This window comes from Dermacentor albipictus, chromosome 9 (assembly GCF_038994185.2).
Source record: "Dermacentor albipictus isolate Rhodes 1998 colony chromosome 9, USDA_Dalb.pri_finalv2, whole genome shotgun sequence".
Lineage (NCBI taxonomy): Eukaryota > Metazoa > Arthropoda > Arachnida > Ixodida > Ixodidae > Dermacentor > Dermacentor albipictus.
Window position 1 is genome coordinate 56,188,569 of NC_091829.1, and position 144,179 is coordinate 56,332,747.

At 47.9% G+C, this 144,179-nt stretch overlaps 5 protein-coding genes and 1 long non-coding RNA gene across 8 annotated transcripts in view; 5 read left to right on the top strand and 1 right to left on the bottom strand.

The window, feature by feature from the left end:
• The first annotated feature begins 840 nt into the window (after positions 1–840).
• LOC135896542 (dentin sialophosphoprotein-like) lies at positions 841–9,027 on the top strand. Of its 3 annotated transcripts, XM_070525822.1 has the most exons (6): positions 841–1,338; positions 1,969–2,106; positions 5,153–5,365; positions 5,836–6,000; positions 7,539–8,624; positions 8,709–9,027. In XM_070525822.1, exons 1-6 carry the CDS (start codon positions 952–954, stop codon positions 8,841–8,843), a joined length of 2,124 nt encoding a protein of 707 aa, XP_070381923.1. In that variant the 5' UTR covers positions 841–951; the 3' UTR covers positions 8,844–9,027. The 3 variants fall into 3 exon arrangements, with proteins under 3 accessions (XP_070381923.1, XP_065281041.2, XP_065281042.2); XM_065424969.2 differs by having other exon boundaries at positions 7,539–9,027; XM_065424970.2 differs by having other exon boundaries at positions 5,851–6,000; positions 7,539–9,027.
• Positions 9,028–15,881: 6,854 nt separating this feature from the next.
• On the top strand, positions 15,882–21,966 carry LOC135896540 (uncharacterized). The gene is made up of 5 exons (XM_065424968.2): positions 15,882–16,410; positions 17,402–17,539; positions 18,839–19,051; positions 20,719–20,856; positions 21,775–21,966. The coding sequence occupies exons 1-5, from the start codon at positions 16,024–16,026 to the stop codon at positions 21,910–21,912; spliced, it is 1,014 nt and encodes a 337-aa protein (XP_065281040.2). The 5' UTR covers positions 15,882–16,023; the 3' UTR covers positions 21,913–21,966.
• A 10,415-nt stretch (positions 21,967–32,381) lies between these two features.
• Positions 32,382–71,111, bottom strand: LOC135896545 (lysosomal protective protein-like). Its single transcript, XM_065424973.2, has 11 exons — positions 70,982–71,111; positions 63,839–64,026; positions 61,780–61,942; positions 58,048–58,293; positions 55,832–55,923; positions 53,654–53,753; positions 49,133–49,303; positions 48,593–48,714; positions 46,656–46,815; positions 45,619–45,711; positions 32,382–32,615 (listed from the first exon to the last, which is right to left on the bottom strand). The coding sequence occupies exons 1-11, from the start codon at positions 71,108–71,110 to the stop codon at positions 32,529–32,531; spliced, it is 1,551 nt and encodes a 516-aa protein (XP_065281045.2). The 5' UTR covers position 71,111; the 3' UTR covers positions 32,382–32,528.
• Positions 34,192–38,190, top strand: LOC135896552 (perilipin-3-like). The gene is made up of 4 exons (XM_070525583.1): positions 34,192–34,712; positions 35,376–35,513; positions 37,449–37,617; positions 38,174–38,190. Exons 1-4 carry the CDS (start codon positions 34,320–34,322, stop codon positions 38,188–38,190), a joined length of 717 nt encoding a protein of 238 aa, XP_070381684.1. The 5' UTR covers positions 34,192–34,319.
• On the top strand, positions 39,109–44,151 carry LOC139049933 (uncharacterized). Its single transcript, XR_011508663.1, has 3 exons — positions 39,109–39,174; positions 39,930–40,067; positions 43,936–44,151. It is a non-coding gene; the product is annotated as an uncharacterized lncRNA (long non-coding RNA).
• A 49,173-nt stretch (positions 71,112–120,284) lies between the features above and the next one.
• The window catches only part of LOC135896544 (putative sodium-dependent multivitamin transporter), a 57,256-nt gene continuing 33,361 nt past the window's right edge, over positions 120,285–144,179 (top strand). Inside the window, exons 1-5 of the mRNA XM_065424972.2 lie at positions 120,285–120,330; positions 129,858–130,126; positions 133,342–133,407; positions 134,211–134,262; positions 135,247–135,314. Of these exons, the coding sequence (XP_065281044.2) occupies positions 120,285–120,330; positions 129,858–130,126; positions 133,342–133,407; positions 134,211–134,262; positions 135,247–135,314 (501 nt within the window). The remainder of the gene's footprint in view (positions 120,331–129,857; positions 130,127–133,341; positions 133,408–134,210; positions 134,263–135,246; positions 135,315–144,179) is intronic.

Below are 144,179 nucleotides of genomic sequence, written 5' to 3' on the forward strand. Positions count from 1 at the left end.
AAGAACGAGACTAGAGTAGAAAACTAATTGACAGTCACTTTAGCATACGCCGATAGCGTCAAGGCGAAAGCCTGCACGCTCGAGAGACATCCATTATATTACTTGACATTCGCATTCAAAGGCGTTGTTGCGTCTTATGACTTGTTTTGCACCCTCCCCCCCCCCCTTCCCAGAAGTCATGGGTTAGCGTGCATTAAACAACGCGCTAATAATTGACTGTGCGTCAATCAACTTCAACCTAATTAACACCAAAGATCATGGGTTCGGCTTCCATCAAAGATCAAGGGTTAGACGGTCACCAAAGGTAGTGGGTTCCATTGCTTTAATGAACTCTAAATTACTTAACTGTCTTTTTAGTATGATTAGCGGCATTGATGTGGTAGCGATGTGGAATAACACGACAGACGCTCGAGCATTGGCACGAGCGCTTCAATTTCCTGCACTCCACATCGCCATCTTGAAAGAGAGCGATCTAAGGCTTTCGCCTTAGAAACGCGAGCGCAGGCTATCAAGAGGCATAGCCCACAAAAACATAAGCGCAGGCGATTACCGGCAGTTTTTGATACACTCGTATTTATGTTATATAGGAACGCAAGATGCGCAAAGGATAAAAAGAACGACGCTTTTTGCGGCAACAACAACAACAAAGAAGGAAGGTGTTAAGCGGTGACAAGAAGTTGGAACACACTTCATAATCACGTGCTCAAACGAGTGATCAGTCTGAGCAGGCCGCCCAACTCTTTGATTGGCACAAAAACTGAACTTGCGCTAGAGCCCGTTACAAACCCCTGTTCAGTGACATCATACGTATGGCAAGGGTAAAATGCTATAAATACAAGGACGCTTCTGAACCGCCCACTCAGTGACCGCAGCGCCACCTTCCTTGAATACTCCCGAGTGTGTCTTTCAGAATAGTTCCAGAACACCGCCTCAGCGGTGCTTGTTTCTGCAATGGGTAGCGCCAGTGCAAGGGACGATGGCCATCAAGGCATCAAGTACCATTTCGTGGAACACGTAACGTCTGTTCCCAGCGTGAACTTCTTGTGCTTCGCGACCGCGGAGTGCTACAACGCGCTGAAGAAGCGCTCCGCCCTGGCTGCGATCGCTCTGGGCGCCGTCGAGAAATGCGCTTCGCACGCTTACGCCCGTGTCGGAAAGCCCGCCGTGGAACAGCTCTCCGGGCCACTTCAGGTCGCCGACGACCTCGCCTGCAAGGTCTTGCAGAAGCTCGAGAACAATTATCCGGTGACTATCAAAATGCCGCACGAGATCATCGGAGACGCCCGCGACTTTGGAACACGCAAGTACACCGATGGACGCGACTACGTGAGGGAAAAGGTTAGCAGTCGTTTTTATTAACGCACCCGGTTCTTCTCAATATGCCCAGCATGAGTTGTGTGCGCTGTCTCGACGGGATTGCAAGGGGACACTATCCTCTAGGATTACTCACTTTTGCCAATTAACCGGCGTTTTCTCGACGCAAACTATTCGTTTAGACGAGCGAGTTTAGATTTGTTTAGTCACTCAATGGTGAGTGACTGAGCACTTAGGAACGTGTAACTTAGTGGAATGTAGAGCACGCTCATTGTAACATCCCGCCACCGCGTCCCTACCAGAATTGTGATTTCTTCTGCAGATGACTCGCCATTTTGATTCTCCCGTCGCGCATGTTCAAACTCTCTTGCGGACAGAATCCTTCCGCCGTCGCCGTGTCTTTTTGAATGAGGGAACGAACTTTTGTTCCCCTCGTTTGCTGTTGTTGACGCTGCTAACGCGTTCCTTACAACGGTCCCTTGGCACGGGAGGACTCGGCTAATTGCTGAGTCAGCCTGCGTCATGCCCCTCGGAATGCTCTCTTCTGTAGATTGCTTTGACAAATGACCAGTCGCAGTACCTGTACGCATGGCCCTCAGTGCTGTTCAAACCGACAAAACTTCTGTCTTTCCGACCATCACCACTTTATCGCAGGTCGACGTCTGCCGGGACCTGTCCGAGCGTGTCCTCAAGGCTGCGTGCCAGCCAGCAGAAACTGCCGCCTCCTTCGTGCGCTGCACTCGCGCCACCGTTTGGCAGGAACTGGCCGTTGCTGAATCGGCGTGCGACGCGGTACGTGCTCAACACAGCGTTGCTCCGGGAACTCGCATGTTCGCGAGGGTTGCAATGTGGGCTTGTTGGTAATGCATCTTCAAAGGGAGTACGGTAGCGCGAATAAAAGACGGGACAAAACAAGACACATAGACACATCCCTATGTGTCTTTTGTCCCGTCTTTTAATCGCGCTACCGTACTCTCTTCGAAAGCGCATGTTCGGGCTGGCCTGTGCTCGACGTAGACCAGACAAGTCACGCCCCAACTCCAACTGAACACTCGGGCACGTGCCCCCCCCCCCCCCAAAAAAAAAACAAGGCGGTTCAATACACTCGCACAGCTGTCCAGCTTGGCGGGTTCTTGGTCAGTGGTGGTGTTCCGCTCCCCGTTTTTCTGTAGCTGCGGTGTGCAGACATGCAACGCCGGCGATATCTATGCATCGTGCTAAAAGCGACACGCCGCAAACTGGGTAGCCCCGCCTCGACAATTCGTACTTCGAAGGTTGAAAACGGCTAGCCCAGCCATAAACATTCTCCCATTCCATCAATAAGACTACAGGCTTTCATAGATAAACGGCAGAGCTAAGGCGTCAGGGTGAGACAACGCTGACATGACGTTCACTGCAGGCAAACAATTCTGCAACCAAACTTCGGCCGCTAAAAGCGGCGGAAGTTTTATGACAGACAGGAAGGCATTACCATCCACACGCGTAGAATGTACAGTCGCCTGCAAAAGTCTGAGGGCCACAGCTGACAGAAAAAAAAAATCAGCCTGGACACGCAGGCCGATAGACCAGTGCTCGAGACATGTGCTTATTCTAGAGATGGAAGGACCGGAGAAAAAAATCCAGAGAGCCTGAGCACTAATCGGCCGCTGACGGTTATAGCACTCGGTTGCTGCAATACTTTCGCCATCTGCCAGTGGTGAACTAGACTGGTCTTTTCAAATGTTCGTAGCGAGCTTAGCAACATGCTTGCAAGTAAATTTGTTGAAAAACTCGTCCACGTGAAATCAAATGTGAATCTGGGAGCAGCCGCAATGGATTATAATGCGAGTGTGTCTAGTGAGTTACCTGGACGCTCAGTGGACCGTTTCTCATAATTAAGATTAGCAATCTTTCCTTGAAGATAACAAGCAGTGAACAATGTGTTGCTTCCATTGTCGTCGCGTTCACTGTGTAAATATCGCACCTACTTAACAGCTGTTTCATTTATGGAATAGTATATACAAGCTATATTTCTGCAATTTCATTCCTCGAAATTTCCAGAAGTATTGTATCTCTAGCCTATTCGAACACTGATTCTAATTGAGGCTGCGCTAAAAGACTCAAAATTTTCGCCGATGCCACGGTTTCTGGACCGTTGATAGGGTCCGCTTACAGAAAAACCTGGAAGAGTTTCGCGGAAAGCTTCGCCGTTGAACCACAATTCGTTATGGCCTGGGGATCGAACTCGGGACCAACGTGTTCTCGGGAAGGTCTGCCGTCTTATCTACCCAAGAGGCTCGATGACAGGGCGGGAGCTACAGATGTGGTTAACATCTTTGTTGACCACATCTGAGGTGTTACCCGCCGTGGTTGCTCAGTGGCTATGGTGTTGGGCTGCTGAGCACGAGGTCGCGGGATCGAATCCGGCCCCGGCGGCCGCATTTCGATGGAGGCGAAATGTGAAAACACCCGTGTGCTTAGATTTAGGTGCACGTTAAAGAATCCCAGGTGGTCAAAATTTCCGGAGTCCTCCCCTACGGCGTGCCTCATAATCAGAAAGTGGTTTTGGCACGTAAAACCCCAAATCTGATTATTATTACATCTGAGGTGACCCCCCCCCCCCCCATGATTTCTAGCAGCTCGCTTACACTTCGCTTGTATAGGGTACAATTCCCAATGTCACGTTGCACGCTTTTAATGGCAGCAAATCCGGCATGACCACATGTTATTTTCTTTTGACAGGGGCCATGTCGGCGTAGTGCGCTTGTCAATTCGGCAGTTAATCGCGCATTTCCCACGCTTTCACGACGTCAATCGCCCGTTCGTAACGCGAAACGCTTCAGCGAGGCAGTTCGTTTTATTCGCCAGCTCTTGCCCTGTCCTATTTTGTCGAAAAGTGTATTTCGCATGAGCGAAATACACTTTATACTGTATTAACAATACACTGTATATACACTTTACGCTGTATTTACAGATACAATACACTGTATTTCGTGGGGCTGCTCTGCTGAGCGGGGGGGCAGATTCCCTCAAGGCGGCCGCATTAAGACTTGGACTGGATCCAAAAACACGTTAGCTTACCGTATTTTGCGGTTGCCGTTAAAGAACGCAAGCTCGTAAAAACAAAAAAAAGATAACGGCGGTCTTCCGCTATGGAATAACCGACAGCACAGTTTCACCACTCCAAACAAAATGCATGGCGCGCAATGCGGAAGCACTCATGCACCATAAAATGGGTGCGTGTTAAAGACCCCCAAATGGTCGAAATTCAAATCGTGGTTCTGTCACGTAAAATCCCCGACTTTTATTCGTAATTCCAAAAGTTAATAGTGAATGAGAAGGGGAATTGAGGGGCTCGATTTTTCTTAGTGACAACCATATGAATGCAGCAAATGAAACTAAGGAAAGTTTCGTAATATTGTAGAGAAAAACTAGGGATTTGAACCCACGACCGTTGCACTACCACTTATGCTACGGCGCTGGCTGCTTGCAAGTTCACATTCGAGTCGATTTTGGGCCACGGTGCAGCACTGCTCTCCGCGGCCAGAGGCAGAGAAGACGTACGTGTTGAACTGAGCCACCGTCGTATCTTTTACCCAACACCTGCAGTGTCACGTCAAACCGGCAGCCACGCAAGCATCTCTAGCCTTCATTAAAGAGGGCAGCTGTCGTTATAGATGCCCGTGAAGCGAAAGTGTTCCACCCTGGGGCAAAATTTACTCTTAAATTTCTCGTTAACGTACTTCACGCGTTTCCACAGTAAACATTTTTCGCGCGCGGTTCCCGTCAGTGCACGAGTATGGCGCTTACAAACCTCAAAAATGTCAGTATCAATGAGCTGATGTTGTTCTAATTGCAGTGCATCAAAAACATAAATGAAGACTGCACGTCGGAGGCCCATCCCCGAAACTATACCCTGCCCCGAATTTTTCGCCTGCTCTGGAAGGCCTCCATCTGCGTATCTCAGTACGCAATAACCGAGCACCGAAGGGCCAATGACCTCATCGGAAAGGTCTTCGCTACAGCCGAGAGTGTGCTGGAAGAGCCCGCCGAGCCTTTTCACAGGCCAACGGTACGTTTTTCGTTCGGTATCAGTTCGAACATAACTTTAAGCCAGGGTCATTCCTGAAAACACCGGGATAGCGAAACCAGCCGGCGCATCACATGTCATGACGACGTCACAAGCAAAGTCGCGAAACACCTCACTTTTGTTCCGTTAACTTTTGCTGCTTTTCAGGTATTGCTGTTCTGTTGCTGCCCTTGTTTTCACACTTGTTTTCACACTTGTTTTCACACTTGTTTTCACACTTGTTTTCACACTTGTTTTCACACTTGTTTTCACACTTGTTTTCACACTTGTTTTGTTTGCTGTGTTTGATTTCCCTTCGTCTGTAAACGTATGTCGGGCTATCGTTGAACCTCCTTCCTGATCGGTCATTTCAAGAAGCAGGGAAATGTTTAATGTAAACGATTCAATACGTACAGTGAATGGCAACCGTGTGGTAGGGCCTGTAGCAGCGTTTTCTGCGATGATTTCTGCAGCGTTATATATTGCAGACTGCGAGTGAGCATGGCACCGCTGCGTTCCGTCACGTGGTCAAGCTCTCTACCCAGCTTTGGCGGGTGTACGTCGACGCTTTCGTGCTCCTCTACCGGACGGTGTGGACCTCACTTTCGGCGCTGTTATGCGGCACAGTATGCTCTACAGTAAGTCTTTTAACTATTTGAAGTGCTTCTTTCATTTATTTATTGAAGGCGCATTTACGACATTGCCTTGAGGGGCGGGGGGGGTCTTTCTTGGACAAAGGCCGATCGAGCCACCCATAGTTTTCTAATAAATTAGAGGGAACTACGGCGCTCCGATAGTTCAACTACCGCAGGAATGAGGGTATAGCGCAGGTTTGTACTTGGATAACTGAAATGAAAGCAGATTTTTTTCTCCGGGACACGATAGCTCCGTACACCTAAACATTTCGTCTTAGCCCGCCTTCTCGGGATGGATAATAAAAACAAGCAAGTTGCTCCATGCCAATGCACAAGGCCAGCAATTAACGGGAGTTCTTTATTGGGATACAAAATTACACGGGCGTTCGAGGCGCTTTAGCTCAGTCGTGCTGTCACGGTACATAGTTCCTCACTGTGTTACCTAGAGGAAAGTCTGGCGCTGCTGCGCTGTGGTATGCACGGGAATGCCGGAATATTTTGACTCCGGATTGACATATTTCTCGGAGAGCCATGACGCATTGAAGACGCGCCTGGCTAGCGCCGTTCCATCTGTCACAATGATTCATTTCCTAGTGATACAGCACGTAAAAAGCTGTTCTTAGCTTTATTATAACACAAGAACATGTTTAATTATCAGACCTTTTACGTTTCATATACTTGTACATGCAAAAACTAGCTATCAGAGGGCCACTAAAGTCGGAGGACAGACAAGGTTCGCGCGCGTTCTGGAGCAGTTTGTCTTCTGTTCTTGCTTTCCTTCGCTTGGTTATGCATTGTAGAGGCGTAAACGTCATTGGAAGATGTAATATGGGCGAATACAAACCCTTTCTGAAGATTTTACGAATAGCGGGTTATTTGTATAGTCAAATCCACGTGTTATAGTCAAATCCACGGGGGGGATATTCTGTAAGTCCACCTAGTGGACTGTCCATTTCGGCCGCTGGTTATTGACTAAAGCCGCTCGCCTCCTCTCTCTTAGAGCTTCATCCAATCAGGAAATGGACAATCCACTAGGTGGGCTCTTACAGAATACTCCTCCCCCCCCCCCCCCCTGTGCATGGACGGTGAAGGCTCCAGATACGCGCGGTGGTTTTTGCAGCGAAAATGATTAAAGCGAAATGGACGCATTCTTCATGCTTCGCTCAGTGGCAATGAAGGGAAAGTTATGGGCTCGCAGCTCCTGCCCGCGCATCACTGCGCCAAGTATTCCGACAGCGTTTGACAGGGATTTTGGTTTCTTGGAAGCAGATACTGAATCGGCGTAGCTTGCACGTGTGACCGTGTCATATTCGCTCCATCGCGGAAGAGAGAACCTTCAAATGAAGTCAAATTTAACTCAATAATGGGTTTTGTCGTATTTGGCTGTTGTACACAAGAGGCTAATGTTTTCTGTTCTCCAGCTTAAACATATAGATGGCACTAGTTAACATCTGCGTTATGCCTTACTTTGCCCAGAACTCGGTATTCTTTCCCACTTTCCTTATGCAGACGTTCTCAATGCTACTATTACTTTACCCCAGGAGCCGATTAACCCCGAGCTGCTTTATGATGGAAGCCCTGCCCGTGGTCCAGAGGAATCGAAAGATGGAGGCCCTGCCCGTGGTCCAGAGGAATCGAAAGATGGAGGCCCTGCCCGTGGTCCAGAGGAATCGAAAGATGGAGGCCCTGCCCGTGGTCCAGAGGAATCGAAAGATGGAGGCCCTGCCCGTGGTCCAGAGGAATCGAAAGATGGAGGCCCTGCCCGTGGTCCAGAGGAATCGAAAGATGGAGGCCCTGCCCGTGGTCCAGAGGAATCGAAAGATGGAGGCCCTGCCCGTGGTCCAGAGGAATCGAAAGATGGAAGCCCTGCCCGTGGTCGAGAGGATCTGAAAGATGGAAGCCCTGCCCGTGGTCGAGAGGATCTGAAAGATGGAAGCCCTGCCCGTGGTCGAGAGGATCTGAAAGATGGAAGCCCTGCCCGTGGTCGAGAGGATCTGAAAGATGGAAGCCCTGCCCGTGGTCGAGAGAATCTGAAAGATGGAAGCCCTGCCCGTGGTCGAGAGGATCTGAAAGATGGAAGCCCTGCCCGTGGTCGAGAGGATCTGAAAGATGGAAGCCCTGCCCGTGGTCGAGAGGATCTGAAAGATGGAAGCCCTGCCCGTGGTCGAGAGGATCTGAAAGATGGAAGCCCTGCCCGTGGTCGAGAGGATCTGAAAGATGGAAGCCCTGCCCGTGGTCGAGAGGATCTGAAAGATGGAAGCCCTGCCCGTGGTCGAGAGGATCTGAAAGATGGAAGCCCTGCCCGTGGTCGAGAGGATCTGAAAGATGGAAGCCCCACCCGTGGTCGAGAGGATTCGAAAGATGGAAGCCCCACCCGTGGTCGAGAGGATTCGAAAGATGGAAGCCCTGCCCGTGGTCGAGAGGATTCGAAAGATGGAAGCCCTGCCCGTGGTCGTGAGGATTTGAAAGACGGAAGCCCGGTCCCCAGCGGTGATCCTGGAGATTTGAAAGACGGAAGCCCGGTCCCTAGCGGTGATCCTGGGGATCTGAATGAGGAAAGCCTTCCACATGGCGGTGTTCCAGACGATTCAAAAGCTGGATGCTCTGTCCATGGCGGTCCTCCAGAGGTTCTGAATGAGGAAAGCCTTCCACATGGCGGTGTTCCAGACGATTCAAAAGCTGGATGCTCTGTCCATGGCGGTCCTCCAGAGGTTCTGAATCACGAAAGCCTTGCACGTGGCAGTAGTTCTGACGATTCCATATATGGAAGCCTTAGCCGTGGCGAAAGTCCAGAGGATCTGAATGACGAAACCCTTGCACGTGGCAGTAGTCCAGACGATTCCTAAGATGGAAGCCCTGTCCTTAGCGGCGGTCCTGATGATTCGAATGGCGAAAACCCTGCCGATAGGGGCGACCAGGACGATTCTAAGCAAGGAAGCTCTGCACGGGACAGTGATGCATACCATTCGTCATAAGTAGTCTTTCCTTATGTACGCTTCTGCAGCAAATAAAGCGCTTTCTTTTAAAACATTCCCGCAGTCCGTGTGCCTAAAAGAACTAGAGGCGTGCATTCTTCGAGCGCTATTCGTTGGAGCTACTGATTTATAGGAATTGTTGCTTATTTAGAATTGTAAATGTCTGCAACAAGCATAAGTGGCCGCTCGATTCCTCACATTAAAGCGGGGTGAATGAAAGCGAAGTGACACATACTAGCAATTTAACACTTTGCAGCCTAACGCGGCGCACTTGCTTGCAATTAAAGAACATACGATATGATTCGAGCGACTTTTTAAGAGTCAGGTACAGTTTCCTCTATCCATAAGTTATTATAGATGTCTAAGAGCGCATTTGTACCTGTCGGTCCGAGCTTTCTTAGCATATTGTACGTAATGCCGTCCGGCCCAGCAGCGGACTTTTGGCGACATGATGCAATTGCACAATGGAGCTCGTTTAATGTGAAAGTGTGATCTAATTGAGGATGTTCGGCCCAGTAGCAAGCAGTAATTTTTCGCTTAGCCAACTCTACTGAAATATCAAATTCTGCACATTGTGATGAAAAGGCAGGTCTGGAAATTAGCTCACAAAATTCATCTGCAACTATTATTTCACACGTGTCCCGGGCTATAGCGAGAGCACGAAATGGGAAGCTTTGAGTTACATACATACAGACGGCTCCAGTACAGCAACCTGTTCAACTTCATCATTCATTATACCGCACCTCAACAAACAAGAATCATTTAGGTTATCTCGTGCGACTTCGTCCACAACGGCTGAACTGTTCGCAATCCTATGTGCGGTAAAATTTATATTGTCAGTAACAGAAGCGCAAAAATGGGTAATTTTCAGCGATTCACAGGCGGCTCTAACATCACTCTGCAGCACAAAGGGGAAACATTCAGCGACAGTATAATATATGAAACACTTAAATACCTCACAAAGGCAAGCGAAGCAAAACATGCAATAGCATTCCAGTGGATACCAGGGCATTGCAACATTCCTGGCAACACAGCAGCCGATGAAGCAGCACGACAAGCGCACCTGAAAGATGATACGGCTCCGCTCCCAATATCAAAGAATGAATTACGCTGCATTATAAGGACAACGTCTTTCAACATGTCTAGAAACACTTGGTTTGACCAGAATTCTAAGAGCTCTAACTTATATCATATTGATCCATTTATTGAATTCAAATTTTCATTGTCCTTAGATAGAACTATGGAAACGCTTATTCATCGATTAAGGCTAGGCACTGCCTACACAAAGCATTTCTCACACAGAATTGGCCGAGCGGAAACCCCCGAATGTGATTGCGGATTTGTAGATGAAGATATATATCACCTCCTTCTAGATTGCCCACATCACGACACACCAAGATGCCGACTTAAATCAGCGCTAAGTAAATTAGACCGCAGACCTTTCAGTTTAAGGAAACTTTTGGGCCCTTGGCCAACAACGGTTTTCCAGAAGAGCGCTTTAAAAGCACTAAAGACTTTCTTTGAAGACAGCGGCATCGCTGGACGTTATTAGTGCTTTCATTGTTCTGTTCATTTCAATGTGACTCTATATATCCATCTGTTTGGGAATTATGTTAACTGCTTTGTTGTGACTGTATGTGCTAATATATTTACACAATGTATATACCACCCGCTGACTAGACAATGTGTTATTAGGCAACAGTATCGTTTGTACTTTTGAGACTTTCGACTACATAAGTGTGGAGACATTTGCCATGTATATTGTATGTACCCGCTGACCCGCTGACTAGAAAACGTGTTATTAGGCGACAGTATTGTTTCTACTTTTGAGACTTTCGACTACATAGGTGTGGGGACATTTGCCATAGTCTTCCTGTGGAAACGTTGCTTTATAAGTCCTGGTGCTTGTGTGAAATGATTATTTGATATGTACCCGTGAGCCCTGAATGATGTATGACGGAACCACCCAAGAGATAAGGAGTAGCCGGCGCCTTAAATTGCGCGCCAACATCTCCTTATATCATATCAATAAAAAAAACATACGATATATCCCAATCCAATAATTAGTACGATGTACAAGTGGTACTACGATGTTGTATGAAGTAGGAAAGTATTCTATAGTCGCGGCGACGACGTAAGAATTATAAGGTCCTCGCACAAAAACGCTGTGCACCTGCACTCCAACTCTACAAGATAGCCGAGCTTGCTGGATTCCGCTCGCAGCTTAATTTTACTCGGCTAATGTAAATTCTTGGCTAATTGGAAAGTAAACGCTGCTTGTTTTAAGCTAAAACGTTCGCTATCGCTGAGAAGTGGTATCAAAATTACACATGAAATTTCCCTGTCACTTCAAGTTTCATTCTCACACCAGTGACACAAACACCGCTCTATAGGAAAAAACAGTTGCTTTAGGCAAACCAAACTGCTTGACGTCAGCATAATAAGCCAACCTAATTAGCTGGCACATCTCTTCGTACGTATCATCAGCCTGGGCAGCACGAATTGCGTAGTGGTTGCTTGTGTGAAGAAACCGTAGACAAACCAACGCCCAAAGAAAGCCTAGTGTTTCCTTTTCAATGTACCGGTTTCGACGCCAGTTGACGCCATCGTCGACTCCATCAACGAAGTCGTAGGGACTGGAGGATTGCACTATCTGCAACACCACGGCGCTAACAAGTTATTGGCAGCTGTCTGTTCCGCGACTCAGGCCGCCAAGATGGAGGCGAAAGACTATCTGATGGTCGCCAACAAGGTCGTACTGCTGGTTTATGTGACGGCGTATCGTCTTGAACCCTGTGCCAGTGACGACGTCCTGATTGCTGCACTTACACCGCACGTTAAGTGTCGAGGCATTGCCGACGTTATTTTCAAGGAAAACACAGACATCGGCTATGGCAGCCGACTGGTCAAGCTCGAGATGGTAAAACTGCCACCGAATTTCGTCATCGTGACTGGATTTCGGGTGATGCTGGCATATAAGGGAATGAAGAGAGTGTGCCCCAAATGAGGCGCAGAAGGTCATTTTGGGGCCTTCCGCACTACATGTCGATGCGCTCGATGTGCCAAGACTGCCACCGAATTTCGTCATGGTGACTCGATTTCGGGTGATGCTGTCATATAAGGGAATGAAGAGAGTGTGCTCCAAGTGAGGCGCAGAAGGTCAATTTGGGGCCTTCCGCACGACATCTCGATGCGTTCGATGTGCCATTTTAGGCCATGCGACTGCAACGTGCAATGCGTCACGGAGACGTTGCAGTGGCGAGCACGCCACTGTTGACTGTGTGCAACGACGTTCGTATTGCTGCTGCAGTGATGTTAGCAACGCACGCCCATCTACCTCTGGATAACAATACATCTGAAGAGGCAGCACAGATGGAAGCTACCGATCAGCCAGGAGAACAGTCATTCAAAAAAGGCAACCAGGAAACACGTTGCAACGTATCTAGCCGAAAACGGCACCATGCCCACTCACATTACTGCAGACAATTCACGATTTTAAAAGGGAAATGGTGGAAATAGTGATATCGGAGAAGACACTTAGTGCACACAAGTGCCGGCTGGAGGGGGACCAGCCTTTGTTATGGCAGGTTCTCTCGAATGATTCCTATGCACCTACCGAACACTAGCGTAGAGCAGTCAGAACAATAACTGATCTGGCACGCGAAAATTATGAGAAAGCAAAAAAAAAACCACAATGAAGCATTCAGGGGGGCGGGGGGAGGCAGGAAACGCAAGGAGCCTACCAGGCGAACCGTTTTGGCCACCTCGTGCTATCCATGGAGTGAGGGTGCAATGTGAAAGCAAGGCAAGGCGTGAATAAAGAACGCGCACATGAGCGCGAGCAATCGCACAACTAACTCTTGTAACCTCTGACGCAGTTAGCTTGCGAAAAGGCACAGCAGAATTTTAGCAGTGCCGTGTTGCCCTATACGGCAAGTAGGGTAATACCGTAATGCCTCATTGCTGCGCATCCGCGCGCTTTATACCATACGCCAAGGCGCTGCGAGAATGTGGCGTCGGCCACGCAATCCACGCCGCACGTACCCACGTCTCACGGGCCACCTTTTGCCTTCTGTGGCGCGACTGACAGCAAGTAGGCAGGAATTCTAGGCCGGGGTATATACTCGAGCTGAACTGAACTAAACTTGCGACCGTATACTTTGTCACGGGTGAGTAATACAGTTAGGCCGAATGAGAAGAAAGGTCAAAGCAAAATAAGATTGACTAGAAAACGAACAGTAAAAAAACACACTGCAAGCTGACAAACAGAAATAACAAACAAGATCCTACTTATCTGCCACTGTAAAATGTCGACAGCGATGCAAGTTAGAAGGAGCCGTCCTCGAGAACGGCTCCTTCTCACTTGTATCGCTGTCCCCATTTTACACTGGCAGATGTAACACAACCTATGTAACACAAAATCGCTTCACGCGTTCTTGGGCAGTGTCACAAGATGTTGCTATCGGCTTTGTGGCTGACGTCTACGTTTACGTTCACTCGGCTCCTCCATAATGAGATGCGCGTAGATAAGCTAATTAAACCTCTCTAATATTGGCCGAAATGAATATTTCGCGCTCGGCACATAGTTGTTGATTGTGCAAGGCTTGAATACAAGCAACTATAATCATCATCATCACCTTACTGTACGCATCGAGCAACACACGGAGTTAAAACGTTTGCGGTCATCGCCGCACGGAACGGCAATACCGCATACAGCCGTATAATGCGCTTACCACGTGCGGTTTACGGTACCAAGGCACAGTGACGCCCTCTGCCCATAACGGTGCGGAGCGCTATCCCGTGATTCTATACCACAACGTGATTTTCCCGTATGTCTAGCACGGTCAAAGCTTCTTGCTCACTTTGTCGTAGGCAATCGCGGAGGAGATCAAAGGCACCCTAAAGCGACGCGCGCGCATACACACACACATGCATGTGTATATATATATATATATGTATATATTTATATATATATATATATATATATATATATATATATATATATATATATATATATATATATATATATATATATATATATATATATATATATATGAGAAACACTTTCTTCTAGTGCACAAAGCAAAACACGCTACGAAGGCCACGTGGCGACGCCATCTTGGTGTAGTAGAATGTCGAGAAGCTGCGTAAACAACAAAATTAACAGTATGACAACACAACAGCCACGTCTTGCGGCGAATTACAATTCGGTAAGAGAAGATACTCCAGTGAAATTTAGTCCCCGTCAAGAAGCAATGCAATCCGAGGGTATCTGATATGGTCCAGTGACATCACCGTGGCCACCTTGTTGAGGTACCTGCAGGGCGAGAAGCTGCGACGCTGACGTCATGAGAAAGCTATCGAGAGTTCAGTTTTCATCGGCAAAGATGGGCTATGACAAGGGATTCAAATACTGAAGCCGGCGCTTTTCGCCAACTTTCATTAAGATAGAGGTGGCCCAAATACGACAAAACACTTTGAAATCCCTGTCGTCACACTGACGTACCAGGGACGGCGGAAGGGCGCGAAATGCAAAAAGAAAAAGGAGCTTCGCTTTCATTTTCTCTTCTCGTAATCAATCTGGTGGCGCGAAATTAGCACCAATAGAGTTTTTATAGAGTACTATTGTCTAAGCTGGTTTGGCGTCAATTTACCTACAGACAATAAGAAACACTTAAAGACATTTGTCAGAATCGCACTATTGCACAATTTATCGATAATGACCGGCGCTCGTCGTATTCTATAACTTGCCATGCCTTCATACTTCGCGTTGCGCGTACGGTAGCAACGTCGGTTATCACTCGGCTTGCAAACATCTAAACAGCCACGTACACCGGAAAAAATGAGTGCTTGCCGCCAAGTGCCACTATGGGAGAGCCACTACGCCTGCCTTCTCTGGAGAGAAAAAATGGCGCGCAAAGATGCAGACAGTGAACAAGATAGAGAGATAAAGTTTCAAGAAAGAAAAAGAAAATGTAAAATGAGGCGAAATGCTGCTTTCGGCAGGTGTCCTTCGCTCTAGTCCTGCATGCGCAGAAGCGCACACACGCAACTTTCTAGAGTTTTCGCTGGAAGGTTACGAAGCGCGCTGCCACACCTTCCACACGACGTGATTTCACCGGATCACACCATAAAGGAACGTCTAGTAATCCTCATCAATTCGTAGAGTTTCAGATAATTAACTAGAGGGAACTGTGGCGCTAGTTGTCTACGCAAGCCGCAAGCGGGGCAGTTTGAGCCAGCATGAGAATGATGGATCGCACACGAATTTGCCTGAACCTCGTCCTTCTGCCTTTAAGGGGCTTCGTAACCTTACAAAGTGACCCCTTTTAAAGCAAATGCTGCGTTATAAGTTATCAAAAAAAAACTATTATCGAAATTGTCGTATGGCAGCATTGAAACACACTACCAAACACACGACCTGACGCAGATTGACTCTCCAGCACAGAAGTCAGATATCGAAACCGTTGCACCACGCGGATGCATGGAGAAGCGGAACCACTGCAATTAGCGGCGACTACGCGCCCTTCGAGAGTTTATTACCTTCTGCAATAAAAAAAAAGCGAGAGTATGACTTGCTTTGAAATTTAGGCCAATTTAGGCGCTGATTAAAGCGTAGCAAACGAAGCTACAAGAACGTCTGAAGCCCCAATCACGACGACCAGACAAATCCATCTACTACCCGTCGTTCCCATGGCGGCTGAACGACTGCAGCGCCAGACTTCCCTCTAGTAAATGTAGGAAACTTTATGGTTCAAACACGATGCGCTTTTGAATTGCTTACGAAGCCGTGGCATACATCACTGCGATATCAGGCGAGCACTTTAACCGCTGCCTTTTCTGCAACGCCGATCCCAGTGTCCCCGATTCGTCGCGGCGGGCGTCCTGCGCATGTGACGTCATACCTGCGACGGGGTTCAACCGCTTTATAACGACGACATTTCGTAACCGCCCACTTTCACTGATCGCTGCACCGCTTTCCCTGGACGCCGAGAGTTCGTCTTTCAATTCTCCCCTGCCACCGCGTAAACGCGTTACCAGCTTTTCTACTATGGCGGCTGCCAGCGCGAGCGAAGATGGCCGCGGAGGCGTCAGGGACCATTTCATAGAGCACGTCATGTCGGTTCCCAGCGTGAACTTCCTGCGCTTCACGACCGCGGAGTGCTACAGCGCGCTGAAGAAGCGTTCCACGCTGGCTGCGATCGCTCTGGACACCGTCGAGAAGTGCGCCTCGCACGCTTACTCCTTCCTCGGAAAGCCCGTCGTGGAACAGCTCTCCGGGCCGCTCCAGGCCGCCGACGACCTCGCCTGCGAGGTCCTGCAGACGTTCGAGAACAGCTATCCGGTGATTCGCAAAATGCCGCACGAGATCGTCGGAGACGCCCGCGACATTGGAAAACGCAAGTACACCGATGGACGCGACTACGTGCAGGAAAAGGTTGGCGCTTGACTCTGGTAACACACGTCGCGAATATTCCGGACTCGTAATGAGCGTACCGTCGCGACGGAAACAAGCGCGAGAAAAGTAACTAGAAATTCATTTTATCTTGACGTGAGCCAGTGCGATCTTGACTGCTACGTAGCTCAGGTCTTTGATCCTGAAGGCAGAGGCCATTCTCTGGGCAACTTCGTACTTACAACCGTGTAACTTAGTGGAATGTGTTCCTATGGGTGGGCAGCGCAACCCGGACGAAGGACGAGAGAAAGTACACAACACGAGCGCGCTCACGTTGTGTACTTCCTCTCGTCCTTCGTCCGGGTTGCGCTGCCCACCCATAGGAACATGTTCAATCACCAACTCGCCCAGCTTGCCGTCTTAATTTAGTGGAATGTGTAATACATCACGCTCCCGGTAACTGTAAGCCATTGCATCCCCGTTGGAATTTTTTTGTTTTTTACGCGGAAACCACCGCATCTTCCTCCTTCCTTTACGGAAGTTACGGAACTGTGCTCTTTAACCAAGCTTTCCAGAGCGGCGTCTTTTGAATGAATGAAAATTCTTCTGGGTATACCCAAAGACTTTCCGTTTTTTCATTCGTTAACATTAGGCAGAATGGGAATGAACCTGTATTCTTTATCCCATTTGCTCAGCACGAAGGCTAACTCCTTGCGTAGAACGTCATTCTACGTCACTCCCATACCGCGGACGTCCGTCTTCTGCAGACTTCTACAGACAGTCTTGAGAAATAACCCGTCACAACACCTGCATGAAAGTGAAACCAACGTTCCTACTCGCAGTATGAACGCTGCCTTTTCTGTGTGCGAACTTTCATTGTGCCCTGCATTCTCTGATTATGCAGAACTGTTGAATGTCGGGTTGAATGCTATTGTAATATATACCACGATAGAAAGAAAAAGCAAATAGGCCCACGCGCTGTCGAAACAGCACTCAAGCGTATACTTCCTCTCCTGCAATCACCCTGTCGCAGATCGACTACCTGCAGGACCTGTCCGGACAGGTCCTCGATGCTGCGTGCAGACCCGTGGACACTGCCACGTCCGTCGTGCGCTGCACTCGCGCCAATTTTTGGCACCACGTGACCGTTGCGGAATCGGCCTGCGACGCGGTACGTATTCCATTTCGGGGCGTCATTTCGGTAACGCGCGAGTTTGGGCTGGTGTGGCGTGCGTTGTGAAAATACGCAGCTCGAGACGAGTCGAAGAGTGCCACGTCCCGAACCCAGACTGAATGCATGGCCAAACGATTGTTGAAGACGCCTCGGCAATTGTGGACGCATGCAGCGCAGCGATAATTTGTGCACCCTAAAGCGTGGTAGTTTCCGCCTTGCATGGCTAACAGCTTTACCGTTGCGGCTGTGAAATTTCATTTTTACTGTAAATAACAGTACAGCTCCACACTTGCGATCAGAAAAGTTGTATAGTTTAAAAGAGTATATTAACCCTGACCACGTGGTGCGCACTGAAATTTTTGAAACGAGTTGACAGCGATAGCAACGAAAGCTTGCTTCACGCTCATTCCTGCTGTCTGTCGGAGCTATTATGTTTATTTCTCCCGAAAAGTCACCCCCCTCCTCCCTTCACCAAAAAGAAAACGCTTCACTTGTCCAATTAATAATTGGATCTGACCCGTTAAGAAGTTGTCGAAGGGACGTACGAGCTTGCTCATGGGCGCGAAATTTTGACGGTGTGGCCGCGCTGGTGATCCGCGATTGATTAGGGCTACAGCTCAGGCGTTCCATCACGAGGACTGTAGGCTTTTGTAGGCAAGGCGCAGAGCCGCGTTGCTGTCCCGTTCTCTGCAGGTAAACAATTTGCGCACGCTACTGCAATAACTGTTCCAGGGAGCGCAAGGCTAACACATCCGGTCCGGTTCCCAAAAGTTATTTGGCACCTTCCCATCTTTTGCCGCTTTCCCCGCCTTTATCCGTCGCGGTATTTCACACACGCAACAAATGAACACGTCAGTGTTTCGCTTAGCACGCCCTTGGCACGCTCGTTTTCCATTTCGACTCGGGTTTCGACTGCTGAACTTCTGCAGAGCACAGAGTTACCCATAGTTATCTAACTCGAAACTGCTCGCCGTTGCAAAGGCGATGCGCGCAACCCTCTTGCAGGCAGTTTTCGAGCAGTTCCAAATGAAAGCATCGAAACAGCCTTGCAGGACTTTTAACGTGCGCATTCGTGTGCATCTTAGCCACACCATATAGGTGACGACATCGCGTTTTCCAGGAGCTCGCATACAATGGCAGTCGTAGCCTAGTTCCTCCTTTCCTGTTGCCATTCTTTTTGTTTTTTCTTTTCTTTTCGGTACTCAGTGCTCACTAGAGAAGTGGTATGCGGCTCTTTCGTATGCACCCGGAAAAATGACAGCGGTGGGTGCGGTAATTCGAGCGTCTTGATTGCAGTACATCAAAACCATGGATGAAGACGGCGCGCAGGAGAACGATCCCCGAAACTCCGCGCTGCCCCGCCTCCTGCACACGAGCTGGGAGGCCTCGGTCCGCGTCTCTCGCTACGCGGCAGCGGTGCACCAGCGGGCCAAAGACTTCGCCGAAAGGACCTTCGCGGCAGCCGCGAGCTTCCTCGCAGAGCCCGCCGAGCCCCTTCGGCAGCCCACAGTATGCTTTTCCCATTAGGATCCCATCCAAACTTCACATTCAGCCATTCAACCGGTGCTTTCAGACACAAAACGCCACAAAGCCCCCCCCCCCCCCACCCCCCCACCCATGAACCCGCCCGCCGGTTTCATTGTATACCATAATGCATCACCTCAGTGTCCCCAGTGCCCACCAATAGAGCAAAATACACGCGAGCAGGCGAGAGCCCTGTGTATGGCGTTTGGTTCTCTGAGCACTGTACGCATTGCCGTTGGTTCCGTACTTAGCATTCAATCAACCGTTTCACTGAACATTTGCTTCACACAATTGCGAGCTAGCGCGATGGATATGCGCAGGTATTTGATTGTACGCAGTCGCCGTCCGCATATTTAGCCAGTGCTTTCATTCAACGAAAGCTCCCGATATAAAGCAAGCAGAAAACGCACGCGCGAAAACGTAAAAATCGAAGCAACTGCTCGATACCGTGCTCTCTCCGCTAAGCGCCAGTGTTTTTTCGTGAGTTCATGAATCTTCCATGCGCCAGCAGCGGTGGCTCCGCGACTATGGCGTTCAGATGCCTGAGCACAAGGTCGCTGGTTCGATTTCCAGCCGCGGAGGCAACGAATTTCAATGGGGGTCCTAAATGCAAGAACGCTCGTTTACTTGTATTCTTGGTGCACGTTAAAGAACCCCCAGGTTGTTGGCATTAAATTGGAGCCCGCGGCCACTTGTAATGCCCTGCAAAGCTCCTATGTTACCTTGCCATTACACTTCCCACGAATATTCGAACCTTTTCATTACAAAAGCGGTTAAATTTCGTCTTGTTCAGAAAATGGGAGTTCTGTAAAAGCATCGCAGTCATTGATCTCTGAAGTTAATTTTTTTTTTTTCTGAAGGTTAACCTTAATAATTTCTGGGATTGTACATGCCAAAACCGCGATCTGATTATTAGGAACGCCGTAGTGAGGTTCACCGAAATAACGTAGACCACCTGGGGTACATTGCCGCACGCACAACTTACGCCACATGGGCGTTTTTGCAGCACGACCTCATCTAAATGCGGTCGCCGGGATCAAGCTCGAGACCTGAATCTCGCTAGCACAGCTCCATAACCATTGCACTACAGCAGCGGATGATGTGAACTTGCGTTCATACTTATGTGGCTATGCTTAGCTGCCGGAATCGCCCGTTACAGAAGTTGCTAGTAACCACTGTTCACCAGAGGCCGTGCTCGGACGCGTCAACAGGACCAGCGTCTTGTACCTCTAGATACGCGGGGTACTCCACCTAATGCCCCGCAAAAGCTTTAGCATTTCAATGAATGAATAGCATTTATTGATAGGAAAGACAGAGAGGTCGACCTGAGCTAGTGCGCTATAGTCTGCTACTCTGCACTGGGGAAGAGGGAAGGGGAGTGAAAGTATTGGGATGGATGATGATGATGATAAGAGAAGTGGTGAGTGCTTATGTACATGAGACAGTTGCCTGGCTAGAGCCGCTCGTCGAGCTTGGTGTCCTGCAGGAACTTCAACAATACTTCTGTTGCACGCATTGAAATTGCAGTGTCAGGCCATGGGCCGAGGATAGCTTCCTCCGAGCGTTTCAAGATTTTACAAAAAGGCATAAGGTCTCGTGATGCGGGGTCCAGGAGTGTTTTCGTTAACGCTTTCTACCGCATGCCATTGCAGACTGCAAGCGAGCATGCCAGCGCTGTCTTGCGACACGTGGTCAAGGTCTCGGTCCAGCTTGGGCAGGTGTACGTCGACGAATTCGCGCTCGTGTACCGTACGGCGTGGAGCTGGCTCTCCGCACGGTTCACCCGCCAGGTATGCTCAACAGTACCATTGTAATGAAATTGGACGAACGAGCCAGAAGAAAGCTAGTCTCTTTCATAATGTTGCCGCCGGTAGGAGAGAGACCGAGAGAAATGGTGCGCAGAAAGCCAAGGAGGTTGACCAGAGATGGTTCCGGTTGGCTACCCTGCGCGGAGGGAAGTGGTAGCGGGATAAAGACAGCCTTTACAGCCTTTCCAGTGATCACAACAAACTTGTTCGCTGTGAATGGACACGACCTGCCGTGCATAAACAATCCACCGTACTGGCTTCGCGGCTATGGGAGTGCACTGCCAAACACGAGGACGCGGGATCAAAGTTCAGCCGAGGAGGTTGCATTCCGATGGGAACGAAATGCAAAGAATTAGCAGTCGCTTAAGTAACCTTACGTGATTTGTATGCGAAAGCATTATGACTTCTCCGATTTGTTACTTCCATGATACGTGCCCTTCACAACTCTACCTTAATCCACCTTGCTCTAATTTATACCAACCTTAATCCACCTAGATTCATTTGACTTCACCGTGATTCACTTTACTCCATCTGAAGTCGCCTTACTCTAACTTGTTCTACCTTTACTCGTGAATTACTACTGACGTCATACAAGACGCTGATGACGCTTCTGATGATGATGATATTTGTTAGCAATCGTTGCGGACAACGCCGGATTTTCTGTCTCGGGGAACATATAATGCTTTCCCATTAAAAAAAGAAAGGTGTACCGTGCATTGGGTGCACTGTAAAAAAAAAATAGTTTGGTTAAAACTATTAAGGCTCGAGTCCGTCCCTTCAGCGTGCCTCAAATCATATTGGGGTTTCGACATGCAAAACCTCAGAATTTATTAAACGACATGTAATACTTTCTGCCACCTAGGCTATTTTTGATGTTCACGCTACTTTTTCCCCTCTCAGGTTCTTACTTCCGAGCGGACTTCTTCCAAAGTATCAACGTTGGAATACAGAAACCCCGCACATGACAGCGACGCATACGATTCTCAAGAAGGAAGCTCTTCAAGTGACAGTGATTGCGACTCTGATGGTTCGTCCTAGAAACTCCATTCTTGTGTTCAGTTTTGCAACCAATAAAGCTTATTTGAATGCGTGTGTCTTTCTTGGTGAGTTGCATCAACTTTCGCGTATCGGTTGACTGTTTTTAGCCTCTTTGTTGGGTCGATACCGAAAGTAGGGAAGCCTAAGAATGTGGTCCCTTCATTTGGGTGTGTCTGTCATTACCGATATTTGCGAGCTAAGCTCAGACGTAGCTAACTTAGAACACATGCGCTTGCGGCGCCCCGTGTTACGCGATGGTGACGGCGTCACGCCGTCCAAATGGGAGGCTGCTCTAAGCAGTCCCGATCTTGAAGCACAGCTATGGGCTGTCCACCACTAAAACTTCTTTATGGGCTGTCCACCTTTAAAACTTCATGTCAAGTTGGTGCATACTTGACATAAAAACTGTTACAGCGCAAACACATGCAACCACAAAGTATGAAGGACAGGACACAAGCGTTTGTGTCCTGTCCTTCATACTTTGTGGTTGCATGTGTTTGCGCTGTAGCAGTTTTTATGTCAAGGGCTGTCCACCGTGCCCGCGACGCAGCAGAGGCTCGGCCTTTCTGTACCGACGTGGGAACGGCCCGATACATGCTGGCGTGCGTTCCGATGGACAGGAATAACGTTTTACGGCACCATTACACCATATTCGCAGTTTCATATTCACATGAGCCGAAAGTAAGCACCAAGTGCTCAGTCTGGATTTCCTTGCCGTCATGGCTCATCTTAATTCTTCTAACATCGATAAGATTCTGCTCACTGAAGCTCTCCAAGAGTTCAGCCTCACTCAGTTCCAACAAATCGTCAACTGATAGAACGCCGCGGCTGGTGTTCATAGTAAGATGCGGGGTTACTGTCACTCGAACGTCCCCAAGTTATATTAGACGGGGAAATTTTTCATACTGTTTCTGATCGTGGAGCTCCCAGAGGAGATCACCACTTGCTATCCTTGATACCTTGTAGCTTGTCCAAGAGCCCCAGTTAGGAAGTTGGAAACAAGAAAGGGGGAGATTGTCTATACTTGTTTTTTCCGGTTTTTCCGAGTGAATGAATGACGTGGAATCGTGTGAAGTTTCGTTCTCAACGTCCAACCAACTAGAACACATATTCGGTGCGCCATCTTTTATTTTTTTTTGCGATCAGGGAGGGTGGCAAGGAACTAGCCATAAGGATATGTGGAGATTTCGGCAACAACGCCTGCCGCCCAGCATGAATCCCAACAAGGGGACGCCGCAGGAGTTCTGAGAAACATTTCCTGCGGACGTCAACTGTACGTTATTGCTATAACGAACTATGTGCGACCAAGGTTGGCTGCTCCCCACAAGGTGAACCTTTGCTGCCCACGAAGTCGGAAGTACAAGGAAATTAAAAACAGGACACGAAAGATTGAACGTGAGAGAAAGACGAAGGCTGGAGGACGAGAGAGAACAAGAAAAGGCAACTACCAATTTCCCCCAGCTGGGTCAGCGCGGGGGTGACGTCTGCGTGAAGCAGAGGCCAAAGATGTGTGTTGCCTCAGCGAGGGAGCCTTAAAGGTCCCAACAGCCGGCATCGGCTCAATCCCCAGGATCCCAATTTCTCAGGACATGGCTAAGCTGCGCACGGCTAGGCGCGGGAGGGTCCAACCCCCGTGTGCTCGGGTACGTGGTGTCGCAACACACCAAATGCCTGCTGATGCAGACGCCCCTGCGGGGGCTGAGCTGCTTAAAGATAACGAGATAGACTCAAGCAACTATAAAAGACCTTAACATGTTGAACCTGGCATCGGATAATAGAATACAAAACATGTCAAAATGCGCAGCAGCACGGAATTTCCGGAAAACACGAAAGAAAAAATTGTAGGCTTAGCAAGGTTAAGCCCAGTGGATGCGAAGCATTCACTGGGCTTAACCTTAGCGTATCCTTAGCGTTTGGAGGCATCTTGACCGCATACACGCCCGGCGCAAAGACGCTGGCGCGGTTGCGGGCACAGACTGACGCCAGGGGGGGGACACTCCCCGGTTCCGGTGGCACAGGAAATTGGCGCCATCTCTGTAATGGGCGACGCGAAAATCCGTTTCCCTTGCATCGCCTCATAGATCGTCGCGCGCACGCGCGCCGATCCAGGTGGCCAAGCCCTTCCCCCCGCTCAACTCCTCTCCCTACGCCCTCTCTCGTAACACCCTATCAACTCCCTCACCTTCGACTGTCTACGCGCACGCGCCGCCGTGCCATCCCCGCCGGCCCGGCTGCTGCTTAGTCCGCTACGTAACGCTTTATTTTTGTTATCTACTGTCATCGAGATGCGTGCGCTGCTGTGCGTTGACCGACGTGGCTAGTTTCGTCAGTTCTGTGGTCCTCGGTAGCTGTGTGCTTGTGCTCCGCGATGTTTCACCCGTTTCACGACTCGTACCGCTCGTGCATCGTGCCGTGGTGCACAAATACCTCAAAAACATGTTCTGCAAGGTTGTTCCGGGTGCCTAAAGACAACAGGTGAGCGCTCAGACCCAAGGACATCAGAAGGCGCATGTACACGAACACAGCCCTGTCCATTTGTGTACTCCGTGAGGCTCCGGACGTCGTTGCGCCTTGATTGTGCTACACTTGCCTCTTCCCGGTAGAGAAAGCTGACAAATAGATGTTCCTCCTCATTGTCACCTGGTCTGTGACTTGTGTTTTTCTGTGCCAAGTCTCATTCTGCAACTTCAGTAACTTGCCCAGCTTTCCATACCGCCCTCAGTGCTTTTTCTGTGTATCGCGTTCTACAAACCAACTAACAGCTGAAAAATTACTGTTAGTGTTTGTGTACTATCTCAGTAACGCCCGATGGGAAAACCGCGCGAACAACCTTCATGTGTAGGCATGATACGCTTTTTTTCCTCTGGAAAGCGTGAGCATTGCAAGTGTCCTGCATGCAGATTTTTGCAGTTCGTGTTTATTATACAAGGGAGAGGCCAGTAGGTACGACTTAGTGCATTAAGTGACGTCATTTTATTGCTAAGCATTGCATTCGGGTAGAAAGAAAAGTCGTGTTGGCTTGTTTTACCTGGTCTTTGATTGAGGAATAAGCCTTTCTGCGAATGTTTTCTATGTGCTGCTGCAAAAGCCGACTATCTTTTGTTCGCCTTGCCACCGTTACTCAAGTTGTGGCCAAGTGCAAAATGTGATAATGTGTTTCAGTTTTTAGTACAATGTTATTTTTTTCTGCCATGTTTTTTCAATTTGTTCAGCAGTAATGAACATGTCAAGCATTTCATATACTTTCGTGCAGATGTATAAGTAAGCTTTCTTTCGGTATGGCTCTCAATCAAACCATGTTAGCATTTTATTCTATCTTTCAGGTATTTTGCGTGTCATTGTTCTTGCCATTACTAGTGAGTTTTCCCTTTTTATAGTTGTCATGACTATGTCATACACGTCGTCCAATTTTGTGCAATATCTTAGTGCACATATCAGGAGCTCGTCTACATTTAGGTCTTGAGGACGTTATATAAAAATCTTGTTTTTATATGTGTGTACATGAAATGGCCTTCGCGTTTTCTAGCGCTTTCTTTTGTTATTTCACCATCTGTGAACTTTTGTCTTTAGTACTCTTGTATATGTCATGCACCTCTCACTTTTGCTCGTTTTTTGAGCGTGTATCACACCACGTTGTAAGAAAAATCGCTTTTCGGAAACGAAGTCAATAAAGCGAGACTAAACATCTGTTGTGCTGGAAGTGGAATTTTTTTTATGTTCCGGCACATGCTGGTATAATATATGTATGGGCAAGACTGCGTGCGTGCCAACGCATAGCCCACGGCGCACCACGCGCCAGCTCGCACGCAATGCCAATGCCTGGCGTAGCGCGCGCATTGCTTGCGAGCTGGCGCGAGGCACGCGGTAACAAGCGCGCAATAAAAAAGAAGAAAAAACGCGCCGCTTACGGGTAAAAACAAAAAAAAGTGAGCGGCGCGCGCGGCATGGGGGAAAGGGGGAAAGGGAGTGGAGCGGGTCGGCATAATAAAAACAAAAAGGAAAAAACACGTTTGGGAGAGGAGGTGCCGCGCCGCTGCTGTTGCTGTTGCCATGACAACGTAAACAATCATGTGCGCCGCCATTTTGCTTAATGCTTCGCCCATTGGTTAGGGCCGTAACTGAAGGGGACCTTGGCGCTAGCGTCGAAAGAGCGTCTGCTCGAAAACGACCAATGGGATGTATACGAAGTGTCCGCCCCCTGCTGACGCGACGGCGGGTGCGCGCCGCTTCATCCCTGGCGTGACGTCACATATCACGTGAAGCAGCGATGGTGGCGCCGCCGCCGCGTCGCGCGCGACGGCGCGAACCGAAGCGTGGAGGCCTCCGCCGGGCGACGTCCGACGGCGCGATACGAGGCCCCATCTGCAGCCGGTGTGACGTCATCACGTGACGTCACATCATGTGATCTCACTTCAGGGTCAATGGTGGCCACCGCAGGGAGGCGACCGACGGCGCGATATGAGGCCCCATCTGCAGCCGGTGTGACGTCATCACGTGACGTCATGTCACGTGACCTACTTGAAGGTCACTTGAAGGTCAGTGGTGGCCACCGCCGGGAGGCGACCGACGGCGCGATATGAGGCCCCATCTGCAGCCTGTGTGACGCCATCACGTGACGTCATGTTAAGTGACCCCACTTCAGGGTCAATGGTGGCCACCGCCGGGCGTCGCGCGAAGGCCCGAAACCTACGTTAATATGCTTGGCATAAAAACATAATTTTCCACCGGCTTGGTAATCCATCCTGTAATTTAGCTGAGAATTGCGGATTTCGTAAGGGGAAGTAAACGCGCACAACAGCGCGGACGACGGGTGACGTTAAAGGTACAGGACAAATTCGCTTTTCACGTGTCCTGCCATATGCGCAATTGTCCGCCATGTTGAACGTAGATACACAGACCCAACTTAGAACTCGCATAGCAGTAAGTATCAAATGCAGATTTTGCAATTCAAGGGCGAACGCATTAGTTAATTGGGACATAATTTCGCTTTCTTGGTTGCATAACATTTGTGTACCGTGCACTGGCTGCATGTTGAAGAGCCCCAGGTGGTCAAAACTGATTTGACGATTTAGTAAAATTGCAAACGGCGCAAGTACGGTCACAATGCTATTCCTTGCATGCGTTTTAGCCATCTTGCACTGACCAACCTTTCCTCGGCTGTAAAACATTTTTCGGGAACACAATTTATTTTTCCTAAAACTTGATGCAGCATTATGTAAATTCGCAGAAAAATCTCCAGCTCGCAATCGTTATCGAAAATTCGGGACTGTTGGCGGGTGCGCATACGCAAAATCGTGGAAATTTATTTACACGCTGAAAATGATACGAGACGAGATTCAATAGCAAGAATTATTAAACAGGTCGCGGCTTAAAGGTTAATTTATGCACAACGACCCCGCAACGCAATTGAACTTCGAAAACAAAGAAGTTGTAATGTACTTCCAGAGAAAAAAATTTGACCACTTCGTACCACCCCATTCGCTTGAAAAATCAAAAAAGCTATCACATTCCTCAAGAACTGCACTTCAACTCGGAAAGCTGGTGGCTAACGTGCTTTGAGAGACTGCCGAAGGTAATTCAAGTGCGCATATGGTGAAAAGAGTGCAATTATTATTTGGCAGAGAAATAGGAGGGAGGAGGAAAGAGAAAAGCAGAAAGCAGGGAGGTTAACCGAAATAACGTCCGGTTGGCTACCCTACACCAGGGGAATGGGAAAGGGGGAAATAAAGATGACAAGGAGAGAGAGAGAGGAGGTAAGGAAAAAAGAAAATTAGTGGTGACACTCTCTGGGGTACCCACTTTCTCCCAGCCGATGTATGAATGCCTTGTTAAATGCCAGTTGAATATAACTGCGCGGTTTGACGTCACGAAACTGAAAACTGGGTTACGAGGTGCGATCGTAATGGACGGACGGACGGACGGATGGATGGATGGACGGACGGACGGACGGACGGATGGACGGACGGATGGATGGACGGATGGACGGACGGACGGATGGACGGACGGACGGATGGACGGACGGACGGATGGATGGACGGACGGATGGATGGACGGATGGATGGACGGATGGATGGACGGACGGACGGACGGATGGACGGACGGATGGATGGATGGATGGATGGATGGATGGATGGACGGACGTATGTGTTTATGTATGTATGTATGTATGTATGTATGTATGTATGTATGTATGTATGTATGTATGTATGTATGTATGTATGTATGTATGTGTGTGTGTGTGTGTGTGTGTGTGTGTGTGTGTGTGTGTGTGTGTGTGTGTGTGTGAGCGTCCCCTTTGGAACAAGAACGGTAGGTTGCACCACCAAGCACTTGCTATTGCCCTGCCCCTGCCTGCGAGCGCGTGCCGAAAAGCGTGCCAGCGCCACCTGGCGCCACGCCGCTCAAGCTCGTGCGACGTCAATTAGGACGCAGTATGCTTGTGCGAATGCCACTTCGACTAATCATATAGGAACGCACATGCACACAGCTACGGAAATAACGTCGCACAAGGTCAAGAAGCGTGGCGCCAGGTGGCGCTGGCACGCGTTTCAGCAACACTACATTGGTGGCGCAACGCACCACCCCGTTTCAAAGGGGCCTCTCATAGTATATATCTATTCTTTCCATCCATCCAACATGCAGTCGCAGGGGTCCGTTACTTTTTCTCACTACTACATGTCGTAGTGGAAGGCTCGATGTACGAGCCTGTATGAGCACCTGTGACTAACCCAGCGTTGAACGCTTGTAGGCGAAACAATGCAAGCTGTGTACTTCTCTCTTCCTTCTCTTTCAATCCCGTTTACCCCTTGACTAGAGCAGGGTAGCCTATCGGGCTCAGCCTGGTTAACCTCCCTGCCTTTTCCTAATGACTTCTCTCTCTCGGGATAATTTTCAGAGCCTGCATTTCTTTAACGTGGCCCTAAATCGGACTCCAAGAGTTCTTGCATTTCGGCCCAATCGAAAAGTGGGCGCCGTGGCCGAGAATTGAAGCCAACGACATCGTGCTCAGTTAGCAGCTTCAGTATCAGGTTGAAACACTGCGGTGCGCGCAGACGCCAGTGCTTAGCTACAGATAAATAGAGAAAACCCTTCATTCAAATGCAGAGTGGTTAGCCACCATATAGTCGCCTAATCTTACTCCTATAGAGACAATGCTAAAACGACACGCGCCACATTTTCTTCTAGAAGATGTAGCTTGAAACACGGAATTTTTTTTTACTTGCGCGAATGGAGTAAAGAAATAACGGGCGGAGCGCCACGTACCCAACCTGAAATACAGCCAAAAAATTAAGGGGTCATTCCATTCTTTTGACGGTGTATGGCCAGCGAAGCTGTAGCACATCACACAAGGTTAGACAACGGGACATGTATTCATTTTCATAATTTCGTAATGGTAGTGGCGATAGCTTTGTGATCACTGTGGTATGCGTAGACCTTATACAGAACCTTAGACAGAATCTTGGCCAAAGTTAAATTTATGCACGACTGTTGCTGAGTAGTTGAGGTACTTGGATTGGTATGGCACTTCAAACCTATCTATTCTCGCACAAACTTGAGTGAACCGTGTGTTCTCTGGTTTTGTAATGTCACCGCTGGTCTTCAACGATAACCACAGGGCTAGAGTCATCACGGCTAACCCATGCAGAGTGCGTGGTCATGAACTTCTCGATATCACTTTTGGGTGTGCCTGGAGACATATACGCAGTGGATAGCAAATTTCCGGATTCCATTTGTACAGCACAGGCATCCCCACAGTCGGTGCCATTGTCCTTTTGCGAGTCAAGAGTGTATGGTAGTACGTACATTTTGTCCTTTGCGTATATGACCATGCTCCTGCTCGTTAGTCCATGTTCAGTTCACAAACGACTCCAGCTTACCCATCGACTTGAAACAATGCATTTTGATTGAATGATTTCATTTATTATTATTATTATTATTATTATTATTATTATTGGCGGAGTGCTCGAAGCCTGCTTCACCTCCACCAACGGTCAAACCGGTATTTCACTATCTCTAGTATCGGCCCGCTATCACTTTTTTTTATTATTGATGAAGCATAGACACGGAAAATGCACGGAACGCTAGCCATATACAATTCCGCTGCTAAAATAAAGAGGAGAAAAATCCAAGGGTTTCCCGGAAAGTCTACCATAAGCACGTGATCGTGTAACGTACATGAAAACCAAGCAGCGCGCACGGCCACGCTTGTCGCCTGCACTCAGGCGGGTTCCACATTTCTGCTGTTGTCGTAACTTTTTCATTCTCCGATTAGGCAAAAATTCCTAGCCCGCAACACGCTGAACAGCCAGCGGGAAGGGAGCAGGGAGCGTTTTCAAAGAAAGTTGGCTTGTGAACGCTAAGCACGCTCCCTCCTAGGTTTTTTTTTCTTTTTTTAGAGCGAAGCTATATATGGCTAGCCGATTCGTCCGTACGCCCGTCTGTCGCCTGTGCACCGAAAACTCCTCCGGTGCATCCGCATGAGCAAAAAAAAAAAGAACAAATACAGGCACGCGATTGGCTACGCCAGTAGTGACGTCGTTGCTCTCCGTCGCAGCCGAGCGCGCGCTCTTCAGTCAGTTTCTCTCACGCTCCGAAATGGGTAGGCGACGAGTCATACGTAGTCCTCAGGGGCAGGCAGCTCTCGATCAGCAACGCCGCGAGCAGAACCGGGAACGAGCTCGTCTACGCTTGTCGATTCTGCAGCCGGGTACAAGGACAGGCTCGTGCAACCGAGCGCAAGCAGCAACTGCGTACCGGGTATCCGGCAGACTACCAAGTCATCGTTTAATGAACCATCGGAATTAAACTAGTGATAAATCCGGGGCTGCACATTTCACCTTTACCGGCTAACCATCTGTATACGGAGGGCTTGGTCGGTGATTTTTTTTCTTTCTTTCATGCTTGAACGTTTTAGTACGTGGATACCAATGAGTTTCATATTGGAGTTTGCAGAAAAACAGGAACCGTATCATATTTTGATAGCGCAGCTTTTTTTAAGCGCTTTTGACACGATGCGGTGAGAGAGAAAGATAAAAACGATAAATGACAGGTAGGGAAGTTAACCAGGACTGAGCCCGGTTTGCTACCCTACGGTGAAAGTACGTAAGCGATTTGGAGCTGAATGCTTATCTGGAGTTCTCCGTCTGCGAGCGCCTGCTTTTTCATCGTGCTGGGCATTCCAGCATATTCTACAGCAGGTGTGGCTGGGGCACACGTTTTTTATTTACGCCAGAGCGGTAGGTAGAATGCCAGCGTACGCTGACTCCATGAAATATCGTTAGAAAACCCGCTCTTTCTGCCACGCGAATTTGAATTCACCAGGCTTCCTATGGCCTGCTTTTTAACGCGATAGCGTTAAGGAGCTCGTGTCGCAGAAAAGCCGGTGTCGTCGGCGTCGGGTGTCGGCGTCGGCGGCGTTGACCGTGAGCGATAAATCACGGCAGGCGCTTCATAAATAAAAAGCAACTTCCAAGATTGGCCCGGTGGGAATCGAACCCAGGTCTCCGGAGTGTGAGACGGAGACGCTACCACTCAGCCACGAGTTCGATGCTTCCAAGCGGTGCAAACGCGCCTCTAGTGAATGCGGTGTTGCCTTCGAAACGAGCCGTGGAAAGGTATACTGCGGTGTATATCGGTAATTATGAACATGTAACGTACAGAAGTCACAATTACACGAGTTGCGAAGTGCGTTTCCGCTGCATTTCTTCTGCGCTTTCCGCACACGCAGAGCCATCTTGCGGCAAACACAGAAGACCCCCTCCTCTCAATGTACGGCGCTGCCCCGGCAGGAGGCGCGCCGCGCGCGCATTGGGACCGCTGCCAGGCGCGTCGCGGGACTCCCTCTCCCCTGACGACGCTTCGCCGTGCTTCCGGTTTAGATTACTATCTATCTCTCTGCCCGTGCCGATCACGACGTTTGGCTGGCGTAGATCGTTTCCCCTCCGAGACACCGAGTTCTTTGGTTCGTTTCGTTCGCTCAGGCGCACGTTTCGTTGCCGCGCCCAACGCTGCGTTGCTCGACGCTCACCGCGTGATAGGTGGGCGCTAAGTCCGATGCGGGGCGCATCGTAAGTGATTGCTGTGCCGTAGCGCATTGTCTTATACCCCTTGGCGGGTCGACGGGAACGCTGTCGCGTCCCACTCTTGAAGGCGAAGCTTAAGCGTCCTCCAATTTTTTACTGCTGCTTTCTTAAACTCTGAACTCGCCAACTACAGTGATGTGAGCTTAAGACCTGTTTAACTCAGTGAAAAGCAGTTTATTTAAGCTCTTTCAGCTGACATGATTTGGCAGCAGCAGCCCTACGTACGCGTCGTAAGAACTTTCTTACGGTTTATTTTAATAAAAAACAAAATAAATTGTGAAGTTGAGCATCTAGAAGCTGCAAAGTGGGTAATGAAAGATGGGACTGCGAATTAAATTGGACCACCTGGTGTTGCTTAACGCGCCCCAAAAAGCAAGGCACGCGAAGGTTCTTGCATTGTCGCGAAGTCACGGGCCTAGTAGAACAATCACGCAACTTATTAAATGTTAGATAGAGCCGATCCGCAACAGCTCAATACATTTTATTTTAGGTTGCTGCGTTTGTTAACCTAATTCAACGCAGGTTTCAACAGGCTCAGGAAAACGGGGCGCCAGACAGGAAATTGGAGATCATGTGAAGAGATTCCTCTGCCTTGTCCAAGGGAACCATGTGGCCGGAGCCCTGCAAACCGAGAGGCAATATTGAAGTACGAGTTAGTGGAGTAGCCCTGATACGTACACGTCATCTTGGTGACGTCATAACACGCACGCGCGCGCGCGCACGCAGGGATATAGGGATTCGGGGTAAAATATTCCAGAGATTATGACACGACATTCCCGATTTTTGCGACGTTAAATAATGGAAAGAATGTGAAATTAAATGCGACATTTATTTCATCCAAGTTTTAGTAATGGACGATCGGCCTTTAGCTCCCTCGGGTGAATCCGCAGCGCATACACAGGGTGTGCCTACAAAGACTTTGAGTTATATTTAGAAATAGCCATTTTGAAATAAACGGAGAGTTTTTTCGAAGACATGCCGCCAGTGGTGGCGACCACGGTGTTGCGGGTGACACGTGGTAATAAATCGCTAAGGAACAAAAAAAATCATTAATTAGCTTTTAAAGTTTTAGTTTCGGCAGGGTCATCGTAATTGAAAAATTGAAGCGAGCTCTCATTTCAAGTCGATCAACCTTGCGATCTGAAAAAAAAAAACGGGATTACACGCGGAACTGTGGAGCGACGAACTTCCGCTATCAGAGCACGCGAAACCGAAATTGGGAGGCTGCAGCGAGCGCGAAGCCACGCCCACCGAGGTGACGTCCTGCTTACGTCACCCAGCAGCGAGCAGCTCGCGCGCCGCGGCTCCGTACTCCCCGTTCTCTGTGCACTGCAGCGGGACTCCTCTCTCGCGCTTCTATCTGGACACGCTGCGGAATCTAGCGGCGTCGCCGTGAGGTCTGCGACGGCATGGCCTCCGAGATGCGTGGCTCGCCGGTGCGTGCGACCGCTGAGTATCGTTTCTTCACTGGCCGCATACTCAGTGGCACTTACCCACTGACCCAAGTGGGCGTGAAAAAAAGTTCATTGAATAGGGGGCACATACGCAGTAAATACGCAGGGCAACATGGCCACAATTAGCACATGACCGGGGTAGTTGGAGAAGTATGGGAGAGGCCTTTGCCCTGCAGTGGGCATAACCAGGCTGATGATGATGATGACGCAGTAAATTCGTGGCGCAGCTCGCTAAAGTGTCGGGCTGCTTTGCTTGAGGAGCCCGTGTGACGTGGGTTCATTTCCGACTTGCATGGTAGAAACTTGAAAGGTCTCCCCTTATTATTGTAGAGGTCGGGGATGCCCAGATGATCAGAGATCAAAAGCCTCCTGAAGTAGCCCAACAATGCTAATCGCGCAAAAAGAAATGATGAAAAAATAAACATGAAGCAAACTTTGTTTGCCATAAAAAAAGTCTAAGTGTATTTGCTTTACTTCCACTTGCGTAGGAGGACACACGCGGCTTCGTTTTTTTTTTTGTTTTCTCGGAACGCTATGATATGCGCTGCAACAATCTAGAGGAAGCGATTCCTGCGGTTCGAACATAACGGGGCGACAACTCATATCAGGGCGACACATATGATATCAAACATATCAGGGTGACAACTCGACCACTACCTTCGAGCGATACCGATGTGAATTTACAATTCATCGCAACGGTCGTGCGCCTCACATGACGTCATACGTGTCGCTGGCGTCAAATCCTTTAAGAAGAGAGCATTTCGGAACCGCCCGCTCTCATTAATCGCAGCATCGCTTTCCGGGAACACATTGAGTGCGTATTTCAATCCTCTCCGGTCACTGCGTGAACAGTGCCAGTCCTTTTTTGGCTATGGGTTTTACCAGCTCGAGCGAAGATGGCCGCGAAGGAACCAGCTCTCAGTACCGTTTCGTGAACCACGTCGCGTCGATTAACAGCGTGAACTTCTTGTGCTTCGCGACCGCGGAGTGCTACAGCGCGCTGAAGAAGCGTTCCGCCCTGGCTGCGACCGCTCTGGACACCGTCGAGAAGTGCGCCTCGCACGCCTACGCCCGTCTCGGGAAGCCCGCCGTGGAACAGCTCTCCGGCCCACTTCAGGCCGCCGACCGCCTCGCCTGCGAGGTCCTGAACAAGCTCGAGAACAGCTATCCGGTGACGAGCAAAACGCCGCACGAGATCATCGGAGATGCCCGCGACCTTGGCAAACGCAAGTACAGCGACGGACAGACGTACGCGCAGGAAAAGGTTAGCAGTCTTCTTTGGTAACAAAGCTCATCCTTCCAAGTACACACGGTTGGCAGTGACTGCGTTCTCCAAAAGGAATGGAAAGCGGAGCACTAGGAAACTATCTCGAAGGCCCATTTCCTTCTGCACAGCAACTAGCGTGTTCTCGACAGCGATGTGATTGGTTCAGATGTTCAATTGTGACAGCATAGAGCACATTCTGTGTAGCTTAGTGATAGGCGGCTCAGTACTGGGTAGTTTAGCACTTGGGAACATGGAACTCAGTGGATTGTGCAGCACGCCCCTAGTACCTGTAAGCCGTTCCTTCTTTACGGAATTGCATCCCAGTCGCATACGCCGCATACGTCGCAAACGTGCCTTGCCTAAACCAGGTGCTTAACGCGAGCGACATCTTCCTTAAAAACAAAGCCTACATCATGCCTATTCGAGATTGCCTTAACAAATAAGAAACCCACAGCTTAAGTTAGCGGATGTGCAGTCGCCCTACTGAGCGAGTCTGCGGCGTGATCATACCGTGGTTTTCGCAAGGAAACCTTTCCGATGAAAACGTTTTAGACAAATGACCAGTTTGAATATGCCTAAACGCCTGACCCAAACGCTGTTCAGAAACCATTCGAACATGGTACCTTTCCCTGCGACTACCGCCCCCGCACCTTATCGCAGATCGAAGCCTGCCGAGACCTGTTGGGGCGTGCCTTCAATGCTGCCTGCCACCCCGTGGACACCGCCGTGTCCATTGCACGCTGCACTCACGCCATCGTATGGCACCAACTGGCAGCTGCCCAATCGGGCTGCGACGAGGTACGTCCTCCATCACAAGGTGTTACCTAGGGAATACGGAACCTCGGGGCAGTTTTTAGAACCCATGGTAACAGGCTGCGCGAAATTCACGAGGACGCAGAATCAAAAAGAAAAATAACGCGTTCCGTTGGTTCTATTTCCTCGTCGATCTGGTGCTTCCCGTTACCACGGAATCGTACCAACTTGCACGATTTAGCTGCCTGTTCGGAGCGTACGGGCTAGCATGTGCGAACTCTGGCTGAACCCGTGGACATAATTTGCCCACATAGCTTGCCAAGTGGATGGCTTCGCGAGTTGATGCATGATCGTGCTCTGTTTGAGCGCTATTGTCGTTTAGACACACCCTGGAAACGCTGTATTTGTTCTGTTTTAAGACTCTACCATCTCCAACTGTGAACTGACCCACCTGGACATTTAGTGCTTCATCGGTAGACTAGTGGCTAGCCCTGCCCTAAGCTTTCTGCTATACTGCCATTAGGCAGGCGAAAATTCTGCACACTCCACGCGCTGTCGGAAGGAAACCTTCATAGCTGTGATCCAGTGCTCAAAATTCGCCATTATGCACTTCTTTCGGGGAACGTCTCGCTTGCGCGAGCGCCTTTGATTCCATAGTGCTGTCCGTGCACGTCCCTCTCTCCCTTCTTTATATTCCCCTTTTTCCTTCACCCAGCGTAGCGCAGGCAACCAGACTTTCGACTGGTTAACGTCCTTGCCCTCTTTACCTCGCCCTCTGCACTTCATTGCGCGATTCCTTGCCTTTATTCGTTGCAGTAACTTAAATACGCAAATCATTTGGCATTGATGAGATGGTACGAGTAAGATGCGTGACCAGTGTGGCGCTTTATTTTCAGTTCAGTAAGAGGCAACTGGAGGATTGGTGGAAGAAAAGTAGGGAAACGACAAAAGACGGAGACGTACAAAAGCACAGTTCGCAATAGGGGATCAGAAAATTTAGGCGTGGTAGTTCAGTGTCTTTTTTCCCTTTTTTCATTGTTTAACCTAGGTAGGATATTAGGCAGTATAGTAGCAAGAGCTTGGTGGCGCAACCCACTGCCCTGTTCCAAAGGGGACGCTCATAATATGCATCCATCCAGACTCCTGTTTCAAACGGTGCCATCTACAGGGCGCATGTGGACGCACACTGCACTAGAATGGCTCGCAACTGCTCACGGTTACACTGCCCGTGCGTGTGAAAGGGCTCGTCAGATCATTTATCTAGCAGTTACGAAGTGCTTCAGTAGGTCTCCCTTGACCAGCAATGTACGATCTCATAGTTTTGTTGCACGCCTCAGGTCATTACTACGCAGCCTCTAGTAGTTCGCATGGACTTGCGTTAACTTGTGCGGCTGGGCAGCTCCTCATTTTCTTGATTCTCAATGCTAGGAGTACCCGAATATTCCAAAGATTCGAATAACGAATCTAATAGTGTCGTATCAATTCTGTTTCCGAATAAAATATTAACTATTCTTAACGACGAATTTTTTTTCTTCGGAACGTCAACTCTGCGCGGTTACACATAAAATTGCAGTACATGTACGGTAGCTTACATCGCAGTAGCTATGGTAGACAAATTAACGTAGTTCAAGGAGCCAGAACTTACCGTCCATACAACGATCAATCGCATTTTCCGAAGAACACTGAGTATGCGTACAGACTGCGTGTTTGTTCCCAGTGCACCACTTGCGCTTTTCGTAAACAACGCTTCTTAACGTGTAATGTAATGAAAGAAACTTGCCAACGTTACGAATACCAGGATGTCAACATTGCTTCTCATTGTGCAAACGGCCGTTCATTATTTGAAAAAAAAGTATTTGGTTCGATTCGCTTCTCGTACAATTCGACACGCATTTCTATTCGGTCTCAAAGTTTACGATTCGCTTTTGAGTTCCCTTGAAAGCTAAACGATGTCTGTGGTTTCTGCCGTCTTCACTGCAGGTCATCAAAACCATAGAACCAGACGCGGCCCTGGAGGGCGATTCCCGCAACTCCACCCTGCCCCGCCTCCTCGCCGTAAGCTGGAAGGCCTCCGTCTGCCTCTCTCACTACTTCAACGCCGAGCGCCAACGGTGCAGGAAGCTCATCGAAGAGACCTTCGATAGAATAAGTCATCGAACCTTGTTTGCTAGATTAGAATACTATGGGTTTCGTGGCCTACCTCTTTCTCTTTTACAATCATACTTAAAGCATAGGAAACAAGCAGTAGCAATCACAAATCACCTTTCCTCTTTAGAAGATATTGTTGCAGGGGTACCCCAGGGGAGCATATTAGGGCCGATCTTATTTAACCTATATATAAATGATATCGTAAAAGTTAGTAACAATGCGCAGTTCATTATTTTTGCCGATGACTCAACCATATTCATTCAAGCATACGATGTTCAGGAGCTCTCTTGCTTAGCAAACTCAACACTTCAAAAAATGCACTCCTGGAGTATCGCAAATTCACTTGAAATTAATACCAAAAAAACAAAATCAGTTTTATTCACCCCTTCTCAAAAACCAGTTAACCATTCACTTGATCTGTACCTAGGGAGTGAAAAAATAGCTGTTGTGAGTGAGGTTAAAACACTAGGAGTTATCTTCACCGAACACTTAAGCTGGGATGCTCATGTACATCGTGTATGTGCAAGTCTGTCACGAGCGTGCGGTGTGCTTTCTAGGCTTCGTCATGTACTGACGGACAAGATTAAATTATTGCTTTATAACGCTCTCTTTGCAGCTCACATTAACTACTGTACTCTTATATGGGGAACTACTTCATGGAGGAACATTCAGAAAATGTGTACTCTACAGAAAAGGGCACTGCGTCATATAGCGAATGTAGTACACGATGCGCATACAAAGGATCTGTTTCTAAAATATGGCATACTTCCATTTCAGCTATTGTATGACTTTACTCTACTATTAAAATACAAAAACAGTCTTAAGCAAAACGAAACCACCTTTCTTACTTTATGCACGTTAACACAACCATCCGACATACCCTATACGCTCAGAAATCGAAGCACTTGGCTGACTCCCTTTTCAAGAACATGTCATGGAACAAACAGGTTAAAATCGCGCATAGCTACCCTTTTAGGTGACCTGGAAAAAGACAATATTGACATAGATAACTTAACCCGCAAAAAATGGAAAACTTTTTTACTAAATCGCTGGTGCTCTTAAAAAATATAGACCGTTCGTTGACTGTATGATTAGACTACTACATCAAATTGGAATATTTATGTTGTACTTCTGTTCAATTTTCTTGTAGAAAGGTTTCTAATTACATTACGTCATGTGTTTAGCATTTCCTGTTTTCTGTTCTGTGCGCTACTGTTTATTATATATTTTTCAGTGACATACTATAACAGAGCAGTCGCTACAGATTTTTTGAGTATTTTGTATGATGTACTTTGTGTTTTTTTCCCATGATTTTACATGACCATTTGAAATCTGTAAATATTTTTTTTTTTTTCACTCAAATGTATTTACTGTCTCTTGTTTCTGCCAAGTGATGGGGCAAGCACCCAGTCAAGCTGCAGCTTAGCAGCTTTTTGTGCTTGTCCTAGCATTCTTCTGTTTGTACAAAAGAAATGCTGAAATAAATTGACTTGACTTGACCTTCGCGGCAGCCACGCGCATTCTCGAAGGGCCCGCCGAGCCCCTTCACGAGCCCACGGTATGCTTTTCGCTCGTTGCCAGTTAAATTGCTGCCCAAAGAAAAACCTTTATAATAAATTGGGGGGGGGGGGCGAAATAAAACTTAAAAGAAGATACTGCTGAAGGAGTTGTGCACCGTGGGCACATGTAAAAGGGCCCGTTGCACGGGAAGCGGCACGGCTTGCAGCGCTAAACATAAAACTACTGCGTGACCACAATAATGAGACTGCGAGCGAAAATCGCAGGTGGTAACGTATAAGCTCCTGCCGCTTGGGCATTATTTAATGTTTGTCAGTGTGTCGCTCGTCCTCCACGCCGAACAGGGTCATTGCAATATACTTGGTATACTGCCGAAAGAACGACCGAGTGTTTAGAGGTGCTTTAGCATACCTGCCACACATTCTACTGCGCCGTACGCTTTGAATTCTGCGTTTTCAGATACCGTTCATAATTGCAATCGTTTGTTTTTCTCGAATGTCTTGCTCTCACCTAACGAAAAAAATGTGCTTGCGAAGTGATAGTATACAGCTCCCGCTTCAGAGCTGTCGCTTCCTGGGTTTACATCCACGTAACTTCACCAACCTTTTTCTTTTGTGCGCGCGCGCGAACTTTTGTTTTTCGAGCGCCAGGTTGCAAGCAGATGTGATTATTACAGGGATACCCGCACACCGAGCTCTTGTCTGCTTAACGCTGTAAATGTTGTAAGATATAAAAAAAAATCGCGGGGTACGGCAGCGTCTTCTGTGTAACGATTTCTACCGCGCAACATTGCAGACTGCCAGCGAGCATGCCGGCTCCGGGTTCCATCACGTGATCAAGCTTTGCGGCGAGCTTCGGCGGGCGTACGTCGACGCCTCCGTGCTACTCTGCCGCACGGCATGGTCCTCGATCTCCGCACCGTTCTCCCGTACGGTGCGTTCTGCGGGGCTTTGCACCAATTGCAGAGTTGCAGTTGAAGTTTATTCATATGCAAAACATGGGTACACCCGTGAGCAAAAGTATACGAACCAGGGATCGCGCGATAAAGCCGACTTTTTCTCCTCTGCCTGTGAATGCAACTTGAAATTGAGGACTGTAGTCCAGACTTGGCATTGCGAACTTTCCAGTGTACTCGTGAATTTCACTTTATGAATGTTAATTAGTTTTCTCGGAGACCTTGTGGCCCCTATAATTTTGCTCACGGCTGTACATAAATGTAATATACAGACGAGGGTTCCCAAAGTATTAATACTGAAAACGGGACCCCTTCTTCGTCCATTCGTTTATTCGAGGAAACCGTACAAAAATATTTGCCTTAGGGGCACTCGGCTACACCGAACTACCCACAGCTTCTACTAAAATTACGATCAGGGTCTGTGACGCTGCGATTTTTCACCTCTCACGGGAATTATGGTCAGCGCATGTATTTCTCTGATCTCCGTGCTTGTGGATCCAGACGTCCTTGTGGCTTTGTCTTCTTTGCTTTATGAGCCCTTATTGGCCTGAACGTCGAATCAAATCTTTTTTTTTCGAAACGCAGAAGGCAATGGGAATCTCGCCTCATGCGTTATCATTGCGAGTTATTCAACAAAAGTTGCTCCCCGAAGGACGACATTTAGGCACGTCCGTGTACTGTCCGTCACTCCCGTGCTGGTTGAACCGTCACGCTTGCAGTTCCCACAGGCGAGATGCGCCACAATTCTCTCCGGTAATTATTGCAGAAACTTCTACAGGGCCGCCCTCAGAGCTTCAGCGGAAGCACGAAACGAAAAAAAAAAAATAGCGGCGCATCCATCCTTTGCAAGTTATCGGCAACAATAATGCGACTAACAATCTTTCTTATTATAGGCGTGCAATTGGTTATGACGTTTTCTGTTAGGGTTAGTACGACGATAACTGCATCCCCATGCAACCCGTGAATGGCGAAATGTTACGGGCACGTCGCCGGACCCACGAGCTGACAATCTCGCTGCCAACCACAATGCCGAATGATACCACGACACCGTAATCAGCATCGTAATCGTAATTATCATCATCGTAATCATAATTATCATCATCGTAATCATAATTATCATCATCGTAATCATGATTATCATCATCGTAATCATTATTATCATCATCAGCATCACTATCATCATCGCCATCATAGTCATCGTCATCATCATCATCCAATCTACGCCCACTGCAGGGCAAAGGCCTCTCCCATACTTCTCCAACAACCCCGGTCATGTACTAATTGTGGCCATGCCGTCCCTGCAAACATCTTAATGTCATCCGCCCACCTAACTTTCTGCCGCCCCCTGCTACGCTTCCCTTCCCTTGGGATCCAGTCCGTAACTCTTAATGACCATCGGTTGTCTTCCCTCCTCATTACATTACACCGTAATCACTGTACCCCAGTATGCGCGAAGGCGAGCGCCATCTGGTCGAGTTGCAAGAAACCCAACTGCAAGCGCGAGAAAAATTATCGCAGCAGCGTCCGGAAGGTCGGTAGAACCAAAGAAGGCTTCGCTTCAAAATCCAGTGACCACTCGACACATCCTAATGCAATGCGAAGCGATTCACCCGGCGAGAGCCGTACGTGACGAACAACTTACGGAAACGCTTGGATTTAAAGTAGACGGAAGTATCATCCGATCATCAGTGGAGATATAACCGAGACGTTTAGAGTATTGGTGGGGAAAAAAAAGCAGGCAGGGAAGAGACTCCATGAATACTTTGTTTAGCGCAAAACGACAGACACAAGAAAGACGACAGGACAAGGCTCCACCGCATGGTGCTCATGCTCACTGCGCATGTTTCTCTTGTTTGAGCGGTCTATAAAGGAGTGGCGCAATAAAATGATGTCAGTTGAGAGTAGCGCCTTGTCCTGTCGTCTTTCTTGTGTCTGTCGTTTTGCGCTAAACAAAGTATTCATGGATTCGCACCAACTAGCCCGCCAACGCATTGTGCTGAGGGAAGAGACTGATACGACCGGGTGCCTAGGCAGCGGTACAAAGGGGATAGAGGAGAATAAAGAATGCAAGAAGGGCGCAAAGCAATGGTAGCATACCTGAATAACTCAAGCAAGCTAGGCGACGATTTCCATTCAGCCCGTTTCAAAGGGGCTGCCAATAAATCTGTGGTCTTTCATTTCTGGTATTCGCAACGGGAGCCAAACCATTAGGCGAGACATTGTAGCACTCTGGTTTCAGCCACAGCAAGGCCACAAGCCTTACCTATAATTTGTTAAACTTCAGTACTCTAAACTACCCATGTATATCGGTTTTTAGAATATCAGTGACTCTATTTCACATGTAGTAGCGAACTTTACTCTAAAGCTTCGTTAACATTTCATTACAGTCGGGTTTACGCACATATATCATTGCTGTTTTTAACCGTTCCACGCGTTTCTATTGTCACGTTCTTGTGACGTTGACGAATACAATATAGCAACACTGTGTATCACGGACCAAATTTTTATTGGGCTAATATGTGCCCGCCACAACAGGCTACACTTTAAGTATAACGATAGCGGCAACGACGGTCGGCATCGTCGAAATCCGATCAGCGGGTCAGGCTTTTATACGTCACTTGTCGAAGTTTCCAAGGTAATCGCTGGTGTCCGCGTGGTTTCCATAAACTACTACAAAATTCGTGTGGCGCATGCAATGTGATTATGCAAGGTGTGGCGAGGACATACACATGAGATAGAATCAACGATGGCATTCGCCTAAGTTCTAAATCGTGCAGGCGCGTCTTGCGCTGAGCAATAACTCCAAGTTGTTAGTTGGTGAAATGCAGTCCCCGAGAAAAGGACAGGTAGGTATACGTGTCAATAAGTACAAGAATATTTGTACGCATATAGTTAAAACTGTGTCAGATTGAAAGCTACGAGAAACGAAGCCGAACGTTCCTAAATTAATTACTATCGCAATTGACAAATTTTCATCCAATATTGCCACAATGTAGACCAGTCCTACTGTAAGTGCGAGGGTTAAATATTCAACTGCCTAGATGTTACCCTCAGAACCCTTCCGAACTTCTTGCTTCGGCTGGGCTTATTTAGCCAAACTGCAATGACAAGATTTAGCCTCAGCTGTCCGTGATTCAGATACCCATTGGTACTCACGGCGATCAACTACCCATGTCGAAGGACGCCCAAGTACTATAGTCACAGCCTTTGAGACCGTTGTTAAACCAATGTATAGCTATAGTAGTGGTCATATCTCCACAAGAGTGCATGAAGCAAATCTCGTTTTGGGACACAACCCAATCTTGCTGTCGATGGAATCAGCCGCATTTTGGGATTTGCCCTGCATACAGCTAAACAACATTTTGCCTTGTCAGCCTCGCACAGTTGGGAAGCCATAGCCTTAACCTGGTACTTTAACTTTATCGCTCACAATAAAGTTAACGTATCGAATACGTTCACTTTATCAGTGAACCAATTCATGGTTCACTGATGAAGTGAACCATTCATTGGTACCGACTCACGAAGGACTAGTGCTCGGTTGTTGTTACACCAGGGAAGATCACAAGCTGGTTCAAACTTGTGGTTGTGAGCCTCATCACTAAAGCATGAATGGCAAAAACGAGGGATCTGCAGTACCATTCCTCGATTAGGATAATTTTTTTAGAAGTCTTCAGGTTGGAGGAACGCCTCGACTTTCTTACACGCCGAAGCGTTCCTGGTGAGGTTAATAAACAATACGTACATGTTCACCTGCAATGCACGCGTTTTCTTCGTTTTATTTTTGAGGCCATAAACTGTTTTTTGATGTTGCGCTAACAGGCATGCTATGTTTTTTTTTTCCCTCAGGAACCCATTAACCTCGAATTACTCTATGATGGCGAACCATCGAGCACCGAAATCATAACGTCACTTCATCGGCACACCATCGATGCAGATTACGGTGGTCTGGACGATTCGAAAGATAGCTCTGAAGGTGACCGCGACGTATACTATTAGTCTTAAGAATTACGTCCTTGTGTTTTGTTTTAGAGCCAATAAATCGCTTTCTTTTAGTGTTCCGCATTCTTGCGCTCCGTCTCCCTAAATGTGCGCCCTAAGATTTGCATTTCGTCGGCGCTCTTGGGTGGAGCTGCGCCAACGCCCGCACCATGACCACCGGAAATGCGAATGTCGCGGGCAAGCCCGATATGCCACCGGCTTTCCACAACGTTGAATTACGGCGAGCAACAGCACAGTTACGCAGATGACTATTCTTCGTTTCATAGCAGACAAGCCTATGAAGTCTGCAGCGACTGCTCGCATTCGTGACAAAAAAAAAACATTGCACCACACATGAAAAACTGACAGACATGCAACATGTAATTGCATGTAACATTGAGTTTCATACTTGCCCATCGTCAAGTATGACGTATTCACGACGTGGAAAGCGTCGCAGATTAAATCTTATTTGCTACCAGACGAGCGCAGTGCCACAGTTCTGCGAGCAGCGGCGCACTACTTGCGATCCCAACTAAAACATAGCTAGTATGTCGCCTACTGGAGGCACAGATGCGCGCAAATAATACGCAACACGACACAACCTTGAGTCCACAAGTTGTAGTTTCTACATCTAGATTATCCTGTAGAAAGCGTCGGGGATATAAAACTGCAACGGCGTCTCTTCGAGCGTTGAATGAGACTTTCGCTGTGACAGCGCTATTTGCGTATAGCGTTCGCGGCGTTGCATGCAATCTATAGTTTCGTTTTCGTCGCGAAACTGCACCCACCCTCTCAGACGCTGGCTGTGCTTCTGCACACTGTATGTACCGACAACGCGAACGCAAAAGAACGAAAACGCTCAAAGTTTGCGTAGTCGGGGCGCTTACATGGAGAAAAAAAAAGACCTTGACCTCTATGCGTTGCAGTCGGAATATATAGGTTCGGTTTGTTAATACATCGCGTAATTCCGTAGGGAACAGAGCCATTAACAAGCAGCTCCGTTACCGGCAGTAGATGTAGTCGGCACGTACGTCTCGGCGCCGTGTGCAGTAGAAACCTCTGTTGCGCAGGCGCTGTCTTTGTATCGGCGGTGAAAAGGTCGACCGCGATAGCGGGCGAAAGATCCAAAGAAGGCTATTCGCTTTGAAAAGTCAAACGCCGCGGGAACGACTTTAACATGCGTGCAACTTGTTTCGTTAGAATGCGAAGCCAGCTAGCCGGCTGCCGGCAAAGGTTCCGCTGGCCTCCTTGGGCTCAGGGATAGCAGGGGTAATGTACACATGTCCGCAACAGGCATTAGTAAAAAAAAAAAATGCGACTGGAGGCTTGGCGGCAGAAAAGTAGGAAGACTGCAAACAACGGAAGCGCTCAGAAACAAAGCTGTCAATAACGCTGCAGAAAGTTTGATGCTGGGAATTTCTTTTTTTTTTCTTAAAACGAAGATAGGTTAAGACATTGGGGGAAAACGAGAAACAGAGCTCGGTGGCGCAACCCACCGCCCCTCTTCCAAGGGGACGCTCGTGGCATCCATTCATCCATCCGTGGACTCACCTTGACAGTGACGAAAGTGACGTCGTGTTCGAAGTTTTGGACGAACCCAGCGATCACTTGCCCCACGTGCCACATTCTGTACTCCGATGTTGGCTTTTGGAAAAAAAAAATGATAGCATTGCAAACACCAATGTTAATGTCCACAAAGGCATTCACGTTTCTCTTGCGAGAGAGCTCTGATAAAACGTACATTTACATGGCACCGTAAGGAAGGCTTACAAGTTTAATTTTATAACCCTATTCCTCTCTACGAGTACACTATTGTTCTCACATTACACCAATATTCAGGTCGTGCGATGATGTAAAATAACGCATTTTACCTATTTTCTTACATAATCTCCGAACTCACGTGTCTTATCCGAAGCGCTGAGGGTAGCTGATGCGCTATGTTGCTGAGAAAAGGTCCCCTGGTCCTGAGTTCGAATCACAGCCACGTTGTGATTGTAGAGGGATGCTAAAGCACCTTTAAACTTGGAATCTTCCGCAAGCTAAATAACTGGAGGCCATCTAATTTAGTCTGGATGCCTTCTTCCTGATTGTTTGTTGTTTAACGTGAGTGTCTTTAATGTAGGTGTTTTACGAAAACGCCTGTGAACGGTAGATGACCGTTTTCTACAGTTAATATCCAAACTGTGCGAAATATTTATTTACCGTGCGCCTATTTCTTTCACTTACACGCGACAGCTTTGCGTTTGGTATCGACCTGCTAATTAGCCGTTTTTACACTTCACCAGTCGTGATCATTCACTCAGTAATTTAAACACTGTTAAAAAGATAGCGACAGAGTCCATTTCCAGCGAACATTTCCAATTCATAATGAATTGTTCAGTCAATCAACATAAATAAGAGGCGTGTGCTAAGGCGTCCTGCAGGTATAGCCTCAGCACGCCAAAATCAATCAATCGCCTGCGTACACTTTACATTCTTTGCACAGTCACTAGCATGTCTCGTTCGTATTACTACCGAGATAAACCGTAACGTTCGACAATGATAAGGAGCACACGAGCCAATGGCCGCTCTGTATCGTCTCCGATTACCTCGTATCCCAAGCTGTTGACGAACCAATCGCCGCCGAGGAAGTTGCAGGCCATGTCGACGTCACCGTTGTAGACGAGAGCCTTCAGCTGGCCCGACTCGGCCAGATCTTGGACGACCTCGCGCATCGTCGTGTACTGCTCGGTGTAGTTGATGGCCAGGCTGCAACGCATTGCGCGGAACCCCAGTAGAGAGAGAGAGGGAGAAAGAGAGAGAGAGAGAGAGAGGCATTGAGGTTAATCAGCAGAGGCGAGTTTCCGGTTTGCTACCCTGCACCGTGGTGGGGGATATAGGGGTTAGAAAGACGACAAAGAGCGAGATGAGAAAAAAAAGGAACAAGAAAAAAAAGAAGGAACGAAAAAGAAAACGGGTAACAGAAAAGGCGTTCTAATCACAGGCGTTCACACAGGCCGGTCGATCCCAGGCAGCGCCGCAGCGCTTTCACGTCCTTCTGATGCGATGTTAAGTCGCGTCGATGTTTCGCTTTTTTTTTTCTTCCGCCGGAGGGTCCTCGTCCAACTGTTTCAGCACGACGGAAAACAATTGTCTCCGCACACTGCACTGCAGGCATTCGCAACGAACACGACGAATTGTTTCCGCGTCGCCGCAGTCGTCACATGCCGGCACGGAGAATGCGAACGAGCAGTGGGTGCACTGCATCGCTAAGCGTAGCCCCTTCAAGCGCTGCGCGCACAATTGTACATGTCGAGATAACGCGTGAAAAGCGAAAGCACGGAGAAAAACACTAGAGGCGCTTTTGTACCGCTTTGAAGCATCGAACTCGTGGCTCAGTGGTAGCGTCTCCGTCTCACACTCCGAAGAGCCTGGTTCGATTCCCACCCAGCCCATCTTGCAAGTTGTTTTTTATTCATGAAGTGCCTGCTGGGATTTATCGCTCACGGCCAACGCCACCGACGCCAACGACACCAGCTTTTCTGCGACACGGGCTCCTTGGGCAGCGCTTGTCTGTGGTATTTGTGTCCTTGTGTCCTCGTCTTTTTCGCGCTGTTTCACCTCAGTTTTAAATATGAACCAACTAGCCCTCATCAAGATCTTACTAGGGCTCCTTAACGCTGTCGCGTTAAAAAAACGACTATCTTTGACGATCGTGAAAAACGACTGATTCGTCTGAGACGTGTGCGTTCCTGTGTTTTAACTTAGCAGCGCTCCTTCATAAGCACGTGTATGAGCTTTAAAAGGTGCCGCACACGTCTGGGCTACAGGTATATATAAGCGTTGAGTGTCTAGATACAAACGAGTAAGAAGCATACGACAGAGTCTTTGTGTAGTCCTGCGGCGGCTTCATTTATTTCTTAATTTTTAACGATGTTTTACATTAGGCGTCCATGTGGCTCGATAGATGCTTTCCGAATATGCTATACATGAAACGTTTGACGTTCTCGTGTCTGGCGTTTCTCTCACGGTGTTACATGGGGTCCGCATTATAGCAATAAAATAAAAAGTCGTTCAATAATTGAAAATTAACTTGTTCAGCAGCTACACAAACTTTACGATTCTGGTGATACAAGACTAGCGCTGAAAGTGAATATTAAATGTACACAATTATCTCGCCCCTAAAAAGGTAGAGTAGAATTGAAACGTGAGCTAATGAAAACGGAACTAGTTATAAAAGGATAAATAGCAGAATCGCGTTCTGTAATCGCTACATTCCCTAGGCGCATTTCTGCGCCGCAAACGTGCGTCAGCAGCAACGGTCTAGAGCCAGCACTGACACGCTGCTCTCCAGTGGAGCATAGCCGGCACCCCCTAAAGGCGCGTCAATCTCTCCTCTGAGACCACTTCCTTAAAAAAAAAGAGCGACAGACAGAGACAAATATTATTGATATCGTTATAAGCACTTTCGCCGGTCTTTCAAGCGATGTGCTGATTACTTTTAGTAAACGCCCACAAAGCAGACCACGGCACTGATGCCACTTACTTGCAAGGGTACCACTGCAGCGGCGATTCCTCGACGTGCAGAGCTTTGATGACGTCACGGCGGTTGAAGTACAGCTGCAGGCGATCCTGGTCGATACACTTGGGGCTGACCATGCTGTAGCTCTGCGCACGGTTGGGAGTCGAAACAGCACGCGTCTCACAGGAACGTTACAAATTTGCAGCAAGATGCTCTGGGTACGTAACAACTTTCGTGCCCTTCGAACTCCACCCCATAGATTGACCAAGCCCGAACCCATATTGAAGTGCACAGGTAAACGCGGACAGACAGGTCGGGTCTATGGTTCCCCGCCAGCGGCGATCGACCAGACGCGTTGTCTTATGTCTGAACCTCAACACAGGCTGCCGCGACGATTTCGACCCGGTCAAGCACGAGTTCATGGAAACGTTGTCGAGTCGAACTCGACAACGATCGAGCGGGTCTGACTCGACCCGCTCGATCCTGTCGGGTACAAACGGAGCCAAGAACTAAGACTGCGCACGCGTTCGGCCGCGCGCCCGGGGAAATTCGCGTCGCTCTCACCGTGGTAGGCCACTTGAAGAATCTGCTCATGAGCCACCTGGCGGCGTAGTGCGTTGTGGTCCCCGGATAGCGCAACGCTAGAGACCAGCTGCTCTGGTTGTAGCTGCAAGGGTCGTACAGGTTGTACACGTTCAGGCCGCTGTTCAGGACGATGTAGCTGGCTCTCCTCACCTGCGGCATGTGCGGACGGCCCATCATCAGTGAATGTCGACGGAGCCAACGGTTTTCACTAATCAACAGCAACGGCGATCCGTAGGTGCTTAAAAGGAGCGCAAATAGACACACATTTTTAGTCTTTCCGTAAACATATGATACGGAGGCTCATTTTGTCTGTAAACACATTACTTTTCACGGAATATCAGGGACGTGAGCGGCCGCGTTCGTGGCGCCATCTTGTGGTAAAAGGGATCAGGACTACTTGCTCGCTCGCTCGCTCGCTCGCTCACTCATTCACTCACTCACTCACTCACTCACTCACTCACTTACTTACTTACTTACTTATTTACTATATACTTACTATGTACTACTTACTTACTATTATACTACTTATATACTACTATATACTTACTATATATATCCAAACAATTACTTTTCTTGGTATTGCTCCAGGAGTGCTCGTACGGCTGAAGTTGGAGGATACTTGACTCTAATTGTTGACACTAAAATAATTTCTGAAAATTTAGGTTACATACATACATACTTCGATCTTAAACAAGATCTTAGCAGCGTGGTTCACGAGTAAGTTTACAAAACAAAAATTGGAGGACGCTTAAGCTTCGCCTTTAAGAGGGGAACGCGACAGCGTTCCCGTCGACCCACCAAGGGGTGTAAGACCATGGGCTACGGCGCATGCAGCGACTACGCGTCCCGCATAGGACGCGGTGAGCGTCGAGCAACGCAGCGTTCGGCGCGAAAACGAAATGTGCGCCTGAGCAAGCGACGCACGCCTGACCCTTAGAAACAGCTCGTTTCTAAGGCAACACCGCGCTCACTAAAGGCGCATTTGTACCGCTTTGAAGCATCGAACTCGTGGCTCAGTGGTAACGTCTCCGTCTCACACTCCGGAGACCCTGGTTCGATTCCCACCCAGCCCATCTTGCAAGTTGTTTTTTATTCATGAAGTGCCTGCTGCGATTTATCGCTCATGGCCAACGCCGCGGACGCCGACGACACCGGCTTTTCTGCGACACGAGCTCCTTAACGCTGTCGCGTTAAAACAAATACAAAAATGGCGAACTGCACAAAAAAAATTTTCACACAAGCGCAAACAGGCGCGAAAAGAAGCGTTACTTCAGCGATCTTTCCCAATCATAAAGTCAAACAGTTATATCGCTAACAATCTCAGCAAGTGCAAAAAATGTTTTTTTTCTTAAAGATATTTCTCTAACAGTGATAATGAGTCCGATGTTACAGTTTTATCGGCCAGCTTATTCCAATCTACTATAGTTCTAGGAAAAAATGAATACTTGAAGCAGTTGACACGTGTTGCAAATGGAGTTACAGCTAGTGAGCGTCGCTGTCTGGTGGCGTAACCTGTTGTATAGGTGATAATGCGAGACGTGTCGAGGTTGTCGTGACCATTTATTAGTTGAAAAAAGAATTTCAGACGACATACACGATTTCTATCCCTTATAGAAGGCAAGCCGCTTCGAGATAAAAGGTTAGTAAAGAACTACGCCCATATGCATCGTAGATGAATCGAACTGCTTTTTTGTGTAAGCTTTCTAGCTTTCCAATATCGCTTTTAGTGAACGGGTCCCATATAACTACAGCATATTCTAAAACGGGGCGGACGAGTGTTTTGTATGCCAATAGACGTACTGTTGAAATTATGGGGTTTTACGTGTCAAAACCACTTTCTGGTTATGAGGCACGCCGTAGTGGAGGACTCCAGAAATTTCGACCACCTGGGGTTCTTTAACGTGCACCTAAATCTAAGTACACGGGTGTTTTCGCATTTCGCCCCCATCGAAATGCGGCCGCCGTGGCCGGGGTTCGATCTCGCGACCTCGTGCTCAGCAGCCTAATACCAAAGCCACTGAGCTACCACGGCGGGTGACTTACTGTTGGCGTGGAGGATTTTAATACGCGTCTTAGAAAAAACAACTTGCGGCTGCAGTTTGCTATTACTGTGTCAAGGTGCTTTGGCCAGGTACAAGCCAAGGTACTTATATTGCGCTACCTCTGACAAAAAAGTGTTTTCTGTGCCATAGCGATATAGCAGTGGCTTCTTTTTTAAAGTCATCCGCATATACACTGTATTTTCGAAATGAATGCACATTTGCCATTGTTTACATCACTCAACTACCTTATTAAAGTCCCTGTTTAATCTTAGTTGGTCCTCTTACGTTGTTATTTCATCGTACAGAACGCTTTCGTCAGCGTAAAGCCTGGTCTTAAGAGAGGTTAGTGACAATAACAAAAAGAAAAGGGGGCCAAGAACGGATTTCTGTGGGACGCCAGAATCGACAGCAGCTGTATCAGAGGTTGTTTTATTTACAGTAACAAATTGATGGCGGTTTGTAAGGTAGGTTTTAATTCATGCTAATAGTTTATCCTTTTTAAGCACACCTCCTAGCTTATCAAGCAATTTAACGCGAAACACCCTATCAAACGCCTTGCTGAAATCCATGAATGTCGCGTCTGCTTGTTTCCCTTTGTTTACAGTGCTAGCAAAGTCATGTATGATTTCAACTAGTTGAGTAGTCGAAAGACTACTTCTAAAACCATGCTTCATGTTTGTGAAAACGTTATGTTCGTCTAGAAAGCCAGTCATGTTTATGAAGTATATGTTCTAAGAGCTTACAAGATGTTGATGTTAATGAAATCGGTCTGTAATTTTTGATGCGAGATTTATTCCCCGATTTATCTAAAGGTTTTTCTCTAGCAATTTTCCAGTCTTCCGGTAATGATCCTTCGTTGATTGACCTCGCAAATAGAATGTACAGGTATTTTGCACACTATTCAGCATAACGCTTTAAAAAACAGCTTGGCATATCATCTGGCCCTGGAGATTTTTTAATGTCAAGCTTTAACAATAAATTTAGAATACCCTCTTCCGCAATAACAATGTCGGAAAGGGAAGGCAGTTCAGCAGAAAAGCATGGTAAACAGCCATCATCATTTGTGAATGCACTCTTAAAATGGTTATTAAAAGCAGAACACACAGTTTTCTTATCCCGGACACTTTCACCATTTATAAAAAAAGGTGTCGGAAGACGAAGCGGCCGGCGTCGCAACCCTCCAGGATTTCTCGGGAGATGATCCGATAAAGTCTGGTAGTAATGTCCTGTGATAAAACTCCTTATCTTTGACAACCTTTTCGTGAAGTTTTTCGGACAAGTTATCAATATCGGCTTTCGATCAGTTCTTGGCCGTCCTTTATTATGACGCATTTCTTTTTTAATCGCTTAAGTTTCCGCCTCATCTGTAACGTCTCCCGCGTAATCCATGTATTGCGACGCTCGGACTCCTTCACTATTTTAGGAACGAAGCGTTCCGAACAATAAAAAATGAAGCCTTTGAAAAAAAATAAACAGAGGTCGTTTACACTACAATCAAGGCCTTGAAAGTGATCGTAGTTAAAAGCTAGCGCGTCTGTTATACAGTCATTCTGTGCTCTTGAAAAATTGGGAAACTATTGAAACTTATTGGTTCGATTAATTAAAGCACTTTTGAACGTCAGGACAACTGCTTTGTGACCAAAAATACCAGATGTTACTGTACATGAGATGCAGATGTTACATGAGATGCAGATGTACATGAGATGCAGATGTTGCTGCACGAGATGCAGCCAGTTACAAAAAAAAACAAATCAAGAATGGACCTTGAATCATTTTGAATTCTTGTGAAATCCTTCACAATTTGTAGTAGATCAAAGGTGAAAGCTGTATCAGTCGTAACACTTTCCGCACTCTGAATTGAATACGAAGAAAAAGTTTCCTAATTGATATTTTGACAGGTCGAAATCTCCGGTTAGTATTAATTTATCTCCTCGCGTTACGTATGAATGCATATAAGTTGACAAACGCTCCTAGTTATTATCAGTGGAGTTAGGAGGTTTGTACAAAGCTGCAAGGATATATATAAAATTATTTACGTATAAGTTACAAAATATGCGTTCTATATCCGGAGCATCAGGCATTGTCTTCGGCATAATGGAAGATTTATACAGTACAGCAATACCTACCCCTCTTCTATCCCGCTCCCTACATGACACTTTATAATTCTTTAGTCTAATGATTGAATAATGATGTTGTTTCAGCGCGGAAAAATGTGTAGACAAATTCACGCACTGCCTACGATTTTTAGGCTGATTCAACCACCGTAATAATGCCAACGCAAACAATAGCGCCAAACTTGCCACCGATAATTGTATTAATGGAACTCCATAATATAACTCTCCCCGGGATCACAAACTCAGTATTGCCGATTCTATAAGCGGGCAGCTCGCTGACCTTTGCCACTGTTTTTTTTTATATTTTCTTGTTCTAAAGCAAACCATCTAATACGAAACGATACCGGCTGAACGCAGGCGGGATCCTTGGTGGACCATCCGAAATCGCAGGTCTCCTGTGAAATGCTGCCATTGCAGCAGTTAGTGGTCAGCTCCTTCCAGAGCCTGCAAATAAGCAATGTTGAACGTTTTACAGCAGCTGAGTTGTCAAACGGTTAATGGTAATGGACTTGGTCACAGGACGAATTCATGGGTATCAAATGATGACAAGGAGTGACATCATACTCGTTACAATGGTCACGACGTCATTCGGCTTTGAACGCACGAGCGCCTGAAACTGTGAGCCTATAGCTTTAAAATTATTTCAAGGTTTCTGGATATTTACAAAAATGTACCGACACACTTTTGTCAAGGAATCTTGATGCGGCCAAATCAGACACGACAGGAGCGCTGTTCAGAACTTATGATTCTATTTCTGTTATCGACATCTCATTTCAATACCACTTAGGATTAGCACCTACAGGGAACGGAAGGAAAAAAAATACGCACAGAAGCCCAATACACGGACAAACACAAAATAATTAACATAATACTGGCGTCGAAGAAAGATCCGACACGTGGAACACAAAGAAACAGTGTTTCGAAAAACAAGTTCACACGATTCCTGCGCTCGATCTTTGAAACACGAGTTAAAGGTGTGCAAAGAAATGTATAAAAGAGTATGCGTTATGCTGTACTTTGTAACTTAGTATAAACTTACTTGGTCTTCTTGTTCTCAATACTCTTTCCTTCGCAAAGCACTACCGAAGTCATTTCAAGCACAAACAGGACACACAAGGTGTGTGTTGTTTGGGGCGTCCTATTGCGCCATTTAAATCAAAATGAAAGCGCTTATACAGAAGACGATGTGCGAGGCACATCACAAATATGAGTGCGGCTAACCCTGTGCACGTGCCAAAACGGCTAGCAATCCAGTGTTGTCCAATCAGCACTGTTAGTTAGCAGTTAGCAATCCAATCAGCACTGTTAGTAAACAGTAAAACGTCACCTTACCGAACTCCACTTCAACGATTACTTCAACTGAACCAACTCATCGTAAAACAACTTTGAGTTGTTTAAACATTTTCACATCCCTATGGCACCTGCACGAGGCAACCGAGACCGATTCCTTAAGTTTTCGGGAGGTAATACATGATAAGGGACACTAGCTATTACAGCGTCCCAGTTTGCTTTAGGAACTCTTGCCACGCAGTAAAACGTTCTGTTTGAAGCGCGATCGCAAAGAAAATTATAATCTAGTTTTTTGACATGATCACGTAGGTCACTGAACATGCCTGAAATGTTCAGGAATCGCAACACAGGAGCCAATAAATGCCTCGAGTTTCATTTGAATGTTCCACACGTTATGCGGTCTTTGATAATGCATGTACTGTCTGCTGAGAACTGTAGCCGGTGAGTTTGTAAGGCATACTGGTCTGGAAAAAATGTTCAGCCCCCTTTTAAAGATATGCGACATCAAACCTGCGGTAAATGTGCAGTTCTTCTGCTTGCTTTTTGAAAGGAACGCCGTTTTATATATTGAAGCAAAAAAGTAACAGGGACGCCTTGTTATTTGATCACACACTTTGGGAATGAATACCTCTAAACTAGTGTCATCGTGAGAATTCCTTCCAAGCGAATACGCCTTGCGAACCTGCCGGATACAAGAGAGAGAGAAAGCAAGGGTAGGGAAGGCAGGGAGGTCAACCAGAACAGCATCCGGTTTGCTACCCTACACTGGGGTGAGGGAAAGGGGAATAGAAAAGGGAAGAAAGGGAGAGAGTCAGCACTGAGTACTTGTGGGAGGGACAGCTTACACAATGACACTATAAGCGGTCTCTTAAGACCGTGCACTTCAAGTACAAGTCACCGGATACAAGTCGTGCATTGCGATATGTGCCGTAAAAGAAACTCAGAAATTTCATTAGCATAATTTCGTTAATTAGCAGATTGCGCATCTTGATTGATGGCGCAAGTAATCTGCGCCTTTCCGAATGATCCAGTGCAATGATTAAACAATTGTGCGCATGCACCACAGGCAATTTTTCTTAAATTAAATGTGTAGGCTAAGAAAAAAAACGTATGCTTGAAAATGGCCGCTAAACAAGAACGGCGGTCCTCGCAGATACCAGTGGGCAGCTCGCTTGGACCGATTCCCACAGTGTGTGGAATCAGCGTACTTTATTTAACAAAACGTTGCTTACCTATGACCGAAAAGACCATGGTAGTAGCCGAAGAACATAATAGAGTTGCCGAGAAGCTCCATATCCAGCGCTCCATTTCCAATTGCGTATCCCTTCGGTAGAGAAACCAAAACAGAACAGCCTAAACTTAAGAGGAGGAGCAAATGCCGCCATGTTGTAAAAGACTCAAAGGTGAGAAAAAAAGGAACTGAAAAACAAACCGGGGCATTAACACATATAGAACGTTCGCCACAAATACATGTACCGGTGCCTTTTCTTTTTCTTTTTTTTTCTTTTTTGCGCCGTTTCATTCACTATAACCACGTGTCAACTATCCCAAGAGCTTCGGCGATTGCGCAACAGATTCCCCCGTTGTTCAGACGTTTGCTCTGGGCTCAGGCTTCCCTCCTCATTTGCTGTTGACGAGATGGCCATGATAAAAATGTGTTTGGCGTATTTGTAGAGCGGTTATGGCACAACCATTATTGTCTACGTGCAGCAGTGGTTCCTTTTGAACGCCGGAATTTCAGCTTTGTCGGTGCAAAGATGCCGTGGTGCTCGACAAAGACAAGCCTTTTTTCAGGCGCACAGACCCCCTTCTGCTTCGGTTTGTTTCCTTGTGTTTGTACACGTCCGGGAAACAGACGAACTTGGTAGGCACGCCCGCCGCTTCAGCCTATGCTATGACGAGTGCTGTCCTGTGTCCTTTCACTCCGTCGTCGTCTTGATCGTGCTGTTCCCATTATGAATATATACCAACTCGCCCAACTTTCGACTTTGTTATGCTGTACGCATGATCTCAGGCCCGATCATCGATGGGAGAACTTCCCGCGATCGCCTGCCGCCCACCGCCACGCCTGCCTTGGTTCTTAGGCCTAAACAGTGCTGCTTCGCCGCAGTTCGGCGACCAAAGTTACGGTTTAGTGCCGAATCAACTCAAATATATTTATTCACCACGGGCGTGCACGGCTACCGGCAAGCCCACAAATCATCCCGCCAGCGATAGCGAGAACGAAGGGGACAAAAACTTGCACGGTGCTGTCTTCACGGCCGCAATGTCTTACAACATCGTGCGCTGTAATTGTGTCCGAAAAAAGCAATTCAGCCAGGCACATGTCGGCATCCGAAACATCGATCACGAGTTTCAGTAGAGAAGATGGCGGTACCGCGAAATCGAATGGTTTAATAATCGACTATAGGTGCAAAACTCAGCGGGTTATTGTAAGCGATTTCTTCGTCTTTGGCTTGTCTCGAATACGAGCCATGTGTGGCAATCAAACTTGCTCGCCGACAACAACCACGTTTTTTTTTTTTCTTAAATTTATGTCCCTTCGTTCCAAACAAGTTTTATTCAAAATATGGCACTCATGACGCGTTTCCGGCTCCTTCAATAGTTTCCGTCACGTGCAGCATACGAAAGCGTGGCCTTAGAGACTGGTACTTATTATTTCGAGAGAACCCGGTCGCTGGAGGTGCGATTTCAATACCACGTATACTCAGAACACATTAAATACTGAAATTACAGCCGAAGTGAATATATAATAGCATATTACTCGATGAAATATTCCGAAATATGAAATATTGGTAAAAGCCTACTTGAAAGCTTCCTGAATCCACTAAGCGGCTAGTAAAAGTGTAGGCGTTCCCGAGATTGCAATATTTCTTGTCACTTAAATAAAGAGCGCTGCAAAGTGAAAACGAATTGGTAAACATCTATAATACAAGAAGGTGACTGTTTTACCACTACAAAAGTGCTCGTAAGGCCAGAACAGATGTAAAAATTAAAGATGGGCAAGAAATCCGCGCTCTAATTCCTCGTGGGGTCATGAAATTTGGACGGCGCTTGCTTGGAGCCACTTAATACTTTATTTGCATAAGGACGGAGCGCACAGCGTTCTCAGATCAATTATAGACTAAACCTAGTGACTTTTGAAAACGTTTCCCAATCAAAAACACTCGAAAATAGTTCGATATCCCTGATGTCATTCTAACATACCGTCGTTACCGGTGCTTCTCGGTTGGGAAATCTAAAGCTTTAAATGCCCTTCCCTTTCATCGCTAGCCTTTCTTTTTTCGCAGAATTAACGCTAATCGTGTCTTGGAAAAGAAAAGTCAACTCAAACTAAATTAATTTTGCTATTAATGTCCCCTTAAGCAATATGCGGTATACATCCGTTAGCGATGTGTTTTGGCAAATTGTTATATCGGGTAGCTTTGAGCGGTTTGTAATTGCTTACCTTGAGATTAATTCCTCGCGGGTTTTGAAGAAACAGCTGCGCAAGGAGGGGCACATAGACACCGGCATAACTTTCACCCGCGATGTAGAAGTCATTCTGCTTGAACTGCGGATACTTGTCGAAGAAGTCCAGCACACCGAGGTAGTTGTCGTGGGTCGTTTTGGTGTCGTCGCTGGCGTAGTTTCCGGTGGGATCGTAGGAGAACCCGACGCCCGCCGGTGATTCCAGGAAGATAATGTTCGCCACCTGCGACGAAAGCAAGAACGAGACAAAAAGTGCAGTCGATCGTCCAGTGCTAGCTCAAAGGGCCTTCCATAATGTACAATTCTCGACTCTATTTCTTTTTTTTTTTTGCGTTCTATACCTTGAAACGTCAGCTGAAGTTATGTCAGTGCACCATAGGTGGGTAAAATAAATGGAAGTCACTCAGACTCACTAAGATTTTTCGCTTTGTTTCTTCTAACACCTCACTCGGACCCAGATTGACCAGATTCCTGCTCAGCCGAGATAGCTCAGGCATCGATTCACCACAACTATACTTAGTCGGGCTCACTGAAACTCAAACTAAGGGTCGACACACGAGTGAGTCGACGCACTAGTGAGTCTGCCTCCTTTGTCGGCCTGCGCTAACGCGCTGCGCAAGTGTGTATACAAAAGGTGTGAGCGTCTCCACAATCGCAAGTCATTTTAGGGCGGTATTTCCCGGATCGATCACCTTCGGCGATAGTAGTATCACTTTCGCGAGCTTTCGCGGAAGCCGATCGGCCCCACGAGAACCAGTGAGAGCTCATTCCTCGCGTTTGCCCTGCTCACGTCCGGAGGCCCGATTCTCGCGAAATCTCGCGAAAGTGATTCTATCGCCGATAGTGATCAGCCCCTTCCTCCTGCTCACCCGGGCGATTTTTGTACACTCGATAGGGGGAAAATACCTGTCGGGACAGCACCGTACATTGAGAGGAAGGGATCTTCTGTGTTTGCCGCAAGATGGCTCTGCGTGTGCAGAAAGCGCTGAAGAAATGTAGCGGAAACACACTTCCCTACTCGTGTAACTGCAACTTCTGCAAGTTACATGTTCATAATTACCGATATACAACGCAGTATAACTTTCTACGGCTCGTTTCTAAGGCAACACCGCATTCACTAGAGGCGCTTTTGCACCGCTTTGAAGCGTGGAATTCGTGGCTGAGTGGTAGAGTCTCCGTCTCACACTCCGGAGACCCTGGTTCGATTCCCACCCAGCCCATCTTGGAAGTTGTTTTTTATTCATGAAGTGCCTGCCGGGATTTATCGCTCACGGCCAATGCCACGGACACCGACACCGACGACACCGGCTTTTCTGCGACACGAGCTCCTTAACGCTGTCGCATTAATATGGCCTGTGCCCTGCACTCGGGTGTTTCCTTTAACAGTGCACCACAGTGCCCTCAACGACGCTGGACGCGCGGATTAAGTCTACATGTCAAAGCGCGTCTCGTATATTACTCCAGAGATGAGGCTCCCGGATGATCTAGCGGTAGGAACTTGAGCCCAGACGTGGCTGTTAAGCTCAATGCCTCAATCATAGTGAACACGGGAGTGAATGGTACAACGCTTTCGGTTCGTCAATGAAGCAGTCACGTGTGCGGCGGGCGTGCCCCTGTCTCGACGGAGTCGATGTGGTATTCATGTGGTATGAATGGATGTGGTATTCACGGGCTGCCGAGTATTCCAAGCGTGCAAGCAGTAGCAACAAATAGCGCTTGGTCACGCGGTGGAGAGTGCAGTGATAACAATGCTAAACTTCGTGTTTTTTGCTTTTTTTTTCACTCTCCGCAAGCTCCTTCTCCGCCCACGTTCCCCAATAACTTCCAACGCGCCAGTCGCTTCAACTTTCTGTGAATCAGGGCGCGCAGCCAGTCGCTTAACAACATGAGCACGTTTAACTCACCGGATTGAGTGACCGTCTGTGATACAGAGCGGAAAGCTGTTGCTACGTCAGCGATATCCACAGCGGGCTTTCTCTTCTCTTAATCTTTCCCTCCTCTTTTCCCAGCCCACGGTGTAGGGTAACCAAGCGGGCTGAATGCTGGTTAACCTCCCCGCCTTTCATTTATTTTCTCTCTCTAACCGGCCCGTATACGTGCACTGTTAATGAAATACCGAAGACCAGACGCGATCAGCAGCGCTATTTCAGCGATCTCACTCAAAACAGTGGTTGCAGCGACGGACTTGGATCGCTTTCTGGAACTGGAATAACGTTTGGCACGCATTTTCAGGGCAACCCGCCGCGGTTGCTTAGCGGCTATGGTGTTGGGCTGCTAAGCACGGAGGTCGCGGGATCGAATCCCGGCCACGGCGGCCGCATTTCGATGGGGGCGAAATGCCAAAACACCCGTGTACTTAGATTTAGGTGCACGTTAAAGAAACCGAGGAACCGAGGTGGTCCAAATTTCCGGAGTCCCCCGCTACGGCGTGCCTCACAATCAGAAATTAGTTTTGGCACGTAAAACCCCATACCTTTTTTTTTTCAGGGCACCACTGCCTACAGATCGCAAACGCTTTCCTACCGTGTTCAAAATGTAGTGCAGTGACCCTTGACAGGGCTGCTGTGTTATTTAACGAAACTGGATTGTGCGACATACTACGACTTTGGCGCGTGACACTGCATGTGACTCTGTTCTGTAGACCATAGAGTTTCATACATAATTACTAGAGGGAACTGTGGCTTTAGTGTCTACGGGAGGTACGAGCAGGGCGGTTCTGCCATGGGAACGAAGATTATATAGTAGATGGATAGACTTATATTTCTTTATTCTCTATTTATTCTTTATTCGGTATACCTACATCGCCTGTACGGCATTATCGTAGGGGGTTAAAATGCAGGTGGTCACAATGGAAACATATTCAGCAACATCAAAAGAATACATCAGTAAATACAACACAGTTTAAACACTGAAATTCGCAAAAGCGGAAGACAAACTAACAAAGTACAAAACAAAGTGAGTAACAAACTAACTCTTTCGTCCTTGCAACTTCAAATGGCTTCGTGACTTTGGAAATTGATCATTTTTAAGAAGGTACTGAGTTATAAGTAATTAAATAAACATTACTAAATTTGTCCAACGGCGGAATTCCAATACAGGACCTTCAGCAGAGACGCTCGATACTGAAACCACTACACCACGGACGTATTGATAAGCGGAACCACTGCAATTAGCAGCGATTATGCGTACTTGCGTGGGTCTTATTGCCTTCCGCATTTAAAAACAAAAAAACATTGTAAACTGATCTGAAAATTAGGCCAATGAAAGCAGATAAAGCGCAATAAACGAAGCCACAAGAACATCTGAAGCCGCAAGCACGAAGACCAGACAAATCTACGGACCACCAATCATTCTTATTGTGGCTGAACGACTCCAGCGCCAGAGTTCCTGCTAGTAACACTGTAGGAGACCTTGTGGTATAGATTGCGTGACGCCTTTAAACTGTGAGACAGCTCTTACACTTGCTTCAGATAGTTCCGTGCTCGATTTATTTATTTATTTATTTATTGTTGTTATCCTTTATCAACCGTCTAGTGTATCACGTACGAAGCAGCCAACTGGAGATATTTCCTGGTTAACCACCCTTCGCTTTCTCAACCGTTAAAGCCTGCCTTCGCTAAAGAGAGAGCAGGGCCTGAGATTCAACGCAGGCGGCTAAAACAAGCGATCGTTATATTACGGAGGAATGTACTTCCCAAAGTTTCGTTACCTTGTTCCAGCTGAAAGGGTTCGTGGTCATGTTGATGCCCTGGTAGCCCACCCGGAATGGGCCCAGCTCAGCGATGGCTCCAATGAGGGAGCTGCAGCACGGCCCGCCGTTCAGCCAAAGCAGAACGGGGTCCTCAGATGGTGATCGCTGGCTTTCCATGAACCTTCAGGCAATTGAGAAAAGAACATTGATCCCCGTATTCATAAAAGCATCTTAACTTGAAGCCGTTGCTTGACTTGATTTAAACGATGTCTGTCGTGAACGTGCCGATGGAAGCGCAATGAGCGTCTTGAACACGTTCGTGCCTGGTGTCATATAAATCAAGTCAAGCATGGGTTTCAAGTTAAGGTGCATCTATGAATACGAAGGGTGAGTCCTCCATACGTAAGCGACCACTTTAGAAACCAAAATTCGGCTTTCAGTGAGCGTTTGGCTGCATTCTAAAGTGATACTGCGTTCGCATACGCATACGCAACCAATCATACCCATGCCAGGGTCACTAATAACGACGTAGGAGTAAAGCAAGCATTGCATCGAAAGGTTCGAGACTAATTGTTTTCAGACAAATGATGTCGATAACATCGATAACCTTGTAAACTTGTGAATAATTATAGATATTCCAGTCTAAAGAAATTATATTACTCATCAGTACGCAAAGAAAAAATAAGACATCAGTATTTATTTTCAGGAGATGCAAACCCCGAATCCAAATATATTTATTGATCGAACATAAACACCACATATCAAGCACAGTAGCGAATTTGAAGCATTGTCGCGTTGTAGTGACGTTGCAGCAGCACCTGCTCCAAGTATCGCGTTGCGATGACGGCGAAGAATCAAACAGTTCCGAGAGTGTCAGCAAAGAATACCACTCTTTAGTGGCGATCGAAACCGACCAGATTTCTCGGCTGCTTCTACAGCGACAGCTGGAGCACCTTTCAGTGCTCTGATCTGGAGAGGAGCAATCGGAGAGGACCAACTGAATTTAGCCGGAACGCCCCTTTCGACCACGCGAACAAGATCAGCCTTTTGAGAGCGCCTTACAAGCACTCGATAACGGCCATCCGAACACGCCACAACACAGACATCAAGGTTAAGCGGCCCGTGGTGACTTAGCGCTATGGCGTTGGCGCTGCTACGCCCGAAGGGGCGGGATCAAATACCAGCCGCGGCACTTCGATGGCGGCAAAATGCGAAAATGTCCACGTGCCATGCATTAGGTGCACGTTAGAAAATCCCAGGTAGTCCGAACAAATCCACAGTCCCCCACCGCAGCACGCCTCATAATCAGATCACCCGGAATTTTATTTTTAACGACAACAGTGCCCGCTATTTATAGATGACTCACTGTAAGCATTCCAGAGTACTCAATGGTGCTCGCGCTTATTCGATACTGTACAAAACTATTCGCGTCACACACGCAGCCTGATTAGACAAGGCTATATCGCTGAAGAATCGGCAACAACGTTCAAGAACTTTCGAACATAATAGGTGCATCGATGATCCGACGTGTTATAAGTACGATAATCCGATGAAAACAAACACCGGCAAAAGCTAAAAACAATGGCGTATGGATGCGCATACAGTCCTATAGCGGCAACAACGGCACCTAGTACAATCATGAGGCCGTATCGAACGCCTTGTGTTCAGCGCAACAATGGGGAAGAAATTTGGTGCGAGAAATAGCGTCGAGATAGTTAAGACCCATGCAATACACGAAACATCTGGCCTTCACTTCACGCTTCCCGTTTTCTGCGATCAATCATGTTGCGCGTTTTTCTCACGCGTACCAGTTGAGATCATCCTGCATTCACTCTATCGTATTCTCGTGGGGGCCCAATTCACAAAGCACTTCGTTGGTGAGTGCTAAACATCACAGCGGTGTGAAGTAATGAAGTAATGCCGATGCCTGCTATTTAACTCACGTGCATGTCAAATAACTTTTCCGAGACACGAAACGTGTTTTGCCACGAACCCAATCCACAGGGCTCGCTTTGATTAAACTCAGTTCCATGACTAAACTGACAGTCGTAAACAAGTAAATCGGAGTGGTGTGTACCAGTAGTGAAGGCGTCGCCCCTCGCTGCCGTCGACGAATCCCGAGTAATGCTTGAAGTTTAGCGGTTGGTCGAGTCCCGGCACGGAGGTCACTTCCCACTGACTTGGGTCAGAAGCCGTGGTCAACGCTGACAGAGCCAAGACGGCAGAGAGCGCCTCGGCGATCATTGCTGTGGTCGAAAGGTGTCTCTGCAACGTTCAGTGGGTTAATACATGTGAGGTACCTTTTTTTTTTGTCTGATTTCATGAGAGATTATCAATGCGGGGCGCAGATGTGGCAAGTTAAAGGCGGGGACAGTATTGTATACAGACAGTTTCAGCGTCAAAGTGAGCAACTTGCGTTTGAATGAAGTCAATTTGGCAAGGTTTTTTACGGTCACCCAAATGCAATGCACTTTCGACTTGACAAAGATCCGAAGGGAGCAACGAATTAAAAGGGTGCGAATATAACATTGTCCGGTATTTTGACTTCGACCGGTCAACCGACCTATTGAACTCAATTGACTAAGTCGAGTTTAAAGAGATACTGGAGGAAAATTATAAATGGAGCTAGATTGAACGATCAGCCTTCTGTAATCAAGAACGAACAGCACTTTTGCGAGCGAGAAAGTAAATAAAACAAAAGAAGTCAAAGTGGTGGCACCTATTCAAGGCTATGGTACCTCGTATTGACTTCAGCACTAGCTCATTTTCAAAGAAGGGAAGAGAGCGAGGTCACGTGAGGGTTATGTCAACTTGAGCCTATCGGCGCGAGTGCGTTAAATCGAGGAGCAGCAAAGGAATCTTCAGTCAGGTGTCGAACGGAACCCGAACCGAAAACCATACCCAAACCGGAATTCGAGCCAGAACTCAATGCTCTCCGCCATAGAGTTGAGAGTAACGCTATTAGAAAGACCTAAGGCTCAGTCCAAAAGTAGACAAAGAACACGTACTGAACCGCTCCAGACAGGATCAAATCCCGACGGGGGCGCCACAGGTCTCTAAAATTTCACAGTAAACAAGATGGCTAACACAAATAACAATACCGTTAAAATTTGGCAGTGGAACTGCGCTAGCTTCCAGAGGCGTAAGGCTCCGTTAGGTCAGCTCGTCAGATCGGTGACAGACAAGCCACAAGTGATATTACTGCAGGAGACGCTCTCGGAGAAGGAGCTTACTCTGTCGGGGTATCGCGCAGTAGCGTATAAAGGCGAAGCGGGGAGAGGCATCGCCGCCTTAGTGAAAAAGAGTGTCTCTTTTGTGGAGCACACCGTTCCAAAATATCGTAGCGGACTAGAAGCACAACTGATCGAGCTCGTGCCCAGTAGATCGAGCAACGCGAATGTCTTTATTCTCAACGTCTACAGTTCGCCTGCAGATAAGAACAGAGACTTTAATGCACTATTCCATTCCGCAATCAGGGCAGCCAGAAACGCGCCCCTCTTAATTGCGGGGGACTTCAACGCTCCGAACACGGAATGGGGATACGGCTTTAACAGCAAGAAGGGCACAAACTTAGCCGGATGTGCAGCCGATTTTAACCTCACGCTTGTTACAGATCCTAGGTTTCCCACTAGAAGGGGTAATTCGGTCAGTCGAGACACAACGCCAGACCTCACATTCTTCCGAAATATCGAGGGCACGTGGGATAATCTTCAGGAGGACTTGGGTAGTGACGTGAAGGTATAAAGGTTGAGACCGTGCCGAGGAACATCCACCCAATATATAACGAAGGTCGCAGAAGAGCGCGCGCTAGAGCCATCCTTCAACGAATAGACCCTTACGGGGCAGATGCATTCTTCGTAGACGCCGCCAAATATGGCAGCGAAGACAAGTTTGCAATCACGGTCGTTGACGCGCGCGGAACACTTATCAGTGCCGCATCAATCTACGCCAAACACGCGAACGAGGCGGAGGAAACCGCGATAGCCTTGGCTTTTCAAGCCGCAAAAGGCCCAGCGTCCATTTTCTCCGACTCGCGCACGGCGGTAAGGGCTTTCTCGTCCGCTCTAGTTCGTAAACAAGCAGCCGACATCGTTAACAGATGGTTTCGTATTAATACGCGAGAAGAAACTGCAGGTCATATCACCATAGCATGGTTCCCGGCCCACATGGACGATGCAACTAACCGAGCGGGTTGCAACCCTAACGAGCGGGCCAACTGCCTGGCGCGTGAATTCACGAACCGCGCCAGAGCTAGCGGTCCGGTTCTCCCGTAGGATTGCCCCTTCAAAGATAAACTTACAACCTTTCACGAAATTACGTCACATTACAGACACAGCAAGAGAAAATTCCCTCCCCCCAGTCCGAAACTGAACAGGGCTCAGGCTGTTACTTTCAGGCTTTTACAGACGAGATCGTACCTCACTCCGAGAGCGCTTAGTTGGATAGACCCAAACTTTCCTCAATCGTGCTCCAAATGCGGTCACGCGTGCTGCTCCTTCGACCACATGCTCTGGCTGTGCCCGTACAACGCGGGCTCCGACTTTCGTAACAAGTCCAAGTGGGACGCCTTGCTGAGAAGCTCGGATTTCCCAAGCCAACTACAGGCCGTCCAGAGGGCCCGCGACGTCGCGGAGAGTCACCATCTCCCTGTCCCGTCGTGGGCGGAGCCACCAACTTGATCGGGGAGCCTTCGGTTCCCCCCTATCAAGTTCCTCAGGACAATCCAATAAAGTTCTTGTCACTGTCACTGTCACAGTTTCGCCCTAAACGCGAAGCAACAGCTATACGAAGCAAGGATGGTAGCTTTATCAGCCGTATATGTTCGTAAACATTCGGTTGCTAACTAAATTAACACGCATGGTGTAACGCGCGCCCGGGCAAACATAAGCACATCTCACTCGATGAGCGCGGACACTGGCTGTCAATACGCCGGCGTGAGGAAGAGCGGCCACAGCAGCGAGCAAAGTCACCTTCGTTCCGCCTCTCGCATCAACGCGAACTAAGCCATGCAGCGAGAACACAGAGCACACGAAGCTATGAGACCGCGGCGCACGTAGACTCTGTGCTTAGCGCAGATCGCTTTCAAGATAGGGCCAGCGCCGTCCCGCGCGGCCACGCCACACGCAGCAGCCGCCGGAGTAGAACGCCACCCCACCCCTCCCTTCGTTGCCGCACGCGCGACGTAAGACGGCGCGCTTCCTCCCCGCTTTCCACATCCTTGCGTGCGCGAGTTTGTACCGCCATCGCCGGCTCACCTTCGCACGCTTTCACTCGCACATACTGCATACGAGGCGCGGCGACTATGTTATCGCCCTTGGACTCCATACGAAACATGACGCCGACGACAGAAATGCGCCTGGGGTGTCTACAAAATTGATAAAAAGAATGGCTGTGGCTTTGCTAAGGTTAAGCCCAGGATGCGAAGCATACTAGCCTTTATTTTAACGCGACAGCGTTAAGGAGCTCGTGTCGCAGAAAAGCCGGTGTCGTCGGTGTCGGCGGCGTTGGCCGTGAGCGATAAATCCCAGCAGGCACTTCATGAATAAAAAACAACTTGCAATATGGGCTGGGTGGGAATCGAACCAGGGTCTCCGGAGTGTGAGACGGAGACGTTACCACTGAGCCACGAGTTTTTTTTTCTTTATTCACACACTGAGCCACGAGTTCGATGCTTCAAAGCGGTACGAAAGCGCCTCTAGTGAACGCGGTGTTGCCTTTGAAACGAGCTGTTTCTAAGGCTCAGGCGTGCGTCGCTTGCTCAGGCGCACATTTCGTTGTCCCGCCGAACGGTGCGTTGCTCGACGCTCACCGCGTCCGATGCGGGGCGCGTCGGACGCGCCCCGCATCCCCGCAGCTGTTATGACGTCATATGGTAGCTACGCGGCCGCGCGCGGCGCAGCAAGGAAGAGCGTGGTTGTGCAGCTAGTATGCTTCGCATAATAACGGCTGCCGCTGCTGCACGAGATTGTTCGAGAATTCAGGATGCAAGCGGGCGCTCATACATAAGCGATTCTTCGGAATGATTGCTTTTCGGCCGGCGTACCCCACGAGAGCATCGTCACGGCTCAGGTGCGGCGCTATTATAGACGACACCTGTGTGCTCATAACCATACGGTCGCCTCAGCAGAGACGCTTGCACTTATGAACTCTGCCGTGTCAGCTGTCTTCCGCAGCCGAAAACTTCCTTCAAGGGCACCGCAGAAACGCGGCATCAGGTGACACTCCCACTTGGGGCCTTACGCAAGTTCGCTGCTCTCACTAGATACACCGAAAAATGCGCACGTAAGGAAGCACGAAATACAAGATAGACGGTGCCCTCAAGAAGAGAAAATTGGAAAACCAACTATATAGCTCATCAGCACGGCTTCTAGTAAGAATAGCAGCACTGTGATCGCTAATGAATACTGTCGCCTTCTTAGTGCGTGGTAGCAACGGCTCTGAGCTTAACAGGTACAGTTCCTTTCTTTTTCTGCAATCAATAGACAAGTGGGATTCCTTAGTGTTCGATATTTTTGAAGCTAATGACTGCGTATCAGCACTGGAACGCCACTTTTTAATATTCGGTGTTTTCATATGCTGCTGACCGAACACGTTTGCTATTGTTGGTATTTTTTTTTCAGTGACTTGTAATCTTGTATGATGTAACTCCGCCTGCTTCGGCCAATTTCTGGCCATCAGTATCTTGAAATAAATAAACAAAATAAATGAATGTGCTTTATTGCGGGCCACGGTTCTATGCACGTTTAGCGATTCCAAGTAGAGTACACGCAACACTTTTCGATTTCGGCGGTTCCTTCCCGGGACACAATATGTGTGCTTTGCGCATTCCAATCTAAGCGTAGTGATCAGTCCAATACCGTGCGACGTGCAGTTGCGTAAGAAATATCGTCGTGATATTAAGCAAGAACTACCCTTGTTCATTCTTCAGACACGTTAGTGTCCTCGCGTGCATTTCTTTTCATTTAGAAAGGCGGTAATCTCAGCGAAGTGTCACTTGCTGCTTTCTTTCTTTACTACAGAAGGCTTGTTTGGAGCGCTAATCTATGTAATACAACGTGAATTCGCACTTTGTCCCACTTCGCTCATCACCAGTCCAGTAACAATTACGCGAAGTAGCATAAAAATTATCTAACTGAGCTGCCTTCCAGGAGCGGAATCCGAGCCCTCCCCACGAAGACACAAGCATTCTCACCAATTAACTTTGTATTCGATACGTATACGAAGATTTCCTTGTATCAGCGCAATTTATTCGTAAACTACACTTTGTTGAGAAGAGCGTCACTAATAATTTTCATCAAGGCATCTCCACTGCTTCCTGATAGCTCCTTTTCAATAACGCTATCGCTATAGAATCACGGCGATGCCGGCAACGCGAAAAGTTTACTTGAGCGGCGCCCATCGCAATTCTAACGAATGCACACAGATAAAAAAAAGTTGGGGCTGGACATTCAGTTTAATGACCCGCTACTCACATACCAAGAAATCACCTCACACTATCGAAAAGGCAGAATGAAATACCCGCTCCCGCACGCCAAACTCGAGCGCGCGCAGGCGGCCGCGTTTCGAATGCTGCAAACGGACTCGTATCCGTCACGAGGCCTATTAAGCCACTACAATTCAGAAATCCCGGCAAATTGCCCAGACTGCCCAGAACCCTACTGCTCACTCTCGCACATGCTTTGGCAATGTACCGCGTTACCAGAGGGCCCTCTCTCCAGTGAGCCCGAATGGGAAGAAGCCCTCAAAAGCCCAGACCTCAAACTGCAATTCAAGGCCGTCCAGAGGGCCCAAGAACTGGCGGAGCGTCACCACGTTCCCGTCCCGACTTGGGCGTCGCCTACGGTTTCGGCCCAAGGAGCTCGCCGCGTGCGATCTCCAACGGCTTAGACCCCTCAGGACCTCAATAAAGTTCTTGACTGACTGACTGACTGACTGAGGCTTATCAAGGTTAAGCCCAGTGGATGCGAAGCATGTTAGAGACTGACACGACGGAGCACAGAGAAGCACAGAGACTGACGCGACGGCGGGCACGCGCCGCTTCATCCCTCGCGTGACGTCACATATCACGTGATGCAGCGATGGTGGCGCCGCCACCGCGTCGCGCGCGACGGCGCGAACCGAAGCGTGGAGGCCTCCGCCGAGCGACGTCCGACGGCGCGATATGAGGCCCCATCTGCAGCCGGTGTGACGTCATCACGTGACGTCACATCATGTCATCTCACTTCAGAGTCAATGGTGGCCACCGCCGGGAGGCGACCGACGGCGCGATATGAGGCACCATCTGCAGCCGGTGTGACGTCATCACGTGACGTCATGTCACGTGACCTACTTGAAGGTCACTTGAAGGTCAATGGTGGCCACCGCCGGGAGGCGACCGACGGCGCGATATGAGGCCCCATCTGCAGCCTGTGTGACGTCATCGCGTGACGTCATGTCACGTGACCCCACTTCAGGGTCAATGGTGGCCACCGCCGGGCGTCGCGCGAAGGCCCGAAACCTACGTTAATATGCTTCGCATAAAAGGAACAAAAAAAACCGGGCGGCCAGTGTTTGCATTGTCGGCATCTACGGCGCGGCACTAAGGCCAATGTAAACCACGCCTTGCCCACATTAAGGCCAATGTGACCCACGCCTTGCCCACACTAGTGCATGATAACGGTAGGTATGCACCTGCAGCGCCAGGCCGACGCATCGACGCCATATTGCGGCGCCGGCAAGGCGAGCAGCTGCCGCTCAGAAGGCGCCAGGCCGTAGAACTCCTACGACCGACTTGCACCCGCGAGTCACTTGCAATTGCTATCGCAATAAAACGATATTGCAAGTACCAAAATGCTACAAATACCGAGCCATTGGCCTCGCGCTTAACAGCACAACAAAGCAAGTTCATTTATGCGGCCCTTTAGCGCTGCTCAAGCCACTGTGTTCGAACATTAGGCCTGTTGGGACGCCATCAAGAACATAGTTTAGTATCGAAAGTCTACATGGATAGGGCTTGGCTCAATGAGGGAGTAATTTTACACGTGACCTGCTGAAGCACAGAAAAAAAAGACAAGCACACAGTCCAGTACAGCTTAGTGAGGAAGGCCGAAAAACTTTAGCACCTTCATTAAAGCATCTGGAATTCTTCGTAGAGGCATCGCAGGTTTAATATTTTGGTCGAGAGAAGTGCATTGCATCCACTGGCAAACGAGTGCAACGGGGAAAAAAAGCTTAAACTTACCTTCCCACCCGAAGCACAGTGCAGTGGGCGCCTTGCTTCGTTGCAGTCCATACCAAGAGTAGTTTTTTTTTTCTTTTTTCTCACAGAGCTGCCGCGTTTGGTTGATTTCACAACTGTCCCGTCAGTCATCCTGTAAAGATACGGCCGTACCTAAGAGACACGCAGGGTCAAGTTTCACTAACGGAAGCGTTTGCGATAGTGCAAAGGTCATCGTACTACGTTCCGTCTTCGGTGGAGTCGTGCCTAGCGCCGAGCCATCGCCGCACGCCGGCCATCTTGGCTGACGTTAGGCTGCGTCCGGATCACCCTTTTCTCGTCGGCACGTTTTTCTACGAAGTAAGAGTTTTACATTACGAGCACCTGAATGACAAATGACAAGAAAAAAAAAAGTTCAGTGGCCATTTAGAAGTAAATGCGAGAGAAATCCGTTAGGTATTACGTCGAACCTCTTCGAATTGCCGCATTCATGATTTGAACTGCGTTCGCCACGTTGCAAAGTGCAATAGTTGCAAAGGGACGCGCTGGACGAACGTCCTGCCTCTTCGAGAAGCGAGGTGCAACCGCAGCAGACCACCGTGAGGTGCACCACATATCTTTATATATATATATATATATATATATATATATATATATATATATATATATATATATATATATATATATATTAGTCATATAATGAGAAGCCAACAAACACCAAGTACAACATAGGGGAAATTGCATGTGCTTAATAAATGAAATAAAGTAGTGATAAATTAATGGAAATTAAAGTGGATGAAAAAACAACTTGCCGCAGGTGGGAACCGAACCCACAACCTTCGCATGTCGCGTGCGATGCTCTACCAATTGAGCTACCGCGGCGGCGTTTCCCCATCCACTTTTTTGGGTATTTATGTGTGCTAGTAGAACCCTGGGAGTGTTAGCCAGCGCCCCCACTCACAGACCTTGGCGGCGGACGTGGAACGTCTTTTTTTGCCGCAGGCTACAAAATCAGCTTCATTAGTTCAAAAAGAAGTTATCTTACAGAATATTGAAAACAAACTCCTAACACTATTAATTTTTGAGGATTTAAGTAAGACTTTCGATTGTCTAGACCATACTATTCTCTTAGATATGTTAAATAAGTACGGAGTCAGGGGAAGGACACTTCCAATTTTTAGTTCATATCTTAAAGACTGTGAACAATTAGTGAGCATAGACGGTTTTTGTTCATCCAAACGTTATCTGAAGTGCGGCGTCCCTCAGGGCAGCATATTAGGACCTTTTCTTTTCAATGTCTACATAAACGATGTGGTAACAATTCCTATGATCTTGTAATTTATGCCGACGGCGCTTGCCTATTTCTCTGGTCTTTCGGCTACAGAAATCATTTCAAAAGCAAAGAATAGCCTAACCAGCCTTTTAAATTGGTCTAAACTAAACAACCTCAAAATAAATACAACTAAGTCAAAGGCTGTTATTTTCCGCGCTATAAATCGCATAGGCACTAACTTAACCGTTAACCTGGGCAATATTATTATTCAGGTCGTCAGCCAGCATAAAACACTGGGTGTTATATTTGATGAGCACCTTCGATGGACTGAGCACACTAATTACGTATCCCTACGTTTACCAACAGCAGTTGCAGCATTTTCCGGGTGTCGTGGCATTCTTCCAGTACACTATAGAAAGCAAATACATGTTGGATTATTTCAATCAGACACTGCATATTGTCCTCTTGCTTAGGGCACGCCATCACTGACTAACATGAATAGAATTGTGACCCTGCAAAAGAAAGCGATTCGTATCGTTGCAGCCGAAGTGTACTGCGCACACTCCAAACCGCTTTTTATTCGGTTAAAAACTCTGCCCGTCAATGTGGTGCTACCGCACATTATTGTTTTTTTATTCACCACTAAAGCCACGCTTCGTACTAACTTCCTTATCACAATTTCAGCGCTCAAAAAACGCGTACCGGCAGCCAACATTCGACAATTAGAAAAGTGGCGTCTTCCCACAACTCGCACGAATTACGGTCGACAAATGTTAAAGTATGTAATTCCTTACACCCTGAACGCTAATACAACCTTAATTGACGGCCCCGAAGTTAATAAATGTGCTTTAATGGAACGCTTTTTAAACAGAATTGCTTAATCGGTTGCAGAGTTATATCGTGTAGTTTACATTCGGCGTTGTGCGTTGTTTCGTGTGGACTAGTTTGCAATGATTTTGCAGGCATTGTCTAATTTCACTTGTTTTTTCTCTCTCTCGCTCTCCGTTTTTGTAGCAGTTCATTCGTCATAAAATATTTAACTTGAAGCTAAACAAGTGTGCACTTGAGTGGTGGGTATATATGCCATGTGCGTGTGTATATGTGAATGTATATGTGTGTTATGTATGTGTATATATATGTATGTGTATATATATGTGTGCGTATATATATTTCAAAGATAAAGTGCGCGCTGCAAGAGATCAGTTCTTTTCTTCCACATTGACTTCTTTCATGTCGGAGCAACCAAGGAAATTCTGGCAATATTTATCTAAACATAAAAGCGGCATCACAGAGATCAGAACATCTGGCACAAGCATTGACGATCCTTTGACCATTGCTAATGAATTTAACGTCTTTTTTCAATCGGTGTTTACCACAAACGCATCGCACGCACACTTGCAACCTTACACGCTTCGTAATCCGATGCCCGAAGTAGATTTAAGCAAAAACGGCATCCTTAGTCTTTTGCGTAATCTAGACATAAAAAAGTCTTCAGGTCCGGACAAAATATCTAATGTTTTCCTCAATAGATATGCAATCTGGGTAGCAGAGTACTTATATGTAATATATAAAACATCGTTAGAATCCTGTGTGATACCAGATGACTGGCGCTTTGCAAGAATAGTTCCGATTCACAAATCTGGATCCCCTTTAGAACTAAATAATTACAGACCAGTTTCCTTAACATCCACAACTTGTAAACTGCTAGAACACATTTTATTTAAAGCGATTATAACACATATAGGGAATAATCATTTATTTCATGCAAATCAACATGGATTTAGGGCTGGTTTATCCACAATAACACAGTTAGCTGAGATAACAGATGATTTTATGAATGCACTGAATATGAGGGGTCAAATCGATGCAGTGTTTCTGGACTTTTCCAAGGCGTTCGATGTAGTTCCGCATGCCGATTTAGTAACCAAACTGCTCTCAATGGGCATTGAACGTAATATCATCCGTTGGATAGAATCTTATTTGTCCTCAAGAAAACAATACGTTGCTGTTAAAGACTGCGTTTCTGGTACACTGGAAGTGCACTCAGGGGTGCCACAGGGGTCAGTTCTCGGTCCCTTGTTATTCTTAGTTTATATCAATGACATCTATTTATCTGTTCAATCACCTGTGAAGATCCGTTTGTTTGCGGACGATTGTGTTATTTATACTAATGTAAATCATCACTCCGACCAATAAGACTTAATGATGCGTTGCACTCAATTAGCGTCTGGTGTGAAACATGGGGACTTAAGCTAAACACTTTGAAGACGTCAGCTATTACATTTACCAACAAGAAAGAACCCTTAGATTATGCTTATATTATTAATAATTCTTATATACATAAAACCCAGCAAGCGAAGTATTTAGGTGTTACGCTCACAAGCAATTTAAGTTGGGAACCCCATATAGAAAACATTTGCAGCAACGCGCTAAAAAAGCTGGCATTCTTGAAACGGAAATTGCGCCATACTTCATCGACCGTTAAGTTAACAGCATACAAAGCTCTTGTAAGACCAAAATTAGAATATCCGGATTTGATCTGGAGCCCTCATCAAAAATATTTAATCAAGAAAATAGAAAGAGTGCAAAATTTAGCTTTGCGATTTATATACTCCACATACTCGCGTTTTTCTAGCGTGTCCGTTCTTCGCGACAGAGCGAAAATGAAAAAACTAGCTCATCGCAGAATTGTATCTCGCATCAAATTTGTATATCAGCTGTACCATGGTCACTACAAAATACCGCGTGAATGTTATTTACCTGAGCCCCCAATGCACTCTGCTCGTACAAACCACAACAAAACAATTAAGCAACCATTTAGTAACCTTAACATCCATCAATATTCTCTTTTTCCCCATGCAATTTCACTATGGAATAAATTACCTGAAGAAGTAGTTAATGCAAATACAACAGAATCGTTCGTTCATCTTTCAAATAATCTTTTCTTTGACCTCTAAATTGCCGCATTTAAAGCAGTTTCTTTTGCGTTACGCTTTTTCATTGTTATATGTTTACGTATTGCACTGTTGTAAGTTCATGTTTATTTCTGTTACGTATAGTGTTACAATGATGTATGTACATGTTTTGTTGCGTTCTTAATTGCTAATTGGCAGTTGTAAGTTTTTTTTTTCGTAGGCAGTTTCTTGATTCACATATTCAAAGACATGTACACGTTCAACGCGAACAAAGATAATTCAGCTCTTTTGATGATAATGAAATGGAAGTTTTACTGACGCATGCATCGCCGAATGTTGCTATGTGTCTGGCTTCTATTATCAAGCGCGTCATTTCACACCTGCTTCTACTCATGATCACTGTCTGATGTGTCTTCTTTTGTCCTTGTCAAGCTTGCGCTATAACAAAATAAGATATGCCGTACCAACAAGCCCCTATTGCTATCCTTATTGTAATTTACAGTTGTTGTATGTACCCACTCCTGCTTGGGCCCGAATAGGGCCTGCAGTATTTGTAAATAAAATAAATAAAATATGGGTATATTCGCGCCCCTTTACGGGTGTTTGCGGTTTTACGTGTCAATGTAACATGTCAGTGTACAATATAGTTTTGTATTGGTGTATGTATATGTAATTTTTTTTCTCGTTCTTCACAGGCTGGTGCGAGCGGTTTCTTTCTTTTTTTTCTTTGTTTCTCGTGTTGCTTCTTTTTTCTCGTACGGGTGTACGAAATACACTGCTGTTTTGCCGCTGTTGCCGCTGCCTGTACGGCCCCAGGCCTCGTCAAGCCCACATAGTTACGCTCGGATACAACGATAGCGACGAGCATATGCGCCGATCGTGGAAATTTGATTCGGAAGGTCAAACGCGTCGGCTATATTTACACAATATTTATACGGCTTGCTAGTGGTGGTTGTTTTTTGTGGAACAGTCTTCCTGATCAGCTAAAGCAACATGAAGCTTTCATTGTGATGCTTAAACTTAACAGAAACAACTGCATTAGTTGCTGAAACTGTTGTGCTTTGTATGCTAATCTGATATGCTGCTAATCTGATGTATAAGGTTGTCCCCTGCCTGTTTCTTTGTGCATGTGTTTTTGTTACTGTTTGCGATAAAAAGTTCATCCACAACACGGGCAACCAACAAAATCGGCTATGAGAATCGACAATGTTCTGATACAAGAAAGCGCATCCTGCGCCCCAGCGACGACGCACGACATACATTGTCACACGTACCCACTGAGCCCACTTGGAGTCAAAGATGATCATTAAAGGGCACCATTTACCCAGACTTGCAGGCCCTGTGACCCAAGTTGGTTCGACGGCTGGCTTTGAAACCAGGATCCACCCATTTGACTATAGACTACCCAGTGAGCCAAGTTAGAGTCAAAGAGGATCATTAAAGGGCACCATTTACCCAGAGTTCCATGCCTTGCGACCCAAGTTGGTTCGACGGTTGGCTTTGAAACCGGGATCCACCCATTTCACTATAGGCTTCTGTTAAGAACGAAGCAGGCTTTGTGCTGAAACCGCCACCGTTACGCTCTAGCCTCGTCGCCGTTGTGACTGAATGAGTTCGGCGGGCCAACTATTGTTACCGAACTCCCGAACGCGGACCTGATCTGCTATGAGTGGGGGAGTTGCCGCGGGAACGTCGTCAGACACCCCTTCCCACGCGCCGACCAAGACGCAAGACAAAGGCTACCCGGGCGCACTGCGCGGGTCGGCTCCGAGTTCTACGAAGCCCCTTTGACGTCGGCTCCGGGCCGTGCACCTGTGTGTGTGTGTGCGTGTGTGTGTGTGTGTGTGTGTGTTTGTTTGTTTGTTTGTTTGTTTGTGTGTGTGTGTGTGTGTGTGTGTGAGAGAGAGAGAGAGCATGCGTGTGTGTGTGTGTAAACCGTCCCGCGGAGAGGCGGCGTGTTTACGATGACTGGACAAACGTTTTCGCCACCTTGGAATCGGGGGAGGACCGAGTGTTTATAAACGGCTGTTGTACGGATGCTCAGGACACTTTCTTAAGCAGTCATGTTACACTGACACTCTTTCTCAAGCAGTCATGTTAGACTGATATAAATACTGTAAATAAACCCATATTCCTCGTTCTCGATGAGAAGCAGTCCTTCCCTTCATCAACGTCCTCAGCGCGGATAAGTTTGAAGACGGCATGGGCCAGCAACCTTCTAATTTATGCCCGACTCCAATCTTGACAACGGATCACGAGCGATGGGATTGAACCCCCAATCATAACACTACCCAGTGAGCCCAGTTGGAGTCAAAGAGGATCGTTAAAGGGCACCATTTACCCAGAGTTGCATACGGCTGTATATGAGCCGAAATATAGAGTCGCTGTGCAGTGCGTGATATATGAATGTATTAAAATTATGACAATGGCTTTAAAGTGTTCAGTGAAGGTAAAAGATATGTTCTGAATGAAATTCCTTTTAAGATATGCGCGTGCCATTCGCACAGATACCTCATCAGAAACCTTGGATGCGAGGCTTTGAAGGCAAATGTGCCCTACAAATGCTACTATCGCAGCAGTAGCCTCTGTTAAGAGCTCATACTACGAATTCATCGGGTGTAGAACTTGTAATGGATGAGCATTGTTTAAATATTTTAATCGTGATTTGCTGCTGAAGAATGAGTCCGCACGAAAGAACATTGCTGGATGAAGTGGAATATTCTGTCTGTGTACGTTTACCTAGGTCAATTAATCACAGGGAACCGTCTGAATCACCGTCTGATCATGAGAAGAAAATTCATTGAAGAATAAAAATGGGTTGGATCGCATACGGCAGACATGGTCAGCTCCTGACTGGAAGCTTACCATTGTCATTGAAAAGGAAGGTGTACAATCAGTGCATTTTACCGGTGCTGACATACGGGGCAGATACTTGGAGACTGACCAAGAAGCTTGAGAACAAGTTAAGGACCACGCAAAGAGCGATGGAACGAAGAATGCTAGGCATAACGTTATTAGACAGAAAGAGAGCGGTTTGGATCAGAGAGCACACCGGTATAGCCCATATTCTAATTGACATTACGAAAAAAGATGGCGCTTGGAAGGTCATGTAATGCGCATGTTAGATATCCGTTGGACGGACCATTAGGGGTACAGAATGGGTACCAAGACAAGGGAAGCGCAGTAGAGGACAGCAGAGAACTAGGTGGGGCGATGAAGTTGGGAAATTCGCGGGTGCTAGTTGGAATCGGTTGGTGCTGGACAGGGGTGATTCGTCCTGCCTTCGTCCTTGCAATGGACATAAAATATGATGATGATGATGATGAAGCTAGACGAAAGAGGAAAGCTCTTTTAGATTCTCATTCACGGTACTTCACCAAGGCACGTAGGACGGTCAGTGTCTCTCCACATTTAGCGCAGACGGGAAGTTAACCAAGAGAGCAAGTAAGAGTGGGTCCGGTAGGCATGGCCTATCCTAAGCCGACAAAGAATTGCTTCAGTTCACCGTATTTTCGTTTTTGGTCGCCAATCACCCAACTGAGGATTAGTTAAATTAACTTCGTTCAATGTTTCAGTGTCCCGGGGAATTCGCTGCCAGTGTGCCTTAATTTTTCTGCGGAGAAAAGGCTTCAAGTCTGTCACAGGGACCGGTATGAAAGTGTTGCTCATTTTCGCTGTAACAGATGTAGCCGTCTAGCCTGCCAGCAAGTTCCACTTGAGCCCTCTGTGGCCGGGCACCCAGCAGACCACAACAAGCTGGTTTGACATGTACACCCGGCCACAAAATATAAAGGACCATGAAATCTGAGCAAATACTGATTATCTGCGCAACCGCAGAACGCAGCCTACTATTTGCATTTCGGGCGTTGACTAAAATGTGTTAACAACATTGTTGTATGCAGTTTTACTGCCTACTACTACAAGCTGCTCGGGTACGTTTTCTCAGATCTCGTGGTCCGTAAACTTTAGTGGCCGGGTGTACGCACTACACAGAGGTGAATAAAGCTCGTCGAGTACAGGATTTTTGTTTTTGCGGTATGAGATTAAGGGCCTTACTACACTCAAGGACACAGTGAATAGGAGGGCGCTGGGTGGTTTTCCTGATAAGTTTAACAGCCGACATTACTACCCATGCCTCAGCGGAAAAGATACCTGTTTCCGGGTGCAAAACACCAGATTCTGAGACTGATGGACGAACCGTTGCAAAAGACACGCCAGAATGGGAAAATGATGCGTCATTGCGAAACTATAGTTCTAGAAAGGCCATTAAAAGATGCATTCGGAAGCACTCAGCATTGTCCCAAACCCTAGGACCCCCCTTTTCCCTGGACAAGGCTAAGCCGCACAGGGTTAGGCGCGGGAGGGTCCAACCCTCGTGTGCCCGGGTGCGTGGTGTCGCAACACACCAGACGCCTGCTTACGCAGACGCCCCTGCGGGGTTGACTTAAGGTGGATTAAAGTGAAATAGGGTGAACTAAAGTGAATTAGGGTGAATTAAAGAGCATTAAAGTGTATTAAGGTTGGTACAAATTAAATCAATGTGGTTTAAGGTGGAATAAGGTTGTTACAGATCGTACAAGAAATTGAGATGGATTAAAACAGATTCAGGTAATGTTGGTACAAATAAAACAAGGTGGATTAAGGAAGAGTTGGGAAGGGAGCGAGACAACATATGACGTCCGGTACCATGGATGCAACCAATAATCTGACAAGTCAAAATGCTTTCGTTTTCTAATCACATGAGGGTACCTAAGCGACCCTCAATTTTTATCTGTTTCCCTCTGTTTCTTTTCTCAGATGACCCGTATCAATGTCACTTTACCAAGGCCTTAGTATTCTTGATAAGAATAGCACCCTAGTGTTGTATGTAAACTGAGCAAATATATAATGAATATATTACTTTTGTATATATGCAATTGTCCAGACACCCCCCCCCCCCTGTGGCCAGAAAGACACACTCAAGGAGCCACCAAGTACGTCGTCATATAATTTTCGAGCCGCAGCAATATATATCAATTTCTGCTGTCATTATTTCTCGGCAACCAAGTTTTCATCCTGAATTACCTTTCTTGTTATCTTTACCTAGATTTTTCGTCTTTATCGGTTCGGTTTGAAAGCCTGTTTGAAGGCTCTTACTTCGTTGGAATCCAGTTTCAAGGCTAGAAGCAACAAATTAATCTTGAAACGGACATCGTGCCGTTATTCTTCAGTGTGCTATATTTCAGCGGGGGTTGCGAAGCATGAAAACGGTGTATTGGCTGAGTACACGGTAGGGTCATCAAATCAGCATCATCGTCATTTATTGGACCCTTAAGAAGGACCCTTTACAGGGTATTACATAGGGGGGGGGGGGGGGGAGTCATCATAGACATACAGAAGTCAAAGATGTTACAACAAGAATGATTTGAAATAACACAGGTTAAGTAAATGCAGCGAAATAAAATAGGAGTACAGGCGACTTCAGATGCAACACCTCTTGGAATGCAAAGAGAAATCGTACAATTCTAATTTCCGAAATGTGAAAGCAACCACTCTTTAAATTCTTCGGGATCATGCTCCATGGCAATTGCACCTGGGAGTTCGTTCCATTCCTGTAGAATGATTTATTGAAGGCAGAAGTTGACCCATACAGGTGCTGTAAACTGAGTGAATTGAACAGGCGTCGTGACGAACGCGCTGCTGGTAGAAGTGATTCGCCCAGACGTTGTAAATGGTTAGTTCAACTTGTGGAATAAGCACAGACGTGATATTTCCAAACCCACGCATATTCCTCTATTCCGACGCTATTCGCGTCCGTTACGTAGGAGCACCGGACTAATTAATCTACGCCGCAAACGACACCCAACAGCATGAAGCAAGAATGCAGAATTATCGCGAATTGGAAAAGGCGCTGGAGGCAGCGCGGGAAAACTTCCGGGACCTCGTTACCGCGTGGCCGACTAAATTGATTTGGCCGTCAGCCATATTCCGCAATCCGTTACAGCAAAGTGTTTTTGACGAGAACTTCTTTCCCCTCCATTTATGAGGCCGTCAATTAATGGCGGGTTGTTTACGCACGACGTCATCGCTATCGGTAATTATCATCAACCTGATTAAGTATGATTGAGGTCAAAGGCCTCTCCGGGAGATAATATGTTAACTCGCGTCTTGCTCCATACGAATCCACCATTGCCAAGCGCCTTTCTTAATCTCACTCACTCGCCCTCGACCTCGTCTCCCTTTCTATAGTGCCCATTGGGTGTTTGTCACATTACACGAGCGCAATGTGACTGGAATGGGTATTAAACCTTCAAGCCTGCCATTAGTATCACGCAAAGAGCAGAAAATATCAACTTCCCGGTCACATTGAGACGGTGTATCACCGGCTTCGTCAGATCACTCCCTTCGCCTACAGCTACCTGTGCCGTCTCGGGCTGAAGACAAACCATTATAATGATAATTGTAGTGCGCTAGGAACCGCAGAACACATTTTCTTGGATTACAGAGCTCACAGACACGAAAGGACGGGTCGCTTTTGGTAGAATGCGGTCTAATTACGAAGAATCGCTACCTGTAGGAAACATATACTGGATGATATGTCTTGTACAAAGCAGCATCAATCTTAATATTTGTATTTTTTTTTTCTTTCCTGTAAGGCACGGAAGCCCCCCCCCCCCCTAGCCAATTTACATCAAAAAAATCACTTTGGCCTCACCTGTACATACCATGATCATATATTTTCTTGCGTTTTTTGATGAAATTGGCATTATTTGGGAATTTAACTCATAAATGCCTAAAGTTTGGCTAGCGAGAGTAAAAAAAAATAGTTGAAAAGCATTTCAGTGCTTTATAATATATTATGAGCAGTTTCCTGACATAAAACTTTGCTGTAACTGACTGTCTTTAGCCGCCCTACATATACAGGACATTAAGCAATTGCGGGCCTTGCCAAGTGTGATAAAGTATAAAACAGTCTGTACCACTATTATGTCAAATTTTTTTACAACGCATGCGAGTTTTCTTATGCCAGTGGGAATAAATATTTCGTCTATTCGGCGGAGTCATAATGTTGTCAACCTAGCTAAATCACTTTTCTGTTTTCAACAACCTGTCGGTACTCTCCATGCAATGACTCATAGTAATAAACCTAAAGGCCCGAAAGCTATTTTCGATTCAAATGTTATCAAGTCAGCTTCATGACATTCACACTGTACAACGTAAACGCATTGCTGAAACACTCATGAAACAGGTGAGGTAAATAGCGAAGAATACAATTTCGTGCCTTCATTGCAGTGCAGTATATTGTAATATCTTGGTTCAGACTGAATTTGAACCGCCTTAGCATTATATCCAGTGATTACAAGAGGTTTTAACTCTTTACCGCATTTGAATTGTTTTCTTTCAAGTGCGTCATTGCCAGTCATTCGCGTTCCACACCGTAAGCGCTTGTAGCACCTAGAATGATCGACGATTGCTTAATAACTCCAGTCGAATATGTAATCGAAGGTTACAAAAGTGCTGCCCGACGAATGATTCACGCCAGTGGCACAATGATTACTGATTTCCTCACCAACTGCTACCCCAGCGGGACTTACAGGCGGAAGAACACAAACGGATGAGGACACCTCATCACGAATGTCGATTTCGTTCAAAATTATCTTCAGCTTTAGGGCAATTTTTCGTTTGCGAAAGCCTGAGCAAAGAATCTCTCCCTCCCAACGAAATATTCGTCAGAGACGCTTAAGACTGCTTACGTGCGGCAATGAGAAATCATTATAGTCCTTCTGCTGAAATGCCTTCTTGTTTTCTTTCTTGTGCGCGTTCGTCGTCCGCGCAACCTCTCGCCTGCGTTTAAACTGCGCCTCGCCGAGGCCAAGTGAAAACGCGCCAAGAATCTGAACGTGCTCACTTGGCTACGAGGAGTTCATAATTCGAAAGACCGCTCAGCGGCTTTCAATAGGACATCAATGCTTTTTTTTAATTTATACGCTCTTCCAGTACACTCATGACGTGGCGCCACCTCCTGCCCATTGGCTGCGCCGCCAAGCGCCCAACGACGCATGCATGAGGCCACACGCTGAGGGAGCCAGATGGCTGCGACCTGACGTGCGCAATGACGCACTCACAAAGCACACATCTTAGTGAATCAGAACCGTGGAGCCACCGAGGCATCAGGGAAGCGTGCTGGTCTACCACCCTCGAAGCCCGGGTTCGAGTCCTACGCAGACCGAAATTTACCTAATAGCCTAATCGAAAGCATTAGTTTACATTCTTTACAGGAAACCCGTCCTGCCCCCCCTTCGAGAAATTGGACGTCAATCCGAGTATCTTTGACCTGTTTTTTAACTTTGCCTTCGGCCACTTTCGGTACCATCGTTCGGTCACGCCGCCGACAACAGCGGCAGAACAAACACGCTCATACGAACAGGGAGCTAAAGTCCGATAAAATCTTCATTAATGAAAACCTGACATCATATGCAAGGAAGTTGTTGTGGATGGCTAAGAATGCAGCTAAAGAAAAGTCATACAAGTTCGCGCGGGTGAAGGATGGCAAGGTATTCGTAAGGAAACAAGAAGGAGCCGGTGTTATCAGAATTGAAAATGAAGCGAGTTTATCTAAAATGACGTAGGCATGGAAGTAGAATCTAACACAATTAAAGACTGGGTAAATTACCGCCAGAGATACACCTGCGAGGAAGGAAAAACTGCATGTCTTGATCTGATTCATATTAATATCAGAAGCATACACAAACATTGGGATCTATTAGAGCTTTATTTGGAGCCATATAAAGACTCCTTAGATGTGATTATCCTGACCGAAGTGAATGTAGACGAAACCAATGCTACGTTATATCAAATAAAAGATTTTGAACAATTTTCGGTATGCCATCACGACAGAAAAGGAGGAGGTGTTATAATATACGTTAGAAACAATTGGCTATGCGAAAAACTGACCATAACTATCAAAGAAACAGAGATGCTGCTGTTATCAGTCGAATGTGCACGTGCATCATTCATAATCTGCGCTATCTACAGGCCACCAGACAGAAATATAGGCATACTTTTGATGGCACTAGAGAAAAAAGATAACATAATTCTAGTAGGTGATCTCAACATAGATACTTCTTCTACTACTAAAAATTATGTCAGCGACCATTTGACTCCCATTTCAAGTTACGGCTTGGAAAATAACATCACAGCAATTACACAAGAAGAATTCTTAGGGAACAAACTTACGACGTCATGTATTGACCACATACTAACGCGTGTTTCTAGCATGCAACCTGTAACAAGTATTGTAAAAGAAAAAGTTGCTGACCATTATTTCATTGCTCTCACAATATTTAGTGAAGACTTAACGAATTCACGTGCGGAAACTAAACAGGAATTTCACATCTTCGATAACCAGAAGATTGATAGATTAATTAAGGAATATCATTGGGACTCCTTATTAACACTAAATCACTTACAAGCATACGAGAAGCTAACTGGCATATTTAAATCAATTTATGATAAAAGCCGAAAGATAATTATTACGAAAAAAAGGAAAATCGAGAAACCATGGATTACTAATGAAATTAAAGAGTTAAGTTACATCAAAGAAAAGCTGTGGCGCCGAAGTAGGGCTAATCAATCAGACGTGCAGTTAAGAGAAGAATTTAGGCAAACAAGAAATAAGCTAACAGCTTCACTAAGGCTAGCAAGGAGTAAATACTATAGTAATAAGCTGAACGAGTGTAAATCTAATTTGAGAAAATCGTGGAACATAGCAAACTCCCTAACAGGCAGACAAACTAAACGCAACATAGACGAAACCATAAGAAACAATTTCCCCAGAAGACAAATAGGTGAAATAGCAAACGAATTTAATAACTGCTTTGCTAATACTGTTCAGAAACTTAAGGAAAATTCCCCTAGGGGTACAGGTGACATACCAATCAAATCAAACGTCAACTCTGCATACTTGAGTGAGGTAACTGTTCTAGATATTTGGGATGCAATAAGGTCATTTTCCATTACTAGAATGCCAGGATATGATGGGATTAGATTTCGTGAGATATTTTTCAATTTTGCTTGTTTGAAGAGTGTGCTGCTATATATTTACTCTGAAGTTTTTAGGACGGGTCAGATTCCCAACGCAATGAAAATAGCTATGATTAGGCGAATTTACAAAAACGGCAAAAGACAACAGTGCGAAAACTACAGACCTATAGCAACCTTGCCGACATTGTCGTGTGTTCTAGAAAAGCTTATGCACAAGAACATGGTTTCCTTTTGCGAAAAGTTTCATCTGTTGTCTAATTCACAGTATGGGTTTCGTTGCAAGCAAAGCACAATCACACTACTAGAGGACTTTGCAGACGTAGTTCACAGTGAAATAGATAAAAATAAGATAGTAATTGGTCTTTTTTTAGATCTGAAGAAAGCTTTCGACACGCTAGATCACGATATACTCCTTGATAAATTAGCTCAAATAGGATTCCGCGGGCCTTTCATAGAGGTTTTTAAAGACTACTTCAAAAATCGTTATCAGGTCGTTCGAATTCAAAATATAGACAGCGAGTTAATACACATAAAGCATGGAGTCCCACAAGGATCCGTACTAGGCCCGCTACTGTATAATTTGTATGTGAACGATTTAGCCCATCTAGCGCTAAGCTCAAAGATATACCAATTTGCGGATGATACTGCTTTAATATTACCCCATGACAATGTTAATGAATGCGTTACTTTGATACAGGACGATATATACAAAATAATGGCATGGTTTGAGAACAACTGCATATTTGTGAACAAAGCAAAAACACAGTTAATCTGCTTTCACAGCCCGCACAAAAAAGTGCAGCTAACTGCACATCTATACCTGCATAGTGAATACTGCATTGGATGTTCTTGCCAAAGTATGCAGTATGCCACATAAATAAAGTACCTTGGTGTTATTTTCGATGAATATTTCTCATTTGTTCATCACATACAATATGTAGCTAAAAGACTCCGAGCAGTATGTGCAGTCATGTACAAAATCAGATCAGTATGTGACGTTCGGTTAAGAAAACTCACATATAAAGCTCTAGGGGAAACCATATTACGATATGGCATTACGATCTACGGACTTGCTTCGCCATATAGGCTAAACGTGTTAAATAGAATAATACAAAAAATAACGAATAATATAGCATAAGGAACAAACAGCAATTCCACCGGCCACAGTGAGCTGATGGCAGAGCATAGTATATTTGATGTTAAGCAGCTTTTTCTCTCCGTGATACTTACGAAGCATTATTTTGATGAATCATTTAAAACAAAAAACGTCAAAACCCGCGATCTGCGCAAGACTGAAACATTCGTTCGGGCTAAAGCATTCACGAACTACGGTAAAAGAACCCGATAGTTTTATATACCGTTCTACTTCAATAAAACACAAGTCCCCAAAGTATCATCATTCAGGAAAATAAAAGATTTTGTGCGTCACACGGTTCTGACAAGTGACTGGGAATAGCAGAAGTTAAATATGTGGCAGGAATTTTCTGATGAACTTTCGCTAGCAATTGTATAAGACAGACTAGAGTATTGTGTTCTTTCTATGTGTATTTTGTTCTTTTTTACTTTCCAAGAGTGTTTGATGATTGCTACTTTTCCAACACATTGACTTCTATATATGATGAAATATAGAGATGTGCTGTACATTTATTTTGCTGCTGTAATCCCGTAACAATATGTATTTGCTTAAACTATGGCTCGTGCAGTAACAAATACAAGAAATTAGACGAGCGATGAAGGAACAGGGTGAGGGCATGGAAGTGAGAAGGGTTCGAAAATGTGTCCATGTGTTGTGCCTTGTTGAAGACAAATACACAGTGGTCCGCATAAAAGCATCAGTGCTTTCACGGACTACAGGTTACTATTTGTGGTGCATACAAGAAATTTAATTTGCTATTGTACATTTATTTTCTCCCTTCCTATTGTTCCTCTGTTCTTAGAGCACAAGACTGAGATTTGGGCCAGAGCACTGCCCAGTCCCGCTCAAAAGCGTCATTGCTTTGACGGGCTGAGAAAATATTTGACTGTATGTTTTATGTCCTAATAAAGAAAGAAAGAAAGAAAGAAAGAAAGAAAGAAAGAAAGAAAGAAAGAAAGAAAGAAAGAAAGAAAGAAAGAAAGAAAGAAAGAAAGAAAGAAAGAAAGAAAGAAAGAAAGAAAGAAAGAGCGAGCACAATCGTAAAATTAGACCGCAAGACACCCACTATATTTGTAACATAAGTCAGGCATTTGAGCTGCTTTCCAATGCGTGAATAAATGCAGGCTTAGTGACCATACACCGACTGCAACGTTCACAAGACGCTTCCCGTCGTACCCCATACGCACCGGGCGGCGTTTTTACAATTGCTAGTAAGTACAGCCGGGCGTGGCGTTTCTCACAGCGCTCGACCTTTCTGCGCAGATGCGAGTAAGAGCGGGTGAGAGAGAGAAAATCTGGGGCCTTTCTTCCGTCAATATGGGAGTCTGCCTAGGCACTACGCATAAGGTTTCTTAGCGTGTGTTCTATGCGTTTGTCCCCTAGGCATGCCCGCATTGCGGAGTGCGATCCAGTTTGTTTACGCTCCGCCGCTGCCTGCCTGCGCGGTTAGGCAGCGGGCACGGACGCCCCATTTGGTGATCGCTGTGTCTGAAGGGGCAAGGTTCTGACTGGTGTTGTATAAGTCCCGGGTCGCTTTTTTCGTCGCGGCGACAGATTGCATTTTTTACAAGCACTGCTCCAGAAGGGCACATGTAACCAGCAAACGGAGGCCTCGGGAGAGCACCTGAGGTTATAATAAAGCATGCGGCGCAGGTCTCCAGGGCACCCAAGTGGCAGCGGAAGGATCAAAGCTGGAAGCAGGGCAGCCCGTGGGTTGGGGCCGCGGAGGCCGAAGCGTGCCACGGGGTGTTCGCTTAAAGAATTGGCTGTCGGTATCGCGAACAGCCGATCTTATACACCACTGGCACGCGCAGACCTCGGGGAGCCCCAACCGACGGACCAGTCCGGGTTCCAGCTTTGATGACCCCATTTCCACTCTGGTGTCCTGGAGGCGCCGACAATAATGCGAAATAATGACACGTTGTTTCAATTAGTACAACACACGATTGAATAAATATAACTACGTCCAGCCGCCAACTTGCGACGCTAAGTTCGGCACTACCACACCCCGCGACTTCTGCCGGCGCGACTATGGACAAACGCATACAACACGCGCTAAGAAACTTCTCCGTAGTGCCTAGGCATAGTCCTATATTCAAGGAGCAAAAGTCCTCACATTTCCTCTCTCGCACCCCTTCTGACTCGCGCATGCGCGCAAACGGTGGCGCCTTCATGCGGCGGCGCCACGATGTAATAGCACATGACGGCCGGGCCGGAATAAGCAGGCGCTGCCGCCAACTACGTTGATTTAATAAGCTCCATCGTTGTTTTTTTCTGCTTTGCGTTGCCGAAATGTCACGTGAAGTTAAATCCGATCAAACATGTGTTTTTGGGTGCAAGAACAGTTACTGAAACATGAGTGAAGCTGGTTAGGTCGTTCACTTCAATCGTTCTTCATCGCGGCCTAACCACATGGAACGGCTGAGAGACTGGATACGCGCGGTATGTAAGCAGTACCTACGGTGCTCAGCCACTGAGACGTGCTACTCGAAACACATGGTCGACGGTGCTTTTTGCACCGACTGTATGCGTTTGGGACGCCTAGCTGATGCATCGTGGTATACAGTAAAAGCGAGAACCTTTGTGACGCATTGACATTGTATTTGGTCCCACGGCGATCACCTAAGCTCATCCGTGACGCAGAAAAAAAAAGAAAAGACGGAGGCAGCAGCGCGATCCGAATATTGTGTTTTTATCACTGAGCCATGCTGAGCGCTGTACATTCCTGACGTTGCTTTGCCTTGGTTTAGTAGATTTACCACTAATAAAGAGCCGTTCATACGCAAGAGCTTTGCGTCCCATGGAAATTGCCTGTCTTCGCCTCCGTAGCTGCAACGGCTGCGGAGCTAGGGCTACGAAGGCGAACACTCAGATGTGTATAGTCGCCATTTCGCCGTCGTATCTGCACATCGCTCTTCCTTTTAGGTCACATTTTCCTTCCTCACGCTTCCTAACTCTAGTTCCGCCCGGTACATGACTGTTTGCTGAGCACCGACGGCGAAGGCAAACGCACCGGCGTGTTCACACTCGCCGCCACCAGCCGCTCTCGTTGCGCTAAGCTGTGTTAAATGGATCGTGACTGAAGATTGGGCTAGTTTTTAAGACATTAAGAACGACGACGCGTTGCAAAGATAAATACAATTGGAACTGACAGAGCACGGGAACTTACCGACATACGTCCATTGGGCGAAGGAGCTCAAGAAAGAAAGAAAGGGAAACCTATGTCTCCATTTCTTGCCCGTAATATTACAGCGCCGCTCTTAGGCGCCCGTCCGTGTTGACCGTCGGCGTCAGCGTAACCGAGCGAACGAGCACAGCGGAGGATGAAAGAGCGAACGCGGAGCGCAGTGGCTGTCGAAAGACGGCGACAGCGAAGAGAGCACGAGAAGGAAAGCGGAAGGTGCACTGGAACCACGAGGTGGAAAGCGGAGGAGGAGGGTATGGCGAAAGCGAGAGAAGAACAGCGTAGTGCCGCGCAAGACGAGCACTACGGCGACGACCGCTACGAGATGCCGCCCGAGCACTGCGACTTCGTCTGTTCATTAAAGACTTTTAGCTTGTACGCTATTCCGGCAAACGGGAGCGGTTTGGGCGGATTACCGGATGGTCGGGGCGTAAACGTGAGCGGTGAAGCCGCCTGGTGTTGTAGAGCTCAACCAGACAAACGCATAGCTAAAACTGCAGTAACTCACCATATCCTGCTTCGCCACCCGTGCAAATTATTTGGCAGCGGCGTAATTGTGAACACGATTACGCCACTGTCGAAAATTTACGCCAGCAGCTAAGCAGAATATAGTAATTAGCTCTGTGTTTGTGTGGTTGAGCTTTGCGCCACCAGCTGGCGCCACCAATCGGGCCGCTCAGGTTGGCGCCCCCGCTAAACCGGAAAACCGCCCGCGCTTGCCCGAATACCGGACACGCTAAACGTCTCTGTTGATGTCATGCCGAAAACGCCTCGACCAGACAAAGCGCTGCATGAGCGGAGGTCTGTCGGCAGCGGCTGCTGTGAATCATGCCCGCGCTTCACCCACGCACTGCTTCTCGCGATCTCTCAATTAGCGAGGCAATCGCGCCACACTTTACTTCGCTTGCAATCGGCCGCACGAGACAAATTGTCCGCGCCATCCAATACATCGCGAAATGAAAACGCGTATAGATTTCTTCGCATTAGGGAGTATCGTAACCGTCGGGGAATTGTTTGCACCAGAAAGATACGATGCAACCTGGGCCGAACCCGAAGGCGGTGCAATGTTTCACAGCATCTTCGGAGCGCACAGTTACGAGGAAAGGATCGACTGGGGAACGAAAGCCGGCCCCGAAAGGCCGGGGTGCAGTTTGACACAGTGTCTCAAAGCGTCAGCTGCCCCGAGGCGAGAACGGTAAAACTGACACGCTCTCGGTCGTGACGCGAGGAAGAAAGTCATTAATTCTAGTAGCCGAATGGAATCTAGAACGCACACAAGTGCTTTAGCCCGTGCTATGTGGTACGCGACGTATTCGTGCCAGTCGTGCAAACGCAGTGAAATACAGTCGAACGCGTTTATGAGGAAGTGCGTAGGGCGTCCGAAATCATTCTTTGTACTGGAGAGGTGTTGTGTAGGAGTCCGCCTAGTGAACTGTCCATTTCGGCCGCTGCTGATTGGCTGCGGCCGCTCGCCTTCTCCTCGCTAGTACAGCTGCGTCCAATCAGCAGCGGCCGAAATGAACAGTCCGCACAGCGGTCTCGTACAGAATACCCTCCATACCCCATCCATAAGGCGGTGCTCGACTGTAGTTGGCGTCTGCATGAGAGACGCATGCGTACGGCTTGAACATCGCGCTGCTGTGTCTGTTGCATCAGGGTTTCGAACCCACCGTACGTTCTCTTACAGGCATCATGAAAGAACTGCCATCGGAGCCAAGGCATACGCGCGCAAGCTTACATGTTATCGCTCATAACCACTACAGTAGCTCTAGCAATCTTTACAGCCTTCTGACAAACACTTCGTCGTTGTATGATTAACGAGAAAATCAGAACAGTCTTCGCGCACCGCTTCGTTATCAGCGAAAGCCCTTTAGCTCAATATCTACCATGCAAAGTCCTTAGACAGGATAAACGTGATTTTGACGGTCATATTTGAAGGAAATGTACTTTCCCAGAGTCGAGAAAGAAAAAATGGCTGTGGCTTAGCTAAGGTTAAGCCCAGGATGCGCAGCATACTAGCCTTTATTTTAATGCGAAAGCGTTAAGGAGCTCGTGTCGCAGAAAAGCCGGTGTCGGCGTCTGTGGCGTTGGCCATGAGCGTTAAATCTCAGCAGGCACTTCATGAATAAAAAATAACTTGCAAGATGGGCTGGGTGGGAATCGAACCAGGGTCTCCGGAGTGTGAGACGGAGACGTTACCACTGAGGCACGAGTTTTTTTTTTTTCTTTATTAACTGAGGCACGAGTTCGATGCTTCAAAGCGGTACAAAAGCGCCTCTAGTGAACGCGGTGTTGCCTTAGAAACGAGCTGTTTCTCAGGCTCAGGCGTGCGTCACTTGCTCAGGCGCACATTTCGTTGTCGCGCCGAACGCTGCGTTGCTCGACGCTCACCGCGTCCGATGCGGGGCGCGTAGTCGCTGCGCCGTAGCCCATTGTCTTACACCCCTTGGCGGGTCGACGGGAACGCTGTCACGTTCCACTCTCGAAGGCGAAGCTTAAGCGTCCGCTTTGCAGCTGTTATGAAGTCATATGGTAGCTACGCGGCCGCGCGCGGCGCAGCAAGGAAGAGCGTGGTTGTGCGGCTAGTATGCTTCGCATAAAATCACAACATCGACGCGGACCCTCATTTGCAAGAAAAGTCGCATTACTTGAACGTCACTATGTAGGGCTGATGTTGTGATACTTGCTGTCACCCAAGCTGACGTCAATAAAGGTTCCTTGAAGAGCGGCAGATACCCGTTGGCTCCTGGAGAACGTACCCAGCGGCACACACCCAGCGGTCTCATGATACATACCTAATGGTATGTGTTTTATACATTGTTAATACATCGTGAGTCAATTGTTTGTGCTCTTCTCCTATATACATGATTAAGTACGGGACACTGTTAATGTGGACAGCAACATAACATCTGGGATATAAATCCTGGAGCTCCACGTCTTAGCCTACCGCCCCCGGCTCTGTTGGCGGGGTGCCTTTGCATCGCAATTCGCACTAGTTTGCTGCCTTATATAGCACCTGGTGCCACGACCGCGGCCTGCCTCGTACAAGTGGCGACCTTTCTCAAAAGCAGATACACTAACATGCGTTTTCTGGTATGTCAGGCCTTAAAACTTGCAGTGCGAAATCGCTGGAAGCACCGCGAGCACCTTCGTCTCGTGGTCTGCTCCACTTGCCAGTGCTCTGTCCTCTGCCGTTCGCGGCGCTGTTTGCCAGCACTAGAGTTACTGTATAGGCTACCAAAGGTATATGCTACCGCAGGTAGCATATACAGGAACTCTAGCCAGCACGTCACTGACGTGCCGCTGGCGGCTTACGATGGCCTCCTGGTGCCTACTGCGCCGTGTCCCTGATAGAGGGGCCGAATCTTATAACGGTTCGGAAGGGAACCGGTTGACTTGGCCTCATCTGATTGGTCAAAATTATGCATGCGTCGAGGCCGCCAGAGACAGCGGGGCGGCACCGCAAATTACGATCACGTCACGCATCTGACAATCATTTCCAAAGTGAACCCGTCTTTGTCTAAGAGCGGAGCAGGCGAAGGGGTAGTCCGCTTTGGGTTTCGTTGCTGTGGCTTGGCTGTTGGCTTGCGACCCTGGCCGCGCGCGCCGGTCGCGCGACCCCGGAGACACGTGGGCGTGGCGCGTGCGTGATGATGATGATGATGTGTGGTTTTTTTTGTGGCGCAAGGGCCAGGTTTGGCCAAAGAGCGCCATGACAAGTGGTAATGTTGACGATGTATTATGGAAGATGTGACTTGGCTGAAAAGTGGCCTAAAAATATTCGCTGTAAAGTGCGTAAAATTAACTTGTTATAAAATTATGGCGATGACAAATGGCGAATACTATGAACATTAAAATCCATCGTGGAAGAATGATGCAAAGTAGAAAAATATAGGATGTTAAAATTACTTGGAGCACTGCTGCCTCGCCAGAGCCCTTGAAACACAAGGGCCCAGAGGCATGTGCGATAAGAAAAAGCTATCGCAGCGCCATCTTCTGAAGAGAGGACCCGCTACGAACATGTGGGGCTAAAAACATGCAAGACAACATCTTTCAGAAAACTTAAGACTGCGTTGGTGTCAAATAAAGGTTCTGGGCCGAGTAACATAACAGGATGAAGGGGGATGTGCTGTCGGTATGCTAAGGGAAAATGTTTCTTTCTTTCATATTCGGCTTCCCGACACTCCAGGAGGACGTGGAGGACGGTCAGCCTCTCCCCGCATCTACCGCAGGTTGGAGGATCATTTTCAGTGAGTAAATAGTTATGCGTGCCAAATGTGTGTCCTATTCTGAGCCGACAGAATAGGACATCTGTTCTGCGTGATTTTGTTATGGAAGTCCAGAATCCTAACTGTGGCTTTATCACGTGGAGCTTATTATTTGTTTCCGCGTCCCATAGGCGTTGCCAGTGGTTGCGTAGTTTCCTCCGTAAGAAGGGCTTCAGATCTGTGACAGGAACTGCAGCGGTGGAATTATCAGAATGCCATGCAACTGACGTGGTCATCTGGTCCGCCAGAACATTACCTTCGATGGCCCTATGACCTGGCACCCAGCATATAATCACATGCTGGTTAGATACATATGTTTTACATAAGACGGAATAAAGCTCGATTATAACAAGATTTTTGTGCTTACAGAGCGATATCAAAGCCCTCACAACACTTAGGGAGTCCGTGTATATGACTGATTTTTTGAGTTTTGATTTCCTTATATGCTTCACGGTCGACAATACTGCGTAGGCCTCAGCCGTAAAGATGCTAGTTTCCGGGTGCAGTACGCCGGATTCCGAAAAGGATCGACCGACGGCTGCATAGGACACCCCGTCGTGTGACTTCGATGCGTCTGTGTAGAACTCCGTGCAGGAGTGTTTGTGCTGGAGTTCACGGAAATGCATTTGGATTTCAATGTCTGAAGCGTGTTTTGTAACTTGCATGAAGGATATATCGCATTGTATGAGCTGCCACTCCCAAGGAGGAGGCAGCTTGGCTGGATGCATCAGGGGGAGCTCGAGGAGTGGGACATGCATTTGATCACTAAGCTCCCTCACACGCAGCGAGAAAGGCTGCCTTACGGAGGGACGATTGTGAAAGAGTGTAGCATGTGCCATGTCATTATTGGTATTAAAACAGGCATGTTGTGGATTTGAGTGGACTTTCAGAAAATATGCTTGGCTGATGTATGTTCTCTGGATATGAAGTGACCACTCATTCGATTCTGCATATAAACTTTGTACGGGACTCGTTCTGAAAGCTCCTGTGGCTAAACGGATACCCAGATGGTGAACAAGGTCTAGCATCTTTAGCGCGCTCGGGGCGGCAGAATGATAGATCACGGCACCATAGTCTAGTCGGGATCGAATGAGGCTCTTATAGATATTCATTAGACACTTCCTGTCACTACCCCACGTAGTCTGGGATAGAAGTTTCATTATGTTCATTGTTTTCAGACATTTTTCTTTAAGATGTTTAATGTGGGGGACGAAAGTGAGTCTGTAGTCAAGTATGACACCTAGAAATTTGTGTTCTTTGTTTACAGGTATCTGTTGTCCACACACTTCTAAGCAGGGATCCGGAACCAGGCCTCTCTTCCTTGTAAACAAAACACTAGAACTCTTATGAGGATTGATTTTGAATCCATTTTTCTCTGCCCACCCTGACACCTTGTTCAAACCATGCTGTACCTGTCTCTCGCACACTGCGAGGTTACAGGATTTGAAACCTATTTGTATATCGTCTACGTAGACGGAATAGAAAATAGCTGGTGGTAAGGATGCACGAAGCGTGTTCATCTTTACGACAAAGAGCATGCAGCTGAGTACGCCAGCCTGGGGTACCCCAGTTTCCTAAATGTACGCGACAGTGCAGGACCTATTTTCACTCGAAATGTACGGTTCTCTAGGTAGCTCTCTATAGTATTTACCATATTCCCGCGGATACCTAGCGCGGAAAGATCACGCAGGGTTCCGTACCGCAAGGCTGTGTCGTAAGCTGTTTCCATATCCAGAAATACAGATAAGAAAGATTGCTTGTGCACGAAGGCATCGCGAATGCTCGCTTCGATCCGCACAAGATGGTCGATTGTAGATCGCCCATCACGAAAACCACATTGAAATGGGTCAAGCATTTTACTGGACTCGAGGAGATGCACGAGACGGCGATTGATCATTTTTTTCAAATATCTTACAAAGGCAACTTGTCAGGGCTATCGGGCGGTAACTTGCCACTGAGGAAGGATCTTTGCCTAGTTTCAAAACCGGGATCACAATTGCTTCTTTCCATGCAGTCGGGAAGTATCCCGCAGCCCAAATCGTGTTGAAAATTGTGACTAGTGTAACTTGGGTGTCTTTATGTAGGTTTTTGATCATTTCATACATGATTCTGTCAGATCCCGGGGCAGAGCTCTTGCATGCGCTCAAGGCAGCTTTCAACTCGGCAATGCTAAAAGGACAATTGTATGGTTCATTCTGTTGACATTTTCTCATGAGTGGCTTACATTCTTCTATTTGTTTATATTTCAGAAAGGATTGCGAGTAATGGGTGGCACTTGACACGCTCTCAAAGTGCTCCCCAAGTGAGTCCGCCTGATCTTGTAGGGTATCGCCTTCTGTGTTTACCAAAGGGAGTGCATGTGCTTGTCGCCCTCTTATCCTATTGACCCTGTTCCAGGCTTTCGCCTCATCTCTGAACGAGTTAATACTAAGACACTTCTGCCAACTTTCTCGTCTGGCCTGTCGGCGGGTTCGCCTGCCTTCGGATTTTACTTTTTTAAAGTTGACTAGATTCTCTGCAGTGGGAGAAGCGCGTAGCAACCCCCACGCCCTGTTCTGTTTTTTACGAGCGATCCTACAATCGTCGTTCCACCATGGGACACGGCGTTTGCAGGCCAAGCCTTTTACTTCTGATATGCATTTATATGCGACATCTATTATGAATGCTGTAAAAATCTCGACTGCAGCGTCAATTCCTAACGAAGACAGGTCAGCCCATGAGATACTAGTTAGAGATCGAAATTTCTCCCAATCAGCTGTCTCAATCTTCCACCTAGGAGCGTATGGTGGATATTCTTTTTCTTTATATGATCTTAGCAGTATAGGGAAGTGGTCGCTACCGTAAGGGTTGTCGGCAACTTCCCATTCAAGTTCAGGCAGTACAGACGGGGAGACTATACTAAGATCTATTGACGAAAAGGATCGGTTTGCAAGAGATTAATATGTGGGCTCTTTCTTATTGAGAAGGCACGCTCCAGAAGAAAAAAGGAACTGTTCAACAAGGCGACCTCGCGCATCTATACGAGAGTCGCCGCACAGGGAGCTGTGCGCATTGAAATCGCCAAGAACAGCATAAGGTTCTGGCAATTGATCAATCAAGGAGTGAAATTCATGTTTGTTCAGTTGGTAATGCGGGGGTATGTAAAGGGAGCAAATGGTGATGAGTTTGTTTAGTAGGACAACTCGAACCGCCACTGCTTCAAGGGGCGTTTGCAGCTGTAAAGGTTGACACGCAATACTTCTATGAGTAAGAATCGCAACGCCACCCGATGATGCGACGGCATCATCGCGATCTTTGCGAAACGTAACATACGTACGGAGAAAGTTTGTGTGTTTAGATTTTAAGTGTGTTTCCTGTAAACACAGCACTTTTGGATTGCGTTTATGGATAAGTTCTTGAACATCATCAAGATTCCTAAGTAGACCTCTGACATTCCATTGAATAATTTGTGTACCCATATTTTAAATTTAATTGGTGCTGTGCTTACGGAAACGGAAGGGATGTCTTAGATTACAGAGCCCTTTCGAGGCCCTGTAACCGGGGTTTTGCTCTTTTTGAAGCGTTCGAGGGAACCTCGCCGCTCCTTAGGCGCCTGGGGCGCCTTGGGGATAGGTGTAGTGTCCATTGCCTCTTGTGAGGCGCCGGGCACGTGCTCTTGTGAGCGAGAAGTTACCAGGGAAGGTCCCGCCTGGGAGAGCAAGACCCCTGCGCCCACCAGCCCGGAGGTCGATGGGGTTCCCTGGGGGATTTGGCTGCGCCGGCCATTGCCAGCACTGGAAGGGACCGGGGAGGTTGAGGCAGCCTCGGCTGCGCCCACCTTCGGGGTCGATGGCACCGCCTGCTGTGTTGGCGTAGCAGCGTCAGCTGCAGCCGCCGGGGGGGCGGATGGCGTCACTGCCGCCTCACTTGGTGTGGGTCGGACAGCCGCCGGAGACCGTTGTGGCGCTGCCCCCTGACGCGCCACATCGGCAAAGGTGTGCTTTGGCAGGAAGGATACCCGCCTGCGTGCTTCTTTGAAACTTATATTTTCTTTTACTTTGATCGTTACAATCACTTTCTCTTTTTTTCCAAGATGGGCACGACCGCGAGTACGCGGCGTGCTCCCCATCACAGTTCACACAGTGGAGAGTGTTTTCACACGATTCAGCGGAGTGCTCATGTGCACTGCATTTTGCAGAGGTTTGGCGGCCGCGGCAGTTCGATGAGCTGTGGCCAAAGCGCTGGCATTTGAAACAACGGAGTGGGTTGGGCACGTACGGCCTAACACGGAGCTTGATGTACCCGGCCTCGATTGACTCGGGCAGGACACTTGAACCAAATGTGATTATTAGGTGCTTGGTCTGGATCTCTTTGCCATCTCGCCTTATCTTAATTCTTCTGACATTGATAACATTTTGCTCACTGAAGCCCTCCAGGAGTTCCGCTTCAGTCAGTTCAAGCAGATCGTCATCCGACACAACACCGCGGGTGGTGTTCAATGTACGGTGCGGGGTTACTGTTAGGTGGGTCTCCGCAAATGACACTAGTTTCGGTAGTTTTTGATATTGTTTCAAATCGCGGAGCTCCAAGAGGAGGTCACCGCTTGCCATCCTGGACACCTTGTAACCTGGACCAAAAACATCAGTCAAGGACTTTGACACAAGGAATGGTGAAATGTTTCGAACTGCTTTGTTTGGCTTTTCGGAGTGAATAACATGGAACCGGGGAAAATTCTGGATTTGGTGCCCAAAAAACTGAAATACATCTTCGGTGCGCCCTCGTTTCTGAGGGCGATCGGGAAGTTTGGGGAAAGAAGTTTCCATGAAAATATATAAAAATTCGGCAACAGCGCCGACCGCCCACCACGGAGCCCAACGAGGGGACGCAGCAGAGCTTGCTTGCAAGTCTGCACGACGCCAGTCGTACGCCGCCACTATAACCAAATATGGTGTACCCAAGGTTGGATAGCCACACAGGGTTAACCCTTGCCGCCAAGAAGAAGGAAGTAAATAGAAGAGAGAAGGAGACAGGAAAGGTGGAAAGTAAGGGAAAGACGAAGGTTGTAGGAAGAGAGAGACAGGAAAAGGCGACTGCCGATTTCCCCCGGGTGGGTCAGTCCGGGGGTGCCGTCTACGTGAAGCAGAGGCCAAAGAGGTGTGTTGCCTCCGCCGGGGGGCCTTAAAGGTCCGAACACCCGGCATCGGCTCAACCCCCAGGATCCCCCTTTCCCCGGACACGGCTAAGCCGCGCACGGCTACACGCGGGAGGGTCCAACCCTCGTGTGCTCGGGTACGCGGTGTCGCAACACACCAAACGCCTGCTTACGCAGACGCCCCTGCGGGGGGCGCGTGCGTGCGTTGGTTGCTTCGGAGGCCATTACTTCCCTTTGTCGTCTGCTTGGCGTTGCTATTTCGGTGTCGGCCACGGCTGGAAGTGCGATACGCGTAAGAAGAAATGACGGATAATGAGTTGTACCGCGCCTGCCGCCTTTGTAAGTAGACCTTTTGCAGGCTACGCTATCGATTGGAGGAGACTCGGGTGCAAGCGTACTAGTGGTCATTCCACGCAGAGGAAGGAATATTGCGCGCTGCGGTTCATCGCCACCGGCCTGCAGCTCCCAGAGGTCGGTTGGAAGCGAAGCATTCATCGGAATGGCTTAGACCTCTGCTGCCCACACTGCCCACGAAGTTGTTCTCGCAATTACTGTGTTGGCCGGTAGAAGGGCTGGGTCAGCTTTCCCGTGACCTCCGCTCCAAAGACAATGCCAAGGAAATATTTGCATGGTGAGATCGAATTCCCAGTGCTATCCCAAGCGTGGATAGCTCACAAATTGTCGTTCAGCAATCAGAAAGGTTCAACCTAGGCTAGTCCAGCGCTTCCTTCGTTAAGCTGATAAAACTATACGGTCAAGACGGGAAGATATTGTGATCTCTTATTTGCTGTCTGCCCTTATTCCTCTATAGTTCGGAGGTGGCGCACTTCGTTCCTCAATTTCACGGCACAGCGCGCACAGTCAGCACCACGCTCTTCGATATTACTTCACGCAGGTAACGCAGGGCCCGTTTATCGTAACGTTCGATTTCACGTTCCATCGCTTCTGTCACGCGAAGCACCGTGGGGCAGATCGCAGGGATAGCGGCGGCGAGCAAGTCATGTGCGAGCCGATGACGAAGGGCGAAAAAAGTAGGAAAAAATGGATATAGTACGTCGGCTAGTAAAGGCGACCCTAAGAACCAGTTCACGGTTTTGTCCCGCTCGCTGCCTAAAAAGTGCTGGCAGTGTGTTCCCCTTGCGTGCATCGTGCGAGCTGCTGGTAGCAGACGACATAGCGCTGCGCTCTGCCAACCCATTTACGCTTGCGATGCCGCCTTCCGGCTGATAATGAAAAAGAATTACATTAATAAATTACTTCTTCATTGCGCAATCTCCCGGCACCACACGTTTATACTTTGAAACTTGCCGTATAATATTTAATTTATATTTTATATTTATTTAGCAAGCAGAAACATTCTGCAGTTCCTCGATTAGCTCGTCATATAATGGCGCACGCTTTAGAGGTGGCGCCCCCTCTCATTTATTGCTCACGCCCTCCCCTTCTTCCACCACCGGCTTGGGAGTAGCACATTTAGTGACGATAGCGGCGAAATGGACGGTTCGTTTTCCAAACAGCTATAAGATTCCGCCCAGCCTATAGATCGACTTTTCGCTGCCCAAGAAATCGGATTGGTTTCTAAACGCACGAAGGTGATAGGCGTATGGGCGATAGGCGCCCGTACACCTACCGCGTTCTCACGATAAGCGTGTGGCCAACTGTCACGCATATTCGGTTGAAAATATTCAATTCGCAAACACGCAAAGTCGGTTGAAGCCCGAAGGACGAAGTTTGGGCAAATCCATGCAGTACCCGTCATGTCCAAGTTGTCTGGAATGCCATATTTGCAGTTCTCATAGATGATGATGATGATGATGATGATGATGATGATGATGATGATGATGATGATGACGACGACGACGACGAGGATTTATTGCATCGCCTTCCAAACGGGGCGGCGACGACTAGTGACCTAACCTGTTTGAGTTAATCGGCTACGCTTTACATGCTTTTCATTATAGCATTTTTGCACACATCTCCTTAATCTTTTTTTCTCTCGCTCAAAGGTTGTCTACCTTGTACCGCTACCTATGCATGTGACGGATGCGGTCCGATCAATGCCTTCCCTGCTTGTTCATCTGTTGCTTATCTCGACCGCTGACCGGCTGTTGCTTCCGTCCACCTTATATCCAAGAACCTCTAGAAGGTGTACGTTACCTACTGGTACCACAGGGTGAAACCCATCGCATTCCATTAGGATGTGCTGAGTGGTCTCTCGATTTTAGCTCCGGCATACACATCCCTCACGTTGTTGCGAGTAGTTGCTCCGGTATGTTTTTGTGCTTAGGCAACGCGCTCGAGCCTCAAATAGCAATGCGTCATCGTACAGATTTTCCCTTCTACTTTCTTTCTTCCCATTCCCGTAAATCTCCACGATCGTCTTTCTTCTTTCCGTTGTTTGCACCCAATTCGCTGCCTCCGTTTCTCTCATCTCCTATTTGACGACTGCATGCATGGTTGTTCTATTTCCACCTTCAAATTACCCTGTACTTGGCTGCCCCGCCACTAGCGCCAGGTTTGTCCAGCGCGGTTTCTGTAGGTTGCTCGCTCCGTGGCCGGCAGCATTACCCACCACCCCCACCTCGCTCTTCGGTTTGCATAGCACGCACTAATGAAACACAAAGACCTACTCCACACACTTGCAAGGCGATCGGCTCCCATTTCTCATTTGGATGGATGGATGGATGGATGGATGGATGAATGGATGGATGGATGGATGGATGGATGGATGGATGGATGGATGGATGGATGTTATGAGCGTCCCCTTTGGAACGGGGCGGTGGCTTGCGCCACCAAGCTCTTGCGCCACCAAGCTGACAATTTGCAGTGGTTGCAGCACCCCCACGCTGCGCCGCAAAATGGCTTTTGTTTTTTTTTTCGGAGGGAGGAGGGGGGGGCGGTTTCAGCGAGCAGTCATCACGCCCGCCGGACAAGGGCACCAAGTCCGGTCGGGTCGCCAGCTTCCCGCGCGGAGGTCGACTGCGTGAAAGTAATTCGCCTCGGTCAAGGTCAACGCGATCATCACCGCCCATGCGGTGTGGAGGCGTAAACGACAGGCGCTACGAAGGCACCAGGTGATGCAAATAGGCGCGACCTAGCGCGCATAGCAGAAAACGCAATTAGGTGGAAAGAAACATACGCGTGTTTGTTTTTCCCTGGAGGGGACTGAGGGGCGCTCTCGCTCTTGCTCCGGGCGAACCCCCGTTTAACCTTCGCCGCAGTCCTCAGAATTTCCAAGCCACGACTCCGCGACGAGCTCACGTTCGCTACGTTCTACCCGAGCGGTCTGTCCGAGCGGCGTCAGTCCTTGCGTGGATGCAGAGAGAAACGATAGAATAAGCGCGCAATGACTTTAAGTACAAGCACACCCGCATAAGGACCGTGGATTCTGCGATAAAACCAATCTTCTCCTCTGGCTCCGAGTGTAACGTGAAATTGAGGACTGCAGCCCAAACTAGGCATTCGACAGCTTCAACTCATGGAGGTCAATAACGACGTTCTTTTTTCGGCGAACCTGCGGTCCTATACGGACGTACTTCGGAACGAACAGCGAAACAACAAACGCGCCAACTCATTGCTGCAGTGTATGCGCATTACACCGGACTGCAGGCGTCGATTCCCCTTCCGTATATTTTTTTATTTTGTACCGCAGGTAACACCCCACATTTAAAGAATTACGGCACAATTTATCTCACGATGACCGACGACGGTAATGCGCGTACCCGCCGTGGTTGCTCAGTGGCTATGGTGTTGGGCTGCTGAGCACGAGGTCGCGGGATCGAATCCCGGCCACGGCGGCCGCATTTCGATTGGGGCGAAATGCGAAAACACCCGTGTGCTTAGATTTAGGTGCACGTTAAAGAACCCCAGGTGGTCAAAATTTCCGGAGTCCTCCACTACGGCGTGCCTCATAATCAGAAAGTGGTTTTGGCACGTAAAACCCCAAATATTATTATTATTATTACGGTAATGCGCATAGCGATCGGGCACTCTAGCGACTGACCATATTTCTGAAGTCACGCTTGTTTACCACGTGCGGTGGTAATTCTGAGACTTTCGTTGCTTCGGCTACCTGACACGCATGCTCCGATATAGTGGCACAATGTACAACGCTCGCTTTGCCAAGTTCGCCCATGAGCATGAAGTCATGGCGACGACTGCATATGGAAGAACGAAGAGGGAATGACACCGATCGAACGACACAGGCGTATAACGACGGCATAATTAAGAACTATGAAATGTTGATTCGTAAATTATTACTTTGGTTTAGCGACGACCACGTGACGATGACGTCAGTGAGATGACCACGATGCGTGACGCCGATGGCGTGCCGACGACGGTACGACGACAGCCGAATGAAGGAGCGGTATAGTGACGGCGCTGGCAGGACCGAAACGGCACGATGACTATACGGTATGACAACGGAGGCGTGATAGCTGCTTTCTGACGACTGTTGTTCCATTACCACAAGCCCGGATTCCGAATCTACAAGATGCAGAATTCATCCTGCGAACGCCCTTTGGAAAAACCCGGGGCTGCGCCGAAAGGCACAGCGCCCTAATTCTCCCTTGACAAGTCAAGATGCTGAGCCGTCAGGCAGCAGTGTCCTACAGAGAAGCATCGGCGAGCGACATGTCCAAACGTGCAACCAAGTGCCAGACAGCCCGGCGCCGTACCTCCTTTCGCCTGGAGGTCACCGCGCGCGCCAACTTTGAACCGGGTGGCCAGTGCGGTCGCTGGTTGGACCTCTCGGACGACCGTCGAGTGCTGGCTTTGTATTGGGCCGTTTGAGTGACAACGGCTTCTCGGGGCATTATAAGATGCGACGCCGCCGCCTGGAAAACCGGATCCGCCGACCCACCGGGAGCTGAGTGCCGCTCTCGACTGGAGTGAGATGTGTCACGCGTTTTCGCCGGACGTCGCCGTGCGGGAAAAGTCGCGTTTGCTGTGAGCTCTCGGCCCCCGTGCCGATCCGATCTTGTCCTGTATAATGACCTGTATATAGTGTATAAAATCCCTTTCGTTATTCTCCCCGACGCCCGCTACCAACGCTCTGTCACGAAACGGGTGACGAGCGCTACGGGACCACCTCAGAGTCGTAATAGCGGTGGCAGCGGTGCAAAGTCGTAACACGACGCAATTACGACGAATGCACGACAACGGTGACAAAATCACACTTGAACGACGACGGCACGATTACGCTAGAATGCGGAAGAAGGAATGACGCCGATGCAGCGACGAAATGCCATGACGACAACGGTATGGCAAGGACGGCATTACGAGTTTCGGATGTCGAGAGAGAGAGAGAATACAGGAAGGCAGGGATGTTAACCAGTCAATAGACTGGTTGGCTACCCTACACTGGGTGAAGGGGAAGAGAAAGAAGGGAGAGAGAAGGTGTAGGTATGTGTACGGACAGCACTTCAGTTAAAGTCGCTCGAGCAAACCAGAAGTTCTGAGAAAACACAAAAGTGCCTTCACTGCCTTCTGAGCCGATGATCGGTCGGGACGGTGCTCTAATATTGACTGTTCACTCAAAGGACGATCGTCTAGTTTCCTCAATGTGTCGAACAAATGCTGTCTTTGGGCTTGAAATCGAGGACAATGGCACAATATGTGGTCAATGTTCTCCTCGCAAGCGCAAACATCACATGCAGGACTATCGGCCATTCCAATTAGTGCTGAGTAGGCATTCGTGAAGGCCACTCCAAGCCATAACCGACACAGAAGAGACGCTTCACGCCGGTGCACACCGGCTGGAGGTCTGAGTTACCATGATGACGATGGTACGACCGCGATCGCATCTCGACGACGGTATATGACAACGAATGCAAAGTAGAAGCACGAAATGTAAAAATTAATAGCTCTGCATCAAGAGCGGATATCGCGGTTCCGCAAACGGCATCCATTCGGTCATTGAAAGCGGACAAATTGGAGGTGGCATTTTGTATCTCACGTGAAATCGCCACGTTCTACGTGCAAGGGTTCTGCAAAAGCTGTATTTCCACATTACTAGTACGTTTTTGAGATTCGTGTGCAACATATCAATTTCGTCCGATTTAGATGTACTATTAGATGCAATTGACAGAACTGTGGTATCATTTTTCGCTGCTGAGTTTACCAGAGTTGTAAACTTGATAGTTTCGTTCTCGAAAAATTCTCGATTTTTGCCAATTTTTAATAAAATATTGACCTAAATCAAACATTCGAAACCAACAATCACTAGATTTTAATTTCTTCGTTTATATGCAACGAACCTCGCCAAATTTTTAGTAGTGGTTGCCGAGAAAAACGAATTCTCTTTTTACGCGCATTTAGATAGGAGCACCCACGCTTAAGCTTCCTCTTAAAGGGCCCCTGAAACGGCTCGGACAAATTTTGCAGGCGCGTAGGGTACAGCTTAAGTAGAACATTCGCACCACAATTTAAGTGAAGCGTTACGTATTAATGGAGCTGCAAGCGATTAGAAGTTACCCTCCTCCCTAGCTATGCTTTTCCTCCTCAACTCGCTCGCCGAGCGAGCGGCGCTAAGCTCCGCCTTCACTGGTTCAGCGTCACGATGCGACGTCACATCGTCCTCTTCCGGTTGTTTTGAAGCACGCCCCCTCCCGCGCGAGACCTCTCCGCTAGCCGCTTGGCCGTCGACCGAGAGCTATCGAAGCAGCGTGCGTTGCGAGCATTCTGTCGTAGCGCCGAACGTGTCCGGTATTCCGGTAACCACAGGCAAGCTGGTCATTTCGGCAAATGACTGGAGGCATAAACTCAAGCTGATGAAGGAACTTTAGCGTAGACGTACGTGAGCAGCCTGATCGGTCTGCACGGTCCAGACACTTGCTGGCGCAGCGCTCAACCAGTTAAACAAAGCGCTAATATTGCTCTAACCAAGTGTAAAACATTTTAAACACTGATAAAAACAACGTGTTGACGATTACACTCCTGCGAAAAATGCACACCAGCAGCAAAGAAGAATACACTTCGCTGATGCTACTGTGTATGGTTGAGCTCTGTGCCACCAGGTGGCTACGCCATGCAGACCATTCACATTTGCCCTTCTGCTCATCTCGTGGCTCATCCCGGCACAGTCAAGCGGCCAGACCCTGTCCCCTTGCGCTTGCGTTTGCCCTAATACCGGACTCGCGAAACGCTATTGCCTTAGTAATCTTCCGGTGTAAAGTGACGGCCACAAACGCGCAAATCCTGGCGCCGATCGGATACCGGCAGTCCGATGCGCAGCAGCCAGTTCGCTTGTATACTGAGAGGGACACGATGTCGAAGCTTGACATATTGCCATTCGCTAGGTTGGCAGTCCACAAGGCAACAAAGTCTAATCATAGTGCTCGCGAAAAGACTGAGACCGACTCTGACCGCGGAGATCTCGTCAAAATGGAGTACGTTGTAACACAAGAAGACGACACTTGCTGTGTGCCGGAAGTGCTGAAGTGTACTGAAAAATTGTTCTTGTGCATTCTCTTTGTGTTACTTTCTTTTTATAAAAACAAATGATCTAACATTCCAACTATTATGAAGATTATTTGTTTACCATAAAGTTGGAAAAATTATCAATCACGCGGCCTGGTCAGCCAATCGGATAGCTCACCCCTCTGACGTCATATGGGTAGGGGCGGCTTAAAATTCCGCCGAGCAGCGTGCTGCGATCGGCAGCGATGTGCATTTTTAAAACCTTATAATAAATTACACGCTTTACGCATAGCACTTAGATGTGTCAATTAATGATCAGAAGGACCTACTCTAACGACTCAGCACGTTTGTAGAAAATCGTCAAAATCGTTTCAGGGTCCCTTTAAGGATGCTTGTGCACAATAGTTAGTGCTTGGCCAGGGCCAAATCGCCACTCATGTTTTTTTTTTCCTTAAATACGAAAGCATCTTATGCCCCATATATATGCGAACATCCACCGCAGTCGGCGGTGTGACCGAATGACGGTACCAAAAATGGCCGACGGAGCAGAAAGTAATATCACCTCAATGACGCTCGCTTTGACGTCAGATTTCTTAGCGAGTTTCCTGTAAGCAAGGTAAACTGATACACGCGAAAAAAAATATTCCAAATTTCAGTCACTGTGCGAATTGAACCCTGGCCTCCGGGGTGCGAGACAGGCAAGCCTCCCCGAAGCCACGGCGTCTCTCTCTCTCTCTCTCTCTCTCTCTCTCTCTCTCTCTCTCTCTCTCTCTCTCTCTCTCTCTATCTATCTATCTATCTCTCTCTCTCTTTTTTTCTTTTTTACATAGAAAACAAAACTGAAGTTATATTACAGAGCGGACACAACGGCGTCTCCTCGGTTCAGGTTGACTAAATGCGTGCCTATGCGAGCGTCGTTTTGCACACGTCCCGTCGCAGCAGTCACTTGGCTGACTAAACATGCGGCCTAGTGCGTGCGTGGCTGGGCACGTGACGGCGCAGCCAATGGGGAGGAGGTAGCGCCACGTCATGAGCGCATAAGATTGACGGCCACTTAAGTATCCTCACGTGATTTTAATGCGAAAGCATTAGGACTTATCTAAGTTACCACCTCAAATTAAACCTCCAATTTAATACACCATCATCCACCTTGATAGAATTTGCACCGACCTTAATCCGTTGTTATACACCTTCATCTATTTCGATACACCTTAATCCAATTTTGGGAGTGGGCCACGTCGGTTTTTTGGGTGTGGGGCACCGCGCCTGCCCGACGCCGGGCTGTTCGCCGTGGGACTTCGCAGTGCGAGCCGCTGCAGGTCCAGCGCCGGGAACGTGACGTCATCATTTGGTCACGACAGCTTTGGTGCCATCGGATGATAACAACGGATGCCGGGTTTTCCGCTCTATGGGGCATATATTGCTCTCGCAGTAAACAATGTATGATGATGACAGGATGTGTTTATTGAGGGATGGCTCGAAGGCCTATAATGGGGAATGGGAATAGAATGAGCGTAAAATTGGCAATAATGTTCAATTGAACGCCGCTGAGCGTTCCTTCGAGTTGTCAACTCAACGCGGGCAAACGAGAGCGTTGAGACGGTTTGGGCGTTCTAACGCGACAGCGTTAAGTAGCTCATGTCACAGAAAAGCCGGTGTCGTCTGCGCCGGCGGCGTTGGCCGTGAGCGATAAATCACGGCAGGCACTTCATGAATAAGAAATAACTTGCAAGAGGGGCTGGGTGGGAATCGAACCAGGGTCTCCGCAGTGTGAGACGGAGACGCTACCACTAATTCACGAGTTCGATGCTTCAAAGCGGTACAAAAGCGCCTCTAGTGAATGCGGTGTTGCCTTAGAAACGAGCCGTAGAAAGTTGTACTGCGGTGTGTGTCAGTAATTATGAACATGTAACTTACAGAAGTCGCAGTTACACGAGTAGCGAAGTGCGTTTCCGCTACATTTCTTCGGCGCTTTCCGCACACGCAGAGCCATCTTGCGGCAAACACAGAAAGATGACCCCCTCCTCTCAATGTACGGCGCTGCCCCGATAGGTGGTAGGCCACGCGCGCATTGGGGCTGAGCGGGGACCGGTGCGAAGCGCGTCGCAGCCCGGACTCCCTCTCCCCTGACGACGCTTGGCCTTGCTCCGTCACGGGTTGCAGAATCAAGCGTCCTTCCTTTCTTTAGATCACTATCTGTCTATCTTTCTGCCCGTGCCGATCACGACGTTTGGATGGCGTGCATCGTTTCCCCCTCCGAGACACCGAGTTCTTTGGTTCGTTCCGCTTGCTCAGGAGCACGTTTCGTTGCCGCGCCGAACGCTGCGTTGCTCGACGCTCACCGCGTACGATGCGGGGCGCCTCGTAAGTAATCGCTGCGCCGTAGGCCATTGTCTTACATCCCTTGACGGGTCGACGGGAACGCTGTTGCATTCCACTCTTGAAGGCGAAGCTTAAGCGTCCTCCAATTTTCTTTCCCTTTCATTCGCACACAGACACGTTAGCTGTGAATCCATGGTTAAAATAGAAAGGCGACGTTTCTTCCGTAAACCGATTACCGAGCGTGCCACAACGCCGAGACAATCAACCATACTTTCCTGGACCGTTGAGACGCGCTATTTTTATCGGATATTGTAGCGAAAGCATTACATGCAACGGTGTAACTTCTGCACCGCAAAATGCTGAAGGACGGAAAGAAAGGTTAAAAAATAAGGACAAAGGAACAGTAAGAGAAGGACAAACACGAACGCTACTCTTATTCGGTGCATTAGACGCCCCGTGACGACAAAATCGGGCGTCGTCGCCATCGCGACCGAGCGATGACACCGAAAATGGGCGATGGCTTCGAGTAAAATCACGTCCAAAATATATGATCGAACTGACATCGGAGGGAGGTTCCTGTAGAAACAAAGTAAATCAATGGCTTTGAAAAGTGTGTCTGCAATTCTTGTTTTCGCAGCGAACATCGAAAAAAAAGCAGTTCTCCATGCCATCTTACGGCATAAGATTCTTCACTGTATAGAGAATGAGAACGAAGTATCCTGTGTACACTGTGATATGTGAATGCTAATTGCAGTGTTTGGCGCACAACGATGGCGGTAATTCAGGAGTATAGACGCTGTTAGATATGGCGCCGTTTCCTGAGGCTACTTCGAGTTCCCCAGACCACATCGAATCGCAGCACAGCTAATTGAGGAATGCAGAAGCAGGAAAGCACATTCCAGAGGAGCGCCCGAGTAAACAAGTTGAAGGCCACAAGACACATGCAAACAAGTTGAAGGCCCCCAGGTCGTGTGCCGCCGAGGAGCTATTCAATGCTTGAGTTTTCCAGAAAGCGAGGGGATAGCACGGCATTGTTGGAAGTAAAGTGGGTGCCAAACCAAGACGGCGGTAATACGCCGTGACAGCCGGACGTGCCGGGAAGGCCCAAGCGTACCTCTTCATCGCCTTTGAAGAAGACATTTGCTACCGCTGCGCGGCCGTAGCACCGGGAGCAGGTGGGTCCTCGGACAATGGAGCATGAGCACCCCCCCCCTTCTCCTCCTTTGAAGAAGCGCATTGCACCACTGCGAGGCAAGACCGCAGAGAGCCCCCGGGTGTGACAACGCGATACGGGCGCCAACCATTGGCTGAAAGTGGCGTCATCTGAGCGGCCTCTCCCATTGGTCGAACATGACGCGACTTCCAGTCCTCGAAGGGTTTAAAAGAAGCATTCCAGAGAGACCAGAGCATTCCCCGATTCCCTGATTCACCTCTCTCGAACTTCTTGCCGCGGGCCGCAGCGTCCGAGTTGCTGCCGGCCCGTAATGACTGTACGACTGTTAAATGACTCTCATGTCTCTGTATATAATGTAAAATAAATCCTCCCAAGTTTGGTTTTCATCACGAAGTCCGTCCTCCGACCCCTACAACGCCCAACCTATTGGCAACACTTTATTGAGAGTGTTGCTAACCTAACAGCAGTGCATGCCCTCCAGGAGGAGAAACCGGAGTGGTTGCCTTCACTGAATGACCTTGCCAACGTGAAGTCTTATTAGTACTTATCCAGCACGAGCTGCCCTGGAATCGCATCCGTTGGTTGGAATATTTTCTGATTGTGATGCTTTATTTGTGCCAAGAAGACACTGAAGAAAAAGAAAAAGAAGCGACCGTGACCTTGTGGTTAGAGCATTGGGCTGCTGCGGCCGAAGAGAGGTTTGATTCCACTGCCCCTCATGCATTTCTTTTCTCTTTCTTTTAACGGATGCCTGAAGTGTGGAAGAGACAGGAAAGGCCTACTGACCTCCCGCAAAGTGCCCTGGAATGAGAGAAAGAATGCTTCGCATTAAATATTGTCTCCTCCGGGCCTAAAATCTCGGGGCCCGAGATCTCAGGAGAGCAGGCACATGGGTATAACAAACCCTCGTATGCTGCCTCATGACATCAAGAGACATTCGAGACCCTCGCTAAGAATAAGCGACAGAATCTGGCAGCCTTGACGTCAATAGGTAGCAAGCGAGGGTTTATAAGCGACGTGCCTGCTCTCCTATCGTCACGTGTTACGTGACGCCATCGGGTAAAATGGATATTCCACATACGCCCGCCATGGCTCTGAGTGGCACTGCTTAACACTCCGAAGGCTAGCTCGACTAAACATAAATGCCCAAGTTGGTGCACGAACCGGTGACCGTCGCCGTAGCACAACTGGAAGAACAACGCGCGCGTATTGCGGTGGTTGTAGGTTCGATTCCCACCAGCGACAACTTACATTTCGTCCACTTTCATTGTTCTTTATTATTTTATATAGTTCACTTTCAACCACAGCGAATTTCCCCGATGCTTTCCCTGGCTTCATCTCCCGTCGGTTTTTATGTGGTCACAACTTTAACACCACCTCCACGTTCACAACTGTGCACGCATCGCCTGAAAGAGAGTAGCTTTCTTTGGCGCTTTAGTTCGTCTTCGCTTTTTTTTTTTTTTCTAGTGCCCGGCTGTTGGACTTTCAGTGCCGATACAAAGGCGCAAGGGTTGCGTCGGTTACCGAACACTACCTGTTATAGACTTTTGATGTCCACGTACATAATACCACTGCAAGGTGCTGGTCAACGGCCCTGTTCAGTGCGCAATTACGCTATGAAACAACAAACGCTACATGAACGTCCTCACTGCGACTTACATCCGCCGCTAAGTGCGCCATTCCTTGAAAAACAAGAAAAAGAAAACGAGCAGGTATCGCGAAGCGGTTGGCTAATCACTCACGTTGGCAATCATCGTGGATGGTGCGCGATATTTAAGATGCAAACGCTTAAACAGATGTGGCCCGTTTGCCCTCCCCCCTTACCCCGTAGGAGGGGAAGGCTCACGCTCTCTCCTTTAGGTGAGAGGGAAGACGAAGTGCGTGAGTGGGAGAGGGAGAGCCAATTGGAAACCTGTCCCCCCGTGAACCGACAGTATAAATGCATATACATGTATACAGCGGAGAGGGGGAACCTTAAAATAAAAAAGAAAACGCTGGATGTTTGCGTTGCCGCCGTCATTCTAACTCAAGCCCGTCGCGCGGTACTGGGATTACATTTACACGGTGTCTCTGTGATGGATACTCCGCCGGTGCACGCCGTGGACTACGTCCTCCTAGTCGGCCTCACCGCGGTTAGCCTAGGTAAGAGGTCGACTCGTTCTTTGACTCGTCCATCGCCTCCAAATGCGCGCGCGCGCGAATTGACGCTCTTTATTTATCCGTCCCCAACAACCGCGGGAGTCCAAGGAGGAGGCGACACACAAATGATAGGTGGCAGGAAAGCGCGCGTAAGCGCCACAATGCGTGAAAGCGATAAAAAAAAAAACTGACACGTCAAAGCGAGGTGAGTTTCGCATTGCGAAAATTCAATCAAATTTTTTGAGTTTTTCGTTGTAAAGCAGTGATTTGGGCTTGTTGGCAAGACATCGTGAGGTTTATAGCGCGTGAAAAAAAGACGGGGACGTCTTTTTTTCAAGCGCCTTTCGTCACGCCTCACTTTCGTCCCTGTCTTTTTTTTTTTTCACGCGCTATAAACCTCACGAGTTTTTTGTGCCAGAAACCCCGATCTGGTTAGGGAGAAACGCCGTAGCCGGTAGCTCCGCGTTAATTGCGACCACTTGCGGTTCTTCAACGTGGTACACAAATGGAAGTGCACGAGCGTCTTTTGCACTTAGCCCTCATCGAAACACTTAGCCCTCCGCAGCTAATCGAATCTTAATTTCAGTTTGTACGTACAAACAAACTCATTTGCGGTTTTATTGCGATCATGCCATCAGCGTTGTCGTCTCCGTGGCCGTGAGGTTCGGTATATATTTAGGCATACGTAATGCTTTCTTTCATTTATTGCCTGTTTTGTACACCCCTATATCGAACAACATATGACATTTGAGAAAACAAAATAAATCAGCAAGTTTTCGGCACCAAGTGCGAGCCTTACAGGGCTTACTGTTTTAGAATTCTTTGAGAGCGGTCAAGGGTTCCACCCTTGACAGCCACGCAGGTACACAATCTTGTACACAGATCGCGACATGCATTCTCGAAAAAGCATTCGTGCAGGCCGAGCATACGGATCGCAGTGATACCTCACCATACGGGCGCGTCATAGGCAGTGAAGGCCAACTAGCATAAGGTCAAACGGCAGTCCGTCATCGTTTTCTATAGGTAAATATCTAACACCCTGTGGATCTAAAGGAACGCCTTTTTTGATAGTCCTCTGAAGGACATTCCAAACGAAAACACCCGCCCAGCAATCTAGAAACACATGATATATAGTTTCTGGTTCCTTACAAATCAAGCAATGCGAGCCCCAGGGTAAGAAAAAACCACGATCTTCTGAAAAGGTTTTGACCGTCAACGTACCCGTGTGAAGCTTAAAAAAGAAAGACTTGGTCCCTGGCGTTACTTGCATTTTTTTCACCCGCTTAAGCACGTCTTGCCCTTGGCCTCCACTGTATATGGCCCTGGAAAAATCTGCCTTCATGCTTTTCCCGGGAGTGAGACGCAAGTCAACACGTCTGACGCTGAATATCAGAGGGCATTCAATTCTTCGTGCAACTCATGTTCGATTCCTGGGCGTCACCGTCGACAACAAGCTACTTTGGCGTGGTGCGGTCGAAAGTGTTGTGGCTGCATCAGTGCAAAGAATCAACGCACTTCGTCGATTGGCAGGTGTACGTTGGGGAAACAATCCTATATCCATGCTTAAACTGAACGCTGCACTGATAACAAGCCGCATTCTCTATCAGCTCCCTCTGATATCACCGTCATCGAGTCAATTCGAGCGCTCGGCCCTATGGCCCTGTACATTTGCACAGGGAGAACTACATCGCATACATCTTTGTACAGAGTTTCGTTCACTAAAAAAACGTACTCATTGGAAAATCTAACGGACAAGAAGCGTACACTTAAAATAACTTCTTTAGGAAATCCACAAACAGGACCGTTCATATTCTCTGTACACAGACTACATAGCCAGGTAACGCGCTCCTCAGCCTCACTTGGAACACCGTGCGCAAGAAAGGATCGCTTAAGACGCGAAAAAATAAAAACCGGTCTATGACCTTTCGCATAAAAAGGTGCGTCATTCCCAAACCTCCGTCTTTATGTGCAATGCTATGTGCCACGCCTTGCCATTAGGGCATGCAGTATTTGCTACTCATATTGCCACATCATTCTATCACTAACGTTGCTCGTACCTGGTCTTGCATCCTCGACAAAATGATTCCTCAGAATTTTGGAGAATGGCAGCCCACAAACAAATGTAACGAAACAAAACACCAACACCGCATGTCATTTACCTTAAATACTCCGTGACTTAAATTTCAAAAGTGCGAAACAATAACAGAGCTCAAACCTGAAATTGACGTAACTTTATTGGCGCGGCTGTGCATGCACTACCTACGGGAAAGGCTTAAGTAAGAGGTTTTAAACATACCCGACACGGTAAAGTGGCAGTAAGGTCGCTAAAAAAAGACGTCAGCTTTCGTTAAAAACATTAATGTTGTCCGATGGCTGGATTCGAACAGAGGACCCCCAGCGCAACAGCTCCTTTTTACTTAAGTCTTGCTTCAATTCATACCGCCACTACAGCTACGAGTCTCATACGTTCCGTGCAGTGTTCTAACATGTTGCTATCGCATTCATTGCTTTGCCCTTGTGGCGAAACGGTGATATTTTTTTTTTGCCTGCAACCCACAACCCCAAATTCGGTCAACTATTCCAGGTAAAGGTACATAATCAACAGAATAACCTCACAATGAAACATATTGCCTGTACAGTTGCGCTGACTGATTGATCGATTGATTGATTAATTTATACTCACCACCGTGCTAACTTTAAAATTCGCAAGAATCCTTCGGACTTGACAAAGGTGGAAAGGTGTGCGCATATGTCCAGTTTTGTGGGACATATACGCACTTCATTAACAATTATTTATCTTTAGATGTAGTCTATAGCTGCAGCAGCAAGGTAGAAACAGCATAAAGTGAGAAGCAATGCATTCTTTTTTTTTTTATGATGACAACTTCTTCGAAGCTACTCTGCTGTTTCCGCTTTTGCCTGCTTCCGGAACGTTGTCTCAAAGATATTACTCCAAGCAAATACTCCTCTGGTATGTGGCGCCTTCCGCCGCTGCCACAATGAGGCATTCAAAGTAGCGCTACAAGTTCTATTACACCTTTTTCTTCTTCTTTCTTGCACTCTTGCGCTCGTCTAACCTTTCAACACTGTCGCGAAAAATAACTTTTTTTTTTCGTTAATCACATGAATGTATTTTTTCTATTTGTTCCGATATACCTGCACACTATGCCTACACACTATACCTAATATAGACCATAGAGCCACATCCCTCCTGCAAATAAAGATTTCGTTCTTCCGTTCCTTAACGATAACTTAATTTTAGAAACAGCGTAGATGCAGAAGCAAACATAGAACTGTGGAAACCTACAAGCTACACGCAGTATGTTTTAGATCACAGTCAACTTTTTCAACGACTCTGCTGTTTGCCAATTTTTTTCTCCTGCTTCGGCAATTGGTCTTAATAAACTTGTTCCAAGCAAGTACTCCGCTGGTATATTGCATAGTGCTTCTGCCCCAAGAGGATGGCTCACGTACCATCACAAGTGTTTTTTTCTTGTACGCATAATTTGTAATTTTGCCCCCATCTCGTCTTGCACCCAGCTCTAAATCACTTTTCGCAAACCTTACAAGCGATTCGGGAATGCTAGAAAAAATTATGGGGTTTTACGTGCCAAAGCCACATTCTGATTATGAGGCACGCCTTAGTGGAGGACTACGGCAATTTCCACCACCTGGGGTTCTTTAACGTGCACGTAAATCTAAGTACACGGGTGTTTTCGCCCCAATCGAAATGTGGCCGCCGTGGCCGGGATTCGACCCCGCGACCTCGTGCTCAGCAGCCCAACGCCATAGCCACTGAGCAACCACGGCGGGTGGGAATGCTAGAAGGCATGCTGCGAAACTCGACAGCTGCACTTGACCGATTACTACCCTCTGGTTACGGGTGCAGAGAGCTTCTCTCGTTCCATTGTACGCCCCCATTCGAGATAAAACAACTGAAGTGAATGAACGAATTATTCGATCGGCTAATCTGGTTCAACGGCCTAAAGCAACAACGGGCCTACCCGGTGGGCCGCGGCTTCACCTGAACACCCGTAACCATAACCTCGAGGGTACATCGACGAGAAATATTTTGTGCTCGAAGACTAGGAAACCGAATTTAAGGAGGTTAGTTTCATTTACGAAAGCACACGCAAACCGAATTTAAAGAGGTTTGTTCCATTTACGAAGGCGCGCTAATCTCTATATACGATGGACAAACATAAAAGTTTGCGCCTATGAACTCTTTCGCAAAAAAGAAAGGCTTACATGTTAAACCGTCAGATAAGGCAAAAGAAGAACACAGGCACTAATTAAGGAAACAAACTACTTTCTCCTTTTTTAAGCTGCCCACTCAAAGTTTTAATAATAGCCCCGTATTCAAGTGAATAACTGGCATTCCTTACCGTATTCCTTATCCTCGTTGTTTCTTCTTGCTTTTGGAGGAGGAAATATTTGGCGTTCTATTCGACATCGGTAGTCCGTTTGTTTCGAACATTCGCATCCTATTCGATCACGAGAATTCGGCCATTCAATCACTACTTAAAAAAAAAAAAGCCTTCCACGTTCGCGAGTTCTCGGCGTCCTTCCGTCAAAGAAAGGATGCAGGTTACATTCGAGGTTTCGCGCGCAACGTCCGACCCTCAGGATGTCCCTAACATTCTGCAGTGCTTTAATGTAATTTAATTATGGGGTTTTACGTGCCAAAACCACTTTCTGATTATGAGGCACGCCGTAGTGGAGGACTCCGGAAATTTCGACCACCTGGGGTTCTTTAACGTGCACCTAAATCTAAGTACACGGGTGTTTTCGCATTTCGCCCCCATCGAAATGCGGCCGCCGTGGCCGGGATTCGATCCCGCGACCTCGTGCTCAGCAGCCCAACACCATAGCCACTGAGCAACCACGGCGGGTAGTGCTTTAATGGCGAATGCGCATAATTTTTATTCGCGTACCTATTTATTTATTTATTTATTTATTTATTTATTTATTTATTTATTTATTTATTTATTTATTTATGAAATCTTGGAAGGCAGGTCTCTTTAGGACCAGCTACCCGAAAGTACCGAGCACTACTGTCACATTTTTCTACTTCGTTATTTTTAAGAGCCGCTACAAAGACGAGAAGGACCTACGCTATGACGTCGACTCCACCGCTACATCATCCGCTTCGTCGAGAACGCGTTTAACTGTCATCTTCGATGTTAAATAATCTTCGCGGTTTGTTTTTCCTATTCGAAATGGAATCCCGCCCCTTACGTAACACCCGCCGTGGTTGCTCAGTGGCTATGGTGTTAGGCTGCTGAGCACGAGGTCGCGGGATCGAATCCCGGCCACGGCGGCCGCATTTCGATGGGGGCGAAATGCGAAAACACCCGTGTACTTAGATTTAGGTGCACGTTAAAGAACCCCAGGTGGTCGAAACTGCCGGAGTCCTCCACTACGGCGTGCCTCATAATCAGAAAGTGGTTTTGGCACGTAAAACCCCATATATTATTATTATGTAACACTTCCCTCCCCCCCGCCGGAAATAGGGGCCCTTAAGGATATAAAACTGAACCACTAAAAGAAAAAAAAAGAGGAGAAAAGAGGATGCATATAAAAATAACAAAATACCGAAACGTACACGTTGTGGCACACGTCGCAACTCGTAAAGCAGAGTCGGCACGGGCCCAGCACCGGAAGCACAAGAACTAGTTGTTCGGGTGCAGCCGGCACAAAACGGCGAAAAAATAATAATTCCCTCCTCATAACCTGCACATAAGCGTAAGCGGAATATAACAACACTCTGCTTGTCAAGCTACAACACACTGTCACGTTGTAACAACTGTGAAACACACGGTATTAAAAAAATAAAACTCCAAGCCCTTTGCCTTCGGTTGAGCTCTGCTTTTCCTCTCCCGCTAGGTCACGTGGCCGCTTTTTTTTTTTTGGCGAAGTCCGACAACGACGGCACAGGGCTCGCATAAACAGCTTCGCTGTAACACGTACAAGTGTATAGTACACAGAACCACGTATGTAACAGCGCCACCTAATCGAGACACGTAGAGTACGGCCGGTGCCTTAATCGTGCTACATCATCTCGTTCTACCCCGTCAAAAAAAAATGGAAAGAGAAAGGAAATAAAAACACGCGCCCATATTTTAAAAAGAAGGATCTCTTAAGCTTGAATTGTTCGTAACATAAAATTCCAGCCAATCTTGATGCTACGCATGTCGCTAGACAAGGCGATCCACCAGCGGCAAATAACTCTCACGAAGGAAAAGGCTTCGTGACTCCGGCCCCAGGAGGATGGAAAGCTGGAAGAACAGGTCGAATTAATAGCAGGAACATAGAAAATCAGTTCCACGGAACCCTTATGACGATGTTTCGAGAAAATATTTTTTTTTAAAGTGCGTTTTCCTGAGGTTGTTTGGCGGATGACAATTTCTTTTCTTTTGTACCGTCGTCCTCAACCATGCGGATATTTCCCAGTAGTGATTTGCCGCAATTAGGCAACTCGGTACTTATCCGTCCGAAGGAGCACATGTCGACTCAAAGCATCGGTTTTCGTCTCACGTACACTCTTGGATCTTCTCACGCCCCATCGCGTATGTTTCGTAAAATCTACATGGCGCTCAAAACTTGAAGGAAACAAATGATTTTGCATTCATTGTCATACAACCTCAACAATTCCTCAACGCTTTTAAAAAAAAAAAAGTTGCCGATGCGACGCCGAAAGCTGTTATCTAATTTTGACATGTTAATGTGCAGAATTTCATTATCCCTTCAAGCTGCTATACATACTTAAATGGAGACATTTGCGAAATGGAGACATTTGCGAATACACCGGTGAAGCCAGGTCGTGTACGTAAAAAGGAGTCGGTACAAAAAAGAAGTGCGGAAGTTTATTTCTGGAAGAAAAGAAAACGCATTTAATCAGGCAAAAGAAAGCTATGGTGTGGTACAAAGGTCGCAATAAAACACAAAGTCACGTTACCGTGTTGACAGAAACAAAAACCCTCAAAATTTGGTTTCTTTAATTCTTTAAATGCGGAAAAAATCGCCACGCAGCATGTACGTTGCCAGACAAAAAAAAATGGATCGGTCGTTCCTGAATCGCCTCTACAACGCAACGGTAAGCAGCTAGCCCTAAAGTGAATATTAATAATTTAGCATAATTCACCTTAATTAATTAACTATTTAGGCGGAACATCCTAAGGAGCACCACAGGACGGCAAACCATAAGCCGTTGGTTTCATACCGCTGCGGCTAATCCCTTTCTTAAAATGCTTAGCTCAAGTTGCGTGAAACACGCCGTATACTGTGCACGCCCACTTTAAAAAAAAAGGAAAAAGGTCTCCCCCGAGACGGTTGCTTTAATTATCACCTAATGAGTCCTCCCAAGATGAAATCAATGTTACGGCGCTATAACAATTTTCTTCTCTGTGGTTACGGGCTGGTTAAGCTTGCGGTTATTACCCGCGCGTCCTTTGGGCGATCTGCCAAGCGATGTACCACGGCGCCTGCCAGAGGACGGAGGTCAACGACATTGGATATCACGTTAGGCTAAAGAAAGCACGAACGCTGAAATCTATTCCACGACAGGCATGCGCAGCATTTAGAACGGGGGAGGCTTCGCTTTTATGACGCGCACGTGTTAATTAGGTTAACCCGTGAGAAGAAAAAGAGAGCAAGAGCGACGAAAGCATGTCAAGGATTAATGTGAAGCTCCATTGGGCGACCAGCCAATGTAGCCAGCGGATTTGAGGTGGATCGTCATTAGAGGTATTAGTTATATCGTAGCATGCCACCTTATTGTTTGCATCGGGGCATCGTTATCTTTAGCGCGATAAACAAATCCTGTCTTTTACGGTCGTAGCAGGGCAACTCAAGAACAAGCCAAACATTGCCAATTTTACGAGGTCGCGGGATCGAATCCCGGCCACGGCGGCCGCATTTCGATGGGGGCGAAATGCGAAAACACCCGCGTACTTAGATTTAGGTGCACGGTAGAGAACCCCTGGTGGTCAAAATTTCCGGAGTCCTCCACTACGGCGTGCCTCATAATGAGAAAGTGGTTTTGGCACGTAAAACCCCATAACTAAATTAAAGATTAACGATATTGGCAAGTTCACTCCAAGCGGAGTGTCACCGAACCCGAAGTTTAATTAAACTTGCACCGTTTCTGACACGGAAGCTTCCAGTGCGCAACGGATGGATGGATGGATGTGGATGGATGGATGTTATGAGCGTCCCCTTTGGAACGGGGCGGTGGGTTGCGCCACCAAGCTCTTACAGGAGTGACACCTGTCGTCGCCGACACAACGGATACCATGAGGCACACGTGTGAAAGCCATTTTCGGGCCTTTCGACCGTTGTCGCAATGAGAAATCAACTGGTCCAGGCAAAGCGGGACCAATATTTCGAAAGTACGCCCGTCTACTTGGCGCGACACCAAAGGCGGGACCAGCGCAGCAGCGCCTGCGCCGATGCGAACGCAGGCGCCTGAGCGAAGCTGGCGAGTATTGGGCTTCAGCGTCCCTGCGATCTCCCAAGAAACCGCGTGTCCGGCGTGGCGCCACTCCGGAAACAGGTCTTTCAATTCACGGCTGCGACGCGAAGAGGCATAATAATAATATTTGGGGTTTTACGTGCCAAAACCACTTTCTGATTATGAGGCACGCCGTAGTGGAGGACTCCGGAAATTTTGACCACCTGGGGTTCTTTAACGTGCACCTAAATCTAAGCACACGGGTGTTTTCGCATTTCGCCCCCATCGAAATGCGGCCGCCGTGGCCGGGATTCGATCCCGCGACCTCGTGCTCAGCAGCCCAACACCATAGCCACTAAGCAACCACGGCGGGTGCGAAGAGGCAGCTGGGGCTACTCGCCCTGCACATCGGTTAACAAGTCACGTAGAAGGTGGCCCGCTCTTGGCACAGGACATCATCGTCCGATGAGACGCTTCCGAAACCAACAACACGAGTTTTTTTTTTTCCTCCGCCAGCTGTTATCAGTTGTAGCTCGGCGAGGGCACGAAGAAAGTCCTTGCGATTCCCGGCTGCGTCATCCGGCCGAAGTTGCGCAACACCGGGAGAGATCACACGCGGCGTTTGGTGCCGCAAACGCTGGCCACCTTGATGGCCCGCGGATATCGCTTTTCAAGGCGGAGCGTCCTCCTCCCTCTGCCCCCGACTTTCCGGGCGCAGCTGCGATGGTCGTGCCACGCGTGCCCGCTGGGTTTCCCGCAACACGCCAGATGGCGCTCGCCTCCGCGACTCCGCGGCGGCGTTGCCCAGTTTGTGTGTTAGGGCACATTCACACCGGCGACTTGAGGAGGTCGCGCGACCGTTTGCGACTCGCAATCAAAAAGCGACCGAAGGCGACTGATGTTCACACCGGCAAGCCCGGCTGAGCGCGACCCGCAAGTCGCAATCCCGCGGAGATTATCGTTCTCAGCGAGAACTCTCGGAATCTACGCGGAACTTGAACGCGACGCCGGAGGAGGCCGGATGTAGACACACGAAAGATCACTTCCGGTGCGCCGCTCATTGGTTTATCAGTTTTGCGACCACGGTCGCGCGACTGAAACATCGTGCAGAGAGCGACTGGCCCAAAATAGTCGCTTTTCAAGAAAGGCGACCGTTTGCGACCATTTGCGACTGGTCGCTTTGCGACCAACCTGGTCGCGCGACCACTGTCAGTCGCCGGTGTGAATGAGCCCTCAAACGCACGCGCTGTGCTTGCTTTCCTACGCTCTTGGGGCTGGCCTCTGAGCACCGTGCTAGCCAGGCATGCCGAAGAAGCACGCAGACACGCGCTACCGAAACGGCTTCAAGGCCCGAGAGAAGCATCGCGCGGAACAGCGCAGTCTTTGCTTCGCAACGAAACGTGGTTGGGACCGCGAATGCATGCATGTAAGGTGTACGTACAGTTTCGTAATAATTAATTGGATTAGGTTCGGTCCCCGTAATTCAATTCAAGTTCGACACTTGATGCCACGATGCGATGCGCCACGTGAGGCGACGGCAGCACTCAACTCTCGGATAGATTACGAACGAGGACGCACGACAACGCCTCGAGTAAACACGTCTCTCTATGCGTTCTGCGGACTACGCAGACACGCAGGAGTGGTGCACGCTAGGTCAAGTTTGACATGAACTCATCACTCTAGCGTTAGACTAAACGCTGAAGAAGTCACGCATTCACCGCCAACATCACCGCTAATTATCGTCAGTCAAAGCAAACAGCATACAAAGCTTCTCACTCACATCGATTCCCACAGTGCGTGCGATCCGCATATTTCTTTTAATGCGAAGCGCTCTTTGCGAACTTTAGACGTTTTGAGCATCTATCTATCTATCTATCTATCTATCTATCTATCTATCTATCTATCTATCTATCTATCTATCTATCTATCTATCTATCTATCTATCTATCTATCTATCTATCTATCTATCTATCTATCTAATTAAATGCATACGTACACAACACGAAAGACATGACATATTATTCATGGAATATATGTCATGATACAAATGCTATGGATGGTGTGATGCCGTTGAGGTCGTTTCTTAACCTCGATATATATCAGGACATAAACGTCATGCATGCAAGACCTGACGTGAATGACCTCAGATAAATGTCATGATATGAATGGCATGCGTGTCATGACATGAATCACATGGATTTGAATGACATGTAATGTGCGTCACGACATGAATGCCAAATATGCATGCGCTTTTATTACACGAATGGCATCACATGCTTGTCATGGCATATATATCATGACATAAATGAGTACCGTGATGGCGTCGACGTCACTTAGTTCGATATATATCAGGATATGAATGACATGCATGCATGACCTGACATGAATAAGATGACAGAATTGTAATTACATTAATTATACGTTTGTGATAACATTAATGACAAGTATTGCATGACATGTCATGTGTTTCATGATACGAATGACAGGACATGTATTGACAGGACATGAATGACAGGACACGTGCCGTGTCGTGACGTCAATGGCATCACATGCTTGTAATAGCATGTATGTCATGACATAATTGGTATGAATGGCATGATGCCATCGCGGTAGCTTAAGCCGATATACGTATATCTGCATTTGAATGACATGACATGTGTGCATTAGCTAACACGAATGACATAAAATCAGTGACGAAAGATGAATGAGCATGTCATGCCAGTCACTCTTCCATGTCAGATATACATGTATCATAACACATATGATAAATGTACAGCTAAAGAAGCGACCCACGACGTCATCACCTTATGTCATTTATGTCATCCATAACAAACAGGTCATCACACAGGTGATGTCATTAATGTGAAGCATGTCATGTCATTTCATTCATGCCATGGATATCCAGATTCTTAACTTGTAAAGATAGACTAAACGTGAATTACAACCGTGTCATGGCATGGATGAAACGGCATGCGTGTCATGAGTCTGTTAAATGAGAAGGCATGACATTAAGTGATTGATTGAATGACGTGTATTTCTTTAACCGGATGTGTTCTGGACAGCGTGTTGTTACATACATGAACGACATGTCATGATATGCACGCCATGACATGATTGGCATGAGTGTCATGAATGCATACTATGCATGCCTCTATGTCAAATCATGGCATGATTCCTGTGAATGTCAAGCGATGCATGACAAGAATCGCGTAAATACATGCCATATGCGTGCATGGCATGACATTCCCACGAAACAACATATGCCGACCCAATGTAGATCAAGTTGTCTACTGACTTGGGCGATGGCCATATGCTCGCGTACGTGATGCTGTGATGGTCCTAGCATTAAAGCCAGAAAAAAGGCAACAACAAAAGACGGGTGGCGACGCCTCCTTGAAGTTCCCGACACACCTCGCTGTGACGTCATAGATCTTGACAGCGTCTTCTGGCGCTTAGTTATTTCTTTAGCGGCAAAGATCGACTGTACTGTGTTCTAACGGAGCCAAAGATTCAACATGGCGAAGTATCGGCAACTTCTGCTGAGCCAACACGGCCTAAGTAAAAAAAAAACGAACACTTCGAAATCCGTGACGTCACAGTCACGTGCAGGCGTTGGGGACTCCTTGCGAAATTCAACACCTGAAACTTTGACCTTCATTTTCTCTTGTAATAATCAACCTATCATTTCTAAATTAACGATAACATAGTCCGTCTGTTGTCCGTCTGAACTGATTTTTTTTCGCCTTAATGTCCCTTTAATACATACCACTGTGGCACAAGCGGTACATAATTCCTAAATACAGCTGGAAAGATGTGTGTCGTTCTTCTCTGAGCAAACGTCTGCCATCAGCATTTCCCTCGACAACCTCAGCACATCACCTTAGTCCCCTTGACATCGTTGCTCACACTGTTCATCCACCTGATTTGGTGGGTGCATTTCGGCAGACTTTGGGAGAGGAGTAGTGCTTGAACATGAACACTTCATGAGATTAAAGTCGTGACCTTTGTGTGAGATAAGCATTTTAAAATGACGTGCGTTGCATAAGTGAACGTGCACGCAAATGCACGCACACCCGTCAGTTGTACATACACACCGCTTGAACAAAGGTTAGTTTCACATGGATTCCAAATTGTGTGTTGGCTCTGCACTTATTTTTCCCACGCGTTCCAAATTACTCAGGAATTCCCACATTAGTTACTTGTTTTTTTCTCTCTCTCTCTTTTCGCAGAGTGTAAAAACAAAACTTTGGAGGACGCTTAAGCTTCGCCTTTAATAGCGGAATGCGATGGCATTCAAAGATTCCCGACTACGTCTCACGCTTCCCGGCAAACGCAGCTTATGTAACCGTAATGTTTTAAAGGAAGCGATGGCGGCGAAAGCTATGCAATAAGGCGAGCATTCTGGTTCTTTTTCTTTCTTCCCCCCTCCTCACGGCGGGAGCCACCGCTTCCGCGGAGGCGAGCGCCATCTGGGTCGTGGTGGCAGAGAACCGAGCGGTGCGCGCCGCTCCTACTCAGACAGACTTCAAACGGCAGCTGGTAAAAGGGTTTGTGTTCGAGCTTCCGCGTAACAGAATTACTTTTTTTAGAGCGCAGCTCTTTGGCGTCCGTTCCTGGGTTTCGCGTCGTCGTCGGCGTTGTCGTCGGCCTTGTCACCAGCTCCGCCCCCCTTTCATCCCCCCAGCGGTAGCAGCGACCGATTGATACCGCTGGATGCCGCTGACGCCGCTAGAGAGTCAAGATAACGTGACTGCATAGAACACCGTCGCCGCCATGCAGAAAGAGGAGGAAAGGGTCCCCCCCCCCTGTTCTTGTGCGGCGGATAGGGTGCTCTTCAGTTGCCAACGCGCCAGTTATTTCACGTAGGCCCCGGCACGTCGACGAATACGTGACCACCTTCCCACGGCTAGACCTGGTTCTTAGCGCTGCGGAAGCGAGGGTATCATATTGTTTGTGTCGGCATCGGCGGCGTTGTCCCTGAAACCAACTCCGCAGCTGGGGTTGACTCACTATCGGCGTCAGCGGCGTCAGTCAGTCGCTGCTATCTCTTCCCTCCTCCCTTTATCGTGTTGTCCGCTTGCTGCGCGCGCTTCTGCCCCCATCGTTTGCCGCTGGGTGTACACGCCGCCCCCCTCCCCCCTCTTCCTGCTAGTCTCCGGTTGTCAAAGCGCCGGCTCGAACTTAATTCCTTTCTTCGCTCCTCCTCCAATGCAACCCCTGTGCGGTGGCAATCAGTGTACCAAGTCGAACATATATCAGTCTATTTCTCCGACCACAAAGCTTCCTTCATGACTGTCAAGAACTGTTAGTGGAGTCTTTGTTAAAGGAATACGTGTGAAAAATAAAAAAAAATCTGTGATAGCGCATACATGTGTTGCTCGATTTCTTTGGCTCAATCTTTCGAAAAGGTGAAACAGCTTATTTGCTGCGCTCAAATTTCGCATTAGGAAGTAACGTAATCGTCGGTAATTTTTCTCATATATTCGAATTACAATCCGACGCTAGCACGCCAGTAGGTTGTGTGCAAGTCGTACTTTTTGAATTTTCTGACGCATTTTACTTTGACAAGTTCAATTAGTTCAGCAACGCCTCTGCGCCCCACGGAGGGCCTGCGTGGATCGGGATGATTTTTTTTTTCTCACACCGACATCGCCGCCGCGCCGACACCGGATTTTCTGCGACACGGGGCCTTAACGCTACCGCCTTATTGAAAGAGAGCGAGACAGTTGTACTCTTGCAACGCCACTCGGATTGCAACGATTACTGAACTCATTCTACGTCGGAGCAATCTGAGGGCGGAAGAGGAAACACGTCAGCGTTTGCTGTATTAACAAACACGGCGGGCCAGAAAAGGAGCCCACCCGCTCACTGCAGACGCCGCGCCAACAACGGAAAAAAAAATTGCAAGCAGTCACGTGACCGGAGCTTTTGCCACATCTCGGTCACGCTCCCGTGTCGAAGGTGAGAGCGCCTCCGAGAGCTCTGAGCCGGAGATCAGCCGAATGCGTTCCAAGCGCTCAAAAAACGAGCAGCCGAACGCACAATAAGCGACCCTATAGAGTGGAATCCGAATTTCCGCTATACCACGGGACGGTTCAGCAAGTTCAGCAAGGCCGTTGGAACGTGGCTTTGCGCCACGTTCCAACGGCCTTGTTTGCGAGTCATTCCACCAGCCGCACTGGGTCCGCGGCTGAGGCGTTCCGATGCTGAGCACGCGAGGGCGCTCGCTCGATTCCCCGAAGCACAGCTGTCGCTTTCAAAATGAGGACGAAATAGAAAGAAAGGAACAAAGAGAGGAAGAAAGGAAGAAAACGCTTCTTAATCTACGCTTCTGTTCGCGCCGAAGATTCGCAGGTGGTAAGAAATAATGCGAAACTGCCAGAAACATATATAGATATGTGAGACTGAATTCCAGCGTGTTGCGCTTCGGCGAGCGTCGCACAATTTAAGTACATTTTGCTGCCAAAACAAACGCAACATATTTCTCCTTTTCCCTCCTTTCTTTCTTTTTCTTTTGTGCTTTGTATACTTCTAATCAATACCGTGTTTGCTGCGACATCCTTATACGAACGGCGTGATTGTCACCCCGTCTTTCAAACGTTCACTATAGCCTACACAGCTGGCTTGTATGTGCACTCGACGTTAGGTGCCGACCCGATGAGCGGGCGACGCCATTGCGTGTCCGGCTCTTGCGTAGGGCGAATAGCCTAAACCTAAAGCCCCTTAAACTTCGTAAAGTAGTGCCACGCTTTGAAGAATGCCGCCTCCTCCTCGCGCGCTCTGGCCGAGGCCGACGCCGCGTCGCTATTGGCCTAATAGCATCATGTGGGCCCGCGCGCCGTGCATCAGCGCCATTTTTGCTCGAGAAGCGTCTACGGAGTGGCGAGGAGTGCATGTTGGCGCCGTTGCTACGCTCGGGCAGTGTAGGCGGCGCCACGGTCGAGGAGGGAGCGTGAAGGAGAGGAGAAACGAGGAGGAGGGAAGGCGGAGGAAGTGAGTGTCACTACTTTACGAAGTTTAAGGGGTTTTACCTAAAGCCCCTCAATCTCCCAAAGTAGCGCCATTCACTTCCCTCCTCCTCCGCTCGGCGCGGCCTCGACGGTGGCGCCGCCGGTGCTGGGCCTGCTGGGACGACGGCTAACACGGGAAGTAATTCGCGGAAAAGCTCGTTCGAGCGCTGCGGAGCAGCTTTTTCAATAGAGATCTTGCTTCGTCAGTCGGTAACTGGCCTTGAAAATGTCGTGTTGGAAATGTGGAAGAAATAGAGAAAAAGGACTATTATTCAAGGCGTATTTAAGGCGTTAAGTGCGCGCACGTTGAGAGTTCGTGTTGCTGATACATGACGCAAGCACGCGGTGTGCTCAAACACGCACGTAATTACCAAACTTTCAGGTTTCGACAGCATGAAAGTATGTGTACGTGGTTTCGTAGGTTCAGTTACGTACCTGCAGGATACTTTTGTTCGGCCGGCACGTGAAAGATTCCAACTGTCTGCGGTCAGCTATGCCTGACAACAGGGCCGCTTTTTTCATTGCTGGGTGCTTTGGTAATCGTGACGATAGACTGATTTTTTTTTTTACAAGTACTACTCCGGGAGGGCCCATGAAACGGCTAACGGAGGCCTCTGAAGAGCACGTGACATTACAATAAAGCAGGCGGCGCAGGGAGCGTTCGCATACAAAATTGGCTGTCCGCTATATCGGACAGCCGATCTTATACTCCATTGGCATGCATAGGCTTCGGCGAGCCCCATCCAGCCTTGGTTCTAGCTTTGGTGCTCCCGTTGCAGCTTTGGTGCCCTGGAAGCGCAGTCAAGAGTACGAAATAATGACACGTTGTTACAACTAGTAAATAAAATATATTGAAGAAATACAATCGCGCTGAGGCGCCAACTTCTAAAGCAGCGCTAGCGCGCCCGCGCGAGCATTAGGAAACGCCAACGAGGAATTTACCGGCCCACGCACGACTCTACGATCAAAGTGCACGTTAAACATCCCCTCGCGACCTAGATAAAGTTATCCGGAGCCATCCACTACGACCTCCATCATAGCTTTAGTCGCTTCGGGACGTTAAAAACGTTAATCACCACAAGCCAAATCAATACATGCGGGCGTACATTCGAAGCTAAAAGACTGCATCCATATGTTATAATGAGCCTTGCAAAAGCGTCGAGAATGTGCTAACTTGTGGTGGAGCTCAAAACACGCCCAGTATACAGTCGCTTCTATGTCACGGGCCAGCTGCAGATACGTGCACTTTCACCTCAAGACGAAACTACAGGAAACAAAGAGAGCACATTCGAAAAAAAAAAACGTCAACTTCAACGCGCTAAAAGCCACGCAGATCATGAACACATACACTTTTTCGAAGCGGAAGGTGTCAACTAGGCTCAAAAGAAGAGGTTGTGTAGAGCCGTGGCACTTACTTCACGAAGCCGTGCGTTCTTTGCCACTTCCTCGAAGTCAACCCGCCCGATCCTGTGAATCCACACTTTTCTTTTTGCGTTGCGCCCGCCGGATGGCAAAGCAGAAAGCTTTTTGTCCTCGCCGTGTCTGTAGCGGCAGCCGAAGGCGCAGCAGCACGGCATCGCAATTAAGTTCTCCGCCCTTACACATTCTATTACGCTAACGAATTCCGTCAGTCCGCCTGCAGTATTTTTGTCGCGCAGGCCCTACAATGGAGGTCGGAGCCCGCTGGAAAGAAAAAATATACAAAAGCGCGGTGCCTGCTCCGCTCTGGAAAGAAAAAAAATATACAAAAGCGCGGCGCCTGCTTTCACGTGACACAGATTGGCCAATGGGGTAGCGGAGGAGGCTGGGGAGACAGGAGGCGTGGAGGAGGAAGCGCCAGGGTGAGCGGGGTGGCGGAAATATCTAAGAATGGCGCTACTTTTGAAAAAGTGAGGGGCTTTAGAATAGCCAAGTTCCCGGCTCTTTCGTCCGTTTTTCGAGATCGGAGGTCGGAATTTCGCCGCCGATGCAAATTAAGCCCGCGCGCACTCTGAAGCAACCCCGCTCGCCGGGAGCAATCGTCGCCGAACGCCAACTTTTGTACTTCTGCGAGATGCAACGTCGTATACGTACACGTGCTGGTTCTGTTCCGCAGTGAAGTGAAGCATTGCGCAGTGAAGCAAGAAGCGCTATTTAAATATCATCCCTGAAACAAATGTATACGACTTCATTCCTTTATTTAAGCGAATAGCTTTGTAGAAGCGTACGGCTATTCGCTTGCGATGACGATCAACATCGATGGTCCTTGATTTGTTCGCGTGAGCAAACCACTACGATTACGGGTCCCCCCAATTAACGAGCTCGAAGTATCGACGATGATTATAAACAGCTGCCGTCGCTCTTCATGCACGCCTGCTAAGGGCTTACGCACTACATTTGTTAAATAATTTTTTTTTGCCCTACTGTCGTATCTACATCGTATAAGCGTTGCTCACGCAAACCTCTTCGGGTGCAGGCGCCGGTCTCTACTTCTCGGTGCGTCGACGAAGTCGCAGCCAGGATGAGGCCTTCCTGGGGGGCCGCAGCATCCCGTCGCTGCCGCTGGCCATCTCGGCGGTCGCGTCCAGCGTCACCGCCATGAGCATCATCGCCTTCGTGGCCCACTACTACGTGTACGGCTTCCACACCCTGTGGGCCATTCCGGCGTTCGTGCCGGCCGGCATCGTGGTCACCACCGTGTTCCTGCCCGTCATGTACGAGCGGAGGGTCACGTCCGTGTTCGAGGTGTGTGTGTGTTTCTGTGTGTGTACCCTCGCCCGCCCCACCTCGTCTTTTACTGACACGCGTGGATCGGGGGTAGTGCTCTGGGAGTCTTCAATTGCCGCGCCATGCGACTGTGGAACTAGGCGACCTTGTGAGTTCTGGTCAGCTAGCTCACAGGGCTGCTCCGGCTTGCTAATGCTGTTGCGACTGAGGGTCCGAAGATGAGGGATTCACTTCGCTCGTGGAGGAGTGAGGGAATGTAGAGCTGGGCCCGATATCCGGGACGTCTTACAAACAGGTTTATATTTAGATATTTATAAGAAAATTCAAAGTAGTACCGAAAAAGTTCACGAAGAAGTTGTAGCAGCCGATCACTCCCACCGTCGGTTACTCTTTTTATGCCCGGGGTGGGGGTGTCCATGGGGGTGGCCCAACTTGAAGTTTGGGGGTGAGCCAACTTGAAATTTGGGGCTAAGCCAACTAGAAATTCGGGGGCAGGCCAACTTAAGATATCGGGGTGGCCCAATGTCCAACTGGAGTCAATCGTCACTTACAGCGCATACATACACGGAGGACAAAAAAGGACGACGTAGACAAGCGCTGAATCTCGTCGTCCTTTTTATGCGAAGCATACTAGCCGCACAACCACGCTCTTCCTTGCTGCGCCGCGCGCGGCCGCGTAGCTACCATATGACGTCATAACAGCTGCAAAAGCGGAGGCTCAACTCGTGCGCTCGCTTGCGGCCATGGAAGACGCCGTCTGAAGCCGCGAAGATCTTTTCTAGAGCCCAATAAATGTTTTCCGATCCGATCCGATAGCCGGGTCTCAGCTCGTGCGCTCGCCTGCATGAGTTGTTTCTTCGTCTAGCCGAACCAAATATGGCCAAGCAACAGCAGTTCACCAGGCTAGACAGTGGTTCAACAACTAAAATAAAGGCTAGTATGCTTCGCATCCTGGGCTTAACCTTAGCTAAGCCACAGCCATTTTTTTTGTCCTCCGTCTATGTATGCGCTGTAAGTGACGATTGACACCATGGAATACCAACTAGCCCGCACTCAAACCTTGGTCCAACTGGGCACTGCTGAGCCTCCTTCGAGTTAGAAATGTGAGCACCTCCCAGGCATTGAGTCACTTGGCGCGCTTTCATTGGGCCTTGCCGAGGCGCGCTCAGAGCGCAGGCCAGAGCTTGCGTGGACGAGGAACGCGGTCACAAGACGGGCTTGCGAGAGCGACACCGTGGGTGACATGGCATCGCGGCGACGAACTCTCCCCTCGCGCAAAGCCTAACGCGCTACTGCGGCAGCTGGCGTTCGCTTTCGACCGTTCTGCTTCGTACAGGCGCGCTCGTGCCCGGCGTTGCGGCTCAATAGGTACGATTGCATTGAGGAGGTTGCATGCGGCGAGAAAGCCTGTCAATTCTCCGCTAAAGACTAAGCATTCTTTGCCACCGGAAAGGCCATCGGTATAGACGCGCACAAGCTAGGAGAAGCAAGTTAGCAAAACCAAGCGAAAAACGACACAACAGCCGATCCGAACAACGCTCATTAGTAGACAATTTCCACGTTTTTTTTATTATTATTTAGAATGGCAAAAGTGCGAGTCCCTTTTCCGAAGCATGTCAACGCTGAATTGAGGGTGAGAATACAAACGCGCGGAAGGGTTAAAGATAGAGCTGTCACATTTGTGGGTGAAACCGACTGTAATAAATGTTATCGAAGCTTTAAAATAAATTTCGCTGCTACATGTGAAATATAGCCAATGACTGCCTGAAAACAGATATACATCGGCAGTTTAGAGTAATGTAGTTGAAAGAACCACAGAGAAACCTTGTGACTATGCTGTTACTGAAACGGGAGTCCTACAATGGCATAGCTAATAGTTCGGCTCTATTTGGCAGTAAAAGACGTGTCACTGAAATAGTCACGTAGCTTGCTTGAGTCAGTCGCTCAGGTATCCTATAAAAGCTTTTCCTTCTAGCATTCGTGTACGCAACTCTTTGGTCTGCTCTATCTACCTTGTACCGGTACCTATGCCTATATTGTATCCTGTCTTATCAGTTTCTTCTCTGCTTTATATTTATTTATTTATTTATTTATTCAATGTCATGCACTCAGCGCCCAATGAGCGTTACAGAGCAGGGATGGCTACATGGTTTGCAGATAATCAGTTATAAATGGGAAAAGATGAAACAAAATACCCAAAAAGGCTTCGCGGCCTATAAGGATATCGACAAGGCAGAAAAAACAACAAAGTGCAGCGAAACAGGAGCCATTTCCAAAAACGTCGTACGGTTACAGCGGTCCTAAATGAGAACGTAATAGGATATGCTGGGCGATAGAAGAAGAAAATGTGGTTCCACTCAGCGCCGGTTCCTGGCCCAAAAAAAATGCAGGAGCACGTCAGTGGCAAAGACGAGGAACCTTACTGCTGTGGTCGGTGAGAGATGATACGTACACTAGCCGCGAAATCAGTTCTCTGTTAGGCTCTAAATGCCAGCATGGCGGAAACCGAATGTGCCTGAAATAGCACCCGTTGATCGATGAAGAGGTGTTGAAATTTTACCTGACTGAGCATGATGAAAAAAATGGGCATGTTCTTTTTTTTAAAGCTCCTACAAAGAGTTCTCTGCAACATTTGATAATGGGAAATTTTGCGCAAATATCCAATGCAAGCATGGCGTTTGAGCCAGCGTGCTAACGATATATATATAGTTAGGTATATAGTTAGGTGGATGGATTTTTCTAAACTTCGTCCGTCGGGCTTCAAACGACATTGCGACTTTCCAATTCGATATTGAACGAAAATAGGCTGTGTTCCAATACTGGCCCTAAACAATACTGGCCTTAAACGGCTGTCTCCTCAAGCTGTCTACGTAGTCTACGTAGACGACCTCCGATGCTGGCTCGAATAGTAACATACAGATAGTGTATTACAAGTCCAAGCAGCGATTATATGCATTCGGTGCCGAGTCATTGTGCCATTGTGCGTTTATAAATATACGATTTCTCAGAAATTTAGACAGCTGAAGGCAGACGAAGCCACAAGAAAGTTTGAAGCCACGAGCACAAAAATTCTACAAATTTATGCTCATGAACAAATTCATTATTCCCAGGGAAGCTAAACAAAGGCAGCGCCAGAGTAGCCTCTACCATTTTACGTGGGATTCTTCACTGTATATCAGATGACATAGACAGTGAAAGTGATCATGCCTTATCGTTTTGATTCCATGTACAAGTACCTCCGCATGCGGTATGGAAACAGCGTTGGAATCGCCTCATCCTTCATATATTTCGTTCTAAGCGTGAGTACCCACACTGGGCTTTTACTTATATTTTCTACAGCGTCCGAATATTTCTTTCCAAGCAGCAGCCAAGATGTAGCAGCAAAAAAAATAATAATAATAAGAGAGATATACGAGGTGAATACAGTGTGGTAACTACAAGATCGGGTGACTTCATCAGCGACTGCCGCTGCCCTTGCACCAAAATGATTGGCGATGGCCAACCAAACCTCCAAACCAAACGAAAATCGTCACCGAACAATTTAACACTAAGTGTATATATAGAGAAAGCATTGCATACTTCAGTGACTAGCAATTCTCTCAAAATGGTTTCCAAGCTTGATCACTTGTCAACAACTTAGCTACTAGGCCAACGCACGCTGAAAACTATAGTCTATCAAACAGCTTGTTGCGAAGTCAAAATGTTATGTTTTACGAGGATTTCCGCCCCATATAGAATGCAAAATATAGAGCGCGATCTGCCGTTAAATGAAACACGTGACTGTAAAACGCGCGCGTATTCTCCCTTCTGGCAAGGGTGATTAATAGCCCCGTTTCACAGCAGGCCCCGAGTTGTGGTTCGTGGCCCCGGCGTCCCCCTACACACCTGTCCAGTGCATCGACATAGATTCAGCCAGGACCTGACGCTAAAGTGCTCGCAAAACGACAGCCGCACATTATAGAGTGTTCCCTTTAAGAGCCAGCCCTGTCGCCCTGTACACGTGTATCAAATGGGAACTGCAATCTTTACACAGGAAAGGAACAGCCTCCACTGATGACCGATTTTTCTCATGCATTTTCATTTTTTTTTCTCCTTTGTTCAGCAAGCGTTAGGTGCCGTGGCCATCTACAGTGCAGCGGTGGCCGTGTCGACAAGTAAGATACGTGACCCGATCACACCATTCATTCGTTACACAGTTCGTGTTATCGCGACGTGTCATAAAACAGCGCTCTCAGTATCTGCGGCTGACGTACGCAAGTGTGTGATAATTGCTTCCGAGAGCCTTAGAAATTTTTTCTCGCGTGAAGTACGCTGGAAGGAACACCAAACAAATTTCCCCGAGAAATTTTTTTCATCTCGTCTATGTTGAAACCTGCGAGATTCGTGCGTATCGAGCTCTGCCTGAACCAGCTCTGCAGAACGGTGTGAAACCCGGCCGGACCTGCGAAACCTGAAGCAAAACAACTGCAGGCTAAGCCAATAAATTACCCGTGGAAAATCGAAGCACAAACACATGATCCCATGAAGGTATACGCGCAGGAAGTAAAAAACAGTGGTCGAACAGGGAATTTGTCTGGAGCAAAACGTTTCGGCAAGGGGTCTCGACGACAATGACGAATCTCACTGTCCAAACAATCGATCCAGCGACGTTAATTCCTCGTTCGGCCACTGTTAAGCGTTAAAATAAAGCAATACCTTAGGGTATTACGTGCCAAAACGACGGCACTATCACCAGACACGCGATAGTGATGAACCGTGGTTTATTCTTGACCACCTGTGCTTAGCTAACGAAGCACCTAAAAAAATAAAAGTACGCGAACGCTTTTCGCTGCCTCCGGTGCATCGCATTTTCACCGCCTTGATCAATGCGAGGGCATCGCGCGTCATACGGTAACCGTGTAGCCTCATTTGCGTAGTAACGAAGAAATCTTTTGAAGGTCACAAAAGCAGAACACCCAAAGAGGGCAGCTGTGTATGTAAATACCAGAACGAATTACCTGCACCCCATTAAGTGGAGTGCACAAGGTATTATATCTCTTTGCATGAGCCTTGCAACTTAACTGGTTCGTTTGCCTCTCTTACGACGTTCTCTTAATCGACCTTTCTTTTCTTTTCTTTCTGATTTGAATTCATTTCAGTGCTCGGCCTGTCTCCCATAATTGCGAGCATCATTCTGGGAGTGTCTGGAACGGTTTACACTGCACTGGTAAGTTACTCGCTGTTCAGGTGACTCCCGCAAATTAAATACGACTGATTTCCGCGTACTCGCAGACGCATACGCCGTAAGTGGTACAGGGCAATCATGTTAGAGCACTTCATCGGTGCCCGGCGCGTCTTGTGTGTTTGTTCAACCTTATTTAGAATCCACTTGCGCAAATGTTGTAAGGCTAAAACTATTGGCAAGTGCAGCTGTCAGCTAGCCGTCCTGATGGACAAACGATCAGTGAAAGCGGTCAGCTAATTGCAAACAGCTCATACGAAAGAAAAAAATATTTTTGAGTGCGGGCGCTCATTTGCACAACTAGGAAATATAGTCGTACGTGTATTTAGCCGCTTTTTTTTCTTTTTTACTTATTTCCTATTTCTTTTTATTTAGCCTTTAAGTATTTCGTTCTTTTTTATGACCGCCGCTGTCGCGTTTACGATTCCGATTACAGGTTACGCAATTTCTCTTTCACTGCCGGCGCCTTCCCGCGGTGCGTAATTCGACGAAAGTGCTCGTATATTTCAGTCACGGCGTTGCAACGTGCCACTACGAGCGTGTGACAGTACTTGATCGCCGCCAGATGGGGTATTTCACCGCAAGCATGCACTGCCCACTGACGTGTTATTTTTTCTTCGTGAGAGCATTTAACGCTGCGGAAAATGGCTCAGACTGAAACCGCTCGTGTTCCAGTCACTGCTAAAGTCAAAGAGTCAGTGAAACGTCGCTTCATCGTATGGCCCGGCTGCCATCGCAACGGGCATTGGGAAATTGACGGCAAAGTCGGCTTCCGGCTCGAAAGTAGTCCGAAGAAGATGCGCCAGGAAAAGCCCAGAGCCCATACGGGCTCCTTCGAAACAAAAGTTCGCAGTCTAAAAAAGAAGAAAAAGAAGAAAAGAATGCTTTGCTGTGGACATCAAACCGGGTGCGATGCACCCCCTTTCAGGAAGTGGTCGCTCTAATAACTGAAGCTAACCAGGCAGACGGCTAGCAGGTGGCAGACGACGACGACAGTGCATACCAAGTCCAAAAAGGCTCGCGAGAACATGGGCCACAAGCTGGTCTCAGATAACTTAATATCTTTAATAGAAAACCTATCCAACACACTTACTACACACTTCTCGTTCTGCAACAAGTTATTTACAGCGACAGCGGGAGGAGGAGGAGGAGGAGAAACATTTATTTAAAAAAAAAAAGACAAGCAGCTGTCTTTCTGCTTGTGCGGGAGGCGCCCTTAGTCCAGAGCTCCTGCGGCTCTTGCTGTCTCCCGGGCCCGCCGCACAAGTTGCTGCTGGTTGATCTTACTGCGGACACCGCTAGCTACTCAACGGCTCCTCCTTTGCCGATGCACACAACGACGTCTTCGTGCGCTACAGTGGCGCCTGCTGTGGCCTCTGAAATGCGCGCACAGGCGACGCCGCTCTCGGAGTCTTCGTCGACGCACCAATCCCGCCAAAACTGCCCAGTTTCAAAGCCGCGCGGACAGTGCCACCCGGCTCACTCCCAGCTCCCAAATCTGCACTCCTGCAACGGCTCTTAGTAGATAGCAGAAACAGATCTCAAAGGCTATGTTTTTCTTTCTTTTTCTTTTGTTTTCTTGTTTTCATTGCATGAGCAAGATGCAATTCGGCAGTCAGAGAGGTGTCGTACGTGCCATCTTTTAAAATCACCTGTTGTCGAAGGGACAGGAGTTCGACATTCAGTGGCGGTTGTGAGCAAACTCTTGCTTGTCTCCGCCGTATCGCACTAAAACTCCTTGTATTTTTCAATCCATTTCAACTTTACCTGGGAAATCATTGCGCAATTCAATCGTCCCGGGGCGCTGTAACTTCAGGCCATTCCAGTCTGTTTCTATTACATTTCTGCCATCAGCTTTCCACGATTGGCCAATCACCTGTCCCACGATTGGCCCGCTCACCTCGTACGCCACGCGACGTCACGAAAACCGCAAAAGCTGTTCAACTGATAACGTGTTCAAACTGATCATGCATGATAAAACCGAACACAAAAGAAAAAAATTATGTCCGATTCTAAGTTGTTTCCACCATTAGCCTTCCGCTATCTGTCAAAATGTTTCTGTCTTCGCCCACTTCTCCTGTCCGTCACGCGACGTCAAAAAAGAAAAAAAAAAGCTGGAGAACTCGCCCCATCAAAATGACTTGTACGCGCTAAATATGCAATAACATGCCTAACAAATCTGATCTTTTTTTTTTTGGTAATTAACGCACGGCCACTGCACAAGGCGGCGATCGTCGACAGAGCCGTTACAACCGAAGCGAGGGGAAGCCGAACCTCCATCAGGAAGTGCACACACAGCGCGTCGAGGTATCCGAGCATATCAGTAATGTCATTGGTGAACGCGACTCGCCGCCTAAAAGACAAGCCCAGATTGAGTTAATCCGAGTCATTCCCCTAACGCGTTATACCGCATTACGCAAAGCGGTGGCTGTTAGATATGGAGCTGTTTCCTGCGATTACTTCGAGTTCCCCAGACCACATCGGATTGCAGCACAGCTAAGTGAGGAATGCAGAAGCAGGAAAGCGCATTTCAGAGGAGACACGTGCAAACAAGTTTGCGGCCCCCAGGTCGTGTGCCGCCGGGATTAGCAGGTGGGCCTCGGACAATGGAGCATGAGCAGCCCTCCCCTTCTCCTCGTTAGAAGAAGTGCATTGCCAGTCTGCGAGGCAAGACCGCAGAGAGCCGCCAGGTGTGACACCGCGACACGGGCGCCTACCATTGGCTGAAAGTGGCGTCATCGGAGCGGACTCTCCCATTGGTCAAACATGACGTGACTTCCAGTGCTCGAAGGGTTTATAAGAAGCCTTCCAGAGAGACCTGAAGATTCTGGGACATGCCCTGATTCCCTGATTCACCTCTCTCGAACTTCTTGCCGCGGGCCGCAGCGTCCGAGTTGCTGCCGGCCCGTAATGACTGTACGTCTGATACTTGTCGCTCACCTCTCTGTACATAATGTAGAATAAATACTCCCAAGTTTGGGTTTTCATCTCGAAGTCCGTCCTCCAACCCCTACATGGCTCGCCGTCCCAGCTGTGCCAACAAAACCTTTATCTCGAAGGTTAAGCGAGATAAATATTCACGCGTTGGCACTCAGCGCGTGTAACCACGCTTTGGACGGCGCAGAGTTTAACGAAGCAGGTCACGTTCGCAGCTGCGCGAGTTAACACATTAACCCTGTTACGTAAACGAGCTAGCCGAGACACCGTTTCACATAAAAGAGAGAGAGAGGGAAAGGGGAAAGGCAAGGAGGTTAACCAGAGAAAAGGATCCGGTTTGCTACCCTACGCTGGGGAGAGAGGGGAGGTGGAGGTAAAGTGGTAACAAAGTAGAGATAAGGAAAGAAAGGAGCATAGACACACAATCGCAATCGGTCACTGTCACCGCATACTGTCACCGCACAGCGCAGTAACACTTGTAGCACTATCAACGTCTGTTCAGGCTACAGCCGCTTGTCCGATTCTGTCGCCCTCAAAAAACCGCAACCGTGCCCTCGTCGCCCTCTGCTGAGATGGCCCTTGTGATGGAGGCATTTTAAAATAAGTTCCTCTGTGAGAGGTCTTCGGTCAAAGCGCGCTATCGCGATTGCGAGTGGTTGTCTCAGTAAATTATAGCGAGGACAGACACAAAGAAGGTGTTGAGGAGACTCTGAGCATTCGAAGTTTTCTAGCGGCATCTGTCCTTGATAACGGTATCGGCTCCTCTTCATCCCCTTGAAGAAGAGCCGACCGAGCAGCGTTATCGGCGTGCTCGTTCCCTACGACGCCGCAGTGACTTGGAAGCCACTGAAATGACACGTGGTGTCCTTTCTCCATTAAGGTATCAATTAGTTCTCTAATCTCAAATACCAGTTGTTCGTGAGACAGCGCTTGTCGTCGACGTTCTTTCGCTCCTTTTGTCTATGTACGCGCTGTAGTCAAGTTTGTAATGGAGTAATAACAATCCGCCGTGGTTGTATAGGGGCTATGGTGTTGGGCTGCTGAGCACGAGGGCGCGGGATCGAATCCCGGCCGCGGCGGCCGCATTTCAATGGGGGCGAAATGCGAAAACACCCGTGTGCTTTATAAGTATTGTCACGTGGTAGTGACGTTAAAGAACACAGTAGCAGTACTGTGAAAGACAAAACTAGCTTTTATTGGGCGAACCTGTGCCCACAAAACAGGCTACACTTAAAGCGCAACGATAGCGGCGAACACAGTCGGCGATCGTCGAAAATCTGATCTGCGGGTCAAGCGCGTCGGCTTTTATACAGCAGTCGTAGAATGTTCCAGTCTAATCGTTCGGACCCGCGTGCCTTCCACAAAGTTCTACGCCATTCGCGTCACGCGATGAAATCAGATAATACAAGGTTCGGCGACAACAGACAGCGGATAGAAGCATCGATAACTTTCCAGAAACTTCGGATACATGCAGGCGCGTCCCGCGCTGTGCGATAACATCTGTTCGGCGGCGAAACGTGGTCGCCCGATAAAGATAAGTGCACGTGTCAGTATACAGGCAAATTCGTACCACCTAACTCGCTAAATTTAGAGGAATGTTTAGCCCAACATTTAGCGGGCGGCGGCATGCTGCCTTTCAAAGGCTGACGACACCAAGCTATAGAGAAGGGTGTAGCCACGAGCGTGAGGGTTTCCTGGTTTGCTCGGCAACTCGGACTGGGCCCAGGAATAGACTTGACGCGCTTGCAAACGCCTTTCCGAACAGCTTACGCTCCCGTATTTACGCCCGTAGCCGTATTACGCAGTTGATAAAGGGCTGCCGCTCTCGGCCTCTCGCACTTTTCTCGCAATCTGTGCGTATACTAAGGTTGCGAACCGCCACGCCCTTATTAATTATTCACGCATTAGCGCACACGCCCGCGTATATACGTGCCGAAGCCAACAGATAACGAAGCCAAGGAAGGCATGCGCCAACGCATTTGTAGTTTCTAAATGAAGTGTGGAGATGATAAGCTCAAAGGAATTGAAAGCGCAGGAAAAACACAACTTGCCGCGTGCGTAATCCGGAGGTTGTGGATTCGACTCCCACTGACGGCAAGTTGTTTTTTTCCTCCACTTTCATTTCCCTTTAGCTTATCATTTCTACAATTTCATTTTAAAAAATGCAAATGATAATGCCTTACGCGCTTTCCTTCGTTCCGCAACCTGCTGGCTTCACGTGATTCTGGCTAACTGACGTCCTCGCTTTGGTCGGCCGCGTAGAACGATGACTCAGCGAAAACGCTAAAGCGCACGTAGTGACGCAGTTACTCGTAGCCTCAGGGCTGTCGCTCTGAGAACGCGTCTTCCTTCTACGCGTCTGCAGCAGAGGTATCCTTCAGATAACATCCGCGACTGAGAAAGAGAAAACAAAATTTTTAAAAACGCGGTCGCAAGAGTCCGCGGACAAGAATCGGCCGAAGGTCACGGTGTGTCCCAAACGCGAACAGAATGTCCAAGCGTAAAAAAGTGCCCTTCGCGCGGGACGCCCCACGAAAACCCTAGCCTTCGCTTCACCGGGGCAAGAGCTGCAATCGCATTCGGCATAGCCACCAATTAAAAGTGGGGAAAGAGCAAGCGGGGAGAACCGACGACGAAGACCACAAAACGAGAACCCTGCCAACGAAATAAAGCTTATTTAAAAAAAATAATAATAAAGTTTATTCTCTCCGCCAACGACGAAAGAGATGCGAGGCCAGTCGCTGACTCTCTAGCAGGACGAGCTGTCGCATACCGGACGACGAGGGTAAACAGTGAGAGAGGGCGCGTGATAAGGGCGAACGGGGAGCACGGAGTACGGATGGAATACAGACGGTGCTCTGGAAGCTCAGCACAATGCGTTGGCGGGCCAGTTGGTGCGAATCCGTGAATACCTTCTTTAAGCGCAAAACGACACACACAAGACACACACACAAGTCCTGTCGTCTTTCTTTTGTGTGTCGTTTTGCGCTAAACAAAGTATTCGTGGCTCTAGGAAGCTCTGACACCCCGAACGCTTCCTAAGAAAAGCGATCGACGTGAAGCATTTGCGCGGCTCGCCGGCGGTTCTCCAAGGTATAAACAACGCCAAATGTGCATCTGTGTCAATAATAATAATATATGGGGTTTTACGTGCCAAAACCACTTTCTGATTATGAGGCACGCCGTAGTGGGGGACTCCGGAAATTTTGACCACCTGGGGTTCTTTAACGTGCACCTAAATATAAGTACACGGGTGTTTTCGCATTTCGCCCCCATGGAAATGCGGCCGCCGTGGCCGGGATTCGATCCCGCGACCTCGTGCTCAGCAGCCTAACACCATAGACACTGAGCAACCACGGCGGGTTTGCATCTGTGTCAAGGAAAAGAAAAAAATATCAAATAGATACGACCACTAAAACAACCTGCTAGCGTACCGCGAGTCTTGTGTGACCTTTAGAAGAAAATTGAAAAATGCAGCGCCGCAACTGTCTCTTGTAGTGAGGACATCTCAACAGCACTGCAACAGGAAAGGGGCGAGGGGAATAAAAGAAGAGGAACGAGGCCTCCTCGGTCTAGCGGAGGTCAGCAGCCCGTGGGAGAGAGAGAGAGAGAGGCACGTTTACACTGAGTCGATTTTCACGACCGTTTACGGCGACGAAGGAGTTCTCGGAGTCGACCAAAGAGGAGACGGCAAAGCAGAGAGAGAAACATAGGGATCTCTTCATTTAAAAGCAGGGAGGATTGCCGGCGTATAGGCGTTCGCCGACATGCTACTGTGCAAGAGGAGGGCAGAAAAAAAAAGAAAAGAAAAAGGCAGAGAAGACACTTGATATCTTCATTTCGCCTTCGCTCTTTGTCCGAATATATGAGTCGTCTTGACTTCGCTGCTGCTTTTTTTTTATGCGATGTAACAGTCCGCATAAAATCCAGAGTTGCGACAGAAAGCCAATGGAGTGAAGGTAATCGATGAAGCTGCGTTGATGGAGTTTGCCAGGGACTTCACATCCGCCTTGGCCTGCATCAGAGCCCCCAGTTCGCTGCGAAACGCTGTGACCCAGATGGATATAATAAATGTTACCCTGCGCATACATCATTAGAGGGGACACAAACTTCTTTGCGGGTTTGTCCTCGCCGGTAATTCGTGTTAACGCGACAGCGTTAAGGGCCCCGCGTCGCAGAAAATCCGATGTCGGCGTAGGCGTAGGCGAAGTAGTCCGTGAGCGAAAATTTTCTCATAAATGTAGGTATATCTATATTTCACGCCTTGCTATATGAGGTGCGGTATATGCGGGTAAAACGCAAAACGCCATAATTTAATGTTTTGCCCAGCGGTTTCGTATCACCGAGAAACATTCGTAGTTTAGATTAAACGTTTTGGAAAAGTGTGGAGAGGAATCTTGCGCTATACTGTTGTCACTGGAACAAAAGAACGCCGCACTGGACTACATCTCCAACCGTGTGCTTTAGCGCTCAAGTGCGATTGCGTTATTAGAGGCTTTTAGCGCATCCGCTATTCCGGCAAAACGGGGCGGTTTGGGCGGATTGCCGGATGGTCGGGGGCGTGCGGCCGGAGCGGTGCAGCCGCCTGGTGTTGCAGAGCTCAATCAGACAAACACAGAGCTAAAATTGTAGTAACCTACTTTATTCTGCTTCGCTGCTGGTGCAAATTTTTGGCAGCGGCGTAATTGTGTTCACAGTTACGCCGCTGTCGAAAACTTACACCCCAGCTAAGAATAATATAGTAACTGGCTATGTGTTTAGGTGGTTGAGCTTCGCACCACCAGCTGGCGCCACCAATCTGGCCACTCATGTTTACGCCCACGACCATCCGGTAATCCGCCCAAACCGCTTCGGTTTGCCGGAATGGCGGACACGCTAAAAGTCTCTCTTGGTGACTAATACGTCCCACGTTAGAGAGCCTCCCTACGTTTGCTCGAAACCACAGCCGACGATGACTTTTTGTCGAAGAGACGGCAATGCTACGTGGGCGGGGCTTTTTTAGGTGTGTTACTACGTCGGGTATATAGTTCGAACGTAATGTTGACGGTTTCGTTTAGTTTTATCAGCGAGTTCAACGCTTGAGCGCTTCTTTTCTTTTTCTGTTTTCCTTAAATTGCGGCGTTTTACGTGCCTAAACCACCATATGATTTCGAGGCACGACTTAGTCAGAGACTACAAGATAATTTCGACCACCTGTAGTTTTCTTTTTTTTTAACGTGCACCTAAACTTACGCCTGCGGTTGAACTGCGCGAACCAAACAAGGACACGAAGAAACAAGTACCACACACAAGCGCTGATTCTTCGTGTGCTGGTTTTATTCCTTCGTTTTTTTTCTTTGTGTCCTCGTTTTATTGGCGCGGTTCAACCTCAGTTACAAACGTGAACGAACTAGCCCTCATCGAGATGTTACAAAATTTCGGTGACCCGCCGTGGTTGCTCAGTGGCTATGGTGTTAGGCTGCTGAGCACGAGGTCGCGGGATCGAATCCCGGCCACGGTGGCCGCATTTCGATGGGGGCGAAATGCGAAAACACCCGTGTACTTAGATTTAGGTGCACGTTAAAGAACCCCAGGTGGTCGAAATTTCCGGAGTCCTCCACTACGGCGTGCCTCATAATCAGAAAGTGGTTTTGGCACGTAAAACCCTATAATTTAATTTATTTAATTTCCGTACACGAGCCGTTTTTGCATTTCGCACCCACGGAACTGCAATTGTCGTGACAGAGATCGCACCCGCGACCTCCAGCTTGGCAGCGCAACGCGTGAGTTTTACTGTGTGCGCATGCGCCATGTGAGCACTGTCAGCCAGACGCTGTGAGAGTGAAATCGATTATTTACATTTTTTTTTACCGACAGCTTTTAAAACATAATGAATATTGACACAACTAAGGAATCACTCCCAAATGGAACAAA

Excerpts from the sequence above, each read along its gene's own strand:
- LOC135896542 (XM_065424969.2), top strand. The coding sequence starts at position 952 with ATGGGTAGCGCCAGTGCAAGGGACGATGGCCATCAAGGCATCAAGTAC. Across the intron at positions 5,366-5,835 it reads AGCCTTTTCACAGGCCAACG|CGTTATATATTGCAGACTGC; the intron begins GTACGTTTTTCG and ends TGATTTCTGCAG. Across the intron at positions 6,001-7,538 it reads GCGGCACAGTATGCTCTACA|GAGCCGATTAACCCCGAGCT; the intron begins GTAAGTCTTTTA and ends ACTTTACCCCAG.
- LOC135896540 (XM_065424968.2), top strand. The coding sequence starts at position 16,024 with ATGGCGGCTGCCAGCGCGAGCGAAGATGGCCGCGGAGGCGTCAGGGAC. Across the intron at positions 19,052-20,718 it reads AGCCCCTTCGGCAGCCCACA|ACTGCAAGCGAGCATGCCAG; the intron begins GTATGCTTTTCC and ends ATGCCATTGCAG. Across the intron at positions 20,857-21,774 it reads CCGCACGGTTCACCCGCCAG|GTTCTTACTTCCGAGCGGAC; the intron begins GTATGCTCAACA and ends TTCCCCTCTCAG.
- LOC135896545 (XM_065424973.2), bottom strand. The coding sequence starts at position 71,110 with ATGACTGACGGGACAGTTGTGAAATCAACCAAACGCGGCAGCTCTGTG. Across the intron at positions 53,754-55,831 it reads CATGGTCTTTTCGGTCATAG|GCTCTGGAAGGAGCTGACCA; the intron begins GTAAGCAACGTT and ends GCTTATTTGCAG. Across the intron at positions 32,616-45,618 it reads TCACTTTCGTCACTGTCAAG|GGCTCCGGCCACATGGTTCC; the intron begins GTGAGTCCACGG and ends CTCGGTTTGCAG.
- LOC135896552 (XM_070525583.1), top strand. The coding sequence starts at position 34,320 with ATGGGTTTTACCAGCTCGAGCGAAGATGGCCGCGAAGGAACCAGCTCT. Across the intron at positions 34,713-35,375 it reads AGACGTACGCGCAGGAAAAG|ATCGAAGCCTGCCGAGACCT; the intron begins GTTAGCAGTCTT and ends ACCTTATCGCAG. Across the intron at positions 35,514-37,448 it reads CCCAATCGGGCTGCGACGAG|GTCATCAAAACCATAGAACC; the intron begins GTACGTCCTCCA and ends TCTTCACTGCAG.